The 124,252-nt window shown below is 37.1% G+C and overlaps 2 protein-coding genes across 4 annotated transcripts; one reads left to right on the plus strand and one right to left on the minus strand.

The window, feature by feature from the left end:
* Window positions 1-16,458: 16,458 nt before the first annotated feature.
* LOC131425537 (zinc finger and BTB domain-containing protein 18.3) lies at window positions 16,459-101,048 on the plus strand. Of its 3 annotated transcripts, XM_058587491.1 has the most exons (6): window positions 16,459-17,511; window positions 77,396-77,478; window positions 92,934-93,715; window positions 93,781-94,404; window positions 94,477-94,654; window positions 95,144-101,048. In XM_058587491.1, exons 3-6 carry the CDS (start codon window positions 92,988-92,990, stop codon window positions 95,438-95,440), a joined length of 1,827 nt encoding a protein of 608 aa, XP_058443474.1. In that variant the 5' UTR covers window positions 16,459-17,511; window positions 77,396-77,478; window positions 92,934-92,987; the 3' UTR covers window positions 95,441-101,048. The 3 variants fall into 3 exon arrangements, with proteins under 3 accessions (XP_058443474.1, XP_058443475.1, XP_058443476.1); XM_058587492.1 differs by lacking the exons at window positions 16,459-17,511; window positions 77,396-77,478 and adding an exon at window positions 92,540-92,676; XM_058587493.1 differs by lacking the exons at window positions 16,459-17,511; window positions 77,396-77,478 and adding an exon at window positions 92,723-92,871.
* A 15,909-nt stretch (window positions 101,049-116,957) lies between these two features.
* On the minus strand, window positions 116,958-117,963 carry LOC131425167 (uncharacterized). The gene is made up of 3 exons (XM_058586816.1): window positions 117,745-117,963; window positions 117,370-117,668; window positions 116,958-117,307 (listed from the first exon to the last, which is right to left on the minus strand). The coding sequence occupies exons 1-3, from the start codon at window positions 117,800-117,802 to the stop codon at window positions 117,218-117,220; spliced, it is 447 nt and encodes a 148-aa protein (XP_058442799.1). The 5' UTR covers window positions 117,803-117,963; the 3' UTR covers window positions 116,958-117,217.
* Between the last annotated feature and the right edge of the window lie 6,289 nt (window positions 117,964-124,252).

The raw sequence follows: 124,252 nt of genomic DNA on the forward strand, positions 1-124,252 counted from the left end.
CATCGTGAATGAATTCCTGCAAGCCTACTTGGATGGAAAATTATTAGATGTTGGCAGATTACTGCTGGTCAGTCAAATGAGAAACGGGCGATTCTTTTCTGGAACGACGAAAGTCGAGATAGCATTTCTAAACATTGTTAAAACAAAAGATAAATATGAAAAACGCAAAAAAGCTAAATGAATTGATATAAAAATTAGCGAGTGTTGTTTACTTTTTATTAATGCCGTTTTTCATTGAAAAACAGTAGTGGCGTGGATTGCTCTGATTTTGCACTTTCGACCAGAAATGCAATATTCTTAAGGTGTTTCATTGCAATTTCTGCTCGAAAGCGCAAAACCAGAGTAATCCACGCCACCAGTGTTTTTCAATGAAAAACGCCATAAAATAAACTTGGGCTCAATTTTTTTTTTTCATAAATACGTTTATTTCTTAAGGCAGTTTACATAAGTTTTTCTTCGCCGTAGCATCACTTTTACATAATATTCTTATCCTAATTTAATTCTAACATAGTCACAACGTTTTGCATTTATTAAAACATATTCTCTTATTACTTAAATATCATCTTAGGTAACTCGTCATTAATTATGAAATCTACTCGGAAATATTATTTGAACCAAACGATTAACTTCTATAAATTATAAAATAAGCTGTTATTTTCAGACATTTTGTTAATAATTTCATAAACTGTTTCGAGTTTGTTTGTATCATTACATTATTTTTATTCTAATTTAGCTATTGGTTGAACTCATGGACGCAGCTGGGATCAGAACTAAGTCTTGAAAGGGGCCTTTATTAAATTGAAACTCCAGTTTTCTTTATGAAATGATAAATAAGTTTCATGTATGAAAGGTCACGACAAGCAAGAATGTCTCGAACTGGGACATTGGATAGTCTACCTTGGGTACGCAAAGAATTTATTAGTTGAGATCTGACATCACGATACTCCACGCATGTCCAAACGACATGATCAATATCCCGATAACCTTCTCCGCAAGCACAATGATTAGTCTCGGAGAGCCCAATTCGAAGGAGATGTGCATCTAACGTGTAGTGATTGGACATGAGTCTGGACATCACACGAATGAAATCTCTACTCACATCCAGTCCCTGAACCATGCCTTTGTCGATATTTTCGGAATAATTGAGTACATCCACCGACCCAGATCATCTTTATCCCAAGAAGCTTGCCAGCTGGCAAGTGTTCTTTGGCGAGACGAGCTATAGAATTCGTTGAAAGCAATTGGTCTCTCATAAATTTCACCCTCAATAGCACCACGTTTGGCTAAAATATCGGCTCTTTCATTGCCAGGAATGGAGCAATGAGCCGGGACCCAGACTATAGTGATTAGATAATTATTGTTCAATATGTCGTTCAGGCACTGTTTTATTTTGCCCAGGAAAAACGGTTCAGTCTTGCCAGTCATGTTTGAGCGAATGGCTTCAATTGCACTCAGACTATCTGTGAAGAGGAAATAATGGTTTGGAATTAATGTGACGATTACACTCAAACTATAATGAACTGCTGCTAGCTCTGCTATATAAACAGATGCAGGTTCTTGAAGCCTAAATGAGGCCGAAACATTATTGTTGAACATACCAAACCCTGTCGCTTCTTCAATTCGCGATCCGTCCGTGTAAAACATTTTCTCAGAGTCAATATGCCTGAACTTACTTGAAAATATTTTTGGGATTTCCGTCGAACGTAGATGATCCGGGATTCCACGCACTTCGCGCTGCATGGATGTATCGAAAAATAAAGTTGAGTCAGGGACATTTAGGAGGCTGACACGGATAGGAATATATCTTGAAGGGTTGATTTCCTGTGACATATGGTTAAAATATACTGTCATGAATTTTGTTTGAGATCGAAGCTCGACTAGTCGTTCGAAATTATTAATTACCATGGGATTCAGCACCTCACATCTTATTAGCAGGCGTGATGAAAGCTCCCAAAATCGATCTTTTAATGGAAGAACTCCCGCCAGAACTTGAAGACTCATTGTATGTGTCGAATGCATGCACCCTAAAGCAATTCGCAAACAACGATACTGAATTCGCTCCAGTTTGATAATATGAGAGTTTGCAGCGGAACGAAAGCAAACGCATCCATATTCCATCACTGAAAGTATCGTTGTCTGATACAATTTTATTAGATCTTCCGGATGAGCACCCCACCAAGATCCTGTTATTGTTCGAAGAAAATTTACTCTTTGTTGGCATTTTGTTATCAGAAACCTAATGTGTCCTCCCCACGTGCATTTGGAATCGAACCACACCCCGAGGTATTTAAAAGTTAAAACCTGTTGGATCATTCTTCCCATCATATGGAGCTGAAGCTGCGCGGGATCATGCTTTCTTGAAAAGACGACTAACTCTGTTTTCTCCGCAGAGAATTCGATACCAAGATGAACAGCCCAATCGGACAAGTTATCTAAGGTATCTTGCAATGGTTTATGCAGATCAATAGCTTTGGGTCCAGTAACTGAAACCACGCCATCATCTGCCAATTGTCTTAGTGTACATGGGGTTACTAGACAGCTGTCAATGTCATTTACGTAAAAATTATAGAGGAGCGGACTGAGGCATGAGCCTTGCGGGAGACCCATGTAACTATTTCTGAGTGTTGCCAAATCGCCATGTGAAAAATGCATGTGTTTCTCTGACAAAAGGTTGTGCAAATAATTATTTATAACCGCTGGGAGTCCATTTTGGTGAAGCTTGTCTGAAAGAACATCAATGGAAACTGAATCAAATGCTCCTTTAATGTCTAAAAATACAGATGCCATTTGTTGCTTTTGAGCGAAGGCAATTTGGATGTCAGACGAAAGTAATGCATTCGTCCCTTTATTTCTACGGAAGCCAAACTGAGTATCTGACAACAAACCGTTCGTCTCGACCCAAGTGTCGAGACGTCGTAGAATAATTTTTTCGAACAATTTTCTGATGCAGGACAACATCGCAATGGGTCTATATGAGTTGTGATTGGAAGCTGGTTTCCCCGGTTTTTGAATGGCGATAACTTTCACTTGTCTCCAGTCAGGTGGAACAATATTTTGCTCAAGAAACTTGTTGAACAATTCCAACAAACGTCTTTTTGCGAGGTTGGGCAGATTCTTCACCAAGTTGAATTTAATTCTGTCCAATCCTGGAGCGTTATTGTTACAAGACAAGAGTGCTATAGAAAATTCCATCATTGAAAATGGGTTATTAATAAAACCATTATTTGGAGGAGATTCCCGTATAATGCTTTGCGTAGGAACAGAATCTGGGCAAACTTTCCTAGCAAAGTCAAATATCCATCGGTTCGAGTATTCATCACTCTCATTGCCCACGTTACGATTCCTCATTCGTCTGGCCGTGTTCCAAAGAGTGCTCATTGAGGTATCTCTTGACAAACCTTCGACAAAATGTCTCCAATAGCTACATTTTTTGGCTCGAAGTATGCTCTTGTACTTGGTTTCTAAAACCATAAGTTTTTCAAAATTCTGAGGAGTTCCTCCTCCCCGTTTTAGAAACGTCTTGCAAGCATTTTGTTTTGCGAGTTTAGCCTCTGAGCACTCTTTGTCCCACCAGGGGTTGGGAGGCCTTCTGTTAGTCGTTGGCCCAGGAAAGCGTTTAGTTTGGGATTGTTCTGCTGCCTCCAGAATCGAACAAATGAGGAAGTCATATTCTTCAAGTGGAGGGAGCTCTTCCATTGAATTCAAAATACTAGAGATTCTACTTTGGTATTTAATCCAGTCGATATTTTTTGTCAAATCATATGGAATACTAGCGGAAGTAGCAATGCAATTGCTACTGCTAATTGAGATGATGATTGGTAAATGATCGCTACCGTGTAAATCAGGCAGTATTTTCCAGGTGCAATCTAGTCGAATTGATGTTGAGCAAAGAGATAGATCTAATGCACTTGGGCGTGCCGGAGGTCTTGGGATCCGTGTCATGCTACCCATATTTAATACCGTCATGCTAAAATTGTCACAAATGTTTTGTATTAAAGATGATCTGCTATCATTGTAAACGGAACCCCACATCATTCCGTGCGAATTTAAATCCCCCAGAATCAATCGTGGAGCAGGAAGGGCTTCAACCATTTCATTAAGCTGTCGCTGTCCAACTTGTGCTTTTGGAGGAATATAAACCGAAGCTATGCAAATATCTTCGCCTTTAATATTTATTTGGCAAGCAATAACTTCTATACTAGAAGTTGAAGGGATGTTTAATCTATAAAAGGAATAGCATTTCTTAATTCCCAAAAGCACTCCACCATACGGAGAGTCTCTATCGAGACGTATAATGTTAAAATCATTAAAATTTAAAGCTATGTTTGAAGTAAGCCATGTTTCGCATAAAGCAAATACATCACATTTTTGACTATGCAATAATATTTTAAATGAATCAAGTTTTGGCATGATGCTTCGACAATTCCACTGCAGGACAGTGATTGTATCATTTGCGACGGGTGATAAATTATCCATCAAAAGATACAAAACCTGAGACAATTGGCCATTGAGCTGATAACTGCTTCAAAAAGGTTCTAGCTATTGGAAGGAATGCCATTATGAGGGTCTTTAAGGGTTCAGATATATTGAATGCTGAGAAAATCCATTCAATTTCCAATTTCCGAAAACTTCAGTAATCCTGTTGGTGGCTGTGAAATGGAGCCCACTGGATTATTATCTTTTTCTGTACTAGATCCTGGATTGGTTTGTGAATTTGACAAACCAGGAGGCACAGTCTTTGGTTTTGACTTTTTTTGTTTAACACGGGGATCTTTTTTTGAAGATGAAATTTTAGGTGTCTTTTTTGGTAATTTGGAGGAAGACTTCTTTCTCTTAACTGACCCTTGGGTAGTGATAAACGAATTACCTTCACTATTTTCGTCAGAGTCAGAGTCCTCTGGTTCCTCTAGATTTGAAAACCCGTTTTCGGTTTCCAAAGGGGGGACATCAATGACCGTTTTAAGCATTTCTGCATATGTGCGCTTAGACCGTGCTTTTAAAGAAAGCTTAATTTTGTCTTTGTGCACTTTAAATGCAGTGCATACTGAAATATCATCATGAGGACTATTCCCACAATAAATACATTTTTCAATTTCCTTGTTGCAATCATTATCTTTATGAGGCCCTTCACACTTAATACATTTTGGTTTATTACTACAGTAAGTAGCTGTGTGGCCGAATTTTTTGCAGTTCGTACAATTCATTACATTTGGAACAAAAAGCCGAACAGGGAGGCGAATTTTATCGACATAGACATGGGACGGCAACGCAGACCCGGCAAATGTCACTCGAAACGAGTCTGATGGGCGATAAACTTTTTTTTCCTCTTCATGAACTACTGAGTACAGTTGTTTGCACTCCAGTATTTTCACACCCTCAAGCATAGAGTTCTTGAAACGACCAACACCATGCTTGAGTAAATCATCTACCGAAAGACTCGCTTCGGTAACAACACCGTCAATTTCGACATCTTTGGAGGGTATGTAAACTTTATACTCTTTATTGAAATGTTCCGAAGAGACAATATCATTCGCGTGTTTCAAATTATTTACCACAACACGAATTTTATCGTTATTTACTTTTATGATCTCTTTGATTGAAGAGTATCGTGATGTCAAACCTTTATTAATTTGAAAAATGTTTAATGGCTTTGATATACGTCTAAAAAAGACTATCCAAGGCCCAGAAGAGCTCTCCTGATATTTTTTCGTTCGTGGGGGTATCGGATTCATGCTAGGATTTACGTCCATGGATTCATCCATTACATTAAAAATTTTAACTAAACTTTAAAATAAAATTTGAAACCAACACTACACAGTACTCAATCAAAAGGAAAAGAAAAAAACTTCTACCTTGAAATTGTTGTCTATCTCCGTTGCACTGCCGTGTAGATCCTCGTTGCTCTAGATGTTCTTGTTGGATGTATCTGGACGTTGATACAATGCTGAAGCTCACTGTAGCGATAGAATATGATGTGATGCTACTGCTACCTGACATCCAGCACCACTCGAATTCCGATTTGCTTTCGTCTTCGCCAGCTGTAACCAGCGCAGGTCACCGGTATATACCTGCGTGTTGTATGGCAGTGGAAAGACCGAGTTGTCTTGTCTCCTTCTTCCTAGTGCTCCGCACCGATATGCTTCTGCACCGAAGTGCCTTCGCACCGGTGTGCCTTTGCACTCTCCTGCTTCTATGTGCCTTTGCACTCTTCCTCTTCGATGTGCCTTTGCACTCTCCTGCTCAGCACTTGTGGCTGTATATTGCGGCCTGGGTAGAGTTTGGGAAACGCCCTTTGTTGTTTCCTTCACCAGCTTGGCCCAGCACTAGGGCTCTCTTATGCCGCACGACTATACGTTTTAACGGCTGCTGCCAACAGGTCTCTACCTGTAGTTCAACCGTGGTCGTATTTAACGCGTGTAAACCAACCAGCGTTATTAAACTGTACGCTTCTATACACAACCTTCTCGGTTGAACGGCTATTACTGAATGACTTGGGCTCAATTGTTGGATTTGAAACACAGATAAAAGGTTGCTGTGGCTGCCAGTTTATTTTATTATAAATTCTAGATTTGAATATTAAAACTGGCATAAATTATGCATCTAGAACTAGAACACTCCTCAACATGCTCTTATGATAAGGCGTATCTAATCTAATAGTATGTTCACATTAGCGCTGATATCAAGTGATATACGGATTTACTTGATATCCGATGATATCATGTGCGATATCACTTGATATCCCATACAATTTGATGTCAACGCGTATTATCATTTTGGCATGATATCCGGGATATCATGTACGATATCATGTCGAGTTGTCCAAAATCGCAACTAGCAACACGGATAATGGCATTGAACGCACTCATTTCTGAACGTCACTTCGAGAGTGACAATGAACAACCATTATAATTTCGAATTTTTCAACGAATACTGGCGTTCGGAGACCATAAAATGCAAAACTTCAACTCTTGATTTAATTTTAATAGAGAAAAGTAATATTATTGATCTTATTTCTAATGAGAACATTCAATATGACAACTTGATTGTCAAACGATATCATTTCGATCATATGTGAACACTTCGACATGATATCCATATGTCGTCGTCCATATCATCTCAGTATATCAAGTGATATCAGCGCTAATGTGAACATGGTATAAGTTTGAGAAAATCGGTTCATCTCTGAGTGAGTGCATATCTTGAAACAACATGATTGTACGATTTGAAACTAGTCGTAAAATTGGGTCTACTTCTATCTCCAGGATTGCTCTAGTTCTAGATGAAAAATTTAAGTAATAGTTTTAAAATTTCATTCTGGAAATTATAACAACAAAAACTGGCAACCCCAGCAGCATTTTATTCGTGTTTCAAATATAGAAAAAAAAATAGAAGGCCATTGAATGCCAATTTTAAAATTGACAGTTCGAATCAATAAAACAAAAACGGCTTTCTGGGTATTTCAGTTTCAGTTCTTGTATCCATCTCTCATGTTAAATTTTCAGCTGCTGAATTTACTCTTAAGACTGCAGACAGAGTGAGCGCGAGAAGCTGAGTCGAGCTGGTGACTGACATTAGCAGACTAACAGTGGGAAGCATACTTGCAGCAAATCAAAGGGACCCTGGCCCCTCCCGAAATCAGAAACAGAAACGAAAAAAAAGTTTGAGAAATATTATGGGGCTGTTGATCCTGTAGATTACACCAACTGCACTGTCGATAAAGCACGCAGTGGCAGGTCCTACGAAGCAGAACAGAGTCAAACCCATATAAAATGGAGGATGAAACCCCAATAATAATACATAAAATACATAAAACAGTATTTTAATTTTTGAAGCTTTATACGTTACGAAATTTTTGAGGCCTATCTGAGTCAACGCCTGTTACATGAGTCGCTTTTTTGTAAGTTATAGGCATTAAGAAACATTACATGCGTTACTTTTTAGTAAGTTATAGGCGTTACAAAGCGTTGCATGCATTACTTCTTTGTAAGTTATAGGAGTTACGAAGCGTTACATGCGTTATTTTTTTGTCAATCATAGGTGTTACGTAGCGTTATATGTTACGTTACTTTTCAGTAAGCTACATGTGTTACGAAGCGTTACAAATGTTACTATTTTGTAAGTTTTAGGCGTTACGAAGCGTTACAGGCGTTATTTTTTTGTGAATCATAGGTGTTACGTAGCGTTATAGGTTACGTTACTTTTCAGTAAGCTACAGGTATTACGAAGTGTTACAAATGTTACTATTTTGTGAGTTTTAGGCGTTACGAAGCGTTATATGCGTTACTTTTTTGTGAATCATAAGCGTTACATAGCGTTATATGTTACGAAGCGTTACATGTGTTACTTTTTTGTAAGTTATAGGTGTGGCAAAGCGTTACATGTGTTACTTTTCCGTAAATTACAGGCGTTACGAAGCGTTAAAAATGCTACTCTTTTGTAAGTTTTGGGCGTTACGAAGCGTTACATGCGTTACTTGCAATAATTTTTTGTAAATTATAAGCATTACGAAACGTTACATGCGTTACTTTTTTGAAACATAGGCGTTACGAAGTGTTACTTGCGTTATTTTTTCGTGAGTTGTATGCATTACGGAGCGTTACATGCGTCCCTTTTTAGTAAGTTATAGTCTGTCATATAAATTTTTTTTCGCTGAATTTACTCTTAAGACTACAGACAGAGTGAGCGCGAGAAGCTGAGACCAGCTGGTGACTGACATTAGCAGACCAAAAGTCGGAAGCATACTTGCAGCAAATCAAAGAGACCCTGTCAGAGTGAAAGCTGAGCGGATTCGTACTCTGACAGGGTCTCTTTGATTTGCTGCTAGCAATATTTCCGCCGTTGGTCTGCTAATATCAGTCACCTGTGCTCCCTCTATCTGCAGCTTTAGCCATGCTGAAGATGTTTCAATGTCTTGACACTCATAGCGATGCAATTCTTGCATTGAAAATTGTAAACTTTTGTGGTTTTCGCTTGATGTCAAAACTAACCCAATTTCCATTCTAACTGCTGTTAAACCGTTTGTTTGAGACCAATTCCGAACCAAGATTCAACGTCAATGAACTGTCATCGAATCAGTTTCGATCCGGATTCTTATTACGGGCTTGCTCACACTTCCGTTGCTAGGTGCGAACCCAACACAGTTTCGCGCGAGTGTTTGTTTGATAAAACTATTCTGGGTCAGTTTCAGTATTCTCAAGCGAAAAAGATATAAACCTTTTGTTTTTATCAACGTCACTCAAAATTTGGATCGTCTCGTTTTCTAGACTGCGCTTTTTTAATACACTCCAGAACTCCAGCAATGAACATAAATTAAATCTGGATTTAAATATCAGGTATAAGCATCTGGGTTTAAAAATCAGGAATATGTGAGATTTTTTAAATGAAATTAAAAACCGTTGGACGATCTTTTCCCATGAAAACTCAGACTCTGAAATTCGCGACATCATCAATCACATCGGTCAATTTATCACTCGCAACTCGATCAACGGAAACGTCAATGAAAGTTTCGAATTTCATCTTTCCGGGGTGTTAAAAAACTACCGAAGAAAGAAAATCAATCTTCCATCAGCTGGACGATAGCATCTTAACCATGGATGAGACTGTTCCATAAAATTACTGTGAGAAAGTAAACTTAAAACGCACTGTTGAACTCTTTTCCCCCAATTGTTGAATTCCGAAAATGTTCAAGACTACAAAACAACATAAATCGAACGAAACCCACTTGATCCGTCCATAAAAAATGAAAGAAAAAAAATGAAATTTTCTCCTAAACGCTCGATTACGATTCATCAAAATATGCTTCACCCTTGAAATCCCTCCCGGTTCGTTTGTGAGCCGTAATCGGAATCGACCTTGCCCGAAGTTCAAAAGCAATGAGCTTCGTCGCTCTCGTCGTCCTTTCGATCCTGAAGGTTTAAGGTTACGCAACTGATGACGTTGACGTCCTGATCAAAGCAAGGCTAGAGGGGCGGACGCCGGGACGATCGGTGCGCACCTCAGAAGATTAATGAAAAGGCAGACGAACAACCGTCAGACCTCTCGGGTTTAACCCTATAAAATCTTCAATTTTTTTTTTGTTTTCGGCTGTTTGGTAAGACTCGTCATTTCCCGTGGACGAATTCGGTGTACTTTTTTTTCGAAAAAAAAAGTCAGCTGCCCCTCGGCCGCGATCCGACGGGTTACATTTTCCGTCCTGTTTCGAATGCTTACGTACTGTGATCTTTTCAATCGTAGTCGGTTTCCGTTCTGGCTTTGAGGAAGAGGGGAAAGATTAGATTTTTTTTATAAGATATCTTTTGTTTGCGTGTGTTATTAATGAAGAATCTAACTCGGCACATTGAAAAATGATGTTTGTACAGCTTGGTAGCTGACGAAGATGTTTTTTTCGGAAATATCCTTTTTCTTCGCAAGATCACTAGTGAACGGATTGAAACCTGAGAAATTGATATTGGTGCCATAAACCGTTCGAAATTGACGAAAATATTGAACACTGGGAAGAAAGTTTCCCACGGAAACCGCTTGCTGCGATGTTGGGTCGCTACTTTTTTTTTGCAAAAAAAGGGTAAAGATTCATTAGAAACGTATCGAATTTCCGTTACAATTGTTTACGAGCTGGAAGGGTTGTTGATAATGTTACCCGAGCAGCTGATCGCACTGATTGTGGCTGCCTAGGCTGATTATTAATAGACTAACTGGCCATGGTCCAACTACCCTTGCGTTCAGAAATGAACAAGAAATTGAACAGTTAGCTGAGTTGGTGCAGAATTCGTATTCTTTTCTCGTTTCAATTAGTTTTCAAAAGTGAATCGTTAGCTATTTCGAATTTATTCCATATTCAATCTCTTTCGAGGAGCGTTTAAATAAGGTAGAAACCCCAAGCTCAAAGAACTTTTGTTTTTTTTTTTTTCAAAAAGTCGACTGTTACTTTGATTGAAATCTATCCTCAATGAAAAACAGCTCGGTCAGTATTTGTCCGTAAACTGGGTAACCACTATTGGTGGTCGCCATAATCTCCAAGGCTCGCAAGGAAGTATGAAGAATTTAGATAGAAAGCGATTTTTGATATTTCACCTGACAAGATTTTACAGAAGGAGGATGACCCATCAGACTTTTCTGTGAGTGTCGACGTTTAGGCTTCGAAAAGAATATTCTCCTGCTCTTTTTGGTATGAGAATGTTCGTTTCGGACTGGCAGTGACAGCTACTGAAATAGTTCCACCGGAAATCACGATTTTTTGTTAAAATAAAATTTTTGTTTTTTCAAGTGGTTCAAATTTTGCATACGGGTGGCTCTTCGTGACCAAACCGTAAAATAAGTCTTACTTTCGAGAAGAAGCTAGGCGCAAATTTCTTGGAAAATTTCAAAAACATGGTATTGCTGAAAAATGGTTCGTCCGGTTAATTTGGTGTCTTCGGGGAAAAGTATACACTGTGAAAAACTGTTTTATTCTTATTTGATTTCAAAAAATGAAACTAAGGAATTTGCTTAATTCACCTTGCAGTGAGATAATACCTTTGTCATCATTTCGCATTTGAATGTTCTTTCATCAACATTTTATTTGTGTCGATCGTTTTCAATTGAATGTTTAATATTTCAATAATAAATCTCAATGGGTGCTTTATGTTTCCATCATCAATTTTGTCGTGAATACGACTTACTTTACTATGGGGTGCCTTTCCAAAATTTACCCTCTGAGAGAGTGATAAGTTTTTGATCGTGAATATCTCTTGTTGTATCTAACGAATCAACATAATTTTTGCTACATGCCATCGGAAATATGATCACAATTTTATGATAAAATATTCAGTTGTGTGACATAATCTCAAATAATTCAAAATTAAACTTTTCTGAAATGTTTGGTATAAACGAGTATCAAAGAGAATTCATAAGGCGCGTTTGCCTTGCTCGTATTTTTAAAGCTCATAGCTCAGTGATCTGTGAAAGGATTTATATAATCTAACTACCAATAGAATCGAAATTTTTCAACTTAAGCGTGTAAAGAAAAGGCATTGAAGTGTTTCAAAAGTACACTTTTGAAAAACCTGTCTCATTTGACCCATGTCAACACTAGTCAATCAGAACGCGTTCTGAGGAAGAGAACAAAATATCTGCTGCTGTACAACAAATCGTTCGAGAAAATGTTCCGAGCAGTGTTTAATATCGTAGTGAGTTCCACAATTTGGTCCTTCTGAAAGGCAGGAATGAATCCCGTATAGCATCCTGATAGTTTCTTTCAATGAAACGCAAATCCGAAATGAAATATCAAAATTAAAATTCTATATGCTGCTATTTTTATAGCCGTTAGGACCGCCCATTAGTGAAAAAGCTACAAACGAAATCAGGTAAAAACAAGCCTCTCAACAAAAATTGGATCAGTTTGGATTCTATCGCCACTGCGAGCAGATATATTTTGTGTCATTTGCAAAGCTAGTTTCGCTTCCGACAAGAGCGATTACGTCGCAGCTGCCAGTCATTTGAATTGGTGAAAATGCAACGGTGGAGAGCATTACACAAAATCAGCCGTTCTAATGGCTCTAAAAGTTTTCTAAAGAACTATTAGGATTTGTTGTTCGCAAATCGGGAGGAAATATCCTCAGTTTAGTGCAAATCTATAACAGTTTGGTTAGATTTTTGCACTTTTCGCTATGTGAAATTCACAGTAATCGAGATCAAGTGAAGGCTTCTTCGTTTCTGCGAAAAATGTGGAAAAGGGGAATGCTTGCATAATTCATACAATTGATCAACTAATTGATATTCGGAAGTGTTAAGGAACATGTCAGTTGTTTTCGTATTCACGACATCCAGTTATGTCTCTGACATTACCCACCCGCCTTTTTTGTTTCAGTTTTGCATGATACGCTTTGTGCGATGATGCGTTCAGTTCATGTGTTTGGAAGATTGCGCGCCTTATTTTGGTACATACTGAATTTCATCTTAATGCTCGTTCTTACCAAACATTTAAAAAAATTTCAACTTTGAGTTATTTTTGGATATCTCATTCTACTGAATATTTTATCATAAATTGCTGAACATATTTCCGATGGCATGGAGAAGAAATGATGTTGCTGCCAAGAGATATTCACGATTAAGTTCTATCCATTTATGTACAGGATAAAAATTTGAAAAGGCGCCCTATAGTGAAGTAACTCGTATTCACCACGAAACAAGTTTTGCTTTGAAAATTTTGACTGAGTTCATTTGGTTTTTGTCCGGTTAGTGTCAAAATGCTTCTCATAGATGGAAAAGGCGGGAGGTATGATGTAAACAATTCGAAAGGTTTATGTTAACAAAAAGCGAAATAGAATGGCGCACTTTCTCTCTAGACTTTACAGTCTATTCGGAAGTGTTCATGACAATTGCATGGTTAGTGATGCGATCGTAACAGTTCGGCTGAAAAGTTCGTATCGTTTAATAGAAACACACATTTTTTTGCCAAAATTCGTTTTTATTATTCAACATAATTGCCATCAGAGGCGATACAGCGATTATAGCGATCTTCCAACTTTTCGATACCATTTTTGTAGTACGATTTGTCCTTTGCCTCAAAATAGGCCTCAGTTTCAGCGATTACCTCTTCATTGCTTCTAAATTTTTTTACCAGCGAGCATTCTCTTGAGGTCTGAGAACAGGAAAAAGTCACTGGGGGCCAAATCTGGAGAATACGGTGGATGAGGGAGCAATTCGAAGCCCAATTCGTTTAATTTCAGCATGGTTTTCATCGACTTGTGACACGGTGCATTGTCTTGATGAAACAAAACTTTTTTCTTCTTCAAATGAGGCCGTTTTATTTTTAATTTTCGTCCTTCAAACGCTCTAATAACGCTATATAATAGTCACTGTTGATGGTTTTTCCCTTTTCAAGGTAGTCGATGAAAATTATACCATGCGAATCCCAAAATACAGACGCCATAACCTTACCGGCCGATTGTTGAGACTTTTCACGCTTTGGGTTCGGTTCATCGCGTGCAGTCCACTCAGCTGACTGTCGATTGGACTCCGGAGTGAAGTGATGGAGCCATGTTTCGTCCATTGTTATATATCGACGAAAAAAATCGGTTTTATTTCGATATAACAGCTCAAAACACTGCTCAAAATCATCAACTCGTTGTTGTTTTTGATCGATAATAATGTTGGTCATTTCAGTTTGACAGTTGAAAGTTCTTAGGTAAATTAAACAATACTATAAAGAATACTTCAAACAAAAATTAGGCTTCGCCAACTGTGATTGTTTCTAAAAATAATCAATAAAATTGTGAAAGTAACCATCGCTTTTCTTTAACTTAACAAACAAATTTGTTTGAAACAAATGGAAAATTTTCGAGGTAGACCTTTGTAATTCAGTTACATGTTTCCCAAACGCCATACTTGTATCCAATAGGCAAATGTGTATACGGGTAAAAATTCATTGCCGGTACCATTATTAAAAATTAGGAAATCATGAATCATGTCTATCATGAATTAATAAGTCATGATTTCATAGATAGATTTTTATCCGTGTAGGTTAATATAATCGATATTGATATTTTTCACTGACCTCTGGAACACCAACTCAAAGTTGTCAGAATGATTGGAGGTATTCTATAACATGGTTTCACTACGCCTCCTTCGATTTTTTGTACGAATCGCTTCCCATACTTCCCATGCTGATAAATTTTTTTCGGTAGCTTGCATCGATGGCTGCTTTGATCACAGCAATCCCTTCCCGTTTTTGTTAGAACCATGCTCCAAGTTCAAGAACCAGGATCTGCTGCCTGTTGTTAAGCTTTACCTTGAGCACTTTAGATAACAATGTCAGGTCATGATGTTTGATAAAGTAATCGAAAATATAAGTTTGTGAAAATTCTCACTGGAGTTTAAAATGATCTAAACCGTAAACAGTTGAGAAATTAATAACCGTGATTTCATCATTTGCTAAATTTCGGTAAAAAATTTCCTATATTTGCACGGCCGATTACTCGGTAATCATCTCAGTAGAATACATAATTACTGAGAATCTCGGAAATCCAAAATTTGATAGCTGTCACTTATTTTCGAGCTTGTCAGTAACAATTTTGCAGATAGCTCGGTAAAGAGTAATCGAGTAATGAAGAGTAACCGAGCGTAGAAACGGTTTTACTTTATTTTTGCAAGAAATTTTACTATATTTTTGCAAGAAATAATTATCACAAAAGCCAAGGATGATAGAAATTGAGTTTTTTTTAATCATGTTAACTTTACTTTACTGACTTGTTCATACTACCGAGATTTCAGAATTTTACTTTACCGAATCTCGGAGAAGAGCATGTGGATTACTGAACATGCTGTAAAATTATTTCTTGCCGATCGTATTCGGCATTTCATAATGTCGAGCTCGCGAATCGGTTTTAAGTGAGTACCATCATACTAAGGTAGTCGACGATTTCTCCGTAAAATCAGCGGCGTAATAGAACTGTCCGGTCGAGTTTGAAAACATTATGTTTGATTGATACAAAAGAAATCTGTATAAAATGTTCAAAACGACAAATGTAACAATAAGAGATTCTCTTTGTTTACTTTCTCTTTCGATTATTACGGTATTCTTAGTAATAATTTTATCCAATTATTTAACGATAATATTAACTAAAGCTATTATCTTTTAACCCGCACTGAAGGCATTACCGAAAAATGCAGGAATATTTCGCAATAATCGAGAAAGAAAGTAAACAAAGAAAACCTCTCATTGTTACTATCGTCGTTTTGAACATTTTATCCAGAAATATATTTGTTCACACCAAAAAACATGCTCAACTACCTTTTCAATATCAGTAGCAGTACTACTTTAGATGCGTCTCTTACTTGGTGCCTTACGAAAAATGCGAAAACAATGTTCGAAAAGTTGACTCCCGCTATTTCAACTTTAAGAAACCACAGCTCAAAGTAACCATAATCACTGAGCAATTCACACTGAGAGTGTAGAGTAATCACTCTCGCAAATGCAACGGCATAAATTGCTGCATAAATGTAAATAAATTACCAGAGCGCTTCGTCGATGTTCATTCATGCAATTTTCCTCACTCTCTCTCTCTCAGCATTTTCAAGTATATAATAACGTTCATTCGATTTTTTGTTATCACTACCATTGCCACCACTACACATTCATCGTTCGAAACAAACTCTCTCGCTCTTTGATTAAACGCGCAACAATAATGTGTAAACTGCATTGAGCAGCAAAAACGCACGTTTTTTGTTCGCTCTTCCGATATACTCTCTCGCAAATGCACATTCGCAAACCGCAAGAGTGAGCGAGAAGCGAACAATAACAAAAAACCTTCCACTCACACCAGTTTGACGGAGGGAATGATTACAAAAAAGTGAATTCAGTGAAGAAAGAGAGGCAACGGTGGTCCCTAGCGGAAAAAGAACGTCAGATGGAGCGAAAAGAATGCAAAAGTCGGGCTCTCGCATCGTCATTGGGCAGAGAGTTCATTTCGTCATCTCATTTCGAAAACAGCCTGCAACGAGAACGGAACGTTGGTACGTGATCGCGCACAAGGTTGATAGACAACAAAAAACAAATAAATAATAAATAAAATACTGTACATTCAATATTCAACGGATTAGATCTCGGCGCGGTGTTCAGCTTTTTCCGGGAATTGTGTTTTTTTAGTGTTTATTTGCCCCACTGTCGTCGTTGTCGGATTGGGATTTTTTGTTTTGTTCCAGTCTCGGTATTTTATCGACTTCAGCGCAAATAACAGTGAGTGACCGTTTTGAGGCTATCAATTTTCCTTCCTGCTGATAGTGAGTTTTTTTGTCGAGCAATCTACAAGTGTCATTTTTGGAACACGTGTGAATCACCGCCCCCTCGACGAAGTCGTCTCTCTCCCTATGCTGATAGATAGGGGCAGTATTGTAATTTCGTACTGTCGAAGCTGGCTTAAGGTCGACTGAAGTGTGAGAATTGAGCAAGTGAATACGAATAAAACCCATTGTTTTACGGGAAGAGCGAGAGTAGGGAAAAAAATTAAACTTTGCGCGTGTGTTCGTTTGCTGACGACTGTAGCATTTGGTAAGTGATAAAAAAAGTCGAAGTATTTTCCACGAGTCATTTGCATTGAAGGGGGAAGCACGGCAAAAAGCGCTTGGTTTTTTTTTCGGTGCGAAGCGAAAACAGTTGAGTGTGCTTCAAGTTCTCGGAAATAATCGGCATACAGCGACCGAGGAGGATTGAAACTGTTGGCAGTAAAACGTAAATAAAGCATCTTTTGCACAAACAAACTGGCAAATATCGAAGATCTATCAGAGTGATTACGATTTGTGTACAAAACACTGATAACGGAACAAGTGCTGGGGGAAAAAATAGAAACAATAATCAGACCGCCCCTCGGCATCCACAGTCGGTCGGTCCGATTCGGAACCAACAATAAAAAAGACGTCATCGCGTAGCAGGCGCTGATAAGCTGCCGGGCTGCGCGCAAACCCGTCGCGGAGATAGAGAAAATCCATAAAAGAGAGCACAAACAACAAAGACCACGCAGAGACGGAACTTTTCGGGTAAGTCGATGAACCTTAATGCATGCTTAAAGACCAATTAGCGGGTGTGAAATTGGTACACAATGGGAGGTGCGTTAAATTGTGGTGTTTTATGAGATTCTGTTCATTCGTTTGTTTGTTTGTTTGTTTGGTTTCAGTTTGGGCTTGGTAGTAGTTTTCGTTTATTTTTCATCAAAGGTGGCCTGGCAAACGGGAAAATGTCAGTGCATTCTGAATGTTGTGTTTTTTCGGAATAGAAGACGTTGGAAATGGGATGTAATTGAACATATGTTTGTTGCTCTAAAGTGAAATTCAAACCTTTCACGATGGAAATTTTCACATTCCAACTCACAAACCGAACGGAAAATTCCCCAATCCGTCGTCGGAAATCCGCATTGGAACTTGGGCCACACGCTATTGTCGTACCGACCGGAGAGTTTCCAAAGTATTGATTTTCCCCCCGCTTTTTCTGAGTAATTTGAGTCGTTTTTCTTTCTCCCCTTCTACTCCTTCCGTCGCTTGGAAGTCCTTTTAGCTCGGTACGAGGGGTTCGCTGGTGTTTCGGGTCAACCTTTCTCGTGCCTCAACCCGACGTTTGTCGTTTATGGACCGGTCCCAGTGGGATTTGGGTGGGTTTTACGTTGCTAAAATCTATCTCCCGTCGTCAAGTAACGTTCTGCACTGGATAGGTATTGTTAAAGATTTCGAATGTGATCCGGAATTTGCACTGAAAATTTACTTTAGGGGCTGTAAAAATATAATGAAATACATTTGAACATAGCTGGGTCGTACTTTTATTGATCCTAGTAGTCGTGGCAGTTCATCGTTTTGTTTATTACTCAATTGATTTACACTCTAAATTGGTTTTAAGTCCTAGCGTCAATGTTTTTATAATAACGAAACTGAAGTTGGAAGAATTCGAAACCACATCCTATGAACTGGATTAGAAACTAATTAGTCCAAACAGTCAAACTCCGAGGAATTTCGTTGTGACTTAAATACAAATAGTCCGAATAATTTCGAAATATTTCATTCATTTTGATCTACTGAAAAAGATAAGATTGTCTACGAGTTTGCACAGACAAACCACAACAACACTGCGACACTGATGATTGCCTATAATTTTCTGGTCCTGAGTCATGGGCGAGTAACGTTCTTTGTTAATGTTTGCTATATCACTTAAGTTTGCGTAGGTTAGTCGTTTTGTTTTTTGCTCCGCTCTCTCACAACAAAATACGCTCTCTTTCTTCCTGTATTAATCATTTACAATTTGATTTCAAATTTCCCAATTCGTGTTCGGTGCGATTGAGGGACTGTGAATGTGAATGTGATTTCCCCATTTCCAGTCGTTTGTTGTGGATTGGCTCGGATTTATTAGTGATTCGACATTCGTCATTTCATATGTTCATTTTTGTACGTTTACAATTTAAATTACTAAAATTAATCATGATTTCAATTAAAGCCATTCAATAAGAAATAATGTGACTTCTTTCTGGGTAAAGCGTGTATGTTAACAAATCAATTATTCTGCACACCAAACTTGTATCGTAGCAGGCGGGAACGCGGACACTGTTCACTGTACGCACAGCTAGGCAAATGACCGTCTAATCAAAACCAAACCAGAAATAGCAGTACCAATAGTATAGGTGCAGATATTCACACGTTGAAACGTGTTACGGCTGATCGATGTTGAAATAGACGCCCTTATTCAAACATGCCTCGTAAAAGAGAACTTTATGTCCGATTTGGAAATTACATGGCATGAAGTTCAAATGAAATCTGTGGTGTAATGCTTTTCTCCTCGACGTTTTTGAAAGAAAACGATGTAATTTCCATTTCGGACATTCTCGGTCTCAGGTTCCGGAAGTAGAGTTCAACTTCCGGAACCTGAGACCGAGGAACCGTTCATAAACCAGGGTGGAGGTGGGGTTTCATAGAGGTCTACGTTTGTCTAGGAGTAGGGAAGGAAAGGGTTAATTTGTTCTAAATCTCATAACTACACTCCAATCTCTTTTTCAGAGGTTTTTTCGTGGTTTTTAGGCGGTATTTTTCAAGTTTCTCCAATGCGAAGTTATGGGGGTTCTTTTATGCGAAATTGTCAAATATTGCGATATTTTTTAAATGTGAATTTTTAAAATTATGCGTGTTTTTTTTATGCAAAGTTTCAAAGTTATGCGTTTTTTAATGCGAATTTACGAAGTTATGTGTTTCTTTAATGTGAATTTACTAAGTTATGTGGATTTTTTCATGCAAAATATCTAAGTTTCTGCTGTTTTTTTCACGCGAATGTTCAAAGTTATGCGGTTTCTTTAATGCGATTTTTTAAAGTTATGTTATTTCTTTAATGCAAATTTTCAAAGATATGCGAAATTTTTCATGTGAAGTTTTTAAGCAGTGCTGTTTTTTTCATGTGAAGTTTCAATATTAAGCTGTTTTCTTAAGGTGAATTTTCAAAATTATGCAGTATTTTCATATGGTTTTTAGGCTGTGAACCATTTCGCGGTTAATTTTTATTGATATCAGACACATGAGCGGTTATTTTGTATCGAGTAGTTAAATTTAACTATAACTGCGGCCCATTTCAAAATTTGACGGACGGAAAGTTATTTGGGTTTATTTTCCACTGGAAATAATTTCAACTAAAGAATTAATATTAGAATTTTCATTGCAAGATTTTTTTTAGTGTCGGAAAACCGCTCGAGTGCCAGTTTTTAACCAAAAGTTAAAATTGCAAAATGCGATTTTCAGCGAATTTTCAGAATTTTCTTCTTGACGTTTCATGCATTTCTACACATTTAAAAAAAATCGATTTCAAAAGTCTAAAATTTTTTTTCATGATTTATGAATTTTTGGGACATCAGTATTTTATTCGGTTGTGTTATGCGATTTTTTATGCGAATTTTCGCAGTCGTGCGGTTTTTTAGTGGTACGTATTCTACGCTTATATAAGGCTTGAGTCTATTTTCAAAATTTCAACGTTAATATTAACTCATTATGTATTGTTATGACGCAAAGCCGTCATAAGTCAGTTTAGTGTTACTCAATGAAAGACAGATTCCAAATAGCTAAATGAATGATTGAAATTGCGAATGCCAAAATTTTTGAAAAAATACACCTCAGAGGCTGAACTCCACTCCGTAAAATTGTTTACGAGGAAGCACATTTTATTTTCTATCGCTCGTTTGGTAAAGACATTTGAGATTGATCAATCTTTTTGTCGCTTGGGTATTTTGGATAACTGAGAACTCGTGGCAACGGTGCAAGATAGTGAGACTAGCATTACTTGAAAAAAACAATGACACGATTAACATAATTGAGATTTAAAAATACGGAATAAAGTCTTCCGGTATCGGTGATCGGATGCGTATAAAACTGAATAACAATCGACTATCATTTGGATAGAAGGTTGCGAAAATTTGCTTTATAAATTTTTTAAATCGATGTGAGTTCCATTCCGGTATCTTTTGATCACTACTTCCGGTAAACCTGAAAACATAAATCAATGATCAGTAAAAAGTAAAAGTAAAAAGTCGGAGATCCGAAAATTTGAATTGTGTGGATACCAGTTTTGAAAATTATGTGTCGTTTTTTGCGATGTCACGTATAGAAGTTTTGGAAATTTTTATCTCATCTCCGGAAGCTGCATCCATTTTGTGATCTCGACGAACTGAGCCGAATGGCATATGACAGAAATGATAGGAAGCAAACAGAATATTAATATGTTAATATGTTAAATATTTGAATATTTATAAATTATGTCTATTAAAAGATAGCCGCCTTCACAATTAAAATCAGTGTGAAAATTCTGTTACAATACATTTTCAAACAATTTCACTGTTTATTGAATCATTCGACCTTGAATGATTCTCGTAAGTAATCACATTGTGCGAATATATCAGATTTCGCATATAAGGTACCTAAATGATAAATCTGAGCATTCGAACTGAGTTACTGCCCATGCTGTATTGGGTCTAGAATTAATATAAATGTTGTGGGTTGGGAGAGTGGAAATGCTCACTTTCTACCACAATCATTTTTTCTCTAATATTCAAAACTTTGTCATAGAAATCTTTTTTTTTCTCAAAGTAATGAAAATTTAAAAATTTTCAACCTTAACTTATAACTTCTTTTCAGTTTTTTGAGTGAAAGAATAAATGAAATCAGTTTTCGATTACCTCTGCTGAGTTAGTGTATTCCAGTAAGTACTTTCTGCATCGATCGAAACAGACGATAGTTGGATGGCCTAAATGTGGGATGACATCAAGCAACCAAGTCAAATTTCAACTATTCCCGTGCAAAAAAAATCATTTTTTTTTCGAGAACCGGAACATATGGTCGGACGTTGTCGTGATGAAAGTTAGCGGTCGTTTATGCTTAGAAGCTTCAAATTGATGGTCGAACGTCACTAAATCAGTATGTAGTTGAACGACAATCTGTGTTTATTTGATCACACCAACTTTTGAGCCATATGCGTGTGGTAGGAATTCAGCACTGTGGGAGTTATGAGCTCTAGCAATAAAACCTATATAAAACCAATATAATCCCATGAATATTTCACTTTGTTGCCGTTTGTCAGGCACGCTTGGTTTGAGTATAAGTTTTATTTAGGTTTCTATTAATAAATCTACTTTTGATCTCGATCTAAAACCGACTTTCTTTTTATGTGACTTTAACTATATTGCGTACTTGAAATAGCCCCGTTAGACATCTTCTCTTGGCTCCAACTCGTACGGTATTAAATTTCCAACACTTTTAAAGACAGGAAAATGGCTTTATATGACACGGAGCAGGAATCAGAACAAATTGGCTCAAGTGGAACGTGACCTGGTGATTTGAAGATTTCAGTCTCGTCATGGATTTTCTTCATGCTCTTGGTGGGATAAAAGGAATATTAGAAATATTTGGGCACTGGAATTCACATACAATGAAATCTTTAAAACCGAAAGAATTTGGAGATTTTCCAAAATGAAAATCTCATTCTGCATTCCCGTCCAACGATGCAGCAGGCTTTTCTTGCATCTTACGGCGATTCTCACGCACCAAAGCTCTAAATTCTTCGTCATCAATTCTCGAAATAGTATTTTGGAATTGATAACATTCCATCTCATTTTGATCATTTTAACTCCAAGTAAGCCACCATTGCTGGCCGTCCCCTATTTTTTGTTATTTCACAGAGAGGATTAAGGCAACGAAATTAGAGGAAATGTTTATGCTTTACCTACTTGACGGAATGACAACGACCCATCAATGTCAAAACAAAACAAAAATCAAATCAGATCAAATTAATGCGCAAAATCTTTCAACCTCGTCGAGTGATTCAAATAGGATTCACTAACCCAGTTGATAATTTATAATATAAGTAAACTAGAGAAATTGAACCGAACAATTATGACCATTGTTCCTATAAGAGTTTCACCGTTAGAAATTCATTGTTCTGTTTAAGCATTTTGAGTTTCAACAACACTGGCAACACGGCCAGTGTTAAGCAAACCAATTAGAAATAAAAAGTCAACATCGCAAATCCCTCTTTTCGTGCGTTTTACGTGTCCGCCCATCGTTCAATGATCTACGGTTTTTTTTTCTTGCAGCAACCGGAACAGATTGACGTTTTGACGTACCGATTTGTAGTCGGACAGAAGCCGGTTCTTTGTCATAGCAGTGTGCGTTTTCTTGACCGCTAATTTGATCGAACTTTATCCAGTATCAACACATATCGATCCACCATCAGAACCACAGGATGACTGCGGGAATGATTTTTCATTTATAATAATTATCGATCAATCTGAAAAATTCAGCGTTTCGCTGGTTGATGGTTTGCGATGCGAACAGGGTAGGTCGGAGGACGGTCGTCACAACGTGATTGGATGGACAAATTTATGAGTCTACTGGCAGCAAAGCAGCGTCGTCCCCATTCGGGGTGAAATCTCGAGGGAGCTGTGACCTAGTTTTACCATTCTTTGGCTGGACCTGGAAATGGTTCTAACCAGCGGCAAGCCATTTTTGGGTTATTTTTTCATGGCCATTAGGGATTGGATCGTATATATTCTAAAACACCGGTCGAAACATCATAAATCAACTGATGACCCTCTTCAATTATGTTGTGTCCTATTGTTTTATCTTGTCGGCAGCGTAAACACTGAGGCGGGGCAGGGGATGGTTTTAAACCGATGCTGGAATTGTTCTTCACTGTTAGTAATTATAGTTCATAATCTATATCCTTCCAGGATATAATGCGCTCTAAGAATCATTGCTATTATGCGATTAGTTTCTATCAATAAACTATCAAGCACAAACAAATGAACTTGACAAATATAATCATAATAAATGGTTCTAGATTTTTGATATCTGCTAGTCATTGTTCTACCGACTCGTCAGTATAATTTGTTAAGGGGCTGTCCATAAAAGACGTCACGCTTTTTTGACGATTTTTGACTCCCCATCCCCCCTTTGTCACAAATTGTCACAGAAGCAAAGACCCCCCACCCCCTCTATGTCACGTGTCACGAATTCAATACATTCTCAATATGTATGACAAACCATACAAATATGAGGGAAAAATCGATTTATTACATAATGTCATTAGATTAAAAAATATCCCTAAAACTACAAAATCATCGGAATTATTTTATTAATATCAATTATATAAATTAACAAAAGTATTTGGTTGGAATTGATGAAACATTTAAATCATCTGTTTTATTCCTCCTAGGAGTACACAGATATATTATTGTTTTAGGTAAAGAATCATATTTCCTTAGTGTAGCATACAGGGCTGAGAAAATAAAGACCAAAACCTCATCAAAACGAGATCACTGCCGGAGAATCTTTTCATGATCAGATGATCAGTGAATTTTAAATCACATCGATCAATATCGGTACTGATCTTCCGTCACACAATGAGTAGTGATTTTGAGCTAAAATGATTCTTGATTTATGTAAGTTCAATCATTGGATGATTCGATAAGCTTTGATGTAGGTGGAGGAAAATCACATATGATCAAGATAAGACATGACATGATCTACGTCTGAAATCGTTGATCTCCCGCCCTTTTTGAAATGGAGTACAATTAAATAAACTGCATCAGAATTAAATAAGAGAAATTCTTATGATATACTATTATCAATGCTGTAATTACAAAGAAAGAAAGAAGAAGCTTTTACATCAACAAATACACGTTTTCCTATAGAATGTAAACGTTTATTGTGGAGATTTTCTCAGGAAATAGGGCAAAGCAGTAATATAATTAAGTATTTCAAAAATGCGCTCATTGAAAATATTGGACGTCACATTCCAAAAACCTCCCCCCTCCCTCCTGTCACAAAAGGTCACGTTTTATGAAACACCCCCCTCCCCCTTGCGGCGTGACGTCTTTTATGGACAAACCCTAAAAGCATTGATTCCTTGGTGCTAATGTAGTTTCTTTCATGATGTGTAAGAAGTAGATATGATGCATAACAGGAGGCTTCAGTGTCAACCAATTCTGAATATAGCCATGCAAGTTTGCATTGTTATTAGATTAGTAATGTTTGTTGTTTATACTTTTTATAATTAACATTAACATTTTTCTGATTCAAAGACATTCCAAAGAAACTTGTTTTACGGGAAACCCTTTCGCCTTTTCATCAAATGTCATTCCGCCGAAAGGGTTATTTTACAAAATTGTATGTTATTCCTAAGATTTGATTGAAATTGATTTCAATTTTCGAGCTATAAATGATTTATGCCTTCATATCTTACTTCAATATTACTTTGATGAATCATATTTGAACAATTTCAGAAATGTGTAGCATATAATCAGACTTCACCATACTCAGATTAAACTTTGCATACGTCTTTATAATGACATACCATTCTTTTTTCACGAACAAAGAGACAAATCCGAGTCAAGAGTGACCTTTTAAATGGTCGAATAAATTTTTATATGCACTTATTTCATCTCACTGTAGCTCTGAAACTGTTACACCAAACTTCCATTTAGGTAATAAACGGGTGTTCGTAAATCGAACTATGACGTACAAAAATTTACGGAATTTTCAACGTAAAAAAAATTACATTTTTGAAATTCTGGATATAAAGAACTGGAAAAGATGGCTATGTTATATCATCTTGAAATTCAGAACCACCTCGAACATTGTTTTCCAACATCTACTCATTAAACGCGTTCCGAAAAAAACCTATATTGTAAGGGTTATTTTAGAGATTTCAATATACCGGTAGTCGTTATCTTGAAATTCAGAACCACCTCAAACATCGTTTTCCGACATCTACTCATCAAACCCGTTCCGAAAAAATCCATATTGTAAGGGTTTTGGAGGGATTTCAATAAACCAGAAGTCGCCATCTTGGAATTTAGAACCACCTCAAACATTGTTTTTTGACATCTACTCATCAAACCCGTTCCGAAAAAACCTATATTGTAAGGGCTTTTTTAGAGATTTCAATATACCGGAAGTCGCCATCTTGAAATTCAGAACCACCTCAAACATCGTTTTCCGACATCTACTCATCAAACCCGTTCCGAAAATATCCATATTGTAAAGGTTTTTGAGGGATTTCAATAAACCGGAAGTCGTTATCTTGGAATTTACAACCGCCTCAAACATTGTTTTTCGACATTTACTCATCAAACCCGTTCCGAAAATACTCATATTGTAAGTGTTTTCAAAAAATATCAATAAACCGGAAGTCGCCATCTTGAAATCCAGAATCACCTCAAACATTGTTTTCCGACATCTACTCATCAAACCCGTTCCGAAAAATACCCATATTGTTAGGGTTTTTGATGGATTTCAATAAACCGGAAGTCGCCATCTGGGAATTCAAATCCACCTCAAACATTGTTTTCCGACATCTACTCATGAAAATCATTCCGAAAATACCCATATTGTAAGGGTTTTTGAGGGATTTCAATAAACCGGAAGTCGCCATCTTGGAATTCCGAACCACCTCAAACATCGTTTTCCGACATGTACTCATCAAACCCGTTCCGAAAAATACCCATATTGTAGTAATTCCCATGGAATATAAATGAATCGGAAATCATTTTCATTATTTGCAAAAATCTCTTTTTACGAAGTAGGTTCGTAAAAAACGTTTACGTTATTTTGGAGAGGTTTTGGTATAATTGTAAAAAAGTGGTGGTAAATAAGGTGATCTAGAAAATCAATTTAGCACTCTGAGAAAATAGCACAGTTATAATGAAACCTATAAAACTCCATGGAATCAGCTGTAATAAGCTGTCATATCCATCATATTGTTCAGAATTTTATGTATGATTTGAAAATTACATGGCTAAAAAATTAATGAAATATAAAAGTAAAATATTGGTAACGACTACGACTCGAACCGAGAAATATTAAGTCGCAAAGAGCGTCCGTGTGTATCGATTGATCCACAGAAGCACATACAGGCAACACTTTTCCGTTGCACAGTGGTTTGAATCAATAAAATCGTGAATTCAATTCTCTAGCTGCTAAACTGTTGACCTGTTTCTTCGGAGAACTCATTCACGAAAATATTCCTCGTAATTAGATCGCAATAAAAAATATGCAAAGCCTACTATGGTAAAAGTTTATTTCAACCAAGGATGGCTTCTATCGTATCAAAGAACGCTCTCTCTACACACTATTCAATCAGTGCCATCGAAGAGAGACGGATATCATCGCAGCAACAAAAAAAAACGGCATGGTTCATTTAACATAGAATGGATACCAGTGTGAGAGCGAATTCCTTTCGATGACCTGTCTGAGCATCACGAGTTAGCACGCTACTGTGGGGATTCTCTCTGAAGCAACAAACGGTTGCTTTTTCTCGTTTCGCGATCCGATTCTATATGGGCAGTTGATAATTGCGATAGAATCATTTTACTGTTGCCGCTTAACTCTAACTATGTGCATATAACCTTTTTGTATAAGTTGTGTCTATGAAAATGTATGTGAATGCTCCACACAAAGGTTTTGAAATATTGCAATTTAGTATGAGAATCATCAAGTGCGATTCTCTCTTGGTAAATTCCACACAGCACCGATCATTATCAGACTGTAAATTGTTTTTAAGGGCCGTGCAGTATTCAGAGTATGAAGTGAAGCGAAGAAATGTGGAAAAATTCTTTCACGGTTCATGCATTGAGTGTCGCGAGTGCTTGTAGCAGCTTCTACCGGATTAAAAATGTTGTATACAATATAGTGAAATATGGAGCAGCTTCTGTCAAATTATCGGTAATCACCAACACTGATTTCAAGAACTTTTTTTTATTTTAAGAGATAGAAGTATAAAGTTTTTTACAAAGTTTTTGAACTTCTAGCAAGAAAAAGCTGCCGAAGAACACAAAAAGTTTTGGATATATGAAGCATTTTCGTTTGAAACCTCTTAATATCTTTTTTTTGTAAATAACTTTTTTCGACATTGTTTTCAATGCCTACTATGTTCGAGACAATTACTGAAAACGTAAAATCACAAATTTTTGACGAAGACTGTGCACGGTTTGGACTTTTTTTTACAAAATCATTTAACATTTAAACTTTTATATACATTAATTTTAACTACTTATTCTTCTAATCGGTGTTTGCTCGCAAACCGCTATTTGTAGAAAAATGGATTCTAAGAAAAAGTTGTCAGAAATCGATTTAGCACTCTAAAAGTTGTACACTAAAAAAAATCGAACATTTTTTGAAGAAATAAAACAATTCAACCGAAACAATCAAATTAAAAAGAACGTCTCAACTTTTTTTCGAATAATTTCATTCCAAACGTATACGTAAAACCCACATTTGTTTTTTTTCAGTTTGATTAGTGAGATTTGAAAAGTAACAGTTACTGCTGAAATAATTTTTATGCATTTTTCCAGCTTTAAGTTTCTGATGAAAAACAATATTTTAATTGTTTTTTAATTCACTCATAGTAAACTTTTTCGAAGTGGTAGCTTTTTTCGAGACACTTAATCATGAAATTCAAAGAACTCAGATTTTTAATGATTAACTCTGTGAGTTAATTAATTGCTTTTTAAGTGTAGAATCATATTCCATTGATTAATAGACTATTTTTTTATCAGCGTGTATGAAATTTCAACTTGTCATTTAGAGCGAGTCAGTGGCTATACGAATCGATTTCGGTAATATTTGTTTCCAGTTTCTGGTACCGGAAACAGTGGCCAAGTGACTCAAAAATCGGAAATCTCTTCACTTTTTTAAAGACGGCTGAGTCGAAAAGGCAGCATTTCTCTTAAAAGGAACAAAAGTCTCTTCCACAACTCAACGATCAATAACAGTAACATCGAAGTCGTTCGCAGATCCATGCAATATGTGACAGTTATTGAAGACGGTACCACCGATCATTTGCACGCTGTATTATCGTATATCGCACCTTCGAATGCTATGACAACGTAAATACTGCACTGTGCGTAATTCAAAACCTTAAGAAATGATAACAATCGTTACTAGGAGACAAAAACTGAATCCACGAGACGTAACGGAAGAGCAGAAAGTTTGTTGGCGGAATATTTTTTGTTGTCGCTGACCCACGAAGTGTTGTAACAGTTTCAGGCACGTTTGCGCAGCCTTCCCAGGCAGGGTCTTGCCAACCGTTCGCAGTTCACGCGTGTACGCAAAAACGTGGCTAAACCCCTGTAAACGGGGAGAGGAGCCGGCACGGTACGGCAGCAAACCGGCCTACATTCAAATACATGTAGCTAAATATTATTTGACGGAGTTGCAAATCACTATAAAAAATGAAACCCCGCGCCGAGGTCGAGAATTTTTTTCAATAGTTTTAAAAAAGGAATAAAACGTTCGTGTTTTCTGGGTCAGCAAGAAAACAAAGCTAACTTTGTGCGCACAGCGATACTGCGATGGTTCGAATGACTCAGATAGGGGTGGCAAATGAAGCAAAAAGTTGTAAGTTGAAAGGAGCCAACAATTTGCTTGGGAGTAGGGGGGCAAAAAGAGACGCGCTCAGATTGCCCGTAGTACGGACAGACACACAACTGCACATAATTTATTTCAATGACTAAACTCTAAAAGTGAGGCGAATTGGTTTGAAATTTTTTGATGTGATTTTTTGTTTGTCCCAAGATTTTATAGTTGGTGCTGCGGTCGTTAAATGGCATTGGCGCATTGACTGGTGGCGGGAAGGCCAGAAATCCGAGTGGCGTCCAGTCGGCAGACTGCCGAATGTTCGTCTTTCGCATTTTGGGGATTTTACTTACCTACTGTTGAAGTTGTTGTTGTTGTTGTTGTTGAAGCTGGGCCATAGATAACAACAGTCTTCTCCAAGTGGGTGAGCAACCGAAAGTGAACATAAGCGAGTTCCGAAGGTTACGAGGGAGCGGTTGCTAATTTTCGAAAGGCTGATTATTTGACTTCTCAAAACGACAGATGGTCGATGGCAATCGGACGGCTTGAATCGGCTGTGATTTTGAAGCACTGATTTGAATTTGGCAATGATTGATTGGGTCCGAATCGCATTACGACCGACGTGAATATGCAAAATTCCCAACGACTCGAGAAAATTATGTGTTTTGTGCATAAAATAAACACCGATATCAAGTTGAATACAACGAAAGTATATGCATTCCGTTAGGAAACTTGTGAATGGATCAACGCTTACTACGATTTATATTAATTCGATGAGTAAGTTATGGGTCGATTTGAGACGTCAGTTTAGAAATTTTCTTTTTCAGTGTTTTTCAATGTTCCACATCATGTGCCATGAACATGAATACAAAAAATTCAGATTATTCGATATAAGAAAACCATCATGTTTTTCAAACTAGTGTATACAAGATTGGATCCAATTGTTTTTGAACAAAAATGCGGAAGTTTCAAATTACGGAACAAAAAAAATAATGCTGTCCATTTTAAAAATATCGTCGGTAAATTGAGGAATTATCGTTGGTCGTTTTCTTCAGATAGTATAACATTTCAAGAACTTAAACACTTTTATTGCAATTTCTTTCAATTTGAAAGCCCTACTTTTTTAGTTAGAAGTGCGTGTTTGTTAAAATAATTGAATGCTTATATTCGGGGGAAGTTTTTTGCGTTTCATGCAAACAGAACATACTTTTGTATTAACAGCTAAATTTTCGTTTCACATATCATCCTATTGTTCCGCAACCAGAGGTCGGATCCAAACGTAATTCAGGAACCTTGTTTGGAAGCATACGACTTTTCATATGAATCTGACTTTGCAGAAAACGGTTGAGTCATCTCCGAAAAAAATTGAGTGAAATTATTTGTCTCACACCCATTTGCTGATCTCGACGAACTGATTCGAATGGTATATGGGTGTTATGTTCTTCCAGCATTTATTGCTGTAAGTAGTTTAAAACAATATAATTATGGAATTGCTTTTAACTCGAAAATTCTCCCATCATCTGGTTTACATATGTCAACGATTATGTTGCCAAAAACGAACAGTGCTAAAATCGGTTCGAGGCAAAATGCCATCTAAAGGATGCTGTACACAGTCTTTTTGATACTTAGAAATAATTGTATGTAACAGTGTTAAAAATCGTGTTACACGTTGCTCCCAAGCATTGCATTATCAAACAGCGCTCAAAACTCCTACTACTGTGGGAAAAGTCGCTTACACAAAAATGTCGATATCTCCGTTAAAATGGAAGGATTTTAACAATCTATGGCTTGTTGGATAGCTATTACCATGTGGAATCTAAGTCTGAAAAACATATTCTGTTTTCAAGGTCACATGTGACAGATACTGCCAAAAAACTAAAAAAAATGACATAAAACTTCGTATAACTCAAAAAGTAAACAGCCGTTCCAAAAACCATTCAATAGCGTTCAGGGTTACGGGGAGACCTTTCATTTGCGACCAGTTTGATCAAAATCGGTCCAGCCATCTCTGAGATCTCGACCTCTTTGTTGACAACACACATACAGACTCACACACACACGCACACACACACACACACACACGGACATTTGCTCAGTTCGTCGAGCTGAATCGATTGGTATATGACATTCGGCCCTCCGGGCCTCGGAAAATTTTTCTAAAGTTTGAGCGAATTTTATGCGTTCTTATGCATTCCGTGCATACGCGATGCCATTTCGCCACCCTAAGCCTTGTGATAGACACAGCTCTAACACACTACTAGGCATGATACAGCGTACATCGACACCAGTAGAGAAGGAGACAAGCGATTATAAATACACTCTCCTACTCAGTGCTTGAGCGGAAAATAGATATAGAGTGAGAAGACTAGTGTTTGATAAAGATGTTTGGATGCACGGTACCGGTCGTGATACGGCTAGGATGTAGACCATGTTCGATGTACGCTTTACCATACCTAGTCGTGTGTTAGAGCTGTGTCAATCACAAGGCTTAGGGTGGTAAAATAGTAGCGCATATGCACGGAATGCATAAGATCGCAGGTTCGAGTCCTGTCTCTGAGTGTATCTTTTCCAAAAAATCATCTTTTCTTTAGGATTTTCATTTATTTGGCTTTTCCAATATATGTTTTCACTCATTCATTGCAAAAACTGAATAATTTTTAGTTATTGTGCTTACTGAATAGATCTCCCCTCCTCTTTCTTTAGAATTATTTCCAAAATAACATTCATTTTTTCGAATGGTCATCGGATCATCATATTTCAAAATTACGCAAACGTATTTGATGATTCCGGCATAACCGTTATTCTCTATTGAGCGCAGCAAGAGATTTCGCCAAATCTCGGTAAAAAGATGCACATGCCGAAAATCAGAAAATCCACTAAACGAATTTTGGAAATCAGCAGAAAAAAGGTACCAAAGATTGATTTGCCACTCCCCCAAAAAAAAGTTTCGCCCGGTTATATAAAATTACTTCGGAACTACTGATCCTCGATTTACGGTTCCGGATGCATCAGTATCGGAAATTGGAACTCTCTTTTATTCATCAGCAATGGCTAGACCGATTTAAACAAAGTTTGATAAAAATTAATGTACTCACAGTTTTTATTGGGTGAAAAGTGTTAAAATTTTCAAACCTCTTGAAAAAGTGACTTTGTGAAAGAAGTGAAAAATTTTAGAAATTGGGCTTAAAACTGCTCCGTTGTTTTGGTCTTGTAAGTTAGTTATCCCCATACCTGAGATCAAATAAAATGTTTCACAATAAGCTATTGTGCTAGTTAGATGAAGGTCATACAACCTAGATCCGGCTTTACCGGTTCCGGAAACAGCGATCAAAAACTTCACAAATGAATTTTCCACCTTCGCCTAAAACTCCAATGAGAAAGACGTCATTACAGTACTAGTTGGATGACATTCTTTTAATAATTGTAATTCTATGTCATGATTTTCAGAATAAATCGAAAACTTCCACGTGAGCGTTCAAAGGAATCGAAACAACACATAAGAAGTGTTGCCAAATTTAGTTGACAAATTATTTGGTTTGAAAAAAGTTGCCAGATCACTTAAATATATCTTCAGAACTATAAGAATTCGAGTAAAAATAATTAAAGATTTTGAATTTGATGGAATTTTCCTGAATTGTTTATGAATTTTTGCCAGTTTCCGTAATTCAAAAAGAATACTGAAAAACTCGGAAAATTTCAAGCAGATTTGTTGTAGAAGAAACTAAGGTTCGCAAGTGCTGTCTCTGCGGTTCATTGTCTCGTACACACAGAAAAATCTCGATTGTTTAAACTAGGGGTTCCCAAAGTGGTCGATATAGACTCCTTGGGTTCGATATCCTTTTTGAGGAGGTCGACGTAAACGAAAACTGACTATGGGGGTCGACGAGGTCTAGAAATCGACCCCCTATTGTTTGATATAAGTTGTTATTTGAAATATTTACGCTAAAACGTTGTGTTTATTTGACCATCCGCAGTATATTACATCAATATTAAAAAAGCAAGAAATTGAATTTTCAAAGGAATAATAAGGCATGATTTCACAAGCAAAATGATTGATATCATGAACGATAAGCCATTTCCCGTAAAAATTTTAATTATATAAATAATTTTTCGCATGAAATTTTATGATTTCATGGCTTTTAATCATAGTAACGACAATGGATTTTCATCCGTCTAATAATGCGATAACTGGTGTGGTGTTAGATGTCAAGGTGCGTCAAATTTATTGAAATGTTGAACTAACCAGTTTATCGATTCAGTATCATTTTTGTATACAGGGTTAATTTGAAATTAACTATAATGTTATTCAAAAATTGTATTTCATGAAACCGACTCACAACCACAATCTGACAAAGGGTGCGTTAGGCACGCATCGAAAGCGTAGATTGTTTTTTTTTTCTGGTTAATCTTCACTTGGAACTGATTAGGTGCCAATTTTGCAAACGTTCGAACAGCTATTCGAACTCCGCAGCCGGTGACCTCTTTCGCGATTTCCTCTCTCCCTTCTTCTTACCGGGAGCGTTATCGTTGAATCACATTTCTAATACGGCGGAAAAAGTGCGAAAAAAATAAACGCAAAAAGCTTCGAACGAACGAAAAAGAACGAACTGAAAAAAAACTATCATCCAATCATCAACCTTAACCGCCTGTGATGAGTTCTCTTCTCTATAGAAGTTTTTCCGCCTTCCGCTTTGATTGCCACCATTAGAGTAGGTAAGCGAGTGGGGGTATGACAGAGGCACGGTGAGAGAGAGAGAGAGAGAGAAAGAAAATGAGAATAAATACTAGACATAGCAAGCGAGCACCAAGGAGTCCAAATGGAAGCACAGTTTGGTGCAGCAAAAAGTGCACATACACCTATGAAGGCAAGTTGTTAGGGGAAAGGGGAAGGGCAAAGTTGCATTCAATCGGAGGCTGGCAATAGGGAAGCAAAGCAGGAGGAGGTATTTAATGGCTCAAAAAAAAAAGCACAACTTGAATGCCTTCTAGTGAAGCGCGTTTGTGCAAGGAAATCCGAGAATCTGAAGCAATCTGTTGAAGATTGGACAGAACAAGTGATGACGGAGCTATTGGAGCTAGAACAGCGTTACCGAATGTTTGAGAAGCGTTCCTTTGAAGTGCACTGAACGTTTTCAGTTTTCCTGGACTTCCTGCCGGAGTGCCGGACAGCTGGTTCCAATCTTCAAACTACCTGTTGCACGATTCGGTTCAATGTCCAAATGGGATTCATGATGGGTTGGGCTGTTTGAAACGAAGTATTTGTTCGATACATTTGAGAGTCAGAACCTAAGTGTAAAGGGTTTGAGAATATGGCCTATTTGACTTGACTTTGATAACTCTAAACATTTTTTGTAATATTTTTCCAATGAGTGAATGTATAAGATTATGGATGTAAAAGAAAGGTTACATTTAAAGAAAGGTTATTTACGAAACTAAGAACGCTATATGCATTGAAGATTGTTAACTAAATTCACTCCGTCTGGAACTAAATTTCAAAATTCCAAAACCCCACTGGGCAGGCTGAAGTTAACGGTAAAAGAGATGTTTAAATGTAATTCCGGTTGTACACTTAAGCAATATAATTTTGATTACTGTTTTCGTATACAGAACATCGACAAAATGAAAACAAATCAAACAACAATTTCTGCATTACAATTGTCCATTGTATTACTTGAGTTATTTGAAAGATAGGGCTACAGTACGCAAACCGACTCGCATTTTCTCATTTTGCTACTAACACAGAAAACGATAGCAGCCAGCAGTCGTCGTTTTGTGGACTGAATATCAACGAAGGCTCGCGGTTAGAAACATAAAATAGTAGTTTTTAAGTGTGCATTTATCTAATCTGTTCTCAGCCAAGAAATATTTTAGTTTGTTTTATCTCATTATAGGTATCTCAACAACCGCTATCAACAATCAAACAAAATAGTATATCGAACCCCCCGTGTACAAACAAAATCTGAACGATTCTGGAATAACGCGAACGAACAGAGGAAAAAATTAGTGACGCTCTTTCCAAAGCTATCATTAATGTTCCTATCAAGTTTTCATAACTGCTGCTGATTGAAAAAAAAACGATTTCCAAATTGGGATCGTCTTTTAAAGCAAGACCAGAAGAAATTCCTTGATTAATTCTGGAAAATTGCTCTAACAGCCTTTTAATTCCACTTAGGAACGTTTGCAGATAAATAAATATGATGTTCCTAATTGTCGTTTTACACATATGCGCTGTATTAATATTACCTGAAATTAAAATTCTGAATAACTGCAACTCTGAATCTGAAACCTAACACGGATTTATACCAAACAAGTCAACTTCAACAAACTTTCTATCCAACTTATCTATTTTTATCCAATCTCTGAAAACACGTCTATAAGCTTATGCTATTTCTACTGATTTCTCCGTAGACTTCGACAAAATAACCTATCAAATAACAATTGTTAAACTCAATAGACTTGTATTCAGTGGATAATTACTTGAATGGTTACACTAATATCTAGTTGGTCGCAAAATTTGTGAGTAGGAATCGAAAACTGCACTACAACACCGTTCGCCGTCTGCCCGGGAGTCACTCAAGGCAGTCACTTAGGACCATTTATATATTTACTCTACCACAACGATCTCAACTTCTTATTAAAATCCCACAAAATATATTTTGCCGATGATTCCAAGCTATGGTGTCTAGTAGTAGCTCCAGAAGACACTAATTTTTCGGTCACAGGTGGAGTTTATATGACCGACAAAGTGTGTATTTTACAACATCCTCAATTCAGCCAGCATAAACGCATGGGATTACAACTAAGAAACGATAGGTTTAAATATTTCACGTACGATTTGTTGACTTAATTTGGAGACTTAACTTTTCACGAATTATAAAAAAACTTGTAGAGAAATTTTTTTCTGCTTCACCGCAGAACAATTCCACTTGATTCATTCTGTTTCAAGGAAGATAAAAATTAACACCGAACACCCATTTCGCAATTCTGATGTGATTATGTTCATAAATCGCGAGGTCGTTGAAATCGATCGTGTGTAGCGTTTTAGCCGATAAATTTACGAAAAAAATTTATGATCTGGTCAGATATTTGCAGCTGCGGACAAAACTCGGAACAAACGAGACTTTATTTTGTGTAGAATATGGAGTGCTTAAAAAAGCGTATTCTTCTGTATATTAAAGTTCATAATGGGCCTATGATTTGTTCCATCCAACTGTCCTAAATTTAGCCTATTTGAAAAATAATAGGCAATCAATAACAAAGGTTAACTAAGGTAACTAGGAATGGAAACAGAGTTTAAGAAATGATGGAACGAAATGGTTGCTCAGTCCAAAGAGTCCAAAATATGATAAGTGGTATTCGACAAAAAATGTTCGAGATTTTCTCAAAAACCAAATCGGAATGAACTATTTATTATTTTGCTTTCAAAGTGTAATTCAATTTGGGTACTCAATATTATTATTTCATTAACATAGTTTCGAGATAAATCGGATTTTTTTTTGTGTCCGGATTTTAAATAACTTAACCTTCAAAGCAAGCGTTTCTATGGTTTTGAAAAAGATTGATTTTTACATATAAGATAGAAATGATATAAGGGCATATTTAGTAGTTTTCTAGTTCTAGATGCATAATTTATGTCAGTTACAAAATTTAAGCCTAAATTTTATAACAAGAAAAACTGGCGCCCCAGCAGTGTTTTACTCGTGTTACAAATGTACGTACAACTAGAACGGCATCGTAGACCAGTTTTAAATTTGACAGAAAAACTGGTCGAATAAATAAAACTAGAACGGCTCGCTGGGGATACGTTTGTTCCAGTTTCTGCTCTATTGTAGATATTCCATATAGAACTTCTAGCTGCTGAATTTGCTCTAATGATATCGTATTACAATATTTAATAACCGTCAATAAAAATAATAATCGGTAGCAATGAAAATTCATATAAACGCGGTAGAATCGTAATGAATAAGCGAATCTATTACAGTAAAAACAAAGGAGAAATTCGGTTTGATATATTTTTGTTCTCGCTCCGCCTTATTGGAAGTAAAAGTTAGATGATGTAAATATTCATAGAAAGCTAACGTCAGTATAACTATAATTTTATTTCCTTGCGTTCGTCAGAAGCCAGTATATTTAACTGATCATCTTAAATCCCAATAGTTTTGGAAATATTGTTCATTCAAACGCCTCAAAAGACACCTTTTTGTAGAAATAAGTGTACTTAAAAACGCGGTAGAAACTGTTTTGAATAAATGAATCTATTACAGCAAAATTAAAGAGAAATTCGGTTTGATGTATTTTTGTTCTCGTTAGCTCCGCCTTATTGGAAGTAAACGTGAGATGACTGAATATTTAAAGAGACCTCTTTTAAACAGCTAACTATTCAGTATAAACTAATTTTTATTTCCTCGCTTTCGTCAAAAGCCAGTATATTTAACTAATAATTTTAAATCTCAACAGTTTCGGAAATTATTTGCATTCAAACGCCAAGGTGTCAAAAGACACCTTTCGGTAGAAATAAGATTGTATAAAAGGCGGGTGGGTAATGTCAGAGACATAACTGGATGTCGTGAATACGAAAACAACTGTCATGTTCCTTAACACTTCCGAATATCAATTAGTTGATCAATTGTATGAATTATGCAAGCATTCCTCTTTTTCACATTTTTCGCAAAAACAAAGAAGGCTTCACTTGACCTAGATTACTGTGCATTTGACACAGCGAAAAGTGCAAAAATCAAATCAAACAGTGCTAGATTTGCACTAAACTGAGGATATTTCTCTTCGATTTGCGAGCAATAAATTCTAATAGCTCTTTAGAAAACTTTTAGAGCCATTAGAACGGCTGATTTTGTGTAATGCTCTCCGCCGTTGCTTTTTCACCAATGCAAATGACTGACAGCTGTGACGTAATCGCTCTTGTCGGAGGCGAAACTAGCTTTGCAAGCGACACAAAATACATCTGCTCGCAGTGGCGATAGAATCCAAACTGATCCAATTTTTGTTGAGAGGCTTGTTTTTACCTGATTTCGTTTGTAGCTTTTTCAATAATGGGCGATCCTAACGGCTATAAAAATAACCGCATACAGAATTTTAATGTCGATTATTTAATTTCGGATTTGCATTTCATTGAAAGAAACTATCCGGATGCTGTACGGGATTCATTCCTGCCTTTCAGAAGGACCAAATTGTGGAACTCACTACGATATTAAACACTGTTCGAAATATTTTCTCGAACGATTTGTTGTACAGCAGCAGATATTTTGTTCTCTTCCTCAGAACGCGTTCTGATTGGCTGAAGTGGGTCAAATGAGACAGATTTTTCAATAGTGTACTATTGAAATACTTCAATGCTGTTTCTTTACACGCTTAAGTTGAAAAATTTCGATTCTATTGGTAGTTAGATTATATAAATCCTTCTACAGATCACTGAGCTATGAGCTTTCAAAATACGAGAAAGGCAAACGCGCCTTATGAATTATCCTCGTTGATACTCGTTTATACCAAACATTTCAGAAAAGTTTAATTTTGGATTATTTGAGATTATGTCACACAACTAAATATTTTATCATAAAATTGTGATCATATTTCCGATGTCATGCAGCAAAAATTATGCTGATTCGTTAGATACAACAAGAGATATTCACGATCAAAAACTTATCACTCTCTCAGAGGGTAAATTTTGAAAAGGCACCCCATAGTAAAGTAAGTCGTATTCACGACAAAACATAAAAATAGTGTCGAATAAGCAAATCTATTGCAGCATAATCAGAGAAGAAATACGGTTTGATGTATTTTTGCTCTCGTTGGCTCCGCCTTGTTGGAAGTAAAAGTAAGATGACGTGAATATTTAATGAAACTTTTTCGAATAGCTAGTGTCAGTATAAATTAAATTTTATTTCCTTGCGTTCATCAGAAACACGTAAGCAGTTTTTCATCCGATTCATGCGGCACCGTTTCATCCGAATAAGTTGCACTTGTTTTTATCCATATATAAATATCAGTAGCAGAAATTTTGTGTTCAAGAAAAACGCACTCATTCTTGTTTAACATAACAGAAAATTCTACCATTTGATCCTTTTAAAAGATAACAAATTGATTACAAAGAAAGTTGCACTCTAGTATTGGCACAAAGACTTGGTTTTTAAGATTAGAGTAATATTTTCATTTTTTTATTTTACTATTTTATAGGGTACGCATTTATACAATTCAAAATGCATTAAAAACAGCTACCCAGATTAACCAATATATGCTGGAAAAAATCCTTCTCGCGATTTATGGGGAAACTGTTTTTACTTGTATGCGCAATCCAAAGTAAATCCAATTTGTTAGAAACTGATAATAAAATTAATTCACTTCTCAGTATGTTAATTTGTTATATTGATATAATAAAGTTCTGTCAGTTTTCTTTTATATTCGATATTTGTTAAAAAGAATAATAATAATATTCTGCTCTGTATTTATTTTACTCGTGATTTCAGAGTGTCCGAAAACTGTTTTTACAATCTTCAAATGGTTCTATTTAATTGCAAAAATAACGTTAACCACAAAAAATTAATACCGACTAAATAACTTAGAAAAAAATTGTCTATACATTATACTACAAAGAAGTATTTTTAAACAAATGAAGAAATAAATCTTAAGACCAAACTTAACCGAATAGCGCGCAAAGATTGAAGTATCATCCCTGTAAAATACCACGTACATAGGTTACTTTAAAATATGATAAAATAGTTCATGATTTCATGTTTATTTTTCATGGTAAAAACACCATCATGAGCTTTTCACTTATTATTAGATTTGGAGTTGTACACCGATCCGGATCCGGATCCAAGTCGAGAACTAGCTAGGAAAATCTAAAACCCACCAATTCGCTACAGAAACCATGTAAGCACTTTTATAAATGATTCTTTCCACTTCTTATTGAGTACATTCTCCCTCTCTTTCGTGTGCTTGCAATGTCGGTGTAGCTGACGATGCTATTTCATCGTAGATTTGAATCTCTTTGATGTTTCGCGTTAATTTCAATATCGGAGTGTTGCCAAGATAACATTGAACATTGGATATAATAGGTCTAAAAAAATTGGGTTAGCAGCGGTTCGGGGTTTGAAAGAGTAAAACATTTCCAGCGACAAGGGGTCTCCAAATGATACCGGAATCAGTGTAGCGACCTCGCTCTAGTGAGCGAGCATAAGCACAAACAATCCCCAGTGCTCGCTCGGAACGCATTTCAAGCACGGCAGAAACAAGGAAACTGCAGCTAGAAAACCAAACTCCAAACGGCACCGCGAATATGCAGTTCTCGCTGTGTGTGCCTTGGCAGTGCTGTGTTCGGCTTTATTGTGCAGTCCCCCCGTCCCGTCGTCAAGCATCCACCAGCTCGACCCAGCTCCGCCGCCATCGTTTCATGCTTTTTGTGAGAAATAATAAAGGTGGCATGCAATTGCAGCGCCGTTCGCCGATTCTAGCTTATGCCTCACAGTAATAGTTAGCGAAGGCATGAAGAAAAGGAGGACAAGGAGGAGAAGGAGGCAAAGGAGGAAGGAGGGGATGCCAGCGAGAAATAAAAACTTTACCTAGAAAAGAATAATTTTAATAAACAAGCAGGCTAGCGCGAGAAGAATTGTTGTCTCGTCGGCGAGGGGTCTAACCGGCGGGGGCGTCACATGGCGAAGGGGGATCGAACGGGGAAGAGAAAAACAAAATTACATTGATTTTTTTCTCTCGTTTTCAGTGCTTTTTCCATCTTTTCTTTGCATGCACACACAAACACACGTCGACGAGGGGACCGCCGATGGGTGGACGTGGGGGTGGCGGTTCTAGGTTAACCTTCAGAATAAATAGGTTTTTTTTCGCGTTACTGTGCTAGAAGAGTGTATGCTAGGCTAGTAATTGGAAAGGCGAGGGCAGTGCGGTGGGCTGGGAGGTATCTCGCCGAACAAATCCGCTGATTTAAAGGCTAAGAATAAATAATCGTGTTTTGTGCAATAAACGGGGAACACACGCTCCGAAAGGTGGCTTTTCCAGCTCTCTTTCTCGCTGCCTATGGTCTATGGGCCGCTGAGGGTACGAGGTTGCTCGAAATGGCAAGGCAAAAACTGTGCGCTGGGAACTGGGATGCTGCAGTTGTTGTTGAGGTAGTCGTTTTTTTATTATTATTTTGCGAAACAGTCTCACTAACTGGTTTTTTCTAGTTCCATTCGAATTCTGAACGTTGTAATATTACCTTTGTTGACTCAGAGTCCTCTACTCGAGGACTGGCAGGTTTTCCGCGAAGCTATTTAATTTGAAAAACGAAGAAGTGGTTGTAAATGGAACTGAAATTGATACTGTACAGAATTGGTAAGTGCCTAACAGGTATTTGTGGAAAATATACGGGTAGGCTGTTTATTTGTGTCATGGAAGTTCTGATCTGTTCTCAGTAACTTCTGAGGTCACTCTGGTATGAGCGATTTTGTATGGAATTCCTAATCTAATCATTTGAATGAAACAGTCAGATTTATATAAGAGGAGAGTAAACTAAGTTCTTTATAATGATTTCACAATGCGAACATTGAACTACTATTTTTACAGATTGTGCCGTTTGAATAAAACAAAGCAAGCTTGAGTTTCGGTAGTAATTGCTGTATGTTTTTCACGTATTCAATTCAGAAACCGAAGCATCCTATGTTTGATTCATACTACCCATGGAATTGACGGATTGAAACTATTGTTTAGACAGATTGTTCGAAGATTTTGTGAATTAAAAGGTGGTAGGGGACAGGCGGGTGTTTTTTTTTAAACGCATCCTTTTTAATAAGAGTAATTCAGTCCATTAATTCTTCTCAATCAGTTACAATTTCTATGTGGCGACAATTAAAAATTTATGAAACTCCTTAATATTTGTATTGGGGAAAATTTTGAAGATATGACTCTCCTGGAATTATTCGAAAATTGTTTGTTTTTGATTGAAAAGTATTCAACTTTGTGTCTCGGGTTAGAAAAAATTGAACGTCACTCGAAATGTTCGCCGTAAACCTTTCAAATTTGATTACTATTGTTAACTTTCAAATAAGCTTAAGTTTATCGAAATTCTTTGAATCATCTTCGAGAACAGATGAAACCGATGAAAAATGTATGTCGCTTAGTCGGTTACGTCTCTTATCAGCGTTGAAAAAGTTCATTTCACTATCACTCGGGAAAAAGTCAGCTCAAGAAATTTTCTAAAAAAAAACTCAGTAACTGAAAAAATAACTCCGCTCTTTTCTTTCGTGAAACAAGCATCCACATAGTTCTGAACCTGGAAGTTCATGAAAGATTTTCTTGTGGCAGCGAAACTTGATGACGAATTTTCACCCAAAACAATATCGCTAAAGAGATAATCGAAAGTGAGAAGAGTCGACGATGATTAATTTTCTTCTACGCTTCAATTCGACACCGAAGTGATTCGTGCAAGATTTAATTATTATATTTTCATCAATAAAAAATCTCTACTGAATAAATTCGCAACTGAGAAATAATGATTGCCATATTTTCGATGCAATGGTGGTTAATAAGAACAAACATATTTTTACCACATTCCTAATAGTGATTATAGCGATGAAAGGGTGTTTTCATTCCAGCTGGCTGATTATACACTGCACTATTTAGATTAAACCCAATAAAATGCTATTTAGCATGAATTTGATTCATAGAAGTAACAGGAGCGCAGCATCGCCAGTAAGTCTCGAGCATACAGTAGACAAAAAGCAAAGTCGTGGCATAACATTCCTTCCAAGGAATTATGTGTTTCTGTTTCAACAGACTTCGCAGCCGATTCAGAGTGTACAGAATCATTGCATGGCTAGTGCTACGATCGTACTTACACTAAGAATCCTTCCAGGTCGAGGCTCAAACATACGACAACTGGCTTGTGAGACCAGTGTCCTATGCATTGAACCACTAATCCTGGCAAAACACACAGAAGTCACAGTGTTTAAATTGGCATATCGGTAGGCGTTGAATTGGCATATCGGTAGTCTGCGCTCCTGTTACTTCTGCTAAACGGTATGACATGGCTAATATTTTTTAATCAGCTGCATAGTATGCTTTATTATCATTACAACTATTATGAATCACAGTACCTGCTGCTTTGATTAATAATGTAGTGCCGAAGAAATTTCAAATACATCACCACTATTGATCCACTTATGAATCACCCTACGCACACTGAATATTTTTAAAAAGGTTCAGTTTTTGATCATCGGCGTATTTATTTATCATGTATTCTGCGCAGGGTTGAGATACAACGGCTATCAAAAATTCATTTCCCAAAAAGCTTCTGTTCGAGAAACTCATCAGATATATTCAATGTGCGAATTTTTTTTTCTTGAATATCATCGAGCAGAATGTTCGCTAGTGAACTCCACTACAGGAATGTAATAACAACCAAGGCTTTGACTTTTTTATCAGAAGGAATGGATGAAGTGCTCTTAAGTCAGGCCATGCTGCATCGACCGGAATAAATAGTAATTGGAAGGAGCAATGTCTATGCTCTACGGCGGGTTGGGTAGCATTTTCCATTTGATAGTTTCTAAGTGTGTTTTTATCTGCTGTGCAACATGTGGTCGAGAATTGTCGTATTGCAAAATTACTTTGTCGAGTCGGTCGTAGTAATGTGGTCATTTTTCCTGCAATGCTTGGTGCATCAATTGTCGTCGGTAGACCATCTTTGTGATCCTTTGACGATCGATTACAGTAGCTCATGATACACCACACTCAGCCTGTCTTGTCATATACAGAGCATTACCTTAAGACCATAAATAAAGACTGTCCTAGAAAGTATGGACGCACTTTGATTTCGCTGTAAATAATTCACAAGTGTTAGATACTGTAAATAATTCACAAGTGTTAGATAGTATATATTATTCGATATACTGATAATATCAGACTACAACAACAGAATATTATTCTCAACATTTGCTACTTAGCCATTGTAGACTAGCTGGCGCACCTTCTTGCGAACGTTCCTCATCAAATACCGTACAGACTTCTTGACGACAAGTTCTGACATTTTTTTTCCAATCTTTTTCGAACTGTTGAATGGTTTCGGCTGCCAAGACATGTTTCTTAAGATGTGCCTTCGTTAATGCCGAAAATTCCTCAATTGGTCGAAGTTATGAGCAATTTGGTGGATTCATGTCTTTTGGGACGAAAGTGACATTTTTTGTAGTAGACCATTCTACCGTTGATTTCGAGTAGTGGCAAGAAGCAAGATCTGCCAGATGACAACAGGATCCGTGTGGCTTCGAATCATGGGTAGAAGTCGTTTTTGTAAACATTCCTTGATGTATATTTCGCTGTTCATTGAAGCAGTGGTGATGAAGGGTTTCGAAATCTTACCGCAGCTACAAATTGCTTGCCAGACCATAGCTTTCTTATCAAATTTTTCGACTTCAATCGATGTCTCGGACTGGTTTAACACTTGCCCTTCTCGCACCGTATAATATTGTGGTCCCGGCAAGGATTTGTATTCGAGTTTCACGTAGGTTTCGTCGTTCATGATTATGCAGTTCAAATTTCCAGCAAGAATCGTATTGTACAGCTTTCGAACCCTCGGCCTGATCGATGCTTCTTGTTTCGGACTACGTTTTGGTTGTTTCTGCTTCTTATAGGTTCGAAGATTCAAAGTTCTTTAGCACGAAGAACATTTGACTTCGAAGTGCCCACTATTTTGGCCACATCCCGAACCGTAACCTCTTTCTTTTGCTCGAACGCCTGCAGTTTACGTTTATCCGACTGAGGGTTAGCAGGACCTTTTTTTCGACCCGTTTTCGGTTTATCCTCAACGAGCATTTCTCACGGCTTTTTCACTTATTCCTTTCATTTTTGCTATCTTTCTTAGTGACAGTCCGCGTTCTGTGCACCATTTGTACACAATTTTTCGACGTTGTTCTGCTGAGAGTCCACGCATTTCGAAACAAACTAATGAAAATGAATAAACAACTGCACAAGTGGTTAGAGAAGAGTGTAAACAACAGGACGCAGCCATAAAAATTGACAGATTCTGAACCATTGCGAAATGGCAGCGGTTTTTGGTTACGTCCATACTTTCTGGGACAGTCTTTAGTCGATAAATATTACATCATGCACATCCCAAAATACCAAAGCCATAACCTTTCCAGCCAGCTTTAAACGAAGTTCACCAATTGAGATGACGATCGTTTTGATTCCGGAGTGAAGTGATGAATCCATGTTTCATCCATTGTAACATATCGTTGCAAAAAATTCTGTTTGCTACGTTTAAATATGACCAAAAACTGCTCAGAATCATCAACACGTTCTCGTTTTTGGTCAACAGTGAGCAAACGCGGCACCCACTTTGAACAGAGCTTTTCTATAATTCAAAACGATTTTGTGGATTTTTTTATGTTTTCTGGAGTTGCCGCCTCATTTGAACGTCCACTGCGTTCTGCAACATCGGTGTCCAACCAATGGAAACCAACGTATTATTGTTGTTTCTGATGGAGCGGAGTCTGTTTTGTGTCTGTGTGTGTTAATTAACACCGATTATTATGCATTTGAAATCTGGGAATTTTAAAGGAAAATATGTATTGAATTATGCAATGTTAGCAATGTTTTGTTGAACTAAACTGAAATAGTATGTGTTTAGTTTAATGTATTCATAGCCCACGAGTTACGAATGAACTCGTAATGAACAAAGTTCATGTTTGACAGCTATTAGGGGTTTGTTTACATATTCCATAGTATGCACTTTAATTGCTACTAACATGCAAACAAACCACTGGAAGTTGTGAATCCGGTGATCATCCAGTTAATTTTGTGAGGTTAGGTCACGTTCGTGTAAAACCTATTATTGATCTCACGTAATGCAGGTGCAAAATGAACTTCGGACGGAATTGCGTGAATTAGGTGCAGAAGTTTGCATCAATTGTTTGGAGTGTTGTTTTTTTTCTGCTGATGAGGTCAAACTAACTTTAACCCTGGAATAACGTGAGCTGTTTGTTGGATGATACGTTTCAGCTTTTGATGAAATTTGTAATCCTACGTAACAGAACCGGAATTTTATTTGCTGAAGCATCTTTGAAAACTTGATAGATTTGTGCACAATCATAATTATTTCCGATTTGATAATTGACGTGGTGAACAAGCTCAAATCAGATGGAATTCCAGATATAGCCCACTGCAATTCATGATGTGATATATTTAGAAACTCATATTTTTTGCATTATTTACGATATTTAAATCTGAAGCCGAATCAAGCATACATGCGGTTCCCATGAGCAAAATGTTACAGTTCCTAAAACTGATAAACTAAACATATCGGCTGGCTGATGCAAACTGGCTGCACAACTAGACCAAACTAACCGAAGGTTCTACCGAAAATGGAAACCAGCACCGGAGAGTTGATAACAACAATACAGCCGGGCTCGACCGACATTCAACAAGAGGTTTGTTTTGTTTTGTTTTGTTTCGGGACGCTCGACGAATCCGCGCGGGGTGGCTTCGCGTTTCTCCTTTCCACCAGGCGAGGCCGAGCCGAGTAGTAGTCTATAGCGACAGTGAGGAGTAACCGGCAGAAACAACCAGTTGATGATTAATCAGAGTGAACACCCCGTGCCCGCGCGCCGTCGCCCACCGGACCCGAATCGGCGGAAAGTTTGGCTTCCGCCACATGCTGTGCGCACAGACAGACACACGATCAAAGTCACGTGCTGCTTAAAAATTCACCGAGTCCTCCGAGTTCTTTGGTGCTCGATTGTGCGGATTCTCTCTCTATCTCACGCTCACCCGCCATCGCCCGACTGCTATCGGCATTTCGGTTCGACATTGATGGTGGTGAATTTTGGGCACTGGAGCGCTTGTGGTAATTACCCAGGCGTTCTGACAGCCGAAAGAGAAGTCATCTCTGTTTCATTCGTTATTAATCAGCTGATTCCGGAGAACAGTGCCTGTGTCATATGGAGATGTTTTGTTCATTTGTGGAATTTTTTTTATAGGCAGTATCATTAAGGATCATGAATCACTGTTAGAATGCCGGTTTGGTATGATTTTTAGTGCGGTGAGACCGTTGATTCCAAAGATCCATGAATTGAGCTTTGAGTCGTTAGAATTAGAGTGTATTTGCCGACTTTCTGAAAAGTTAAGTTATGAAGGTGGGAAAAATACACCCAAGCAGCTGTCAATACTACGTGTGAAATTTATGACATTCAGATTAGTCAGAAAAAATGTGAATCTTCAAAACAAATTCATGTGTTAATTTATCATTGTTTATTGATGAAAAAAACTTTACAAGCTTAGCGATGACTTCAAAAATGTTTTCAGAACTCTGCTCCGTCGAAAAGAATAATTTGTTATTGAATTGCTGGATTTAAACGTGGTCGTACAGACATAGATGCTGATAAACGTTGCTACTCTGGGCTTCTCCAGAAAACATAAAAATGTCCTCAAATTGGTTATATATAATCGTAAATTGAAATTACGTACGATAGCTTAGGCCAGAAAGAGCAGTATTTTTACACTTATGCATGAACATTTGACAATGAGAGAACTCTTTTCGAAGTGGGTGCCGCGTTTACTCACATTTGATCCAGCACAACAACGGGTTGATGGTTCAGAGCAGTGTTTGATCATGTTTACAAGTAATGAATAAGTTTTGCGTCGATATGTCACAATGGATGAAACATGGATAACTTTAGAATCTTGGGATGCTTATGGTATAATCATCTTTAATGAATACGGAATAACAATCAATAGCGAACAGTTTCGTACGAATGGGAAAACCCAACGAAAAATGACCTCATATGTCGAAGAAAAGAACACTGTTTCGCTAAGATAATGCACCGATTCAAAAGTCGATGGCTAATGTACGATTCAGACGATCCGGCTTCTTCCGTCACCGTCAGGAACGTCAGCCTCCGTCAAAATTAGTCAAACGAGTTTTCCCGTTGCGCATTCACACGATCCAGCAGTGATCCGGAACGTTAACGTCCGTCAACGGCAAGCTCCGTCAAAATTTCTCCGAAAGAATATTTGACGGACTGTGATTATCGCACACATGCACGATTCATATGATTACGGTATTGAGCTGACGTTTGTTATGTATGTGTTCGGTGTCAAGATCCCACGAAATATTAAACATATCAGTAGATTTGCAAAGTAGGTTACGTTGTTGAGTGGAACTGATTGTTTTGTTTTTTCCTCTTTCTAGGTAATTTTGTATGTTATTTATTCGATTAAAAGGTAGGAAAACAACAGATCGATTGGCTTCAAAAGCTCCCAGATTTTGTATTAGTGGAATAAAATTGTGCGAAACTAAGTTCTTCAAATTCTGCGTGTAAGAAAATGACACGACGGACACGGATAGGAAACTCGTGTGAACCAGAATGACGGTGACGGTGACGGAAGAAGCCGGACCGTCTGAATCGTAATTAAATTGAAAGAACCTCACTTCGAACTACTTCCTCATCCATCGTTTAGTCCAGATCTAGCCCCCAGTGACTTCTGGCTTTTCGCTGATCTCAAAAAAATGCTCGCCGATAAGAAATTTGCTGAATGTGAAGCCTAATTTGAACGCACGAAACAAATCTTTCTACAAGCACGGCATCGAGAAGTTAGAGAAGCGTTGGAATGATTGTTTTGCTCTTGAAGGAGAATACATTCATGAATAAAATTGATTTTGGCAATAAAAAAGTGGTTTTTCTTTGTTAGTCACACGACTTATTGAGTGGCGTGTTACCGTGAATTTTTATCTGACTTATGAGTTGACAAATTTCAGTGAAACCGAATCGAATGCTAGCAATTGTATCTAATATCTGTGCAATGAGGGGTAAAGTGCACATGAAAATTATGCGAAATGGTCGAGTCACAATATCCTTATTAATACAGGGTGAACCATTTAAAGTGGAAGCATCGGGCAACCCAATAACTTTTGACAGAATTGTCAGATCGACTAATGACATACCGCGTTGAAAGCGTTATTCCAATTTTACTTGTCGATTCTATACCACTGTAAACTCTCAATTAAATGAAGAACAGCCTCTATACGACCAAAAAGTTACAGTTTGGTTTGATGTTTGTGCAGCTATGGTGATTGTTCCTTATTTTTTTCAAGACGATGATGGAATAACGAAAACTGTTAATAGTGATCGTTATCGAGTTATCGTGATAAATGAATTTGTGATGCCCATTGTTCGTGAAAATGATTTGAATGACTACTGGTCTCAACAGGACAGTGCGACATGCCATACAGCTTGACTAACAATTGATTTGTTACGATTATTGTTTCCCGGACGAGTCATATCGAAAAACGGTTCCAACATCGACATCTACAAACTTAGTATCCTATACTTTCTTTATCATACGTTCATTGCAAGTAGATGCTGTCTACACCGATTACTCCCCTGCGTTCAACAAGATCAATCATCACATAACAATTTCAAAGATAAGCAAAGTGGGATTTCACGGGTCATTTCTGAATTGGCTTCACTCATATCTTACTGGTCGTGAAATGATAGTGAAAATGGGGGACTGTACAACCTTACCATTCGCTGTTATCTCTGGAAGTCACCTGGGACCGTTCATATTTTTACTTCATCTCAACGATTTAAATGTATAAAACTATCGTTCGCCGATGACTTCAAATTATTTCATATCATCAAATCCACAGCTGGCACGTAATTCCTACAAGAGCAGTTTAATAATTCGACTAATTAGTGTAATATCGAAAGAATGGTTTTGAACGCCTCTAAAGGCTTCGTCGTCGTAAACGATCTGTACTGAGTTTTAACTATGATATTTCACAAATTGTTCTGGAACGTTCATCATCTGTAAAGGACCTTGGTGTGTAACAGAAACTAACTCCAATTGGGTTTTTCCCTACTTCAAGTAAACGAAGAATATACATTTAAACTTACCCTAAGTGGTTCCTATTCGGAAAATATATTTAAAGGGGAAGAAATTACATTACATGTAAAATCACGATTGCAACAATTGTGAGCTGATATATCGGCTGCTGAGAATAGTAAAATGATTGGAAACATAGACGGAACAGTTCAAGGGAAAAGTGTGAAAATTATAGATGAGATATGCATTAAATAAGAAAGATGAGTAGTGGAAGAGAGGTAGAGACTACTAAATGGGAGTACACCTGAAGCCCCTAACATATAAAATGTAATTAAATCTTTGATTCGTCATGAAATTTTTAGTCTCGTTATCGTTAATCTCATAAACGGATTAGTTATTCGGAAACTCATCTTATTTCTTGTTGACATTTGGAACGAATTGCTATGCGCTTGGTGAGATCAGCAGGACGTCATCTATTGTGAACTGCTAAGATTTTCTGAAAAAATTACAGGGGTACTGTAACGTCAGCAATTGATACGGTAATGTCAAGCATTACGTTAGTAGCCATCGGTAACTAGCTAAAAGCATGACAAAGTCATCTTGCCACACTACAATAAGCATAACAATGAAGGGTAATGGTAGAAAAAACATCGGTGGTTTCGTACTACTCCATGATCAGCTTCGCATAATGGCACGATGCCAGATCCGGCCAAATCAGGGAGTTACACTCGGGAGACCGAAGGACGGGCAGCAGGTGCTTCAGTAGGTATTCTTGTTCATATATTTGGCCGTCTATGGTGCCACTTGTTATGTATGGCTTGCTGAATTTTCCGCACGCACAGATCTAGTACCTCTTGAAAAGTTTGTCGACCTTCTTTTTTCGGATGATCCAGGTGGGACTTACCGGTAAATAACTCCTGGTCAGGAACCTGTTTTGTGTTCGCTTTGATATGCATCTCGGATTGCGTTTGAAGAAATACCACTTCTTTCTTGCGTTCACGTTCGCTTTTCTTCCGCTTTACTTGACCGCCACTGCATTCAATTATAGTCTATCTATACCACAGAAAAACACACAAGTTTTTTCACGCATCGCATCTCAAGTCTATCTTCACATTCTGCTTTGCTTTTCTGTCCAAGGCGCTGATGCTTGTTTGTCTTTCTCGTGCTCGGACGACGGCTTTGATGCAGTGAGTGATATTGCATATTAGGGTTTCCAACTGGATAGGTGTTATAATATGTATAAATTGACACGATTCATATATTCTATCCTGCGCAGTTGACTTTTAATAGCAGTAAATTAGATATTATAGTTCTTTTTGATATTGTTTCCATTAATATTATTGTAATTCGTACCGTGTGTATTTCAGCAGGCAAAATAATTTACACTCTCTTTTGCCTTGTGTTATTAATTTGTATGTTGGAATAAGTGTGTCGTGAATACATCGTACTTTAGTTTATTCAATTCTGAAAGTAAAGAAATGAAAAACAAAGCCAAAGCCTTGGTAATACATTCCTGTAGTGGAATTTGACCTTCTGTTTCAACAGACTTCGCAGCCAATTCAGAGTGTACAGAACCATTGCATGGCTGGTGGTACGATTCTACTGACACTACGAATCCTTCCAGGTCGGGACTCGAACATACGACAACTGGTTTGTAAGACCAGTGCCCTATGCATTGAACCGTCAACCCGGGACAATTGAAAAAAATGTAAAAAAGAAATGAAACCTTGCACAATTTACAGAATATATCAACTTATGAGAACGATTTTAGATATTTAGAAGTGTGAAGTTTTATTCGTATTCACGTCATCCAGTTATGTCTCTGACATTACCCACCAACTCCTTCATTAAGAGCTTCAATTATAAGCTCCCTGGTAGTGGACGAAACTAATCTAAGCTAAAACAAAATAACATATCAGTAAAAACTATGCTGAGATTGATTGACGTGTAATTATTTACTACCGACTACTATCGTTAAGAGGAATCCGAGTGGGAAAAAATCCTTTTATGGAATCCACAATGCGTTACTTAGCTAAGTTAATATAAAGAACAAAATCTTATATGCATTACTGTTATGCTAGAAAAGTTCTAGATATTTTTAGTGAATATAGTAAAAATGCAAGATAACTCAAATTTTGTGTGATATTCATTAAATTTTTGGATTATAAAATGTTCAAACTTAGTAAAATAGTTATTCGTCGTTGTATTTTGTTGTGTCATTCATTCGGTATGCATCAACATAAGAAATAGATTTTTTTTAAACTGTCAATCATGTTCACTCCAACATAATTCAAATACATTTTAAGATTAGTCACTGTGTTTAACATTTGCATGTTACTATGCTATTGTTTTGTTATTGGAAATCCCTCAATAAGATACTACTCTGTTCATGCGGGTGACAGTTTTAAGCATTCTGTTTTGCTAATTTAGCTCTTAGTTCAACCTCACGAATATCACGTTGAGCTGTTTTACTAGTCAAAGATATGGGCATAATAAGGTATGCTTTAACTATTTTCTGCTGATCGGGTGGATCTTCCGGGTCTCTTTTAACGATCGAATTTCGCGTAACCACCCGTGGAACTGAATCACTTCTTGCTTGGAAACCAGAGCGATAACCATTTGGCAGATTGTAGTGAAATCTAAAATTTTATCCAAACGTACTACTTAATCTTTCACGTTCATCAAATAACATTTATTATGCTCACAAATTACTAGGTGTGCTTGAATGAGATGGTAATTCGTGATTCTTCGTGAGTCACATATTACTAATCTTCCGTTGGCAAGTGAAATCTTTGACTGTTGAAATGGAATTTGACTGTATTGCTTAGTAATAAGTCTCCTTTTCGAACAAATTATTTTTTCATTTAAGGATTCAACCCAACCGTATTAAGTCAGTTTAAATTGGTAGCCAGTTTCAAGCATTAGGCAGCTAGCGCTTACTTTTCAAACGCCTCTAGTCAAATCCGATCCACATTCGGTTCGGAATGCGACATGATTTCCGACTGAACGACCGAGTCAATTGTTTTAGTTCGGTTTCTAGTCGATTACTACAACCCTAGTCTGAGGTTAATTAGAAACCACAAAGAATCAGTAAACGATCGATCTCGATATGTCGATCTGACTGACTGATTACCTTCTTTACATTGTATGAAGTGTGTAAATTGAATTGTAATTGATGCTCATCATCCAAAGCCCAGCAAGTCTCGATTTACTCGAAAAATATTTTGCGTATTCTATTGCACTTTCAAACAATCGTACTTTAAATCTAAGTTCATAGCCCAACGAACAAACCAACCATCTTCGAAAAGTAAGCTCAACGCTCAAAGCAGCTAGCAAAAACCACCAACCAAACGAGTGGCAATGAAAACTGCAAAAAAAAAAGTATTAAAAGTTGATGCTGGTGACGACGTTGGTCGTATGTACCACGCTGGGGGAGGTGATGGTGGTGGTGGTGGTGGTGATGCTAGAGGAAGACAGCAAATAAAATGCGGACAGAGGAAAAACAGCGAACAGAATTAAGCTCTAGCTGTACAGCTGATGGTGATGATGATGATGATGATGATTATAATGATGACGACGAATGCCATCAAGGGCTTCGCGGAGGCGGGAGTACGAGCGGTCGAAGTTGTAAACAAAACAATCTATTAGGTAAGTGTACTAAAATACTTCACCGCACAACCACGAGAGAGCGTTGTGGTAACTCGTTGGCTGAAAAGGGGAGGAGGGTGTATTGCTTGGTACAAAATGAAAACAACAACAAAAAAAACAAAGTTGGAAGTACACAAAAAGAGCTTTCCGAAGGGTATTCAGCAGCAAGCAGATCTGATGACGAACGGAACGGGAGAGAGAGATAGAGAGAGAAAACAAGGGGGAGAGCAATGCACAAGACGCAGAAATAAATAATTCATTGTAATTGAAAAATACTGCCGCGCCGCGGAGTAGGAAAGAAAAGAGTTACACAGAGAAGTGAAGCGAAAGAGCAAGCACAGAAAAAATGATTAAACTATACGCAAATGGAACTTTTTTTTACAGCAGGTCAGACCAGCGCGCTCGCCTACGAAGAGCTGGAAGAGCTTTCCTCGCTTCTTTTTTGCTGTGCTCACTAGATTATTTATTAAATTTATTTTATGCACTCAGACAGCGTTGAATCGAACACATGGCGTGAGCTAGTGGTGAGAAAAAATAAATTCATACTGCGAAGGACTGGGCGGTGGTACACCCCCTTCGCAAGAAATGCAAGGAGAGACTGAACAGAGCTGAAAAGCGAGCGGCGAGGCGGTTAGGAAAAAAATGAGGACATGGAAAGTATAGTTCCATTTGGTGGAAACGAACTCGCAAAAAGTAAGCGCGGAAAAAAGATCCGAAAGAGAACTCAGAACTAGAAGAAAAAAACTTTTCTATGTACAGTCATACTTACATACTAACAGGAGACAAAAAGTATCTATGTGCTGTTGGTGGTGCTGCTGCTGCTACCAGTGGCAAAACGTCACCAGAGGGTGCGCCGCGGTGGTAGCGCTACCGGGTGCGGTATTCCGGCACTGAAATAGTTGTTTTTTGCTCAACAAGTTCGTTTCAATGTTTTTATTTTATTTCGTAGCACATCCACGTTTTAGTGTATTTTTCCACGGACATTTGCCTGATTTGAATTGTAGGAGCAAAAGTTTGCAATCTACCGAAGAGAAGGAGGTGGAGGAGGAGGAACTGATGGTAGTTTTTATTTTCTATGCCCTTCTCGGCAATGCTTTAATGGCTGCCAGAGTTCGACCGCACAGAGGGTTTTACCTTTTTTTTGTCTCTGTATACACCGAACTAGGTTGAACTAAACAGTGTAATGTTGGCAATGTTGAAAATCTTCCACGTCTACATCACAAACATGTAGCAATAGTGAAGTTCAAGTATGAAAAGGTAGGCCGTCCGTAGGCTAGTCAGTGGTCAGTTGCCTTTCTATTATGTTTTCAACAATTGAAAAATTTGTCTTCAGGTCAAAATCGAAGTCGCAGTTTGAAAAATAAACAAAACTACATGCTTCAACCGCTGTCCAAAAATGTGCAGTTGAGGGGTAGCAAGTTTTTTTCTTTCCAACTCGAAATGCTCATTTTATTTTTTGTTCAAGCCCCAGCAAATAATGAAATTGTAGAAACACTTTTGAAAAATGACTCAGTCAAAACGGCGTCCAAAAGTAGCAGGCCATTGCTTTGGTAGAAAATGTGATAATTGAACTGTTACGCTTGATTTTCGGTTTTTTATCGTTCGTATGACAGTTTACTGCGCTGGTCGGAGAGACCTCTAGACCTAAATTCAAGCAAACGTAAGCAGCCCAAACAAAACAAAACAAAAAAAGCAATCGAACAAAAACTCAAAGTCATGCGTAATTCCGGCTTCGCTCAATTTGGAATCGATTTTTTTTCGTAGACGCACATGGCTCTGCCTTGTATTAAATGAAATTAATCATAATCAAAAAATCGTTTTAACATCTTCTCCGTTTTTCGGATTGTACCGACTGGTGAGTGTACGTGTGTGTGTGCCCAAACGGAGACTGTCGATTGCCGGAGAATCCTGTCCCCCCGTATCTTTCTCTATCGTGCACCGGTCCGGCGGTATTTCGCTTCGGATGGATCACGGTGGATGATCGACCTTCGCAGTGAGTCGCTCGCGGACCAAAACCAATTTCTTGAACGCCGTCGCCGCCGCCGCCGGTCTGTCGTCGTCGTTTTTTTTTTGACTACTACTGCCGTTTTTCTGAAGTGGTGCTGGACCTCTTTGGTTAGTAGTGGCCTTTCGTACGTAATTTAACTGTTTGGTACGCAATGAGAGGTAACAAAAAAAAATTTTTTTTAGCTGTCTCACTCTGACCATATTCAAAATAAGTATGTAACTTGGACGAGGGACGTGGTTTTATGTGTGCGTTTTTTTTGTTCGTTGTGCTAGTTAATTCCAGATATAGCTATTAACCTCGTACCTTGTTTTTTTGTTAAATTTCAATCATTTGTTGTTTCTTATTTCTTGTTATAAATCTCCGCGCAGACATTCCTCATTATTTTGTTGCTTCATAGTACGTGACACGAAAGTAAAATTTGATCGCGGTTTTGCTGAAGCTTTCGTTGTATGTGCCAATCAGACCATTCTTCGGCTTATCAGAGGTCGTATGAAATAAAGTTTATCAAAATTTTTAATTTTTCAGACGATGTTGAAAATACTGCAATATGGATTCAAAAGCAGATAGACAACCATGAGAAACAAGACAAATGATCTAAGTTTTTAATTTTATTTGATTCTCGTAATTTACATAGTTCTAAAGAATGATTTTTAAGAGGTATAGGGTTTGATTATAAAAAAAAAAACAAAATAGTCGGGTGGGTAATGTCAGAGACATAACTGTGGATGACGTGAATGTGAATAAAACTGATAATACTTTCCCACATTTCGGAATATTCTTCTTTAGTGAATTCCATACCTATTTATTATCGAAAAAACCTTTTTTTAATACACCTAGTGACGTAGTGATGCCTTTCTCATATTACTTATTCAAAAACATCACTAGAAGATTCTGTCAAGATTTTGTTTAAACTTGAATAAAATCAAAAACTTTCTTTGGTATAAACTACCAACAGTTTGTAAACAGTTATTTCAAGTTATTATAAATTTAAATGTGACAACCGTGCACGCTATACACAATTGAACAAAGCACGATGTGTGCTAGGCGGTGGCGTTTTCTTCTTCCGTATCAGCACGTACCGATGTGTGCCGATTTTGCATCATTTTGTATGAGAGTTTGAAAGTTTCGACACTCATCCGCCTATAACTTCGGATCCGGAAATCGGATCTGGATGAAATTGCACAGTATTTGAGAGCTTGAGACAATGAGAGCTTTAATTTGAATCATGATTTGTAAAAATCGGTTAAACGGTTGCTGAGAAATCGAAGTGAGTTCCGTTTTTTTTAGGTTTGCATGACTATTACCGGTGCTTTCGGAAGCGAAAAACGGGGACTAGTAGTCCCTAAGTATATTTATATATCCACCAACTAACAACTAGATGAATTTATCAGTAAATTTTATAACAATTAGCACCTCGTTGCACCACTTTTGAAAAAAATCTCATGAAATTGAAAAATTTTCACTTATCGCGCTGTAATATCGGAACCAAAAGTCGGATCTGGATAAATTTTTCGGAGAGTTTTCAAAGAATTTCAAGACCTTTCATTTGCATCTTAGTTTGTAAAAATCGGTTGAAAAAGTTTCCGAGAAAATTGAATGCGCATTTTCTCATAGATTTGCTTATTGTAATTCCGGAACCGGAAATCGGATAAATATGAAATTCAGTAGCGATCTATGGGACCAAAACCCCTTTCGTTTGAATCTAAGTTTGTGAAAATCGGTCACGCCATCTCTGAGAAAAGTGAGTGACTATTTTTTTCTTTTTTTGTGCATATCACCTTGTAGTTCCGGAACCTGAAGTCGGATCGAGATAAAACAAAGAATAAACAATTTCCCTATAGGGGGACGGGTATAGCGTGATGGGTAAGTCGATGCCTTTCACGCCGCCCGCCTGGGTTCGATTCCCAACCCCGCACATAGGGTCAGAAAATTTTTCTGGACCGAAGAGGCGAATGACATTAATGTTAAAGCCTCTATAATTGAAACAAAAAAAAATTTCCCTATCGGTGAGAAAATCATTTATAAGAGCATTTTGATTATGAATTGAATGACTAAATTGGCCGTCTTAAACAACATGCACAAATGTGTCTTCTTTACATTAGTCAATTAAAAAGACTCATTAGGTTATAACTATCTGTTGATGCTGGCAGCACTCTTAGCTCTACAGTAGTCAGCTGTCAGAAGATCAGCGATGCCATGATGACAGCAGGAAATGATGTAACAGATATGCCGTGAAAAACACGAGGTCATCTTTCACTTTGCAAGCAGTTCACGTGTGGAAAAGAAGCAGTCTCAAACTTATTCATTATATCTGAACAGTTCAGTTCAAAATTACAGTAATTTGTTGTTCCTAGTAAACTGGGAATTTGATAGATTTATGCAGTGAGTTATCTAATTAAAAACAATATTGATAAAATTTAACCTAACCTAAACTAATTTACTCAGATCAAACAGTTCAGTTGGTAGGAGTACGGATAGATTTCTCTGAATTGAATTTTCAAACCGATTTGTAAGTACCATGAAATTATATATCGAATAGGAGATTTATACTGAAATAAATTACAGTAATAGCTACAGTACAGCAAAACACCTGTTGTATCTTTGCTCAACGAAATCGGTAATTCCGACCTACCGTCTGGGAACACTATCCATAGTTAGCATCTGTTTTGCTAGCGAACATGTTGACACTAAATTTCACCTTAATGTTAGTTCCTATCAAACATTTTAGAATATTTCAGCTTTGACTTATTATCAGATATATACTACAGAAAATTTTATCATAAATTGCTGAACATATTTTTGATGGTTTGGAGAGGAAATCAGGCTGCTGCTTCAAATACAACAAAAGATATTCACGATTCAGTTCTACCCACTCTTGTGCCAGGTAAATTTTGAAAAGAGTATCCATGACAAAAAATAAAAATATTGATGAAATAATCATTATTAGAATAGACGATTTCATGCAAATATTGGCCGCAATGTATATGCCGGTATTTCACGAATAATGTCGCCGACCCATAATTTACACCAAACAGCGACTTTTTTTGGATGCATAGGTAGCTCTTTGCTTGTTGACGTATCCATTCGACCAGAAATGAGCTTCTTTGCTGAATACAATTTTACGCTGAAAAAGTAGATCCTGCTCCAAATGTTAACCCAGATCTATAACAGCGGAAGGCCATAATTAAACGTGTCTGAAAGAGTACGAACATTCTTTTAGCTTGAAATCAGCAATCTGAAAGTTTATCTGTTGTAATTTGCTCAGTATTCGTTATTCTTAATGCACTTTAGCCGCAATTATCACTGACTAAAATTGGTGATTACTACACTGTTGAAACAAATTTGTAATCGAAATATTTCTGTTCGCAGCTATAAATCGCTTGCGAAATCAGATATTTCGATATTCTCTACCTTACCAATTGTTTTGTTTGAGGAGATGCGCTATCATTGCTATACAGTGAATTCCAGAGGTGTAGCAATGATTCACTTTGCGTTTCGTCCATTGATGTTTTATCAGTGCTGTTGTTAGTGACATCATCACAAGGTGATGAAATAGCTCGATTGTTCTTGTGTGTAGATATCGATTTTGTTCGTATTATAACAAGACATGCCACAGTGAGCTATTTGCTGACAATATTAATACGTGACTTTCTGGTTTTCATAGGTTACCATCGTGTTTTGTGAGCAACTTCCGTCGTGGTCGAAGTCACATGTAAGGGAATTGGCCAAAAAAATCTTCTACCGTTTTCACTCTTTCTCTCTCTTTCTCTCGTTGGAGAGAACCTCTCTCTATTAAAACAAACAAGGGGGATTTTAAGGGTTCAAACCCCTCCCGAAACTTAAAAAGAATAATTATGTTATGAGAACTCTTCGCTATAAATATGACGAATTTTGCGCCAACTTGAACACATGTTCGCAGCACCCTCTCTGATGTGAATGAAACTTTCTGGACATATAGACTTTGTGTCAAGTTGTTCAATAAAATATACTGAAATAAATTCAAATCGAGTCCTACACTGAAAAAAAATTGATTTTTATAATTTAAAATCTATTTACAAAGAAAAAACAATTTTGATTTTCATTAAATTTTGTCCCAAGATTGGTGATTACCTTCCCTACAAATCGTGCATACACTCACGGAAAAAAATTTTTCATAGCTTGTAATTAATTCTAAACACAGATCGACGAAGAATCCGTTCTGATTGGGGCTTAAATAGTTAATGGGACAGGAGAATATCATAATTGTTTATTGAGTTGTTTTATCATAGATTCCCGGTACAAAAATTGTAACAGTAAAGTAATTTCAATGAAAAACAAATACATCATTATTGGAAAGCAGTGCAGCAACGTTTATGAAAACCACATTTTCGGTTTACAGCAAATATTCGAAAGAAACTACGGAATAGCAATAGCGCAATCACCACAGCTTACGTGTATCGCCAACAGGTATGATTCCACTTGAATGTAGCATAGTTACCAGCAAAAAAAAGCAATTACTACCCTTCTTCTTCTTTTTCTGCTTTCGGGGTTCACTTGCCACTCGCCGTCTATTCAATTCCTATTCCATTTGTTGCCCAAAAGAAATGGCTTCGAACTTTTTTTTTGCATGCCACAAGTACCTACAGTTATAATGTCGAGGTTGAAACCCGCCAAAACATTAAAATAATTCCTTTGATATTACTGCCTCGTGCACAGACAAATCGATCTAGCATTTTGTTTTCGAAAACACGAAAAAAAGTTTTTTTGTTCGCCTGGACTGTTCACAGTTCGCACGGTACCTTCTATGACCGTACCATGACCCATAACAATCTGAGTAAACAACGATTGTTAGGACCGTTTGTCTATGGCTCATGTGTTCAATATTTTTTTATTTACAGTAGTCTATTGCGGAGCTGTCATCGTGATGTGATTACCCCATTTAGTATTTTTTGTTGTTGTCGTTATGATCGTAGCCTACTACCGGGTCCAATCTTTTCCTTCGCGTAATGATGATGGCACTCATTTATTCGGTTGCTCGAATAAGATTTATTCGTGACTTTCTTAATTGTAGAAAGGCTGTGCAAAAGGTTCGAAAAACATGATTTTTCCGCTCGAAACCCGGTAGGAAGGTGATTTCTCTATCACTTAATGTATGGATTTTATTTAAGGTGTGTTTAGCTGATAATTTTGAACCTGTAATTTTTTAAAACTAATGAAAAATTTACATATGCGGAATTGAGCTCCCCTATAGATGTGACAACTCAAAGTGAGCGGATAGAACAAAGAACAAATTAGACAAATTAATCTCAAAATATCACCACCGGGCGACCGATGGTTAAGAAAGGCTGTATAATATTTTTAGATATTTGCGTTTTAAGGAAAATTCTTAGCTGATTAAAACGGATATCCCCATCGTAAGTAAAAGGAACTGAAACTCCCTAAACAACAATACAAAACATCTACACCGAATAAACCAAAATTGGCAGCCTGATAAGGTTCAGCATATTTGCGCAGTTTGAAAATTTTTACATCGAATCATCGCATCTGGATGTTGAATAAGCTGTTTCAAAGCAAAAAATCCCCGCCCAAATGGTAGTAAAACCCATGCGTTGGCCTTCTGGTGTATCGAAAACATTGAAGAAAAAAAATCCCGAATGTCGAGTGCCAACACGGAGAATACTGGTGATAATAGAAGGTAAAGAAGCACCGTTTCGCGAGAACAGGAATCGAAACTGGTGGTTGCATTTGTAAGTTCGTTCTTTCCGTTTGCTGCTGGATTAGTCTGATCCATATTTTTCTTGCTTTTCGGGTTTTTATTACGCATCAAAGTAATTTGTAGGAAAATCAGTACAAAACAAAAATAGGGTTGGTTGTGTACAGGCCCGTGCGCAGGGGGGGGGGGGGGGTTTGGTGGTTTTAACCCCCCCATGAAGAATTTTTTTTAAATTAAGTTTCATGAACAATGGAGTACTTATTATATTAAAGTGCAAATAACTTGACAATTCATACTACGTTTTCAGAATTTTATTTACAATTTCAATATTGTGGATGACGCAACTTTCTTTTTCAAATTTTGGCGCCTTTCCCACTTTCTGTCAAGTGTTACTGGAAATGCAGTCATCGATGTTACGCATTTGTATAGTGGGTGCCCGAAGAAGTACCGACTACCACCGCTCTCAATAACGCGCATCTTTTCTCTAGAGTAAAGCCCAATACTTACATGCAGGGGAACTATTTCTTTTATCGTTTTCGCTAAAAAAAGTTCGACAAAATTGCCGCCCCCCCTTCAATGATTTCTGCGCACGAGCCTGTCAGAATTCGTTTTACATTGTCAATATAGTGGACACCCACATCTCCCCTTGAAAACCCCCCCCCATGGATGATTCCTGCGCACGGGCCTGGTTGTGTAACAATTCAAATTCTTCGCACAATAAGCTGGACCGAGGAAGGGATTTTTCTAGAATAACTGTGGGTGAAGCAAATAATCTAAGCTATAAATATGATACGTTTTTAGTATCAAGGCAGGAATATTTTATTTGATGGTGCAAACTGTTTGGGCAACAGTACTAAAAATAAGGAAAATTACGTTCCATCCTCGATTCTTTTGTGTGCAACACATCTACTACAGAATACTACTTCACTCACCGCAGCCAAGATTGCTCGGCGCACAAAGCCGCCGATGCGACGCCAGCTAAGTCGGCCGCCGACCCGCCGTCGTGAGCGGCATCTCTTGCATGCAAACCTGTAACCGCCTCGTTTGCCCGGTCTACTCAAAGCTAGGTTTCTTTGCTTCAGTTAGGTTAGGTTAGAACGAGCGGTAGCAAGATCGGACACTTCATTTTCACTTAATAAACGGAAAATACCCCATACATTTGCCTGGTAGATACACCTATGGAAATGCTTTGATGCTTAGTAGCTAATAGTCAAAACAGTTTTCTTGGGAACTCCGTTCTGAGGTTCATGAATCAATCTTTATTCTTTCTTCTGCCCCCAAATCCCTACCCCAAACTGTTACAAACCCGGTGAACGACCAGAATTACGTTGAAACCGGGGATAAATAAACGATATAATAATAATCATCATTTTCGGCTGATTCGGCGAAATTGCAGATTCGGCGAAATGTCATTCGGCGAAATAATCCTTTCGCGAAATGGCTTTTGGCGAAATGACCCTGATCCAGTGGATTTAACGCTTATTTCAAGACCATTGTCTCAGCTACACTTCTCACTAAAACTAAAACGGCTCTTGAAAATCGACTCATATCGAATGCGTCGTCCATTTTTACAAACATAGACTCTAACGATAGGTTTTACGGCCAAACTTGGCTCAAAAATGCTTACAAATTGAAAAGATTATACTAGTTTATTCCAAAACACTACCTTATTCTAAAAGTTCCCGGAATCATCACCGTGTGGCGCTCTCAGTCACCCGATTAGATTTGTTTAGGTTGCCACATCTGTCATTAGTATTCTGTCAAATTTTCAGTTTGTTACCTGGACATTTGTTAAAGTTACACTGTATTGAGTACATCTGCGATTGTGCGTGTCCCCGATTTTTAAAATGGAATTGAATTTGCAATAACGAGTTTGCATAAAATTTTGCATTAAAAATGGTTTCAATGGTTCGACGACATTGCAAAAGTTAGAAGAGTGTCTCGGCAACGATACTCTGAAGAATTGTCAGTGGCACGAACGTTTCAGAAGTGGTCGTGATTCTGTGAATAATAATATATAAGTTTTCAGTCGAAAAAGATGGCGATGCTCACAGTTTTCATTGATTACAAGGGTGTTGTGTAACATGAATTCTTTCCACGGGACCAGATCATAAACTAGGAGTATTATTTGGACGTAATGAGACGTCTGCGTGAAGCATTTCGCCGAAAAAGACCAGATTTATGGGCCAACAAATCGTGGATCTTGCACCACGATAACGCACCGTCATACAATTCCATCGTCATCTGTGAACATTTGTCTAAAAACGAAACGAATTCCATTCAGCAACCACCGAATTCACCTGATTTGGCTCCCTGTGACTTTTTCCTATTCGGTTGACTCAAGAAACCTCTCCGTGGAACGCGTTTCAGCACCCAAGATAAGATAATGGAAAAATCGCAAATGGCTCTGATGGCCATACCGAAAACTGAATACAAAAAAAATGTTTCGAGGATTGGATCAAGTGCAAGAATCAATCAAGAAGTACTTTGAACGGGAAAAATATCGATTTGTATTTTTAATTTTCTGAATAAATTCCGCGAACTTTTTGATCAAGGTAGTATTTCCACAACATTATTTTCTATTTTCTTCAGAAAATACATCCTTTAAAAAATCATAACTTTTGAACCATTCGGCTGGTTCTGCTAATTTTTGGATATATTGCCAATAAATGCCTATAGTTTTTAGGAAAAATATTGAAATTTTGTGTTTGGAAAAATCAATTGTATAACTTTTTAACGGTTTTCATGGTTTGCGATCAATGGGCACTATGTCATTTTATTTTTTTTCTGAAAGCTGGAATATTTTTACATAAAATATACCCAAAAATTGGCGTTGCGTGTTTTTTTTTTGGTATATATTTTTTTGTAATTTCAAGTTTTCGTAGTTTCCGTGTTTTTTCGATTCTCTTTAAACAAGATATTGTTGATAAATTTATAACTTCTGAACCACTCGACCGATTCCTCTAATTTGTACATATTTTGTCCAGAAATTTGGAGTTTTGTGTTTTAGAGGGTCATTTGTATATCCTTTGAACGGTTTTCATGGTAGGTAGACTAATGAATTGGGCCTGTTTTACAATCTAAAAGAGCTATGAATGTGTTTATATTATAATTACCTTAAATAAATGGAAGCGTATGGTCGCAAACAACGAAGACTTGAAAATTTCAAAAAACTTTTCTTCAAATACAAAAAAAAATAACGCATCGCAAATTTTTGTATATGTTATGTAGAACTGTTTTAGCTTTTAGAAAAAATATAAAATGGCACAGTGCCCATTGGTCGAAAACCATGAAAACCGTTAAAAAGTTAAATTTACTTTTTCCAACACAAAACTTTACAGTATTTAAACACATATCGACAACATATTCCAAAAATTAGCAGAACCGATCGAGTGGTTCAAAAGTTATAAATTGATGAATAAGTAATATCTTTTTTTAAGAAAATCGAAAAAACATGGTAACTATGAAAACTTGAAATTTTCAAAAAAAAATGACTCAAAAACAAAAAGAACATACATCGTCAATTTTGGATATGTTATGTTATGTATAAATGTTTTGGTTTTTTGGTGGGGGTATGTTTTTTTTGTTTTCTAGTTACGATGTTTTGAAAATTTCAAGTTTTCGTAGATACCGTGTTTTTCCGATTTTCTTTAAAAAAGATATTATTGATCAATTTGTAATTTTTGAACCACTCGATCGATTCCACTAATTTTTGAATATGTTGTCAATAAATGTTTATAGTTTTTAAGAAAAATATGCGAATATTATCAACGGTCGTCGAAACCGTTTAAAAATTATACAATTGACATTTTCCAAACCGGAACTTCAACTTTATAATATTCGCATATTTTTTCTTCAAACTATAAACATTTATTGACAACATATGCAAGAATTATTTTATTATTTTTATTGACAACATATGCAAAAAAAAAAGATTTTTTCAGAAAATCGAAAATAATTGAGTTTTGTTATCTACCCTAACAAAGTAAAGGGCCACCCTAATGAAACGTTTCTTCCAAATATTACGAAATTCTGCACAGTGATTGCAATTTTGAGACACATAGAACTCAATTCGAATTTAAAATTAACGATTTTGTCGTTGGCCTAAATTTGATCTCCTAAGGGCATGTTCAGGAGTGTTCTAGTTCTAGATGCATAATTTAAGTCAGTTTTTAAATTCAAATCTAGAAATTATAACAAAATGTACTAGCAGCCCAAGCAGCGTTTTATCTGTATTTCAAATATAGAAAAAAATAGAACGGCAGCGTATACCAGTTTTCAATTTGACAGTAGAACTGTTCGAATAAATAAAACTAACACGGCTTGCTGGGGATACGTTTGTTTCAGTTATATGTAACCCATATGAATCTTGCAGCTGCTGAATCTGCTCTAAGTCACAAATATAAACTTACTTTTAACACAAAGCATCTATCATTTATTTTTAGTACCAATCGATTGATGTCTTAAGCCAAATCATTTGATTTTCGTTACTATCGCTCGGCAAACTAAAAATCGATTGCAAAAGATTTCATAAAGCTTATCCTCGCCGAAAGCTCAGAACGAAGCAAATAATTGAACGTGTATTTCATTGAAGGATTTCTAATAAAGGAGCGCTATCCTTTGTCAACCCTAACCGTTGATGGGACGAAAAGTGATAACGAGACAGAACGAGATACCTGCAAAGAATTTTGTGTTCGTGGAAGGAGAATTTGGGAAAATTTTGAAAAATTCCAAACCCAGAAAGGCAAGCAACTAGCCAAAAAGTTAAGATAAGGGATGTTATCCAGGGAAATTTCCATTAGCAGTGGATGAAATTAAAAGTGAAAATATCTTTCGCCTGACTATGAAAAATTTTATTCAGCATTTTGACAAAAGTTTTCTCCCTCTATTCAAAGTTTCTGTTTTTGTCGGTATTCACACTACTAACAAATTTTCTTGAAATCCTATGGAAGTTAAAATACAACGTCGTTGGCGACATTCGATCCATTTTTTATAGAACAAAATCCGAACAGTACAGTATTGGACCGATCTCGAATTACATTTTTTTCCTAGATTTCCCCGTCCCTCGTTAAGCTGGAATACTATAAAACTGATGCCAATGTATTATGTAGCTATGACTAAAATATAGCGGAAAACGTAAAAAAAAAGTTTCATTCTGAAACTCGGCACGATTGATTTCCTGTGTCCAGTTGAACATTCTATTCGGCAAACGGGTGGATCCTCTCTTCACCGGTGCTACCATTCCCATCGTCATCGTCGTTTGTGTCGGTCGAAAAAGAAATTGATCCGGGTTTGCAGTGACGACGAGTAATTTATTTCGCTGACTCATTGCAGAGTCATGGAAGGCATCATTCCAGGGACAATAATAACAATAATAAATCTATTCGTTTTCCTCTAAGCCCATCGTCGAGTATTAACTTGCGTCAATGAAAGTTTCATTGTGGGTCAAGTCAAATATTCGCGACCAGGGGGACCGCCATCGGGACTGTCATTATGACAGCAGTTTCTTGAACGAAATTTCAGACAAAATTGAAAAACCTTCGGGGTTCGGGTAAAACCAGGAGTCAGCTGTGGGCAGTGCTTTTAAAACCCTGTCAGCCTACTGTATAATTTAACACCTAAAAACCCGACCCCAAATACGGTAGCTCCTACCGAGAATGCAAGCGGACCTTTAGTCGGTGTGTGCCAATTTTCGTTCGAATATATTTTTTTCCCCGCACTGGTGCTTTATTTTGTTTTAGTTTTAAACCGCACGGTAGGTGGCAATTAGGTATTAATGCTCTTCGACCTCTTCGGTGTTCACCACGCCAAATTTCGGAGTGGATCGCTCTTATTCGAAGAGTAGGGCTACTTCGATCTGGCGTCAGTGGACGTTATTTTTTGTTTTCCGCGTGCTTTTTAGAGTCAGACAGGAGATGACCCCTGTCATTAGAATTTCGTAGCCTTTTGAGCTATGGTATTTCGAACTACGAGAGTAGGAAACCCACGACCCATAGGATGACTTTTGCGTTTTTTTCTATGACTCGCATTTGGGAACGGAAAGTAGAGCAAATGCTTGGCGTCGTTGTGACTATATGATATTTTTTCAGAGCTGTTCGACTTTTTGAAAACTATTTTGTAATTATTGTCATTGAACCTTAGATCCCTTTGGGTATTTTACTTGAAAAAAACTACTTTTAGTCAGATGTTGTCAGCTTTATTCTATACCATAGGGATATACCTGGGACATAATCAGCATTAAAGTATTCATTTCGATGTTTCAAACTTTCTGGAATCAATTTCTCAAATTGTCACAAGATAGGGGTTTTAATAATACACAGCTCGAAAATCATGTAAATTTTCGTTTTAATAGATGCATATAAAAGGAGAGACGCCATCGATCTAAACTTACACCCTAAAAGTTGTAAAAATATGTCTTGTCAGCAATTTTACAACTAATGTGTTTGGATTTCACATATAACCCGGATAGAAGTGATTTGCAAACCAATAACAAATTATATTATTAAAACCAGATAACTCAATGAAAGAAATTAATAATATTTAGTTAGAAATAAGAGTTAAAATATCATAAATCATAACAAAGTCTGCATGAGAAAATGGTAAAAAATGTAAAATTACGCCATTATAATATCAAGAACAAAATATTTATAGAAGAGTCTCTCGAAACATCTAAAAGAGTCGTCATGTATCGAAATGTGGGTTTCTCGTGTGTATTTTTGTGTGCTTATGCAAACGAACTAAAGTTCCAGCGCACCCCTAATAAAAAAGCGAGTCTGAATTGGGTAAAAAAAACAAAAGAATCGCAACTTGTCGAACACGATTTTCTCGGATGAAGTAAATTTTGCGTCTTGAGTTTGAGTGATGCGTATCTGTTTGAGAAACAGTACCGATGATTTCGTTCAGTGCACTGTTATAAGTTCTAAACCGGAAACTGAGACAGACCAGAATAATCTACTCGGTGACTGTAAGCTGAACAATTGGCGAAATTCCAAGCAAGTTTACGTATGGACGAAAAGACGTATGCCAAAATTAGAAATATTGTCAGCAAAAATAGATGAAATTTCTCACGAGCCAAATTGATGGTATTAGCTTGTTTTTCAAAATTAAAACCTGATCTAGCAAGAAATTTGCAGTCCCTAAGCTATCGAGATGAATTTTAAAACTTATTTTTCTTCTTTCTTGGTGGCGTAACCTCACTTTCAATGAAATAGGTTTTTGGCCGTTCATTTTCAGTAAATTTTCGAGTATAGTTCAATAAGTTTTACTTTCACTTTTTTTAATGAGTTAATAAATTTTAATTGGTTTGACGTAAAGCCGCCATAACTAAGTGCAGTTTTTGCAATGACTGAGCGAAAACATACCTATTAGAGAAGCCAAATGAAAGAAAAACTAACAGAAAAGATGATTGATTGGAAAAAGATACGCTCAGAGACAGGACTCGAACATGTGTTCTAGTTCTAGTTTTATTATTTGAACCAAATGTCAGTTTTTGATGGAACCCGGAATAACAATTACCTTCTTTCTTCGTCATAATTCGGAAATATTTCGGAAAACGCTGTTCAAGTGCGTTCGCCAAATCCCGACATTCGAAGCTACCGAAAGGAGCGCGGTCGCTGAAGAAGCTAAATTGAAACGACTCATTCTAATTTTTTTCTCTTTGATATTTGGAATCGATGTATCGAACTGGTTTGGTGTTCACCTTCCTCACCTGTTGTGGCCTCAGTAAGGATTTGAATTCGAACTTCACGTAACTCTCATCGTTCATGATTATACAGTTCGAACTCCCAACAAGCATCGCATCTTTCTGACTCCGGTCCTTATCGGCTACTTGTTTTATATTGCGTTTTGGCTCAAAGGTGTTTTCTTCACCGAACTGCCTCCTACAGTTTTTGCGTTCTTTCTAAGTGACAGTGCACTATTTATGCTCAATATTTCGACAAAAATGATAAAATAAATAAACTGCTATACATGTGGTGAGAGTAAAGAATAAAAAACTAGAGCCATAAAAATTGACCGATTTACTTTCTGGAACAGTTCTTTAGATTGAAAAATGTTTCCTAACAAGTATCAAAAAAGAAATAGTTTAGAATCTGTTGATCGGGTTGCGCTATAACCAAGATCAAGTGTTTTTTACGTGAATACGTCTTACTTTACTTTAGAGAACCTTTTTAAAATTTGTCACATGGGTGAGAGATAAGTTTTTGATTGTGAATATCTCCTGTATACGAGGTCTGTTCAAAAAGTTCCCGGAATTTTTTAATTGCGCGCGTCTGGAGAGTCCGGTGGTCAAAAATTTTTTTATTGTGTTGGTACATATGCCCTAATGTATGGTGAAATTTCAGCTGTATTCATTGTTTACATTCTGTGTTGTAGTTTAAACAATGGAAGAATTGAAGAATTTGTATTAAATTTTGCGTGAAAAATGAAATAAAGTGTAACCAAGTGTGCGAAATGTTACAGAGAGTCTACGGTAAGTCTGCTATGAAAAAAAACAAGTGTTTACGAGTGGTATAAGCGTTTTCAAGATGGCCGCGAAGACGTTGAAGACGACGAACGCTCCGGTCGACCCAGCACGTCAATAATCGATGAAAATGTGGGAAAAGTGGAAAAAATGATTATGGATGATCGCCGAATCACTATTAGAATAGTTGTTGATGGAGTTGGCATATCAGTTGGCTCATGCCATCATATTTTTTCAAATGTTTTGGGCATGAAACGAGTGGCAGCAAAATTCGTTCCAAAACTGCTGAATTTTGATCAAAAAACAAACGCATTACCATCGCTCAGGAGCTGTTAAACGACGTCAACGAAGATCCAAATTTACTTGAAAGGGTCATAACTGGTGATGAAACATGGGTGTACGGTTATGATGTCGAAACAAAAGCACAATCGTCCACGTGGAAGCACCCAACGTCACCAAGACAAAAATCGCCGAGCTCAAAAAAAACGTCTACACCAGCCGCTACAAGACAGAATGTAAACAATGAATACAGCTGAAAATTTCCCCATACATTAGGGACATATGTACCAACACAATAAAAAAAAAATTGACCACCGGACTCTCCAGACACGCGCAATTAAAAAATTCCGGGAACTTTTTGAACAGACCTCGTAAACATACTTTTTTCTCCATGTCATCGGAGATATGATCAGCAATTTGCGACAGAATTTTCAGTAGTATGAGACAACCACAGAGAACTCGAAATAGACATGTTTTTTTTCAAATGTTTAATAAATGAAGGTATAAATTTGTTGACTCGTTCAGTTCAGTCCAAAATCTAGGGCCAGAATTCAGTTTCAGAATCTAAGACCAGATTTTTTTTTCATTTCTAGAATACAGATCTAAAATACAGTTTCTCGTTTTCTGGAACTGAATTTAAAAATTTGATTCGAAGCCTGAATTTCGGTACCGGAATCTGAAATTGAGATCAGGATCCTGATTCTAGACCTGAATTTTATCTCGAAAATTCTGTACTTAAATCTGAATTTTTAAGCTGAATTCTGGAACTAAAATTTAGATTTAGGCCAGAATTCAGTTCCATAATTTAGTTATATTTCCAGAATTTAGTTCTAAAATGCATTTCAGAATTCATTCCACAATTCTAGAGTTCAGTTCTAGGATGCAATGCTGGTCTAGAAATTGGTTTCCAAACTCAGTTTCACAATTTTAGATTTGCAACTGAATTCAGAAACTAGATGCTGAAGATTCTCTGGAATCTGGATTTTAGGAGCAGAATGATGGATCCAAATTTGAAAATTGAATCCTGAACCGCAATTCTGTAACTAAAATTCAGCTGCAAACCAGAATCCAGGTCCACAGCTCAGTGCTAGATTCAGCTTCAGTGTCTTCAATCCAGAATCGTGGTCTTCAATTCAGTTCTAAATTGAGCTCCAGGATACAGGTTCAGTGATTGTGCATTTTATAACTATTAATCGGAAACGGAATCACCCAGAGCGGTACACTTCTTACCTGTAAGGTTGTTCGTGGTGAAATGTGCAAAGCAATTCTGTTACAGCTCGCTTGACCTGGTGCAATGATGTCTACCGCAATTTGTCATGGCATACTATACATTAGTTATTATAAACTCGTTTGCACCCACACATCCACCCTCTTCTCAAAAAAAAAAAATGAAATACTAGTTCTCTTAGCTTTACTTCTAATAAATCAAAATAAAAACAAATAAAATAATCTTATAGGTCGATATACGAGAACTTATGTCAGAGAAGGAATAACGTTTCAGTGTAATCATACAGTTTCACTCAAGTTTTCAGATTTTTCGCAATGCACAGATTTTTTTTTAACCTTTGGCATCCCTGGGTGTATCGAGTGGTATATCGCTCGGATCCACGATGTAGAATTAACACTGCACACTTCGGAAAAATCCTGTGATTTTATATCTTATCAAATGCACATAAATGGAGCAATTTTACGTGCAAGAACATTCAATATTATACCTAAAATTCCATGACATGAAATTCATTGAAATAAAAAGAAGGTTATGATTGCGACCGCTGTGACTTGAACTGAGAATAATCGGATTACAAAGTACGTCCATTGATCGACTGAGCAACAGAAGAACACATCTGTATTCATACAGTCTAACCCGCTAGCCGAATGCACACTACAATCAAACTAGTAAAATTCATGCACTACAATCAAACTAGTAAAATATTAAGCCATTATTTGGAGGCCGCAGAACAAGCCCAAACCAAACGATTTCTTGGTCCATCGTCTAACAGAAGGCCTCCAAGCCCTTGGTGGGACAAAGAGTGCTCAGGTGCTAAACACGCGAAAAAAAAATGCTTTCAAAACGTTTTTAAAACGAGGATGAGGAACTCTTCAGAACTTTGAAAAATTCTTGTTTTAGAAACCAAGTACAAGAACATACTTCGAGCCAAGAAATGCAGCTATTGGAGACATTTTGTCGAAGGTTTGTCAATACGACCAGTCGAATGAGGAATCGTTACGTAGGACATGAGAGTGAGGAATACTCGAACAGATGGATATTTGATTTTGCTTCTGTCCGCTCCTCTATAATTGTTACGTAAATGACATTGACAGCTAACCCCATGTACACTAAGACAACTGCAAAAACCATTGCAAGATACCTTAGATCACTTGTCCGTTTGGGCTGTTCATCTGGGTATCGAATTCTCTGCGGAAAAAAAAGGAGCTGGTCGTATTTTCAAGAAAGCATGATCCCGCGCAGCTTCAGCTTCATATGATGGGAAGAATTATCCAACAGGTTTTGACTTTCAAATACCTCGGAGTGTGGTTTGATTCCAAATGCACGTGGGGAGGACACATTAAGTATCTGATAACAAAATGCCAACAAAAAGTAAATTTTCTTCGAAAAAAAAACAGGATTTTGGTGGGGTGCTCATCCGCAAGATCTAATAAAATTGTATGAAACATCGATACTTTCAGTGATGGAATATGGATGCGTTTGTTTTCGTTCCCCTGCAAACTCTCATATTATCAAACTTGAGCGAATTCAGTACCGTTGTTTGCGAATTGCCTTAGGCTGGATGCATTCGACACATACAATGAGTCTTGAAGTTCTGGCGGGAGTTCGTCCATTGAAAGATCGTTTTTAGGAGCTTTCATCGCGACTGCTAATAGCATGTGAGGTACTGAATCCCTTAGTTATTAATAACTTCGAAAGGCTAGTTGAGTTTCAATCTCAAACAAGATTCATGACAGTATATTTTATCCATATGTTACAGGAAATCGACACTTCAAGATATATTCCTATCCGTCACAGCCTCCTAAATGTCCCTGACTCAACTTAATTTTTCGACACATCCATGCAGCGTGGAATTCCGGAACACATACGCTCGATGGAAATCCCAAAAATATTTTCAAGTAAGTTCAGTCCTATTGACTCTGAGAAAATGTTTTACACGGACGGATCGCGAATTGAAAAAGCGACAGGGTTTGGTATGTTCAACAATAATGTTTCGGCCTCATTTAGGCTTCAAGAACCTGCATCTGTTTATATAGCAGAGTTAGCAGCAGTTCATTATAGTTTGAGTGTAATCGTCACATTATCTCCAAACCATTATTTTCTTTTCACAGATAGTCTGAGTGCAATTGAAGCCATTCGCTCAAACGCTGCTGGCAAAAATGAATCATTTTTCTTGGGCAAAATAAAACAGTGTCTGAACGACATATTGAATAATAATTATCAAATCACTTTAGTTTTGGCTCCCGGTTCATTGTTCCATTCTAGGCAATGAAAGAGTTTGTCCAAACGTGGTGCTTTTGAGGGTGAAACTCATGAGAGACCAATTGCTTTCAACGAATTATATAGCGCGTCCCGCCAAAGAACACTTGCCAGCAAGCTTCTTGGGATATAGATTATCTGGGTCGGTGGATGCACTCAATTATTCCTAAAATATCGACATGGTTCAGGGGACTGAACTTGAGTAGGGACTTCATTCGTGTGATATCCAGACTCATGTCCAATCACTACACATCTCCTTCGAATTGGACTTTCCTAGACTAATCATTGTGCTTATGGCGAAGGTTATCGCGATATTGATCATGTCGTTTGGACGTGCGTGGAGTATCGTGATGTCAGATCTCAACTAATAAATTTCTTGCGTACCCAAGGTAGACTATCCAATGTCCCAGTAATAGTAAATCGCTTGATAAAAACATACTAATATGATATTCGAAATGTATTACGTTTAAAGTACTATGTATTGTGGATGCCACGGCGAAGAAAAACTTAAGCATATTGCCTATTAAATAAACGTACTTATGGAAAAAAAATTAAGCCATTACAAATGAAATTTCCCAGGTCTTTATGAGTACACCTGTAAAATACAATTTTTTTTTTTTTGTGTGTGGTGTATCATGATGGCGAAGCGAAACTCCTACATTATTTGTTTGTACATTTTCTAAATCATTGTCAACATGTTTTCGAGTTCGATTTCACTACCTGAAGCATAACATGCTCAAATTGCACGGCGTTACTGAAATCGTTGACTCCTCGTCAGTCTGATCAACAGATGCGTCAAATGTCGTCTGATTCTCTGCATTGCTCGTACCGCTGACCCATCGGACATATTTTCCGTTATTCTCCATATATCTTGCTTTTAACACTTTTTTTTGTGGTCTGGAATTGCACGCAAAAATATGCGCGTAAGATTACTTACGAAGCAAATGTGCGCGATCTCAAAATCCGCTTTGCAATGCACGATTATTCAAATCCGCTCATTAATTTTCTTATTTTTTTTCATTTGCACGGCCACGTTGCCTGCTCCCTTTATGCGCGACGTTTTCGGTTCGCTCTTTATATTTAAATATTTGCGCGACCTTCCAGATCCGCTATTTGATGCGCGATTTTATGAATCCGCCTTTTTCAATTAAAAAAAATCGTCAACATTTTTTTTAATGTATTTTAATGCGCGACCTTCTTGGTCCGCTTTGATGCGCGACCTTCCTGGTCCGCTTTGATGCGCGACCTTCCTGGTCCGCTTATAATGCGCGACCTTCTTGGTCCGCTTATGATGCGCGACCTTCCTGGTCCGCTTATGATGCGCGACCATAATGATCCGCTTGTTCCAGTTATTTTCAACGTTACGTAATCTCCACCGACGCTTCTTTTTTTTTCATTTGAAAATGAAAATCTTTGTGCCAAATATTTGAATAATTTTCTGTTGCTTTAGGTGATTCCGTTTCCGTTTTGAATAACTATGCTATTTGAATTGCAACTCCTGGCAGGATCGCCATTGTGCATTTTATAACTATTAATCGGAAACGGAATCACCCAGAGCGGTACACTTCTTACCTGTAAGGTTGTTCGTGGTGAAATGTGCAAAGCAATTCTGTTACAGCTCGCTTGACCTGGTGCAATGATGTCTACCGCAATTTGTCATGGCATACTATACATTAGTTATTATAAACTCGTTTGCACCCACACAGTGATCAGTTCAACAATCCAGATCCGGAATTCAGTTCTAGAATTCAGTTTCCAAGTTCAGATTTTGAATTCTGTTTCAAAATCTAGCATCAAAATTCTGCTTCAGAATTTAGGCTCACAAGTCCAGGTCCAGAACCATCCATTTTATACGTATTTACGTCATGCAGTTGTGTCTCATGACATTACCCACCCGCCTTTTTTCAGTGTTTGCACTAAACCTTTCTACGTTTTCGCCAACTTCTGCAGATGCGTAAAGAAACTTCGATGCAAAAACTGAAAAAAAAACATTTTCTCTGGAAGAACCGTCTGGAAGTTTTGTATCGACAATGTTTTCGCATTCATAGTTTTTTGTTGTTGTTTGTTCGATTCTTGCAAAATGTTTCAAACAACTTTTGCGCTAAAAAAAACTTCACGTTCAGTTTTTGCACTCAAAACTTTTATCCGTATTTCGTTTTGCTTATTCAAAAATACTCAAACGGGTTTTCCAAAACAAGTTGCACTTGTTTCATTTTTGTATCCAGAATTTGACAGCAGGCGAAACTTAGTTGGCCACGGCTTCAAGCTAAAACGGAGTAAGTGAATTGGACTGGATTCGACAAATGAATCTAAAGAACATGGGGAGTGCTTTCAAGTGCCAGTTGGTGTTGGTTTGTGTACGAGTTTTTGTGCCATTTTTATTTATTGAGTGTTTGCCAATTTTTCATGTGTTCTGTTTATTTTTTGTGCGTCATTCGTGGACAGAATAAGTCTAATTTCAAGCTGCAAGGATTGAGTCGATTTGGAGTTTCAGTTTTCTATTTCTTTAGATGAATTTTCGTTTCATGAGCAACCGAGCTCAGCTTCAAGTAAAACATCTCAGAATTGATCAGTTGAGCTTTAAAAACTGGAATTCTCTACAGGGAGAAAAAAAATAACAACCATGCTGATGGCAGTTGAGTCGAACTATGAGCACACGGGAAACGAGGGAAAAGATTTTTTATTATTAAAAATATATACTAGCTATTATGTATGTATAATGAAAGAAGGGAAAAACGAAACGAATCGAAAAGTAACCCGTTGAGACGGGATTACCGTTCGGGGGACAGAGCGCGGGGGTACTGAAAACGGAAAAAAACTTCTAGGCGAAAGACGATTTTTCATTTTTATACGACTTTTTTTCTCTACTTTACATGGAATAATTTGCTTGTATCCGAGGGGTACTTCGATCCAACAGTGAAGTCTATTTAGGATGGCTTCACGAGAAAAACGGTTATTTAATACGTTACCAGATAGTGGAAAACATTTCACCACAGTCGAAGCCCTCCGTTGTTGGAGTCATATGTAGCCAAGCACATTAAAAATCGCGCCGGATATCGCGGGCAGAAGAAGTGCAATGAAAATAACTATCAAGTTGATGACAGATCTAGCAAAAGAACGGGGACCACAGAAAGACTCGGGTGGGACCCGAGAGTGAAAAGAAAAAAAAAGTTCAATTATTTTTAGACGAGCTTTTTTGCCTTCGCTTCGACCCCGACAACGTGGACGAGTGTTTCCATTCCATTCCACTATTTTTTTCCTCGTTCCTCGCACTGACCTGACCGTTTCTTGTTTCGTTTCTCGTGCTTTGTTTTGCTGCTAGAAAATTTAAAATATTTAAAAAGAAAATCATTTATCTCTGCATTCCTGCGTTGCTTCGAGAGCGAGCTTTTTTTTCTCTGCTCGACTACTACTCATTCATCGAAGCGGATTGGTTGCTAAGGAAAATAAATTGTGTTCGAGTGTCGTTTTTGCGATCTTTTATTATTTGATGTGTTTGCAACAACAACACAAACAACAACAACCGTTGATGCAGGGTCAAATACCTTGCTACATATCCAAGTGGGCGGCGACTTGTAAAAGGATTTATATTGTTTTCAACAATCGCCTGTACATTTTCATCTATTCTAACGATCTTTTTTTCCAATTCTTTCATTGCAGATAGTCACTACATGATTGTTAACATATGACGTAATACGGATTTCATACAGGAACAATTTCAGCTCTCTGTATGCAACATAAACGTAAGTATTTATAGAAAAAAACAAGCTTAGAAATAATGGAAAAGGAAATTTCCTTATTAATATTTTTGAGCGAGCAACAAAAAGTACTGGACTCTACAATGCTTGCTATAGGGATAGTAAATAAATGGAATAAATATGAGCGTCTTTGAAGCACAGCCAGAAGAAGAAAAAAAACACGAGCTTCCTGAATTTATCAAAAACCCAAAACGAGGGGTCCAACCAGGAAGATGAAACAATTGCCCCGGAGACCGGGAGATTTTCGTGCAGCACCGTCTCACTTCACCGTATACTGCATACATATACTTTGCTCTTCAGGTTTCTTGACAATTTTATTGATTTTTCGTCGATTTTTCCGCCTCTCGCTTCGTTCGAGAGAGTGCAAAAAACAAGTAATTTATACAGACCTTCCTCAGCAGTTTTATGTTTTTCCCTCTTATCGCGTTTTCAACTTCCTCCCCCTTCTTGGTCTCCTTTTGCTTGATGGTGGAGCACAAAATAGAAGCGAAGGAAGCGAGAGAGAAAAAAAATCAGCGTACCATTATTTTCTGCGGACTAACGAGTCTCGCCTCGGTATTATTTTTTTTTTTCGAGAAAATTTTATTCCCTACACTAAACCCCTGGCTCGGGTGTGGGTCGCAAAAAATAAAACAGCACCCAAGTAATATCTGGATGGAAAATTCCGGCCCGAGGGGTGAGTGTCGTTTTCACACAGCCATCCACACGCACACACACACACTCACACATGCTACCTACGGAGATACACGCAATTCGATTCGAAGAAAACAAGTTCCGGGTAAAAGGTCCTTCAATCGTGGAAATGATTTTCAACGGATCATCATGGAAATGAGTTTGGAATGCGTTGCTGTTTATTAACATCATTTCAGTTTTTTATAAAGATAATATATTTTTGTAATTAGCAAGAAATTTTGAAGTATCATTCAAAACTCTAAACACGTGTACTGGATTGCTAATTAAATTTTTTTCCATTTTTACTTAACAACTTAACATTGTAATTCAAGATATAATTTGTATATATTTGGAAAAAGGTCGGTATTCTGCACTGAATTTAATCTCATTCCGTAGTGACGTTCCGACGACGTTGAGCACTTTTTATTACGACACAAGGATTGTAGCCCTTTTTTCGGAGTTTCTTGGCCATTTTTATTTTTATTTACGAATCCCCACTCTGCGGGGTTTGTGAAACGTAATATCCAATATTTGAAGAAAAGTGGCAACGGCAGCAACAGAAGAAACGATGATTAATGTTTCCCAGATAAGTTGTACACTTTTTCTTTTGCTTTCGATGATTTTCTTTTTTTGTTTTGTACGTCGAATGTTTGATGCAAATGTTTTGTGTTGAGTTCTTGAAATCGGTATAGTGGATCAGGTTTTTTGGAAATTATCACAAAATGTCGCAAGAAAAAAACAAGAATCGCGTCGATGATCAAATGACGCAAACTTTTTAAAACAATAATTTTAATACAAAGTACAAACTGTTGACAGCATAGCGAATTGTAGTTTTTATGTAAAGACTATGTAGATTTTCATTCCAGAAAAACCAATCGCAGTAGGCGTGCGCGTCGGACGTGAAAATTTTTGTTTCTCTCAATTTTTTTTTCGAAAATCAACTTTTGATCGTTTTTATAGAAGATGTAATAAATGAAGTCATTATGATTGTGAAATTGTGGCCATGGTTTTAGTAAGCATAGTTGCATTTCATTTTTTTGCCGTGTGGAGACAAGTGATTTAAAATAAAAATTACAAAGCCTATGTTGTATTCAATTATGTCGTTCTCGCTTGATGCCAAACCTTCACTGCTGTCAAACCGTTTGTTTGAAGCTAGTTTCGAACATAGTTTCAACTTTTTTGAATAGAAAATCGAGTCAGTTTCAAACCTGGTTTTTATACCAGGTTTGCTCGAACCCCCGTTGCTAAGTGCAAATCCAGTACAGTTTTGTGAAAAGTGTTTGTTTGATGAAACTACCCTGGGTCAGTTTCAGTTTTCTCAAGCGAAAACGACAATAGACTGACACAAAAAGACTCTTCAACATTACTGATCTAATGAGTGTACAGAGAACTAGTGATCATTCTGATTTGCATTTTTTTTTGCATTGATGGTCGTATCGCAAGACACAAAAAAATTATAAAACTTACAGGTGATGAAAATCCACATACAGCACAATTCATAACAAACCAATCCGCAAAATGGCTGAACTTTACAAGAATGATTCAATTGTGTACCAACCTAGGCTCGTAAAATGACATCTCTCAGCACTTGAAAATATGACAGAATGCATTAAGTATGTATTAGTTCAACTGTAAAAACGAATCATTTTTGACGCTTGATTATGTCGGTGTCAGATGATGTAAATTTCTGCGTTTTTACAGCGGTGTAGCTTAGACCGAATACTAGACTCTATACCTATACCAAATATCCAACCTATGGAACTGTCTAAAGAGTCGTCGTTCTTCCGTAAAGTAGAGAAATCATAAACATTACCTCTCCTCCTAATCATTTATTCTTCCCTGTAAACGATAGAGATTGGGTCGTTCGGTAATAGTGAATATCATGCTGTTGAGATGTTCGGATTGAGTAAGAATGGTTTCAATTCCCGATACAATTTCATAAGCAACTCTTATTAGTCAAACAGCAATCCGCCAACGCAACTAAAAAAAACTATCTTGATTCTTGGGACATTAGTACTACTGTTAGTGAATCTTATCTTGATAATGTTATCTCAATTCTCTTTTTTAATATTGGACTTTTTTTCAAGTATATAAGAAAGCTGAATACGACTGAATATTTTTATTATTATTATTATTATTATTATTATTATTATTATTATTATTATTATTATTATTATTATTATTATTATTATTATTATTATTATTATTATTATTATTATTATTATTATTATTATTGCTTTTTGGAAAGAGTTGAGAGGTAAAATTTACGCCCATTTTTGGTCACTTGTAATAACTGTATACAGGGGTTTACGAAAAAATGTTTCAGTCTTGGAATCTGAGAGGTATTAGTTCAATCGAATTACTACGACCCTTTCGCATATAGAGCAAATCGTTTTCCGAGGGCATTATTCTATTGATCAGCCCCGCCTTAATACAATGTTTGCTTCAAATGGATCCAAGCATTATAACAAGATTTTCAATCTCTTGAAAATGACAAGTAATCGACGCATGTTTAGTTTATGTTCTTTAGTTTTACATACGCAATTAACATTTTTTTTTGCATCAAAAATTATATTTCTGATCAATCGTATCCGAACCTTCAGTCTTCGAAACCAGATAATTATATCTTTTAGCCATTCACATTAAAGGTTTTGAAATATACTTTAGCAATAGGACGTCAAATCGAAAAACCTATTTCAATTATTCATCGAATTCTGCAACATAAATTAATTGCTGGACACATATTCTGGAATTCTTGATCTGAAACCTAGTTCTGGGATTCTTCATCAAGAACTGAATTCTGATGGCTAATTTCCTGAAGATGATGAGGTTTTATGCCTGTTGGAGAGCAAGTTTGACAGAGACTACCTCCAGTAGGCTTTTCCATGCTCCTAAATTAACAAGTGAACAAATAAACTAAAACTAAAACTCAGATTCAGTCCGGAATACAGCTTCAGAATTCAGTTCCAAGATTCAGATCCATGTCTAGAAATCTGGAACTAGCACTTAATTTTGGAATTGATTTATAAACATGAGCTCTGAATCTGAATTATAGTAATTTAGGGGTTATCCCAAGTTTGTGCTTATGGCACATAACCGTTTTTACTTTTCTTTACGTTTCGTGTTAGACTCGAGAGTGCATAGCACTTCAAATTGAACTGCTTAGTGCAAACTTAAACAATTTAACTTGAACCACTAAGCAGATGTAAAATTGATGCTATTTGCAAAACACTTTTTCAAACACTTCGGTGCCAATTTAAAAAAGTGTTTTCAAATAACATTAAGCATCATAACATCTATGCAGATCTAGAATTTAGTTATGGTTATAGAATTCAGTTCCAAAATTCAGTTCCAGAATTCAGAAACCAAATCTAATTCTTGATTTCAGTTTTGGAATCCAGGTCCAGACTTCTGGAACTGATTCCAGTTTCAGATTAGAATCCACACTCAAGTAAAATTTAGTCGAATTCAAATTCAGAATTCTGGAAGTGATGTTGGTCAGAACCTTAATTTTAGTTTCGGAACTCCGACCCAGAATTCAAGTTCAGGATTCAGTATCAGAATCCGCGTTCTAAACTTCCAGAAGTTCCAGAATCCAGGTTCATTATTTAGTTCCAGAACTTAGTTGCGGGATCCTGGTCCACATCTCAGTTTAAGAACTCAGGTTCAGAACTTAGTATTAGAGTTAAGTTCCAGAATGTTTGTGAAGAATTCAGTCCTAGCTTTCAGTCTCAGAATTAAGCTTCAGAATTCAGTATCGGATTCCCGGACCAGAGCTAAGGTTCACAATTCAGAAGCAGATTGTCGATGCGAAATTCTAGGTCCAGAATTCCGCTTCTGTTCCAGAAGTTCTAGTTCCAAGATCTGATCTAGGTCTTGTACCGGTAATATGGTAATTACTGTCTCAACTGCTTTTTGGCGGATAAATGTCGAATAAATGTCTCAACAGTCAAAAATATTAAAGAATTTGAACAATCCTTTTTATTCGTATACACGTCAGCTGGTTATGTCTCTGACATTATCCACCTGTCGTGTTGTACCTAAACGATAGGTATTCTAGACACTAAGCAAAACTGGTTTATCATTTTCGCTGGATCATATTGTTACATTTTTTCTTCAGAAAGGGGCATTTTCACTATTATCATACAAAGGTTGAAGAATATTTGACAGAGGGGTAGTTATAGGTTTCTATCTTTCTTCTTTCCATTTTCATTACTATCCGGATGTTGTTTTTCGTTGATTGTTGTAGCAGACATTGGTTGCATTGGTTGCTTGGAGCCCATGCAAAAAAGTTTCTATTGCTGTCGATATTGTTTCATCATATTTATTGCAAGGCTAACAAGTTGCTAACAGTATTACCTTGTGATTAGCAGAACTTCATAGTTGACTAGCAATTTACATGGATATTTCGTCTTGACCTAATATAACATATATAGGAAAATATCTATGAGGCGGGTACAAACAGAAATGCTAAATTGTTGTGTCACCTTCAATGTTATGGTCCAAATGCACTATAAGGCCTTGTTAAAACTTCAAATTCTTCATATCACTATTTCTTGGATTACTAAAGTCGATTGATTACATTGAGTTCGCTAAGGTGCGTCTACACGAGGGGTGTAAGGTATTCAAACCTCATCAACTCAAGAAATTATTAGGTGAGCCCGAGGCTAGACAGGACACGGGGTTAACTGGACAGCTTGGATTGACTTTGTAATCGCGTCAGTTTGGAATGTTTTTTTCAACTTCCAAAAAGTATCTGGTTTAGCCCCGGTCTCCCCTATATTATGAAAACTCTTTTCTTTAGATATTTAAGTCAATTATAAAATGGATCATTTTCAACAAACAGCATGAGGCATTTGTAATTTGTTTAATTCAAAACTATATTAGAATGCGTTGATGTTTCAATGATTAAGACTGTGTGTTTTTTTTAAACAACGCTTGGTTCTGGTTTTAAAATATATTGAAAAATACAGAACTGTAAAGTAACTTTATATACCATTTTTTGCTCTAAATATGTGCATGAAAAAAACTGTACATTTACAAAATATTTTTATCTGTGTACTTCATTAGATTAAAATGAAGCCTCAATTTAGTTTTACTCTTTCTTTTCTGTTCATTTCTATTGCAAATTCAAACTTAATGCCAGAATTTTTTTAAGTTTATATCAATTGTATGTTTATATATCCAGGCTCCGACCACTTTTTCTTAATATCTTTCCAAGAAGCACTTTCTTCTATTTCAATTTTCCATCGACGACACTCGCAAGACAGTCATTTGATGGGGTCATTTTTATGGTACTTTTCTCATCATGGCCTACCGCGACAAATTTGCTAGAACGAAAAACAAAAAGCTATGGCCATACTTTTTACGATCGGTGTAAAATAAAGAAAAAGGTACAGAAAAAAAACAAGTTACTACGAGCACAATGTGAAAGTCAAAAACATAAAAGAATGACTTGGACTTTTTCGATTTCGGAAATCGTTCTTTGTACATCGTCTGGTGGAACAGATTTCATTCGTTATCATGTCCCGTTCGACTTCGCCGGAACGCCGCTTGTTTGGAACTATGTTTTTTTTTTTCGAATAGTGGGTTTTTTTCGTTCGCGCGCGGGCGGTTTAAGGACGGAAGGGTGGATCATCGTTTGTCTCGCTCTACAATTTGTCTATTACCTCCCTCTCTTCGCTCGCGGAGCACGGTTTGCGTCCTTCGCTTTTAATTTTAATTTCGTTTTTTCCTCGCTACTGCCGCTTTCTTGCAGATCATTTTTTTTATAACGTGTATTTTTTTTTTGTAAACAGAATACACTATACAAGCAGTAGTGGTATAGAAATAACAAACAAAATACAAAAAATGATGTAGGGAAAAAAAGAACACTGCAGCACAAACGAATTTCATGGAACCAAATTAAAACGAGTAATGGTTATTTTTTGGGCCACGGCTTTGCAATGAAAAGCAATTTGCTTTTTTTTCGTTCATTTCGGTTCCAACTTTAGAGTTCTCGGACTCCGAGACTTCAATAGCACAGTAATTTTTTTTTGCTTATATGCTAGATTGCTGTCTGTGTTTTTCAGAATTTGCTGTTTTTAGTTGCTTTACACGAAGGCACAGTTGGCGATGACTGTCAGGCTGTTCAGTTCTAAATGACGCAAAAGAGATAAACTTCTTGGTGTGGCTTATCCAGTAAACAACAATCTCAAAACGACCAATTGTTTTGAAGAAAAAAAAAAGTATATTGGTGGATTAGTTTTCACGATTGCGTGAAACTGCTGTGAGCCCATTAATTCAAGTATGATAATTTTAGCAATGTCTCAAGAATACTGAACTCAGCCTCCGAAAACCAACATCTACGTGATTCCTAGTGCCAATAACATGGAGTCCCTTTTTTATATTGTGTTTTGAACCTGCACCTCTTCAACCATTCAAATCTGTTGAAAAATCAAGCATCTTCTATGCCAGTTTAACGCATAAACTGAAACGATGAGGTGTTAATTGTTGCGTTTCATTTCGAATTTGGTTTTTGTTAGAAAGTGGGTTTTGTGCTTTCATATTTTATGCGGCCCAAGTTTACAGAAAGTCGTCGTGGGAATCGATAGTAAAATGTCAGACTTGAATCGAAATAATCTCATTTAGATTTACAAGAAACTAGGATTTTATAGAGGTAAAGCGAATATTTTTAAACCGCTTTGCTTGCAGAACATATGAGCTATTATTTCACAACACAAAGCTACGTGATTCCGAGTGCCAATAACATGTTTTAAAAATGAGAAATCGAAGTACATGCGGTCAGATTTTGGACTTGAAGCGGTTGGAATAAATCCGAAACTAACATATGTTTCATTTGTGAATCAAAGATGCAGCATGATCTCCGTGATGGAATTGATTTAGAATACAATTATGCTGAACATTGCATCGAAACTTTTCAACACCTAGTAATTTGAACGTATGATAAATATAACTTTTTGAATATCAACGATTTGTTTTAGTCTTTGTTAAGACGTAGAGCCGTCTTGAGCTAGTTTTAATATGATCAGTATCTAACGGGGAAACAGATTGGAAAACTGACATGTGAACACAATGATGTAATGAAAACCGCGAAAATGTTACCGCAGAGACGGGACTCGAACCCGTAGCTAACTCCTAACCGGGGAAATTGTTTTACCAGTTAAACTACCCTGCATATGAAAACACATGAAGAGAAAGTCCAATTGATTGGACGAAAACTAAGCATGCTTCGCTGTACTTAGCCACCACAAAGACTAAAACAAATCGTTGAAGGTCAATAAAAGGTTTGTGTACCTTTACCATTGTGTTTGAGATCACACAATCGTCACCTCACACTAGTGGAGATCCATTAAATCGATGGATGAAACTATCGTGTGTTATCCCGTAGATAGCGAAATAGACAAAAACAAAAGTCTCAAATCAGTATCGTGCGGCAAGAGCGGATGGGTAGAAATAGACTCGTGATCATTGTATGTGTTTCTGTTGAATTTGTTTCCGTCGATACGGGACTGTAAGTGAATACCGTGGTGGCTAAGTACAGCGAAGCATGCTTAGTTTTCGTCCAATCAATTGGACTTTCTCTTCATGTGTTTTCATATGCAGGGTAGTTTAATTGGTAAAACAATTTCCCCGGTTAGGAGTTAGCTACGGGTTCGAATCCCGTCTCTGCGGAAACATTTTCGCGGTTTTCATTACATCATTGTGTTCACATGGTTTTCCAATCGTTAGATACTGATCATATTTTTGAATATGTTTAACATAAAATTTTAAAATTCGGAAGATTGTGAAAAGTGGTTTGCTTGTTTTATTTCAAAGTAATGCAATGCGATAATTTTTGAAATCCTAATAAATGTCTCGCCTAAATTTAAATGAGAATGGTTGACATTTTGTTTGCTGACTTTAAGTTTCCGCATCCGCTGTTGGATGTTTTTAAACGTAAGTATACTTTCAAAAGTAATGCTTCTCTATTTGTGGTGCGAATGGACATATTCCAGTTTGCACTCCTAACGCTTGCTATACAATACAATTAAGAGAATTTAGAACAATCTCAGGAAGCAGCACTGAGTCAGCATTGACGACGTTTACATCCACACATTGAAGTTCACGTTTAGTCGACGCTTTGATCAAGATTAATTATTTCTAATCTGAGTTCGAATAACAAATTGATGACGATTCGGACGTTATCAGCTATGGTGATGCCAACGGAAAATATCAGCCTTAGATTATATTCGTTCCAATTGTGGTTAACGAGCTTCTAAATAAGTAATAAATCCATTGGTCTTTCATTTCAAATAAAAAACGTCTGCGAAGTCTGTTGAAACAGAAGGTCAAATTCCACTACAGGAATGTAATACCAAGGCTTTGCTTTGCTACTTTAGATTATACCGAGGAATAGTAGTTCCGTTGTGGTCGAAACTCCACTACCGATAAAGTCCGCAGTGGCAGGCCCTCCGGTACGGTTACACAGGACAATGTCAAAACTACATGGAGTAACATTGTATGACCAGAAAGGGAAAATGCGCTAGTTAATGGATGCCAAAATGCTTAGTACTGAGCTGACATGCCTTACTTTGAACAAGATTCAGCTGATGAAAAAGATATCCTGCCGTTGTGTGACACACATGCTTACTCAGGACTACAAAGAAGTTATAAACGCGAGCGCACTTCGGAAGTATGTTTGGCTATGCTGATGCACATTCGGTTGGACTTTTGGAGTAGGTTGATAACTGTTGACGAAACGTGAATCCATTATTACACGCCACAGAACGGAAAAAAAATTTCCGGCAATGAACTGAAATCGATATGAATGTTCCGAAGGGGCCATGGGAAGCCTAATTGGTTAGATAGATCAAGACGTTGGTTGCCTGTATTCCTGGAACTGCTACTTCATGAACCGAAATTTTATTAGGTTTCATGGCAATCAACTTACAAGACCTTGAAATTCCATTTCATCTCTAATAACGATTTGATATTTTCAACATCCATCAGCCTGTATTACTGGATCCGGAAGTTGAATCTTTATTAAATTAAATAGATTATGTCACCTTTTATTCATGTTTGTGAAAATCGGCTTAACCATCTCTGAAAAATCGGTGTGAGTTGCTTTTCGAATTCGGCAAACAACTATCAAAATTTGCAAACCGGAAGAGTTCACTAATTAGTTTGAAGGTATTAGTAAAGATAAACTCAAGATTACAATGTTCCTTACGATCCATCGAAAAAAGTTAGGTGATAAATCGTGAACCAGTAATAGTGTAACGAAGGGTCCGCTAGTAAGTGTCGACAAATTCGGACAAAATGCTGTGGGAATAATACAAAGTTAGAAAAGAAGCAAACATATGTATAACATACAGCACATAATGATTGGTTGCTTCCATTGACTTTAATGCTTCGTGGGATAAGACGAAAACAAATTAAATCAGTTCTAAGCTTCTAAGTAATTTTTGTTCTAAATTCTAAGTAATTTTTGCTTTCTTATTTTTAGAAACCCTGGATATGCGGCAGAATTGCTCAATATCGTTCATACTGTAACTATACCGGAAATGTATTACAAACGTAAACAAAAATTGTCATAGTTACGACGCACGTAGCGATCAGACGCTTGTTGTTTTGTTTTAAATGATGATCGGACTGAGACTGACAATGAACCGAGTTGATCCATCTTGAGTTCATCTTCGGTGTTAGCTTCGTTTTACTTCATCACTTACAAAAACTCTATTTTGAAATTGAAGGATTCCACATTCACCACTCGGTAATTCCGGAACCGGAAGTCGAATCCGGATAAAAGTTTATAGCAGTCTATGAGACTGTTTGATAAAAGTAGGGTCAATCGATCTCTTCTTTTGTAATACTTAGAAATTTTTGCTTTATTTCCTCACAATCTGATCCCAATCATGCCAAAAAACACGCGTTTTTTTCAGTTTTTGCTCCAGGAGTTGATTTCGGAGCTTTCATGTTTTCAGAAGAATTTCTGTTTGGAATAGTCCGCTTCTTTCGATGTAAGGTGGTTTAATTGTCATTGTGAGTTGAAAAAAAATATTTTTCATGCAATACAAGATAAAGAATTTATGTCTTCAGAACAGTTGTAGATCATGTTTAAACAAGAAAACATGCTGAAGACAGTGTTCAACTTTAAAATGCATTGGAATCGAGATATGATACATTATTTATTGGAGACCCCCAAAATCCAGTTTTTACTTTTTTTCAAAGAATTTTTAGAATTTTCAAATGTTCTACTATTATATTTTATTTATCTTAATTTTAAATTTTAAGTCTCCGTTATAAAACAAACAACTTTCCACAAAATACTGAAACATAAAAGAACGGAGAGGTATACTGCGTTCCATCTAATCAAAAATGGAAACTAAACAGATTAACAACATTTAATTGATGAAAAAAAAATGAAAATTTTGTCAGTCTTAAGGAAATTCTTTTTACTTCTGTCTGAAATTTTTACCTGCCCCTATTTGCTCGCTTACTTTGATCAATATTGAGTTTAAAGTGCAGGGTTGATGAACACTGTATGTTAAGGTGCTACATATATATTGGGGTATGTAAGGACATACTTTTTTAAAAGTGTGTTTCAAAAATAAATTTAAGTGAATTTAAGTTGGTTCCACATATTTATCTTAGGTTGCATACTTCAAGTTTGTGAAATATGCGACCTATGACAAAAATATGTATTTTGATAACTAAAACATAATTGTAGAACATTAGAAAATTCTAAAAAATTATTGAAAAAAGTTATGAAGTTATGAAAGTTGAAGCAATTCAACGAAAATATGTTCGATTTGCTCTGCGTCGGCTTCCTTGGAGAAACCCTTGGAACCTTCCAGGTTATCATTCCAGGTGCAACCTGATTGATCTCGATTTGTTATCTGTCCGTCGCGATGTCAGCAAGGAATAGACCGCTCCGAGCTCTTACAGCATTTACAAATTGATATCCATCGCCGCAATCATAGGAACTATTCTTTTCTTAGGATCCCCTATGCTAGAACTAATTATGGGTATAACGAGCCTTTTGCCAGTATGTGCCGAACATTCAACCACTGTTACAATTCATTCGACTTCAATCTATCACGAAAAGTTGTCAAGAAATTGTTCCTAGGGTTATCATCTAATTAGCTTTAGTTTTAGTAAGTTTAGAAATACTATGTTTAAGTGAAATGTATCATTTGGATGATTGTAATCTGTTGATGCAAAAGACGAGGATAAAACTCGCCTGTTGGAGAGCAAGTTTGACAGAAACTAACTCCACCGGGCTTTTCGCTGCTCCAAACAAACAAATAAAGTGTTCATGTCTTCGGCAGGTTTTCTAGTTTAAACATGATTTACAGTTTTTTCTGAAAACATAAATTCTCTATCTCGTATTGCATGCAAAATAATTTCTTTCACTCACTTGTAGGTGGATTAATGACAACTTTGATTATATTAAAAGAGGCGGACTATTCCAAACAGAAATTCTTCTTAAAACATGAAAGTTCCAAAATCACCCCTGAAGCACAAACAACAACAAAAAAACGCGTGTTTTGATATCATTGAGACCACTGTGCAATCCTATCGAAAAATATGTGACTATTTACTGAAAATTTGTTAATTATTTTCTATGCGAATTCGAATTTTTTCTGCCAACTGAAATGTACTTTTGAATCTCATGGTTCCATTTCATTCGGATACAACTTCCGGTTCCGGGGTTACGAGGTAAAATGTGCGAAAAAATAAAAAAGAAGTGCACTCGAGCCTAGATTGAAATGGAAGGTCTTACAATCCCATAGAACTCTATCATGTTTCATCCGGATACGACTCCGGAATTATAGGTTGATAAGTGTAAAAAAATCATTTTCAAGTGTTTTCATGTATGGCACGGAAAAATCGTGCCAAATATTTTCAACTAGCCGTATAATTCCTGCGATATGACAAGTTATTCAATGTTTCCATACCGTTTTAAAAAATGGAGCACCCTATAATCCAACTTGATATAGAATTTTATTCATATCCAGCTTCCGGTTCCAGAATTAAGTGTTTATGAAATTGCAACCCGGCATTTTGTGCGATAATACTGAAACCGGAAAGATTCTTCCAAATTGGACTAACAATTGATTCAATTTGTAGGTTATGCGAGTTGTTGTCCAAACCAACCGATTTCAGCTAACCCGGTTCCGGAAGTACTAAAAATTGTGGTCAAAAATTAAAAACGGAATAATCTTCGTTTGCACAGAGGCGGCTGAGTAGATTTTCACAAACTTAGACTCAAGTGAAAGGTTTTACGGTCTCATAGACTGTTATTTAACTTTGTTCGGATTCGACTTCCGGTTCCAGAACAACAGGGTGAAATGTGTTTAGAATTTCCAATCGTCATTTAGAGCGACAATTCAAAATTCCGAAAGAACCGAAGAATTCCTTTAAACTTGACTCAGAACTGTTAATAAATTGAACAGGGTATGCTAGTTTTACTAAGAAAACATGCATCATTACAGTAGACCACTACACTGATAAAAATCGACATGTTGGACGAAAGTGTTTTACACTAAATTTTGCCGCATTTGATTAGATACTTAAATTGCAAATGTAAATCATTTCAAATCTAATTTAAATGAAATCACATTGAAACATATAGATAATACATCTGTAAAACCATCTACCAAAAGGATTCTAATTGTATGGCACATTCAATTGGCTTGGCACTTACAAGGTAATTGTCAGGCAAGTGCATATAAACTGACGAAGATACTTAAATTTTAGTTGAGTTTACACTTAATTCTCACGTAGAAAACTTTTTCATAATAAATACATGAAAATATCATCATTTGAATATAAAGGTTAAAATAATTTGCTGAACATAGTTTATTGAATTATACGTTTTAATTTAATATTCTATATATTGTAAAACGATGACCATCACCATCGTTGTCAGATACTAATCACCTGAAAACACAAACATTATTTGAATCATGCAAATTAGAATGAAAAAATGTCTCGTGATTTTTTTCAAAAAATTGCTATAGCAAGTGACAGTTTTTCTTTTTTCACTTTCTCTTCGATTCTCTTCGATAATTTAAGTTTTCGCTTCGTAAACAGAGTTGAGATGGGAAAATAAACAGACTCGGTTGTACCCATTGTGGGAAAAATTTCTAAAACATTTGACACAAAATTTGATTCAATCAGTTCACGAAGTTTTTTGCAGCCTTTTTGTTCAAAACTTATTTCTTACATGTTTGACACTTGATACTGCCGCAATTGATGGAGAAAATCAAAATTATTGATATGGCATATATACATTACTATGATGACACTTCAAACCAACATGTTTTGACAATAGCTAAGTCATAAAGTTGCACACTTTAGTCTTATGTTCGAATCATTCGATATCAACATGCTCATATATAAAAAAGTGTTGATTTCTAGCAGTGTACTGATCTGAAAGGAGGAACGGAAAGTGCTCAATCAATGCAAACGATATAAGTTCCGGTTTGACCGGTACTACGGCTTCAGGTGAAACCCTCAACGAGTCAAGTATTTCGCAAGAAACAAAGGATTTTCATCCGTACTTTGGCGAATCCACGTTGTCACATAGCGAGGTTTTCACTTGTAGTCCAGTGAAAATAAAGTCCCTTGGGCTATAAACGAAAACTAATTGGCAATATAGCTAAGTCGATGTGCCATCTATCGGTGTCATCTCAAGTGAGGGGACGCCATCAGAAGTGAAGAAAAAGAAGAAGATCGGCAGTAGTACTGATAACTGAATTATTAAAATTCGAAGTAGCAATGTTCCATCATCTGACCAAATACCATCAACCAGGAGTGGTCGTTCAAGCCTTAAAACAAAAGGACTCACTCTTCTAATGATTTTTCGTTGATTTGATGCAAATATATGTGTTCAATTATTCATTATTCGTAGTTTGAATCGAATCAACGCTTCTTTTTTTTTCTCAATGGAGTCTTATTGGTTAAAATTTTAAATTCCACTATTTTGCCTGTTTGTGTTAAAACTTTTTTTTTATATAGACAAAACAACAATCGGCATAATTTGGTAATAGTTCATAATGTTGTTGCCAACTAAATGAAAACGGAAAATTTCGACGAATAATAATTCCCTCTAACTGCAACCGAAGAAAATGTCTTGTTACTTTACTGCAATCACCGCTGTGGTGTGTTACAGAACCGTTTCCGAAGAGCGTCCAAGTATCGATTTTTCTGTCATAATTTTTTATTATATAAGAAAAATACCCATCAGCAACCGAAGCCCAAGGGAAACACACCAGGGACTTGGAGACGACGAAATGAGAGAAAAAAAATCGCACGCTTGAAAACCCAAAAAAGGATCGGAAAAAAGAAAAATACGACAACCGGGCGGGAAAAATGTCATATTCCTGCTAGCAGCCAGGCCATCAGTGCCCGGTACACCGCCGGTTGCCGTGCGTGCGTGGCACTAGTGCTACTGCGAGAAAAAAAGGGGAAAATCCAATATGAGAAAGAAAAAGGCGACATGCAGTGATGATGAAAAAGCGGGTACAGGCAGAGTGCCAGAAAAAATCTTTGCTATATATATAATATTGAATTTCCAAACCGCGGCAAGGGTTTGTTCCTCCCTGTAACTGCAGAAAGCAAACAAAAAAGAGGCAAAAAAGACAATCCGATTCACCCGAGTTTTTCCACTTATTTCCCAATAGCAATGGCAAAACCAGTTCCAGTTTTTTTTTGTTTGTTGGTCGGTCTCGATCAGTGCCAGAAAAAAAAACTAACAGAAATATATTTTTCCGTTTCAGGTTTTACCCGACCATAGTGGCCATTAGTAACACTCAGTGAAGATCCGAACCGTCATGCTACCGCAACAGTATTGTCTCCGGTGGAAATACCACCACAGCAATCTGCAGACCATGTTCTCACAGCTACTGGATCGAGGTTGCTTCTGTGACGTTACGCTGGCCTGCGAAGGACAAACGATCCGTGCTCATCGGGTTGTTCTCTGCGCTTGCAGTACGTATTTCGATCAGTTGCTTACTAACTGCAGCACGACCGAAAAAGATCCAATCATAATCATGCGTGATGCCAAGTTCGAGGACATCAAATGTCTGATCGAATTTATGTACAAAGGCGAGATCAACGTGGAGCACGGATCGTTGGCTTCGCTGCTCAAGACTGCCGAAGAGCTCCGGATAAAGGGCCTGGCTGAGGTGAGCTGGCGAGATGAGGAAAATTGTAGCTCTACGGGCAGTGATACCAGCGCGAATAACAACAACAGTTTAAGCCTGAAGAACGTCAACCCATCCGTGGCTAGTAATAATAACAATAACAGTATTAAAATTGTGGAAACAAAGAAACTACTGGCACCACAACACAATCTTAGCAGTTCCTCGATGACACCATTAACGGTAAGCAGTTTGGAAAGTCGAATTTCCGATTCGCCCAATCTGCCACTGTTAACTCCGCTGGCCGCGGGTTCCCCACGGAATCCGATTAACTGTGCTTCACCCATCAACTACTTTGGCAACAAAAAGAAACGTGGCCGGCCTCCGCTGGATGAGGAGTACGATACGTTTCAACAATTGTAAGTTCAAGTTTAGTCAGTTTTTAGAAATTCATTACTCACCTAGAATTGTTCTTCCTTTGCAGGCCTAAGATCTCCCACGTTGAAGGTGGTGCCGGAAGTTCTACTCCGTTCACGTCAAGTTCTCAGCTGGTAGCGGTAATGATGGATGACAGTTCGAATGAACAAACGATACGAGATGACAATCACCATCTTCATCATCAACAGCAGCAGCAGCAACAGCATCATTCGGCTTTAAGTTCCGCTGCAGCGGCTTACCTTGAACAGCAGAGTCGGACGGTTCCGCCGGATGGTTTACAGGGGATGGATTTCGACGAAGACACGCACATCCCTCGGAAACTTATCCCGAAACTCGAACGACCAGATACTCCTCAGGACTATCTGTCCAACATAGGAGCCAAGTTCGAATATGATGATCAATCACCGCCGAGTCCCAACGATCAAAGTAATGCAGTGTTTTTGACTGCCCAGGAACAGGAAGAGTGGAAAGATGTGATCAAAATGAACGACTATCTGACCAAAGGGCGACGGCCACAGTTCTGGGAGGAACCGTTCACGAAGCGGGTCATGGATGGGATCAAAAACAAAACGCTAGAGATGAAGAAGGCGGCCAAGTTACTCGGAGTTTCCTACGGAACATTGTATGGAAGGTACCGGGAGACGTACGGATGTCTCAAGCATCCGTATCGGTGAGTTTAGCAAATTGTTACCACTATCCGCCAACAGATGGAGCTAATATGTGTTTTATTTTTATTCTGCAGTGGACCTTTCATGGCGGCATCCAGAATCAACAACATGTGGCCGACGGCCAGTGACGGTGCGAGTGTGGGGACGACAACGGATATCATGACAATGCTGCAACGGGGCATCATTAGCTTGCCACGGGCGGCCGAACTTATGCACACGACACCCTCGACCATCAGCAGCTACCTTGAGCAAGTAAGTATGGTCCGGCTGCAACGGGACGTTGCCGGTAAACTGTTGGCTGCCACGAATGCCGCGGCGGCTGCATCGATTTCCGTGACTCCGGTGGACGACCAGCGGGAAAACCAGCAGACTGCACTGGATATGAGCTGCCGGTCGCCTCCGGAGCAAGCGGTTTCGATCGTGCCCATCTGTACGATACCGACGCCACCGCCAACGGTTTCGCGTTCGGAACAGTCGTCACCCGCTGTACCAATGTTGACATCGCGCATGGCAACGTCCTGGCCGTGACCGTGGAACACTTCGCTCAGGGATAGTTTGCAAGGGAAGAAAGGAATTGTTTTTGTAGATATTGCAGTATTGTAGTGTATTTCGTGTAGTTTCGTTCGGTAGATAGCAGCTAGGATATACCGTAGTTTAGAAAATTAGGCAACATCCATCGCTTTGCGCGTCGATACTCACATATTTTTGCCTGCCTTTTTTGTGTTCCCCTTCCCTCTATAGCTTCAGGAAGTGACCGCTCAAACCGACCACGACCATATGACCGGAATGGGTGCTAGCAGCGTCAACAATGCCGGTCCGGAAGATGACCGAACCCTACAACAGATGCCAGCTCTGTCGCTTATGTCATCGCATGCAGAATCACAACTGCGGGTGAAGCCGGAAATTAGCATATCGGCTCTGAAGAGGAGTTCACCAAGTTCGTCAGCGTCATCGGCCGCCGCCGGCAGCAGCAGCAGCTCCGCTCTGAGCGCAATGGCTTCCACTTCGACGGCCGCGCAATTATCGACGAACACCTAGACGAGAGTGGGTTGTAGTTCAAAGCATTCCAAGAGGCAGACAAAACAACGGCGACTGCCGAACAATTCCTGTAAGATTCATTGACACGCTACCGAGTATGCCATAGAAAAAAGTCAGATCTTATAGTAATTAAGGGTTAGGAAGTACTTCCGTTCGGAAACCCTTAGGTGCAACGAAAGAATTGTTGTCCCTAATGTATCAACATACCGCAGCGGTTGTTTGTTAGGCGTTCCGAATGGATGAGCTTCTTAACTACAGTCGGTTTTGTACGAGAAAGAACTTGGCATCACGGATACTGTTCGAGGTATCGGTGACTTACGAAAACTGGACTAGTTGAAGATTGTAGTTCCTGCTGAAAAGCTATCGGAGTTCTTCTTCTCCAGCAGCGCAACCAGATTTTAAGAATGTAGCTCTAATGTAGAAGTAAACTTCCAGATCTTGTTTCGAAACTTGGGCAATTGAGAACTGATGTTGAATTCTTGTGTCAGACACTACATTGTTCGAAAATGATCAGCGCCACGGTATGGTGAGTGTTCAGTGTAACAAAATTATAACCAATAGTACAGAGAACAGACATCCAAGAAGATATCGCAGGTAGCATCCTCTCAGATATGAATGAAACTTTCTGGACTTGTAGACTTTGTCACAAAGAACTACTTTGCATACTTTGTTTTTCCAAAACTTCCAAATTGTGATCGATTGGTAGGGAACATAACTTATCTTGGAAAAAGATTTCATCAAAATAAAAAAATGGTGTTTAGACTGTCAAAAAAGGTTAGTCCTTTTCAAAAGACGGTCCAAATCAATTTTGGAAAATCAAAGTATGCAAAGTGGCTTTTTGATACATATCCAGAAAACAAAAATAAACTCCAGATCTAGTTGTCAGTGATTTTTCTTGTACCATTCAAAGACGAGCCTTCGATAAACTCGGTGCATTTTCAGTTTCAGTTCAGTTATTCTTTGAAGCAAAACAACAACCGTCTGAGCTCAAATGGCTATGCATTAAATGTCCTGATAGTTTATTTCACCCAGTAATTGTTTAAACCTTTAATTTCGATTACGTAAATTGATAACATAACCTCACCTAGCATCAATATCTATATATAATTCAGTGTTAAAGAAATTAAAGGTTTACTTTTGATCCAAAGGTTCACGAATGCACAAGTTTTACCCATTCCGTAGATATGTTTAAGAAAATATTACCATGAATTATTAACTATTTCCGCAATGGATACTACGCTAACATTTCTATTTCATGATTCTTAAAGTAAAACATAGAAGGCGCTGAGTGGATTATTTTTTTGTTTCGATTATAGAGGTTTTAACCTTAAGGTCATTCGCCTCTTCGGACCAGAAAAACTTTCTGACCCTATGTGCGGGGTTGGGAATCGAACCCAGGCGGGCTGCGGGCTGGTATTGACTTACCCATCACGCTATACCCGTCCCCTCTGAGTGGATTTGAGTTTTACGTTTGGAAACCAATTGGACATTGTAATCTTGGGTTTATCTTTACGGGAGGTTTCATTCAAATCTGAGAGAGTGCTGCCAACTTCGAGTACGATTTGGCACGAAATTTGTCTAATCAAATTTGAATACTGTAAAAAGTCGATTTACAAGAAAACACCAATTTTGATTTGAAGGACGTTTTGTCCCAAGATTGGTATTTATGCTGTGAACCGTTGTTAATTTTAACTTTGTGTCGAGTAGTTAAATTTAACTGAAACTGCGGCCCATTTAAAAATTTGACGGACGGAAAGTTATTTGGGTTTATTTTCCACTGGAAATAATTTAATATAAAATTTGCATTGCAAGATTTTTTCAGTATCGATCTGTCAAAAATAACCAGAGATGCCAGATTTCGTATATAGTGCTGCAGACATTTTTTGTTGTGCAGAGTTTCACAGACTTTTGAAAGTTCTCGGTTGATTTTCCAGAAGGCCGTAACAGCAAGTGACAGTTTCTCTTTGCCCACTCTCTCTTTCGATTATTGTGATGTGATCTAAATAGATTTTCTTAAATTTCACAGTTCTGTTTGGAAGTCGAACGTTTCGAGCATCATTCTATGCAAAGAGTTAAGTGATAAACGTGTAAACCGCTTGGTAATTAATAGAAGAGAAAGTAAACAAAGAGAAACTGTCACTTGCTGTTACGGTCTTCTGGAAAATCAACCGAGAATTGTGTTTTTTCACAGACTTTCGTCAGTCTCGCGTATTATACATTATCGTGAAATTGATGCCAGTAAGACATACCTGCGGACTGCAGATTGTTTTTCGAATATGCAGACTTTTGCAACCCTGCCTGAAGATATTTGAACTTTTTACCGGGCATCTCTGAAAATAACCAAGCTCTCGAACAGAGTGTTTTTTGACATCAAATTAACCGCTCGAGTGTCAGATTTTAACCAAAAGTTAAAATTAACCGCGAAATGGTTCACAGCATTAGATCAACTTTTTTCTAGCTTACAATATAAGGAGTTTATCTAAATAAAACGGGCAACTAGCGATATGGTGTTATGTGAAATTCCTGATAAATTGAGTGTCATTGCATTATTGGATGATGACATTCAGTTTAGTTTGGTTTTCGATGAAAAGACACTGGAGAAAAAAAAAACGATTTCGTGGTTAATTTTAACTTTTGATTGAAATCTGACACTCGAGCGATTATTTCGAAGTTGTCAAAAATAACCCTGCTCGAAAGTATGGATATTTCTGACAGATCGATGGTTATTTTCCGGCACGGAAAAAAATATTCTAATTTCATTTTTTTAGTTAAAATTATTTCCAGTGCAAAATAAACCCAATTCTTCAATGTCAAATGGTGTTTTTTCGCAAACCATCATTTGCACAAAAGTTTTGTCATTTTTCGGCTGTAAATGTATAGCCCTTTTCAAAACACAATCTAGATAAATTTTTGAATACAAAGTAACATTTTGCGACAAAGCCTGCATGTCCAGAAACTTTCATTTAAATCTGAGAGGGTATTCCGAGTACGATTTCGCATGAAATTTTTCTAATAGTATACACTGAAAAAAATCGATTTTCAAAAGTTAAAGGCGATTTACATAAAAAGAACCATTTTTGATTTGTATGAGATTTCGTTCCGATGTAATGATCTTTTCCAACCGTCCTTATATTGTAAGATAGTTATTTTTACGAAAAAACTTTCTTACCTAGTTCTGATACTTTTTGCAACTAGCGATAGGGTGTTTTTTTCTGTGAAAGTTCCTTACTAACCGAATGTCACAGGATTCTTGGACGATTATGGCTTTCAGTTTAGTTTCGATGAAAAGACACTGATAAAAAAAATTGGTTTGTGCAAAAAGTTTTTGTTAGAAAATCTTTTTTTCCTTAAAACCTTCAATGTATGAACGGTTGCTAAGAAGCATAATCACCTACTTTGGGATGAGATTTCATCAAAATCAAAAATGATGTTTTCTCGCAAATTATCGACATTTCTCAGTGTAAGACTCGATTAGAAATTGTTTTCATTCGAAAATTTGACTGATTCTGTGAAAATAATCACCACGACACTATTTTTTGTAGGATTTGTCATTTTACGACTCTGTTTGAATAAAAAAGAAGCTTAGACCTATGCAAAGTGGCATTTTGTGATAATGTTTACATGTCTGCAGAAAGTTTCATTCAAATCTGGGAGGGTGCTGCCAACTACCAATTCGCCCATCAGTTTCTGTGCGCGTCTTTGACCTGCCATTCAGCCAACTTCTTTTTCGTACAAAAATAACATATCATTCCGAACGGCACGGGAGAATTGAATGTGATCTTTTATGAAATATATTATTCTTAGTTTTTAAACAGGGAAGGTTTAGTGTACTTTTTTTCTGTTAGCAGAAAATGGAACTGTAGTACTTCCGTAGTACAGACACCGGAACTCGTTTGGTTGACATAAAGCAAATACAACATAATTGCAAAAAATCGATAAACAGATTTGCCATATAAGTCTCGATAGAACGCAATCAAAAACAACCAAGTATTGACATTATTTAAAATTAGTTGAAATTGTTAACAGCTACTTGAAAATTTTACTGCCGAATTTCGCTCTAATTTGTTACTATCTGGTTAGCTGTTGTTAACCAAATCTGACCCATTTCCATTTTCTGCACGAAATTGTTTCTGAACCTTCACATAATTGCAAACAAAAAAATACAATCAACCGACAGTTTCATTTTGAATGAAACGTTATTCCCAACGAGAGAAGAAAAAACAAACATCCGTTCCGTAGTAGAATTCATATTTTAGTTCCGACATTGCATAACTATTGTATACTATCATTCATAGTTTAAATGTTCCATTAGTTTTTATAATTTTTCATTAGTGAGAATCTTGCGTACTTCTTCGATCAAATGGGTTATTTAGGTTAGATTAGGGAAAAGGTGCTTCCTGTATAGTTTTCACTATTATTTCTTAGGAGAATTTGTGCGTCCGGGGGAGTTCGATAGTCTTTTGAAAAGAGGGAATCTCCGTAACGCAACCGATGCCATCTCGTAGAGGTTAGGCTGTAGGAACCACATTCAAACACTGTATATTAGTCAGCCATGCATGCTCCGGTCATAGTTTTACAAGGTACAAAAACAACTAGAAGAAGCTTTTTTTTTCGCGTAGCCAAATTATTTAATTTCATTGGTTTTACTTTTTTTGTTTTTTATATTTTGATTAGGAGAGAGGGATTTTAGTTTCAAATTTATGATTTGGATTCGTTTTGTCTAAAATCGACTGATCTGTGAGACAATTTTAATGTGATGATATCTCGTAAATGACATGGACGATTTTCTCGTACAGTAGCTAGAAGTCCGTACCCATTTTGAAACATTCCAGACACACAGCATTATGGACTGCTTTGACACTCGACCAAACAGTGAAGCAGGTGGCAAACAAATAGGAAATATCTATTTGACTAGTACGTAAGGTGTAAAATGTTGTCTATTTCTGTTTGTGTTCGTACTCGTATTGTCAAACTGGCAGATCCTAAATATAGTGGAAAAACAATCTGAAAATAAGATATTCAAAGATCGTTATAAAATTAAAATAAACATAATAGCAAACGAACAGAACAAGGTATTCTTATTTTTTTGTATTTAATTATGCAACACAAACATTTGATATAAGTTAATAAAAAATGAAAAAAACTAAGCTAAATGATTTTTCATTGTCGTGAAGACAGACGCAACTAGTAGTTTCCTTTTTATGTTGAACAAGTAACCGAATGTGCAATCACTATTACAGTATATAAATAAATAAATTAAAAATAATGCCCGAATTGGAATCAAATCTGCACATATTTAAAGTTGATTTGGAAAATCAATTTAACTGCAAAACGGCATCGAGTAAGATAAACACACGATAGGCGATATTTAAAAACATATTTAAACAGAAGTGAAAACGTGCCTATATGGTTTCCCAAAAACTGCAAGCAAATATAAAGGAAAATATAAATACTAAATGGAGAGTAATTTTTTTGTGGAAAAAATGTAGTTAAGGAAAACACCGGCTGATGTAAACTGGTGTATTTATAAGTGAGTTCACGGACTATGTGAATAATCAAAACAAATTCGCAAACAAATAAACGACAAAATGGTGAATTGAAAAGAAAATTCAAATGTTTCTTGTAACCGAAAAAGTCCTTGCTTATAAATGTGTTGATGGAATAAACCTCTAACATCGCATTACAACGATTTTTGTTTTCGGTTTTCACAGTCTTTATTTATCCCGAGTCGGTTCTTTGTATCAAATTTATATAAATCTCAACATCAATATCAGGTCAAAGGCCTAATTGATCTGATATTCCGTGAAACAACACAGATAATTCTTAAAAATCAGCATTTGGAAAATTTACTGCCCTCACTTCTATTCAAATCTTTCCGGTCCGGTTCAGTGCCAGCAATGACGAGTGTAATGGTATGATGTCAAATCCCACCTGAAGATCGTTGGATGGTCGTGAGGCTTTAGACAGACCCTTTCAGCTTGGAGCGATCTCAATCTTCAGTTCAGCAACGCCATCGCACGGCGTCTCATTCAACATGTCATGTCAATTGTATGGGTGCGCAGTGCTGCTATTTAGGCGCGTACGAATTTTACATTTCTCTCCCCTATACTTCTATGTACGTGATTCGATGCGGACTCGCCTGAGGGCACCATGGTCGCAAAAAAGGATGTTGCCAAAGATTTGTTCGGGAAATGTGAGAGCTGGATATCTTGTTAATATGATGTCTTTGCTTTAGAAGAGGCATAAGTTTCTTTTGGAGACATTCCTTCAACTACGCCTGTCCATTCATGGTGCTTACGGTAACGAAAAATGTACTCCACTTTCCGCAAGTACAAATCGCTTGCCAAATTAAAACTTCTTGGCGACCTTTGTCATCTTCTGTATTCGGAGGCTTTCGAGACCATTGCACTTGTCCTTGATAGTTACAGTTCTTGTCGTTTAACTTCCAGGTCACTTCTGGTGAATCTCAACGGGTGAGCACGTTGAATCGTGCTAGTGCGGTGAAAATTCGAGTATTTCGCAAGAAAGAATTTTTATCCGTACTTTGGCGACTAGACGTAGCCACATGGCGAAATTTTCTCTTGTAATCCAGTGAAAAGAAAGTCCATTGCTGTGCTATCAATCGGAGTCATCTCATGTGAGGTGACGCTCACCAGAAAAAAGAAAAAGAACGGCTTCCAGGTACGGCTTCTTGTACTTATATTCTGTTTTCCGTTATGACTTGAGGGCTTCTGAGCTTTCAGTGTAGCTTTGGTATTTTGCACAAAAGTCTTGTTCACATCTCGAGCTGAGGTGTTCAGATTTCGTTTAATGGCCTAAACCACGCGACTGTGTTCGATGTCGTTGATCTGACGGTTATTTCCGATCTCAGCTTTCGATCAACAGTCAGATGTTCTTCGAACCTTTTTATGATACCAGACATGGAATTCGCGATTCCTAACTTTTATCCGCGATAGCACGGTGCGACAGTTCTTTATTCTCAAAGTACTCGTGTGATACTTTTTCTCGCACGGTCTGTTCTTTCATAGCCATTGAGAACATTTTTGCGCATCTGATGATGATGTAATTTTCACTGGCGACTAACAAAGATTGTGAAACTGTTCGTATCGATTCAACCCAGCCCGGTGGTAAGGATAAGGCTCTCTAGCAAGTGCTGTCGTAGCCACCTCGAGGCACGATTGTCATCTGCATACAATTGGCTTGAAGCCGAAAATTTTGGTTCTAGTTCGCTGTCAAATGCTGTGTTTGAGCAGTGTTTACACGTTCACATTTTTATTCATGCGGTTGCACCAACATAAGGAAACGATTTCGATGGAGTATAATCAAACTATAATAAACCACAATTTCTTTTCCTTATTCAAAAAGAGGTCAAATTACTTGTTTTATAGTAAATACTAGACTAGAGTTATATTTATATTGGGTTCGGTAATTAAATTGATTACCGATCGTTCGGTAATTGCTGAACTGTCAAACAACTACCGTAAACTGTAAACCAAATAGATCTAACTGATTGTTCGGTAATTTTTTGTTTGTTTGTTTTCCTTTGATTAAAATTCTAGATTTTCGGTTTTCAAAAAACAACACAAAAACGAATGAAGAAAATTCCAAATTGGTTTTATTCCACGAAAAAGGGTCAAATGTTTCTGGAATTATGAGCGCCTTCCAAAACACTGAACAATCCGTCGAGTCCACCAGAAATTACCCTCGAGCGATTTGTGTAGGCAGTGGACAAGTGATACAAAATTATTCTCTGCCTATAAGTAAACCAAAAGCCTTTAATCGACGACCTCTAATGGTTTTAATGTTTTAAATTACGTTTGCACCTCTTCAAGATTTTTTTCGTTTGGTTAATAAAAATATACTTACTTAAAATTTCAATAACTGTTTGACAGTTAGTTTCACGACAATCAGTTTTCACAGAAGTTCGGTTATTGGAAGATAAGTTTACCATACGGACAGTATGGTTTTTACCGTACTCGGCGATTATTCAGATTTACCGTATGAATTACATATCTATTTACTAAATTCTATAATGAAAATTTACGTAAAACTGATCGTCCGGTAAACATTTGCATAACTATTGTTAAATTAAACTCATGTACCGAAATATCGGTCATTTCTATAGATTACCGAGATTTCTCGTCAAAAATATTACCGAACAAAGTAATAAAATCTTAGTGTGTAGTGATGATATTCTGAACCATAACTTGTGGGGAAGTATGGTAAAAGGTACTGAATGAATATGTAGTAACTAGTATCCCATTTGTTGTTAGCCATCCTTCTTCATTGTTTTGATCTTTGCAGAAGGCTGCTTACCACAGTAACATGGTTTACCAGCAGAGGGCTGATTTAACCTTTTCGTTGCCACAAACCAGAAAAATATTTTTTTCGATTGACATTTAACGGTCTATGTTTTTATAACCAGAATATGCAATGATACTTTGTATTAACATTATCATTATTTTTTAAGACGGTTTAGTTTCATTCCACTAACCGCTCAAAAACCAAACTTTGTAGAATATATTCCCAGGAATATCTGTGTGTTCGAAGATATTTTTACCGCTCAATTTTCTCAAAGATGGCTGAGCCAATTTTAACAAACTTTTGCTTGTTTGAAAGCTACTATCGGACCATTGATCAAGTTCGAAGATCAAATGACTACGACTTCTGGTTTCGGAGATATGATGGTATAAGTGCCGTAACTAACAAAACACGTTGTTTTTTTCACCGCTCTTTTATATATAATGGTGCCAATATTTTGAGATCACCTCTAATTTCATAAATCGGTAGATCTAAAAAATTTAAGCACCTCGCAATGCAAAATTTGAGCTAAATCGGTTATGGGTAAGGGGTGCTACCCGGTGGTTAAGCATAGCATTGAAAATTTTCGATCTTGAAAAATCACCATAGGTGGGAGTGCACCGACCAAATCTGTGTGACTTTGAAGTCCCAGAAAGTCGATATTTAAAAAAAAATTATTTCGAATTAGAACAGATAGCTGAATTTTTAGAATAGACGATTTACATTTTTTATAGAAGTTTATTTTTATAGTTAATATTGATAATGTTCCGAGTGAAGCACGAATTTCGAAGATAGAAACGTCGATTAATACAAAGTCGGTATCTGTTTGTTCACTATTACGTTAGTAACATAACGAAATAGTTTTTTCATAGCGGAATCCAAAAGAAACCTATCATTCTTTTTTAAGACGGTTTTTTCATTCTACAATCTAAAAATTTGGGAACTACAAAATTTCACTTTTGACGAGAAAGTGGACTGACATAAGCCAATTGTAATTAATTCTCGCAGTTACGTTAGAGCGCTTAACCGTTGAGATGCGACATTTGGTGGTCGAATTATTGTGAGTGATTCATTTCGTCCCGGTCTCCCCTACGCACGACTTCCTGCTAAAATGCTGTGTTTCTCTGAGGGCGTTGGTAGAAGAGTTCGTCAACCACCGTCATATCGTCAACGTCATTTATTCCGATTGAATTCTCATGTGATTCAAACGACATGGTAATGAAGTGCGTGTTTTACACTTGTGAAAATAGCACAAGAAGTGTTCCAATCGTTGTCATAGGGAAATTTCGGTAATAGGCAAGAGAACTTTGTATCGTTCCGAAACGAATTGGTACGTTTCGAAAGATCGCGACGGACAGTGTAGGTGACAGTAGTTCCTCGGTTCCAACACCGTTTTAACAGCCTCATTCTCAACCAGCTGCCATGATCTTAGTCTTGATGGAACTTTTTTATATTATATTATATTGATCATATTTATTATGAACTCCATTCTAGTAAGTTCTTTATAAAAATGTACAAAAGCCTCTTCCACCGCTCTGCGATCTACACCAATAATAACTAAGGACATTTGCAAAGAAACTACTACTTGGATAGAAAATTCTATATGTAGACTGAAATTGCACCCGAATGGGTGTGTCGTACTCCGATCTTCAATAAATAACACATTTCTCATCACAAATGTAACATTCCAGATTCCGCGTCACCATTGCACCATTGTATTGAAGAAAATGACATTCTGATTCGGAATGGTCAGTGATTCGTGGGATGCGTCGTTCTTAAACGATCACAATTATATTCAACTGTTCAGTTACTCGGTGTTACTCTCAGTATGTTGTTGTTGCTAGTCGTTCTGTTGAATTATTCTTTGTCCTGTAAATAATCCAACTGCACGCACTTTCTCCGGTGGTTTATCTCAACCGAATACCAAGCACAAGACTAGAGCAACTTGCGCATCTTACTGTTGACATTGCAGAAAAATACACTTCCGGAGGTAGATATGAATTTGCGGCATACGGTGGGGAGTTACACGACTTTTACCGTTGGTTATGTGTTCCACCGAGGGTACCATTTTGTCTACTATTGTTATCTGAAATCTTAAATATTAATAATTTCAACACGGTAAGTTCAATTTTTAACAAACTGAAGTCGATTGTAAAGTACATTTATTTCATTTTGACAGACAAATCTCAAGTCGCTTTGGGGTCATTATCCAGCGGGATCGTCGATCAAGCAGATTCTGCACTACGCACAAATTGCCATCGATGGCATTTTTCGCCAGTTCGATTACAACGATCGACAATCGAACTTACAGACTTACGGAAGCTACAATGTCCCACTGTATAACATATCCTTAATCTCGGCACCCGTTAGTACGTACTACTCGTATCATGACAACTTGGTATACTATTTGAATGTGCAGAAGTTGGAGTCCGAGTTACCGAATTTAGTCGGAAGCTATCCTTTGGAGGATAAGCAGTTCAACCATGCTGATTTTATACTGGGGAACAACGCAAGAGAGGCTGTGTACCAGCAGGTGTTGGAAAATGCTAAACTCGCAGAATTCTGATTTAAAACGCATTTTCGAACTGAATGAAACCTCAAATCATTCAAGGTGTAAATATTGCCTCCCGAGTCAGGCACGTACCATCCGAAATCGAAAATGGAAACAAAAAAAAGTTAAATTAATGTTATAGGGCTGTTGATGCTGCAGATTACATCATAAGATAGTGGTTTTAAGAGTTTCATGATGGTCACAACTCCACTGACAGTGTCAAAACTACATAAAATGGAGGTTAAAACTGGGACAAAAAACGACAATAATACATAAAGTTATACTGGATGATCGAAAAGATTCTGCAAATGGAAAACATATCTCGCACCTATTTAAAACTAAATAGACGAACGCTAGCCCACTTCGAATACGTGTTTGACCATGGACTGAAATCGCAAGAGTGCTTCCAAGCGGCACGAGTGCCTTGAAGGAGGCTCATTGCCCGATTTGACTTCCTAGAATTATTATCTGTTCCCAAACCTTAAATCATCTCTGAAAAATTGATGAGATTCGTTTTGAAATTTTAGGCCGGTACTTCCGGAACTTGAAACTGGAATCAGTATAGCCAAAGTGAGTTTATATAGTCAGTAACTAATACAAACTACAAATTTAGAAAATGTTTTCCGTTCTCCATGAATTGGAGTAAGGGAGCTATCTCCGATCACCTTGCTAAATCTATCGCATCATTATGAAGTCTTGAAATCTAATGAAATGTAATATAGTGAAGGTACGATTACATTAGCCAGTTTATCTGCACTGTGCAGTTTGACTGTATCATAGTGTAATCGGTTCACAGTTGTCTGCAAGCAGTCAAAATCGGCTTGACTGTCCATCTGTATGCAGTCAAAGTGTGCAGATTATCTGTGACAATGTAATCACAGTGTGATCATAGTCGACAGACAAACAGTTGATGGCTGTACAGACAAATTTGACTGTTTCTGAAACTGTTGTGCAGAAGTTGTCTGCCACAGATTCTATGACAACCAAAAACTTGTTTATTTCATCCAAACACAAAGCAAAACGTTCCAGCACCAGTGTGAGAAGTGAGTACACGTGGTTTTCCCCAAGAGGGTTGGTTTCGTGATCATTTTTTTCTAATGTGTAGAAACCAGATAGTAATAAAAAAAACCAGTTTTAATCCACCTAGTGGTGTATTGATGGCTTTCTCGTATTACGCATATTCTCACATTCTCATATATGTGGTATCCTTCAACATAATCCTTATTGCTTCTTGAAATAAAAAAATCAATTAGCACAACCAACAACCAACAAAATGAAACGGTTTTGCTTTTGCAGGTACTTCTGCAACCGGTGTAAATGAAGTCGGTTCGAATGACCATCTGTTAACATGACTTACAAATTGTATTGATTTTAGTAAATTTTATAAGATTTTATATGATTCGGCCATCTTTCTTTAAACGACGGTATAAATTTTAAATACTTATAAATTTAGAAATGGCAAAAATGAAATTTAAAACACTTGCATCCGCGCAAAGTTAAGAAGCTCAGGAGTTTTGGCCTTTATTTGAACCTAAATTTGTGAATATCGGTCAAGCAACCTCTACGAAAAGTGAGTGAGTTCCATTTTTGAGTATATGACCACTATTTCAGAAACAGGAAGCCGGGAATCAGGATAGCCTTTGAATAACCTTTTTGGCTCTTTGGATATGATGCTGCGGCTCTTTAGTTCTACACACAAATATTGTTTATTTCACAAAAAGTACTTGAAATCGATCGAAATCGATTAACGAGTATTAGACCCCACTTCTATCTCTCAACCACGTGTACTAACTTCTCACCGAACCGCGTTGTCAATGTCATAATTTCTGGTCAAAATAATCAAGCTTATTGCATATTTCGTAGAATTCTTAATAGAAATTACTACTGAATTTTCCGAGCTTCTCCTTCACGATAAAGTGCAATGGATCTCCAGAAGCATAGTACTGGAACGTTTTGCTTTGTACTTGGATGAAATAATTATGAAAAATTAAATAATAAATTAATGAAAAAATTATTTACTACTCCAAATTAAAAAATGTTGAGCGGTAACAGAAAATGTACTTATTTGAAATTTTTTTCTAGATTTTGAAAATATTTACCGAATTTCCAATAGCTTATCGTTCGTTCATTAGTTCGATAATTGAATTGATTACAAAGCATTTGGTAATTAAATAAAATTGTGGATCTGTCAAAATCTGAACTTTGCCCCAAAGCGAATTGTGTGTGTGTGTGTGTGTGTGTGTGTGTGTGTGTGTGTGTGTGTGTGTGTGTGTGTGTGTGTGTGTGTGTGTGTGTGTGTGTGTGTGTGTGTGTGTGTGTGTGTGTGTGTGTGTGTGTGTGTGTGTGTGTGTGTGTGTGTGTGTGTGTGTGTGTGTGTGTGTGTGTGTGTGTGTGTGTGTGTGTGTGTGTGTGTGTGTGTGTGTGTGTGTGTGTGATTGGACCGATTTTGATCGCCCCGTCACCCTGAACGCTATTAAATGATTTTTAGATCGAATGTTTACTTTTTGAGTTATACGAACATCTCGCTTTTTAGTCTGATCCAACCTCCGGTTCTCATTCAGTAATAGCCGTTCAACCGAGAAGGTTGTGTATAGAAGCGTACAGTTTAATAACGCTGGTTAGTTTACACGCGTTAAATACGACAACGGTTGAACTACAGGTAGAGACCTGTTGGCAGCAGCCGTTAAAACGTAAAATCGTGCTGCATAAGAGAGCCCTAGTGCTGGGCCAAGCTGGTGAAGGAAACAACAAAGGGCGTTTCCCAAGCTCTTCCCAGGCCACAATATACAGCCACAAGTGCTGAGCAGGAGAGTGCAAAGGCACATTGAAGAAGAAGAGTGCAAAGGCACACAGAAGCAGGAGAGTGCAAAAGCACACCGGTGCGAAGGCACTTCGGTGCAGAAGCATATCGGTGCGGAGCACAAGGAAGAAGGAGACAAGACAACTCGGTCTTTCCACTGCCATACAACACGCAGGTATACACCGGTGACCTGCGCTGGTTACAGCTGGCGAAGACAAAAGTAAATCGGAAATCGAGTGGTGCTGGATGTCAGGTAGCAGTAGCATCACATCCAACAATCAGCAACCAGCAAGAACATCTAGAGCAACGAGGATCTACACGGCAGTGCAACGGAGATAGACAACAATTTCAAGGTAGAAGTTTTTTCTTTTCCTTTTGATTGAGTACTGTGTAGTGTTGGTTTCATTTTTTATTTTAAAGTTTGATTAAAAATTTTAATGTGATGGATGAATCCATGGACGTAAATCCTAGCATGAATCCGATACCCCCACGAACGAAAAAATATCAGGAGAGCTCTTCTGGGCCTTGGATAGTCTTTTTTAGACGTATATCAAAGCCATTAAACATTTTTCAAATTAATAAAGGTTTGACATCACGATACTCTTCAATCAAAGAGATCATAAAAGTAAATAACGATAAAATTCGTGTTGTGGTAAATAATTTGAAACACGCGAATGATATTGTCTCTTCGGAACATTTCAATAAAGAGTATAAAGTTTACATACCCTCCAAAGATGTCGAAATTGACGGTGTTGTTACCGAAGCGAGTCTTTCGGTAGATGATTTACTCAAGCATGGTGTTGGTCGTTTCAAGAACTCTATGCTTGAGGGTGTGAAAATACTTGAGTGCAAACAACTGTACTCAGTAGTTCATGAAGAGGGAAAGAAAGTTTATCGCCCATCAGACTCGTTTCGAGTGACATTTGCCGGGTCTGCGTTGCCGTCCCATGTCTATGTCGATAAAATTCGCCTCCCTGTTCGGCTTTTTGTTCCAAATGTAATGAATTGTACGAACTGCAAAAAATTCGGCCACACAGCTACTTACTGTAGTAATAAACCAAAATGTATTAAGTGTGAAGGGCCTCATAAAGATAATGATTGCAACAAGGAAATTGAAAAATGTATTTATTGTGGGAATAGTCCTCATGATGATATTTCAGTATGCACTGCATTTAAAGTGCACAAAGACAAAATTAAGCTTTCTTTAAAAGCACGGTCTAAGCGCACATATGCAGAAATGCTTAAAACGGTCATTGATGTCCCCCCTTTGGAAACCGAAAACGGGTTTTCAAATCTAGAGGAAACAGAGGACTCTGACTCTGACGAAAATAGTGAAGGTAATTCGTTTATCACTACCCAAGGGTCAGTTAAGAGAAAGAAGTCTTCTTCCAAATTACCAAAAAAGACACCTAAAGTTTCATCTTCAAAAAAAGATCCCCGTGTTAAACAAAAAAAGTCAAAACCAAAGACTGTGCCTCCTGGTTTGTCAAATTCACAAACCAATCCAGGATCTAGCACAGAAAAAGGTAATAATCCTGTGGGCTCCATTTCGCAGCCACCAACAGGATTACTGAAGTTTTCGGAAATTGTTGAATGGATTTTCTCAGCATTCAATATATCTGAACCCTTAAAGACCCTCATAATGGCATTCCTTCCAATAGCTAGAAATTTTTTGAAGCAGTTATCAGCTCAATGGCCAATTGTCTCAGGTTTTGTATCTTTTGATGGATAATTTATCACCCGCCGCAAATGATACAATCACTGTCCTGCAGTGGAATTGTCGAAGCATCATGCCAAAACTTGATTCATTTAAAATTTTATTGCATAGTCAAAAATGTGATGTATTTGCTTTATGCGAAACATGGCTTACTTCAAACATAGCTTTAAATTTTAATGATTTTAACATTATACGTCTCGATAGAGACTCTCCGTATGGTGGAGTGCTTTTGGGAATTAAGAAATGCTGTTCCTTTTATAGATTAAACATCCCTTCAACTTCTAGTATAGAAGTTGTTGCTTGCCAAATAAACATTAAAGGCAAAGATATTTGCATAGCTTCGGTTTATATTCCTCCAAAAGCACAAGTTGGACAGCGACAGCTTAATGAAATGGTTGAAGCCCTTCCTGCTCCACGATTGATTCTGGGGGATTTAAATTCGCACGGAATGATGTGGGGTTCCGTTTACAATGATAGCAGATCATCTTTAATACAAAACATTTGTGACAATTTTAGCATGACGGTATTAAATATGGGTAGCATGACACGGATCCCAAGACCTCCTGCACGCCCAAGTGCATTAGATCTATCTCTTTGCTCAACATCAATTCGACTAGATTGCACCTGGAAAATATTGCCTGATTTACACGGTAGCGATCATTTACCAATCATCATCTCAATTAGCAATAGCAATTGCATTGCTACTTCAGCTAGTATTCCATATGATTTGACAAAAAATATCGACTGGATTAAATACCAAAGTAGAATCTCTAGTATTTTGAATTCAATGGAAGAGCTCACTCCACTTGAAGAATATGACTTCCTCATTTGTTCGATTCTGGAGGCAGCAGAACAATCCCAAACTAAACGCTTTCCTGGGCCAACGACTAACAGAAGGCCTCCCAACCCCTGGTGGGACAAAGAGTGCTCAGAGGCTAAACTCGCAAAACAAAATGCTTGCAAGACGTTTCTAAAACGGGGAGGAGGAACTCCTCAGAATTTTGAAAAACTTATGGTTTTAGAAACCAAGTACAAGAGCATACTTCGAGCCAAAAAATGTAGCTATTGGAGACATTTTGTCGAAGGTTTGTCAAGAGAAACCTCAATGAGCACTCTTTGGAATACGGCCAGACGAATGAGGAATCGTAACGTGGGCAATGAGAGTGATGAATACTCGAACCGATGGATATTTGACTTTGCTAGGAAAGTTTGCCCAGATTCTGTTCCTACGCAAAGCATTATACGGGAATCTCCTCCAAATAATGGTTTTATTAATAACCCATTTTCAATGATGGAATTTTCTATAGCACTCTTGTCTTGTAACAATAACGCCCCTGGGTTGGACAGAATTAAATTCAACTTGATGAAGAATCTGCCCGACCTCGCAAAAAGACGTTTGTTGGAATTGTTCAACAAGTTTCTTGAGCAAAATATTGTTCCACCTGACTGGAGACAAGTGAAAGTTATCGCCATTCAAAAGCCGGGGAAACCAGCTTCCAATCACAACTCATATAGACCCATTGCGATGTTGTCCTGCATCAGAAAATTGTTCGAAAAAATTATTCTACGACGTCTCGACACTTGGGTCGAGACGAACGGGTTGTTGTCTGATACTCAGTTTGGCTTCCGTAGAAATAAAGGGACGAATGATTGCCTTGCATTACTTTCGTCTGACATCCAAATTGCCTTCGCTCAAAAGCAACAAATGGCATCTGTATTTTTAGACATTAAAGGAGCATTTGATTCAGTTTCCATTGATGTTCTTTCAGACAAGCTCCACCAACATGGACTTCCAGCGGTTATAAATAATTATTTGCACAACCTTTTGTCAGAGAAGTGCATGTATTTTTCACATGGCGATTTGGCAACATTCAGAATTAGCTACATGGGTCTCCCGCAAGGCTCATGCCTCAGTCCGCTCCTCTATAATTTTTACGTGAATGACATTGACAGCTGTCTAGTAACCCCATGTACACTAAGACAATTGGCAGATGATGGCGTGGTTTCAGTTACTGGGCCCAAAGCTATTGATCTGCATAAACCATTGCAAGATACCTTAGATAACTTGTCCGTTTGGGCTGTTCATCTTGGTATCGAATTCTCTGCGGAGAAAACAGAGTTAGTCGTCTTTTCAAGAAAGCATGATCCCGCGCAGCTTCAGCTCCATATGATGGGAAGAATGATCCAACAGGTTTTAACTTTTAAATACCTCGGGGTGTGGTTCGATTCCAAATGCACGTGGGGAGGACACATTAGGTATCTGATAACGAAATGCCAACAAAGAGTAAATTTTCTTCGAACAATAACAGGATCTTGGTGGGGTTCTCATCCGCAAGATCTAATAAAATTGTATCAAACAACGATACTTTCAATGATGGAATATGGATGCGTTTGTTTTCGTTCCGCTGCAAACTCTCATTTTATCAAACTTGAGCGAATTCAGTACCGTTGTTTGCGAATTGCCTTAGGCTGCATGCACTCGACACATACAATGAGTCTTGAAGTTCTGGCGGGAGTTCTTCCATTAAAAGATCGATTTTGGGAGCTTTCATCACGCCTGCTAATAAGATGTGAGGTGCTGAATCCCATGGTAATTAATAATTTCGAACGACTAGTCGAGCTTCGATCTCAAACAAAATTTATGACAGTATATTTTAACCATATGTCACAGGAAATCAACCCTTCAAGATATATTCCTATCCGTGTCAGCATCCTAAGTGCCCCTGACTCAACTTTATTTTTCGACACATCCATGCAGCGTGAAGTGCGTGGAATCCCGGATCATCTACGCTCGACGGAAATCCCAAAAATATTTTCAAGTAAGTTCAGGCATATTGACTCTGAGAAAATGTTTTACACGGACGGATCGCGAATTGAAGAAGCGACAGGGTTTGGTATGTTCAACAATAATGCTTCGGCCTCATTTAGGCTTCAAGATCCTGCATCTGTTTATATAGCAGAGCTAGCAGCAGTTCATTATAGTTTGAGTGTAATCGTCACATTATCTCCAAACCATTATTTCCTCTTCACAGATAGTCTGAGTGCAATTGAAGCCATTCGCTCAATCGCTGCTGGCAAAAATGAACCGTTTTTCTTGGGTAAAATAAAACAGTGTCTGAACGACATATTGAATAATAATTATCTAATCACTATAGTCTGGGTCCCGGCTCATTGCTCCATTCCAGGCAATGAAAGAGCCGATAATTTAGCCAAACGTGGTGCTATTGAGGGTGAAATTTATGAGCGACCGATTGCTTTCAACGAATTCTATAGTTCGTCTCGCCAAAGAACACTTGCCAGCTGGCAAGCATCTTGGGATAGAGATGATCTGGGTCGGTGGATGCACTCAATTATTCCGAAAATATCGACAAAGGCATGGTTCAGGGGACTGGATGTGAGTAGGGATTTCATTCGTGTGATGTCCAGACTCATGTCCAATCACTACACGTTAGATGCACATCTCCTTCGAATTGGGCTCTCCGAGACTAATCATTGTGCTTGCGGAGAAGGTTATCGGGATATTGATCATGTCGTTTGGACATGCGTGGAGTATCGTGATGTCAGATCTCAACTAATAAATTCTTTGCGTACCCAAGGTAAACTATCCAATATCCCAGTTCGAGACATTCTTGCTTGTCGTGACCTTTCATACATGAAACTTATTTATCATTTCATAAAGAAAATTGGAGTTTCAATTTAATAAAGGCCCCTTTTAAGACTTAGTTCTGATCCCAGCTGCGTCCATGAGTTCAACCAATAGCTAAATTAGAATAAAAATTATGTAATGATACAAACAAACTCGAAACAGTTTATGAAATTATCAACAAAATGTCTGAAAATAACAGCTTATTTTATAATTTATAGAAGTTAATCGTTTGGTTCAAATAATATTTCCGAGTAGATTTCATAATTAATGACGAGTTACCTAAGATGATATTTAAGCTATAAGAGAATATGTTTTAATAAATTCAAAACGTTGTGACTATGTTAGAATTAAATTAGGATAAGAATATTATGTAAAAGTGATGCTACGGCGAAGAAAAACTTATGTAAACTGCCTTAAGAAATAAACGTATTTATGGAAAAAATACGGTTCAGGGAATACAGGGTGATTAGTATAAAAATGTCCATTTCACATAAATTTATCAGGATTGTCGGGTCGATATCCAAATTAACTTATTTCAGTTTTAGCGGTATTCAGTTTTCGATTCGGAAGGTACCCAAAAATTTAATTCGCACTACTATTTCTCAAAGATGTCGACACTGATTTTCAAACAGTTTGAATCAAATGTAAATTATACAGCTCCTGAGGTGGATTTAACTGAATTCGGCTACACCGACTTTAGAATTCCGGTTGCAGTATTCTCAAAGCTCAATCGTTTTCTCAAAAAAGGCCAAATCGAATTTCAAAAACAAAAATTCAAATTAAAGGATTTATCGTCCCATGCAAAATTAATTAATTTTATCCGATTCTGGAATTACAAGGTGATAAGTTTTTAAAATTCATACCGATATAGAAGATGACAATCCAAAAAAGCTTCAAAGTTGGACTCAAAACTATTGCAATTTATTCGTCATATTAACACAGACTAACAGACAGGACACTCAAATTAGATTCTTTAATCATTTTGACGGTCATTTCGAATATTCCTTTAGTTGGGACAGTACTCGCATATGTCATGATGGTGCCACGTTACCCTATCAAAAACATCCTGTCTGTCATCTAGACTGTGTTTAATTTTTTCATTTACCAACAGAGTTGCCATTCATACAGAATTACCTGTAATGTATTGATTTGTATACTTCCATGCGAATTTCATACAGGATACAGATTTAATACATATTGCCAAAACTATATACATAATTGTGTCTACTTCTCATCCTACAACGCAATACAAAATCGAACCCGTTATGTTAAAATACTTACTTGCTTCTGGTCTGCCGCCACTTAATTTCGGGTGAATATTACCAACACAATCAAAAATAGTCTAGATGAACAACGTTGAGAAAAATAAATGGTTACCTTCCAACATCGCTAAAAAATTTAAATATATTATCAACGTAATGTAATAATTTATTATGACGATTCATTTTCAAGTATTATGATGAAATCGGGCATCCCTGCAAGCAGCTGATCGGTGTTGACAAACGAGGGGAAACCAACTAGTAAAAAAACTTTCACATAACACAAGGGGTGTACCGATAGTAAATAGTTCGCGCAGTACAATACAAGGTGGAACTAGTGCATCATGAAAAATTATTTTTATAAGAATTTACTCATACTGTCATGTCTGTTAGTTTGTGGTTTAGATTGCACACCGTGTACATATACGCCGAGCAGTTCTAGAGTATTTTACAAAGCAGCTTTATTAATGAAAGAAAATTTGCAGATTCGAATAAAGAACGTTAATAAATAAAAGCGAGATGATTGCCCGCCTTCCAAAGCACGTTATCGGGCCGGCGACGATGTCGATGCGTGGAAGTTCGACGCGGTTTATGAAAAAGCAATGTCTTGGTATTACATCACATAGAATTTGGCCTTTCTGGTTCAACAGGCTTCGCAGCCGATTCTTAGCGTACAGGAGTATCATTGCATGGCATGCATTGGCGAACATATGACAACTGTCTTGTATACCAGCGCCCTATGCATTGAACCGCCAAACCGGACCGGGCGGCTTATGAAACTGGTGCAAATTTTTCCCAGTAGAAATATAACTGTTCACATAACTCGATGAACATTAGAAAAGGTCCCAAGTGCAAATGACAGTTTCTCTTGGTTTACTTTCTCTTTCAATTATTACGGCAAATTCCAGTAATTTCCAACAAATTCTACAGTGCATATCGAAAGTTGATGGTTTTTGCTTTTATCCCATGTGAAGTGTTAGATGGAAAGATTGCTGATTGGACCGTAATACTCAAAAGAGAAAGTAAACAAAGAGAAACTGTCATTTGCACTTAGGACCTTTTATCGTGTTTGTCGTCATATATATTCGTTGGCGTCCTCTGGGTATTTTAAGAATGTTTTTACACTTGTCCAACTAATCACTGATATGGAACAAATAGGCATGCAAGGATTTAGATTTAGGAAATAAAATTGTTCTGACGATCAAACACTAACAATTAAAACAAAACTATTTGAAATACAAAATTCAAATTCTAAAATTAAAAATTTATTCATCTTTGTGAATATAATACTAAAATTATTACGCATATATAAAAAACTATCCAGTTTCCTAAAAAACGTTATATGCTTGGAATGTGTATCAGATTTTACATTATTATGTACTAGTTTAGAAAGATCTTGCTGGACGGATGTAGTTAAACGTTTGAGATTTTTCAACATACAATTGCTAAAGGCACTTAGGTTGTTTTTTTTTCTACATGTGATAGCTTGCAGACTAAACTTGTCTACATATTGTAAAGGTGTCGGGCTATCAGTAGACTCAGCATTGTTGACACGAACAAGAACATTGACATCGTGTGCGGAGGTGCTCCGCTCTGAAAAGAATTGAAATAGTTCGTCTATTAAATAAACTAGTAACAAGTACTAAAGTACCTACAATAACGTAGTAATTGCAACGATCTCCTAAGCAACACTCCGCACATGACCAGTCTTCATACCAGATATGGGTGCAATATTTCATATATTTACTGCGGGTTTTCTTGCACACTTCTTTCGAAGCACAGCGTTTTGAAACGTAAAACTGTTTCAGTGCTCCAAGAGAAAAGTAAGGCATACTTCCCCATCGGATCTCTGTTAAACAAGCTTCCTCTCCCTGAGCACAAGTTTTGATCGTGTTGAGACATTTTTCCGTATTACCCGTTTGATTAGAACACACGTAGCATTCATGTGCAGAACCTTGAATTGAGGAAATAATTAGCAGTCAATAATCAATTTCTTGTTTGCATAGAACTAAATTCTGGCAGGTACTTACAAATGTTGAACAATGAGAATACCAGCACCAATGTTGCTGAAATTTTTAGTGGGTCCATGTTTTGCGTGAAAGAAACTATTACAAGTAGACTAACATTCAAGAGGACTAAAACCGAACTTAGAGATTATAATTTTGTGTACGTTCTCGAAAACAAATCACATCGAAGATAGATAAATCGCTTGTTAGTTAATGACAGTTTCATGGCACGCCCTCAGGTACAGAGTTGCCAGCTTTGTTTTAAGTTGCTATCATCTACTTAGAGTGACTATAATCAGAGTGGCGACAGCTGTTCGTTTGGAATGACAGCTCCCAGTTCCAAACGAGCAAACGACCTGTCAATTCAATGTAAAGCTAATGGATTGTTTTGAATTGTTGCCAACATTACGGATGAGACGTCGTCACTCTGGTTATAGGCACTCTACATCTACTATAAACGAAACTAACATACGTACATATTGTTTTAGAAACAACATTTTAAAGCGGTCAATAGCGGCCCTTACACGATCATTAAAAGTGTCATTACTAAGTAATGACACTTCTGCTCAAACGCTCGTCATTACTGCATTACTGTACATCATTACTTTTTAGCATTACACGTTCATTATTAATGATGAGTATTTGTAACTACTCCAGCAATAGCAATAGCAATATTTTTATTTTCGTTTAGCTGAAAATAAATTTGATTTGCCATTGAAACGTTAAGGTTAATGAAATATTAACAATTTAAATCTACACTTTGTCATTTTTCGCGTATAGTTCTAAAGATATTCAGCACTTCCACACAAAAAATAAGAAGAAGAAATAATGTTGGTAATGATGGAAAATCCGGAATTCCATCATTACTCGTGTCATTACTGGACTCGTAAACCTTACACGATCATTAAAAGTGCCATTACTTTTTAGTAATGACACTTTTAATGATCGTGTAAGGGCCGCTAATAGTTTACTTACATTATACTATTGGATCAATAATTTTATTATTAAAAGTTTATCCTATCATCAGCATTTTTGAATATTGAATATTGTACCACAAACTATCGTTACGTTTGTTTGCTTGATGCAAGGTATCATATTCCGAAAAATTTTACTCTGATGCAGTTTTTAAATTAAATCCGCGTTGTAAATTGAAATTGTATATTACAACTGCCAAAATCTCGATGAATTGTAAAATCTGGCAACAAATCAGGCATTATTTCAGATAATGAACAAGGTGATTAACGAATGAATATTATTTTGAAGGATGCTGTGAGCAACGTTGCCAGGTATACCGATTTTTATTGCTTGCACAGTAATGCAGATACCGGCGTGAACATTTCATAAGGGCACATAAACCAATGAGAGATTTACTTTGTTTACTTTCTCTTCTGTTAATAACACCTCAATTTTCACGTTCACCTACCAAATTTGCATATAGAATGAAAGAAAATATCTCCAGCTTTGTAATAGTATCATACATGTAACGAACAATTGCGTAATAACGCAGATATAATCGAAAGAGAAAGTAAACAAAGAGAATCTGTCAATTGTTTTAAGGCCCTTTTGAAATGCTCACGTCGATACGTTCTTTCTCCTAAATATCTATCAATCATTTTTCATACAGATGAATATCGATTTTCGTTTTTAGTTTGGGTTGTTAACAGGTTTTGCACGATGATTATTTCAAAGATAAATAATAAAGACATGTACGTGCTTATAAATATTTTTGGAAAATGTGGTTCGTTCCCGGTACCTTCTGAAATGACCGCACTCACCGCTTGGTGGAGCGCGAGATTAATTGCATTGTTATCATTTCAACCAAAGTGTGCCATAACATCTCAATATATACAAATGAGCTACCGAATCGAAAGGGTTCTCACGGTTTGACATTTGCATTATGAATGTATGATGGGAACTCAGCAGTGAAACCATTTTATCACCATTGGTGCCAGTTTCACGGAGGACCGTAGATGTGCGCCAAAAAAAGATCGTGACTGTCATGTCTGGAAATTCGTTTGTGATTATTTGTACACTAAAATGAACCCCACTCACAATTTGCTAGTTTCAAGATTCCAGATTTTTGCGACTGATGGATTATTGACAAAATTATCTGGCAATTCTAGCTGTGCGATTTGCACGGAGTTTGCTGCATGGGCTATCGTCAGCGACACATCTTACACGGATAAAAATAGGTACGATCGATTCATATGTAAATATTCAATTGAATGTGCTTTTTATTGCAATTCATAAGAGCAAATTAAGCAGCTGCAAAATTCATATGGGTGGTCTATAATATAACTGAAACCAAAACAAACGGATCCCCAGCAAGCCGTTTTAGTTTTATTTTTTTCGAACGGTTCTACTGTCAAATTTAAAACTGGTATACGCTGCCGTTCTATTTTTTCTATATTTGAAACACTGATAAAACGCTGCTGGGGCTGCCAGTTTATTTAGTTAAAATTTCTAGATTTAAATTTTAAAACTGACATATATTTTGCATTTAGAACTACTCCTGAATATACCCTAAATAAATGAATTCGCTTTAAGATTTTATGTGTGATTTCACTAAGATGCAAGTTTATTTTCTTTTTCGCCTAGCCTAGGTGTATTTTTTCTTGAAGGTAATGTTTTGCTCATTTTGTAGTGAAAATGAGTTCAACGCGAATCTATGCATCGTAATTCAACTCCCTCTTAGAAAAAAAAGTTCAACAGTGGTCTTTCGTTGGTTCAATACTTTGTATCGTTGGTCTAATCAACGTCCAATTAATCGTTTAACCCCGGAACTTCGTTAGTCGGTTTTGAAACCGGCCGTTGAAGTGAGTACCATTTTTTCGTTCAACAAACCCGGCAGACAGAGGACCATTGTTGAGCCATTTTCAATATGAGGAGTAGAAGTTTCTTTCTATGTTAAGGTAACACCTAATTTTCACACGCTCAACGACCAACAAAATATGACCGCTTGCTGAGTGGGCTGTAATCTGCATGAAAAACAATGTGACATTCATATGAAAATCTAGCGGTAACGATATATTATCGTTTTAATATGCATTGCAAATGATTGTAGAATGATTTGTGCACCACACGTTTTAAACACAGTTTAAGATTTAAGTAAAATTTTCATAAATCGTGTGTTTAACATTTAGTGATAGTTTGACTGCTTTACACATGATGCTAACGTGCAAATTCGATTGTCTACCGCTAGAATGTAACGGAAAATCAACCCGCAATTATTTTTATCGATTTATTAATACGACAGGCGTAGTAGTGAAGGCAACGGACGATTATAAATATACTCTCCTACCCAGCGCTTGAGTGGTAACACTGGAGTGTGTGATGACCAAAATTAGAACATACTTGATGTGCTCCACAACTCAGGGTGGCGAAAATGGAAAAACGCGTATGCACTGAATGCATAAGAACACAAGTTCCAGCCTTGCCTCTGAATGCATCTTTTTCCAAAAAATCATCTTTCTGTTTGACTTTTTCTATCTCTGTTTTCACTCATTCATTGCAAAACTGAACTTAGTTATGGCGACTTTACGTAGATTCAACTAAAAATTAATAAATCGTACCATATACAAAGTATGAACACTGATGTCCATTACCAGTATCCGGGCCAATAAAGTTATTACTTGGTGAAAATTTAATTGAAGTTTTGCATTTCGTCGAAGAATGTTATGATTGTTTATTGCCACTCCCGAAGAGACATTAATAAATGAGTGAGTTCAGTGAAAGTATCCGTGATTATAAGGATCGACTTGGTATGTGCCAAACGGAAGAAAACAAAAACGTTATCCGTGTTGCTATTTGCTATACTTTTGACAAATCGATATGATATCATTCCTGATTCCTATCTAGCCGCATAATGAAAATAGCTCAGAACGGAACTTGAACTGGTAATTTTTTCCCATTTGGGGAAATAACTGACTACCCAATGAAAACGAATTCACCCAAAAATGGTTAACTTTTTACCTTTACAGCAGTCCGTGGTGAAATGATGAAATAAGTTCTTCTATGAGCGTGTCGATACGGTGCAAAAAAGGTGGAAAGGAATTATTTTTGCCAAATATCTGAATTCTCGGTAGATTTTTCATTAGGGCGTATAAGTGACAGTTTCTCTTTAATCACTCTCTCTTTCGATTATTGTGATGTGATAAAAAGATTTTCTTTGATTTCACTACTCTGTTTGAAAGTTGAAAGTTTCGGGTATCATTTTATGCAAAGAGTTGAAGGACAAACATTGAAACCGCTTGGTAATCAATAGAAGAGAAAGTAAACAAACAGAAATTGTCACTTGCTTATACGCCCTAATGAAAAATCAACAGAGAATTGTTGGTTGGATCCGACCTACCAATACATACCACACGCCGGCAGCTCGGTCAAAGCCGAAGAAGAAAAAAAAACGAATATCGGATCGTACCCACACATCTATCCTCTCCTGTATGTGTATAAGATCCACAATTTTCAAATTATTGAAATCTAGAAATTATATTTAAAAATACACACAGAATTGTTCAAATAAATAAAACATGTTTTATTTTATTTTATTTTATGTTTGCTGGAGATACATTTCTTTGAAATATAGTTCTATTCGATTTCACACTGCTAATCAAAACCTAAGGATACGGATACCAATTATTGTAATCGAAACCGAAGTATATGAAACGTTGTAAGCAATGATCTCACTACTACCACCTACTCGACTACTCGCTTCGATCTTATGATTTTAACCTACACCAAATCAAAAAAATTGCGTGACGTGAATGCGATCGACACTATTTTGGGCGCCGCATTCAAATCACGCAAGTTAAAAAAAAAGTTAGATTTAAAACATAGTCACCAACGATATGGAAAACATTCAATAAACTTTTTCAATCACCAATAAATGTACAAATTTAACAACGATAAAATGCACAATTTTTAACGATTTTCAAACAGTGCAAAATTCAATTTTATTTAAGTATTTTTCGATGCGCCTCAATCAAAGTCTGTTTATAATGATATCTATGAAATTACCCTACGTTCCAAATGCTCAATATCAATACATGCACAGTAAATTCTTATTAGTTGTTAGTAATAGCGAAAATAATAATGAGAATTATGATATTGTCGTGATCGATGTTCAATTCATATACTGTTTTCTTCGTGTTTATGGCAGTGCATAAAAAGATAAAAGTAATTTAGAGAAAAGTGATAGTCTTGTTTTAGTTATGTTTAATACATATCTTGCGACTCCATAATGTGTTTACAATATTCAATGCAACAAAAAAGTTTTCTACGTTTCATTCTCGTTATCTTTACATTGCGAATCCCTACCGATAGCTATTCGAATCAAGGCAGAAGTCGTATATTATAATCTTCTAATATTCATATTATTGTTATATCAATTCACAGTGACGATTTTCACATACGCTTATGTATGCAAAATAGTTCAGTAACCAGGGTGCTCTTGATGCAACATCGTTTGAAATCAGCTTAGTTGCGAATTGAAACTTGGGTATATTTAAAGTGCTTCTATTCTCAGCACAAAAAGGAGAGAAATTCGAAAATACATGTATTAATATAGTTCGGTAATATTTTTGACGAGAAATTTCGCTAATCTATAGAAATGACCGATATTTCGGTACATGAGTTTTCTTTTAAATTACAGGATTTTGTAAATAGATAGACAATTCATACGGAAAATCTGAATAGTCGCCCAGTACGGTAAAAACCATACTTTCAATAACCGAACTTCTGTGAAAACTGATTGTCATGAAACTAACTATCAAACAGTTTTTAGTAAGTGTCTTTTTATAAACCAAACGAAAAAAATCTTGAAGAGTTCATCGAATGGATTGAGGTACAGGTGCAAAAGTTTTTGAAACAATAGAACCACTAAAAGCTTTTTGTTTACTTATAGGCAGAAAATAATTTTATATCACTTGTCCACTTGCTGCCTACACAAATCGTTTGAGGGTAATTTCTGGTGGACTCGGCGGATTGTGCAGTGTTTTGGAAGGCGCTCATAATTCCGGTCAGCCGGAACATTTGACCGTTTTTTGTGGAATAAAATCATAGCCACAACAGGTTGAAATTTCCTTCATTCGTTTTTGTTAATTTGTGTTGTTTTTTTCAAATTGGAAAATCCAAACAATCAGTTAGATCCAATTGGTTTTGCGGAATTTGACATTTCTGTTTCAACAGACTTCGCAGCCGATTCATATGGTACAGAACCATTGCATGGCTAGTACTGCGATCCTACTGACATTAAGAATCATTCTAGGTCGGGACTCGAACATACGACATTAATGTCGACTAACCAAAGTGCAATTGGTTACTTTGTTTTTTGATACGCAATATATAAATTTCAATTCAGAAGTCAAATGCAGAATCCCTCATACGAGGTCTGTTCAAAAAATTCCCGGATTTTTTTAATTGCGCGCGTCTGGAGAGTCCGGTGGTCAAAATTTTTTTTTTATTATGTTGGTACCAAGGGGAGGACGCTTAGAACAATGTGCTAATCACACATTAACACAATGCATTGGCGCAT

The sequence above is a fragment of the Malaya genurostris genome, chromosome 1, assembly GCF_030247185.1.
Source record: "Malaya genurostris strain Urasoe2022 chromosome 1, Malgen_1.1, whole genome shotgun sequence".
Taxonomy (NCBI): Eukaryota; Metazoa; Arthropoda; class Insecta; order Diptera; family Culicidae; genus Malaya; species Malaya genurostris.

Bases quoted from the DNA above. Each gene is read 5' to 3' on its own strand.
- LOC131425537 (XM_058587491.1), top strand. From the start codon at position 92,988: ATGCTACCGCAACAGTATTGTCTCCGGTGGAAATACCACCACAGCAAT. The intron at 94,405-94,476 runs GTGAGTTTAGCA...TTTATTCTGCAG, and splicing joins TGTCTCAAGCATCCGTATCG to TGGACCTTTCATGGCGGCAT. The intron at 94,655-95,143 runs GTAAGTATGGTC...TTCCCTCTATAG, and splicing joins TCAGCAGCTACCTTGAGCAA to CTTCAGGAAGTGACCGCTCA.
- LOC131425167 (XM_058586816.1), bottom strand. From the start codon at position 117,802: ATGGACCCACTAAAAATTTCAGCAACATTGGTGCTGGTATTCTCATTG. The intron at 117,669-117,744 runs GTAAGTACCTGC...CCTCAATTCAAG, and splicing joins ATTCTCATTGTTCAACATTT to GTTCTGCACATGAATGCTAC. The intron at 117,308-117,369 runs GTAGGTACTTTA...AATTCTTTTCAG, and splicing joins GTTGCAATTACTACGTTATT to AGCGGAGCACCTCCGCACAC.